Raw genomic sequence first — 144,179 nt, 5'->3', positions numbered from 1 at the left:
ACACCTCATACACACGCGACTCCGCTACGTGCACCTCGTACACACGCGGCCCTGCTCCATACATCTCGTACACACGCGGCTCTGCTCCGTACACCTCGCACATGCGCGGCTCTGCTCCGTACACCTCGTACACACACGGCTCCACTCCATACACCTCGTGCACATGCGGCTCTGCTCCGTACATCTCGTACGCACCCGGCTCTGCTCTGTTCATCTCGTACACACACGGCTCCGCTCCCTACACCTTGTACACAAATGGCTCCGCTCCGTCCAAAATTGTACACACAGCTCTGCTACATCCACCCTGTAAACCCCTCCTGACCCCACACAGAAACTTTCCCTCATCCAGCACCATGACAACCAGCACAGCAGAGTCCTGCAGACACGAAGGATCCTGATCATGTGACCCCTGACTCCTCCCCTTCTGTGACCTCATTACAGGTCCTGTGCGCACAGAAAAGCCTAAGTCGTCATTGCAGGCTGTAGAGGGCTGCAGAGGGTCTACGTGGGAGGGTGAGGATGGGGTGCATGGGGAGGCGTGGCGGCTCAGTGCAGGAAGAATAGACTCCCGGGCGGGATGCGGGGGGGTCAAAAACGGGACTGTCCCACGAGAATCGGGACGGTTGGGAAATATCATGGTCTGACCTTCCGGGACCCTGACTTCCCCCAGGCCCAGTCGTAGTGGCAACTGCTGTGACCGTGGTAGATACGCCCCTGCCCAGAGTCATGTGTTATGATTGGGTAACCGAGGAGGAAAACAAGACCAAGCTAAGCCACAGAAAACCAGAGAGGTTGGTAACTAAGCGGATTGCAGACCCCTGATCCTATCCACACAACTAGCAGTAGCCGTGGAGCATACCCACGATGATTCTAGACGCCTCGACACAGCCAGAGGACTAAATAAGCCTAAAGCAAGAAAAGGGGAAATCTAAACTGCCCCAGAGCAGACCCCATAGGAATAGATAGCCCCCAAACATATATTGTCAGTGAGACAAGATGAAAACACAAACACAGGTAGGAAAATAGACTGAGCAAACGATGGGGCCCACACTAACTAGAAAGGACAGGAAAGGAAAGATAATGTCTGCAATCACGCCAAAAAACCGTGCAAAAATGTCCAACAATTCTGATAGCAAAAAAAACCCTGAAGTCACTAGACTTCACCCACTATATCAACACTCTGGCATATTCTGAAAACAGAGCAAAAAGAGGCCAATCTAATAAAGGACAAAAAGCAAACTGGCACAAACAGTAACATAAGGATGGAAATTCAGCACAGCCCCAGCCGGGGCTGGCTGACCACACAAAACTGAATAGACAAAACCAAATCAAATGTGAACAATAGCAAAGAACACTTAGCTTGAGAATGCAGGGACTGAACTGGAAACTAAGACCTCAGGAGGCAGGAAAAATCACCAGCAGGGATAGAGGGAGTCGGCTGTCTTAAATCCAGTCAGAGACTCCAGATGTCCAATCGTCATCCTCATTATCAGGTGGCAGGTCTCTGTTAATTAGATTAGTTTCATTACCTCCTGCAACCACCAGAGGGAGCCCAGAAAGAGAACTCACGACTCCTCTGTCAATACAACCAGCTCCACCACCCTCACTAGCAACCAGAGGTAGACCAGAAAGCGAATTCACAACAGTACCCGCCCTTGAGGAGGGGTCACAGAATCCTCATCCACGCCATCAGGATGAGCCCGGTGAAAAGCACGAACCAATCTATTGGCATGAATGTCAGAAGCAGAGACTCAAGAATTATCCTCCTGGCCATAACCCTTCCATTTGACCAAGTACTGGAGTCTCTCTCTAGCCAAACGAGAATCCAATATTTTCTCTACCTCATATTCCACATTGCCTTTAACCAATACAGGGTCAGGAGGTGCCATCATAGGAACTACTGGCTCAACAAACCTCTTCAACAGAGATTTATGAAACACGTTATGGATCTTAAATGTAACTGGAAGAGCCAATCGAAAAGAAACAGGATTAAGAGTCTCCAAAATCTTATAAGGTCCAATAAATCTTGGCTTGAACTTTGGAGACGCAACCTTCATAGAAATATTCTTTGACGACAACCAAACCATATCACCCACTTTAAACCAGGGACAATGGTCCTATGCCGGTTGGATGGGGAGGCATGGCAGCTCAGTGCAGGAAGAATAGACTCCCGGGCGGGATGCGGGGGGGTCAAAAACGGGACTGTCCCATGAGAATCGGGACGGTTGGGAAATATCATGGTCTGACCTTCCGGGACCCTGACTTCCCCCAGGCCCATTCGTAGTGGCAACTGCTGTGACCGTGGTAGATACGCCCCTGCCCAGAGTCATGTGTTATGATTGGGTAACCGAGGAGGAAAACAAGACCAAGCTAAGCCACAGAAAACCAGAGAGGTTGGTAACTAAGCGGATTGCAGACCCCTGATCCTATCCACACAACTAGCAGTAGCCGTGGAGCATACCCACGATGATTCTAGATGCCTCGACACAGCCAGAGGACTAAATAAGCCTAAAGCAAGAAAAGGGGAAATCTAAACTGCCCCAGAGCAGACCCCATAGGAATAGATAGCCCCCCAAACATATATTGTCAGTGAGACAAGATGAAAACACAAACACAGGTAGGAAAATAGACTGAGCAAACGATGGGGCCCACACTAACTAGAAAGGACAGGAAAGGAAAGATAATGTCTGCAATCACGCCAAAAAACCCTGCAAAAATGTCCAACACTTCTGATAGCAAAAAAAACCCTGAAGTCACTAGACTTCACCCACTATATCAACACTCTGGCATATTCTGAAAACAGAGCAAAAAGAGGCCAATTTAATAAAGGACAAAAAGCAAACTGGCACAAACAGTAACATAAGGATGGAAATTCAGCACAGCCCCAGCCGGGGCTGGCTGACCACACAAAACTGAATAGACAAAACCAAATCAAATGTGAACAATAGCAAAGAACACTTAGCTTGAGAATGCAGGGACTGAACTGGAAACTAAGACCTCAGGAGGCAGGAAAAATCACCAGCAGGGATAGAGGGAGTCGGCTGTCTTAAATCCAGTCAGAGACTCCAGATGTCCAATCGTCATCCTCATTATCAGGTGGCAGGTCTCTGTTAATTAGATTAGTTTCATTACCTCCTGCAACCACCAGAGGGAGCCCAGAAAGAGAACTCTCGACTCCTCTGTCAATACAACCAGCTCCACCACCCTCACTAGCAACCAGAGGTAGACCAGAAAGTGAATTCACAACAGTACCCGCCCTTGAGGAGGGGTCACAGAATCCTCATCCACGCCATCAGGATGAGCCCGGTGAAAAGCACGAACCAATCTATTGGCATGAATGTCAGAAGCAGAGACCCAAGAATTATCCTCCTGGCCATAACCCTTCCATTTGACCAAGTACTGGAGTCTCTCTCTAGCCAAACGAGAATCCAATATTTTCTCTACCTCATATTCCACATTGCCTTTAACCAATACAGGGTCAGGAGGTGCCATCATAGGAACTACTGGCTCAACAAACCTCTTCAACAGAGATTTATGAAACACGTTATGGATCTTAAATGTAACTGGAAGAGCCAATCGAAAAGAAACTGGATTAAGAGTCTCCAAAATCTTATAAGGTCCAATAAATCTTGGCTTGAACTTTGGAGACGCAACCTTCATAGAAATATTCTTTGACGACAACCAAACCATATCACCCACTTTAAACCAGGGACAATGGTCCTATGCCGGTTGGAAAACCGCTGGGCCTTTTCCTGAGAGAGGGACAACTTATCCACCACTTGGTCCCAAATCTGCTGCACTCTCTCTACCACAGTGTCCACACCTGGGCAGGCTGATGATTCCACTTGCCCTGAAGAAAATCAAGGATGAAACCCAAACTTACAGAAAAAGGGCGACATCAAAGTGGCAGAACTAGCTCTATTGTTTAGCGTGAATTCGGCCAAGGGCAAAAATGAGACCCAGTCATCCTGATCAGCAGATATAAAACATCTCAAATAGGACTCCAAAGTCTGGTTTGTTCTCTCAGTCTGCCCATTAGTCTGAGGATGAAACGCAGAGGAGAAAGATAGCTGAATTCCCAGATTGGAACAAAAAGCTTTCCAGAATCTGGAAACAAACTGGACTCCTCTGTCCGACACAATGTTCTCAGGAATCCCATGCAACCGAACCACCTGTTGTAAAAACAAGGGCACCAACTCTGAAGAAGATAGCAACTTTGGGAGTGGTACAAGATGGACCATCTTAGAAAATCTATCACAAATCACCCAGATAACAGTCATTCTCTGAGAGACAGGAAGATCAGAAATAAAATCCATTGAGATATGGGTCCATGGCCTCTTGGGCACCGGCAAGGGCATCAACAACCCACTAGAACGAGAACAGGGTTTAGACCGAGAACAAGTCCCACAGGACTGCACAAAATTCCTGACATCACGAGATAAGGCAGGCCATCAAAAAGACCGACTCACCAAATCTCTGGTACCAAAAATACCTGGATGACCAGCCAATGCGGAGCAATGAACTTCAGACATCACACTCTTCCTCCACTGGTCAGGAACATACAATTTTCCCATAGGACAACACTCAGGTTTGTCCTCCTGAAATTCCTCCAGGGCGCGTCTCAAATCGGGCGAGATGGCAGAAAGAACTACCCCCTCACCTAGGATCATAGTAGGCTTGGTCACAATAAGAGAATCAGCAAAGAAACCCCTAGAAAGAGCGTCTGCATTAACATTCTTAGTGCCCGGAAGAAAAGAGACCACAAAATTAAAACGTGTGAAAAACAAGGCCCACCTAGCCTGTCTAGGATTCAAGCGTTTGGCCGATTCAAGATAAATCAAATTCTTATGGTCGGTGAGGACCACAACTTGATGGCTAGCTCCCTCCAACCAATGTCTCCACTCTTCAAATGCCCATTTCATGGCCAACAATTCCCGATTCCCCATGTCATAGTTACGTTCAGATGGGGAGAATTTTCGAGAAAAGAAGGCACAGGGATTCATTTTAGAAGTCACCGGATCTTTTTGGACAAAACAGCTCCTGCACCAATCTCAGAAGCATCTACCTCCACCTGAAATGGAAGTGAGACATCAGGTTGCCGTAAAACCGGAGCAGAAGTGAATCTCCGCTTAAGCTCCTGAAATGCCGAGACAGCCTCTGGAGACCAATTCAGCACATCAGCGCCCTTCTTGGTCAGATCAGTCAGTGGTTTGACAATATCAGAAAAATTACTTATAAATTTACGATAAAAATTAGCAAAACCCAAAAACTTCTGGAGAGCCTTCAAAGAAGTGGGCTGAACCCAATCATAAATGGCCTGTACCTTGGCCGGGTCCATTTCAATAGCTGACGGAGACAAAATAAATCCCAAAAATGAAATCCTCTGTACACCAAAAAGGCACTTCGATCCCTTAACATAAAGTGAATTTTCCCTCAAAATCCGGAACACATTCCGGACATGTTCCACATGAGAATCTCAATCACTGGAAAAGATCAAAATATCATCCAGAAAGATGATCAAAAACTTATCCACAAAGTCCCGGAAAATATCATTCATAAAGGATTGGAAGACAGAAGGGGCATTAGTGAGCCCAAAAGGCATCACCAGGTACTCACAATATCCCTCCGGAGTATTAAACGCCGTCTTCCATTCATCCCCGTGCTTGATACGAATTAAATTATACACCCCCCTGAGGTCAAGCTTGGTAAACCAGCAGGCACTTTTAACTCTCGAAAATAAATCAGAAATCAGGGGTAACGGGTACTGATATTTAACCGTAATTTTGTTAAGGGAACGATAGTCAATACAAGGCCTTAATGAACCATCTTTCTTGGTCACAAAAAAAAAAAACCAGCACCTAAGGGTGAAGAGGATGGTCTAATATGACCCTTCTTCGATGACTCCTTGATATAAGATCGCATAGCATCATGTTCGGGTACCGATAAGTTGAAAAGCCGACCCTTAGGAAATTTACACCCGGGCATCAACTCAATTGCACAGTCATAACTCCTATGAGGAGGCAAAGACGCAGACTTACTCTCACTAAATACATCAGAAAAATCAGCCAAATAATTCAGAATATCATGAGACTGAGGAGAGGTGGAGAAAACAGGAGTGTCACTAAGAACACACTGACAAACCCAGCTCACCACAGACACAGATTTCCAATCCAAAATTGGATTATGTGTTTGCAACCAGGGAAAACCCAGAACAATAGTATCAATTTTCTTGGTGGTCTGGGGTGACCCGCATTATAACCTGGGTCCAAAACAGGTTTATTCTCCGCCAAAGGAGTAGCATCAATACCCCTCAAAGGAATAGGCGTCCGCAGAGGTATCATGGGAAAACCACAACGTTTAGCAAAGTCCAAATCCATCAGATTCAAAGCTGCTCCTGAATCTACAAAAGCCTTAGCGGAAAATGTGCATAAGGAGCTGATCACAGTAATTGCCAAAAGGAACTTAGGTTGTACACTGCCCACAGCAAATGTGTTTGCAAAACGTTTCTCTCGTTTAGGGCAGACAGAAATAGTATGAGAGGTGCCTGTTGTGAGTTCATTTTCCCCTTCGTCACTGAGGTCTGGTGAACTCCCTATTCTGGTAAAGGAAGGTAATGAGCCTGATTATCAGGCACCTGAGTCTAATGAGGATGACTGGCTGAGTGGAGTCACGGACTGGATATAAGGCTGCCGACGCCCTTCTGCCCTGCGGGTGATTTCTCTGTGGACTTCTAGGACACCAGTCTGATTCCTGCTCCTCTAAAGCTAACTTTTTTTGCTTTGCCTGTTGCATTTGTGTTTTGTTCTTGTTTGCCTTGCTTTTCTGGATTCTGCCATTCCCTGCTGGGGTGAGCTGAATCTCCTTTTGCCTGTTGCTCTGTCTTCAGAATATTCCTGAGTACTGACATAGCTTTTTGAAGCCTAGCGTCTTCAGGGCCTTTTTCACTGTCAGTCTGTTGGCTCTTATTTTCATAGGGTTTTTCACGGATTGCAGACAGCAGCCTTCCTGTCCATTTCTATCTAGTTAGCTTGGGCCCCGTCTTTGCTCAGTCTATCTTTCTGTCTGTGTTAGTGTTTTCATCTTGCTTCACCATCATTATATGTTGGGGGCTGCCTATTGCTTTGGGGTCTGCTCTGGGGCAGTTTAGATTTCCCCTTTCTTTCTTTAGGCCTATTTAATTCTCCGGCTGTGGTCGAGGGGTCTAGGGCATCGTAGGAACCCCCCACGGCTACTGCTAGTTGTGTTGATAGGTTCAGGGGTCTGCAATCCGATAGCTGCCAACTTCTCTGGTTTTCTGGACTTAGCTAGCATTTCTGTTTTTGCCTCCTACGGTGACTCAATCATAACAGAATCACCCGCCATACCGCAGATCCTAGGGTACTCAATAGCAGGAAAGAATTGTGCTTAAAAAAAAAAAAAAAAAAAAAAAAAAAGAGTGTGTATATTCTTTCCTCTATATCTCTGAGGCCGTAGGGGGAATTTTTTTTTTCTCTCAATGGAGATAAAGCAATTGTCTGATCGAGTGGAGCAGCTCGCTGCGGAAGTGCAGGAAATTTCCGCCTACCTTGCTCATTCGCATGCTGTTGAACCAAAGATCCCTACACCTGATGTATTTTTTGGGGATCGATCTAAATTTTTGAGTTTCAAAAATAATTGTAAATTATTTTTTGCCTTGAAGCCTAACTCGTCAGGGAGCTCCGCGCAGCAGGTTAAAATTGTCATCTCTTTGCTGCGTGGCGATCCCCAGGATTGGGCGTTTTCTTTGAAACCAGATGATCCTATTCTGACTAATGTGAGCGCATTCTTTCAAGCTTTGGGGTTGTTGTATGACGAACCTAATGCTATTGATCAGGCTGAAAAGACCCTGTTGGCATTGAACCAGGGTCGAGATTCTGCAGAGTTGTACTGTCAAAAGTTCCGAAAGTGGGCGGTCCTTACTACCTGGAATGATAATGCCTTGGCTGCTCTCTTTCGGAAGGGTTTGTCAGAAGCCGTAAAAGATACTATGGTGGGATTTCCTGTTCCCTCTGGTCTGGACGATTCTATGTCATTAGCCATTCAGGTTGTTCCGCGTTTGCGTGAACGCAGGATTGCACGAGAGGTGTTGCCACCGGTTGAACAGACGTCTGAACCTATGCAATGTGATAGAGTTTTGTCTAAGGCGCAACGTCAGGAGTTCAGAAGGCGTAATAAGCTGTGTTTTTTCGGTGGAGATGCCTCGCATATTATTTCTGTTTGTCCTAAACGAGAGAAAACGCTTTGCACACACGTTTTCTGTTGGTGGTGTTCGGCCTAAGTTTCTTCTGGCAATTACTCTGATCTGCTCCCTGTCCACATTTTCCGCCAAGGCTTTTGTGGATTCGGGAGCAGCGCTAAACCTAATGGACTTGGATTTTGCTAAACGTTGTGGATTTCCGATGACACCTCTGCAGACTCCTATCCCTTTGAGGGGGATTGATGCTACTCCTTTGGCTAAAAATAAACCTCAGTTTTGGACCCAGGTGGTCATGCGGGTCGCCCCAGACCATCAAGAAAATTGCAGATTTTTGGTGTTGCATGGTCTGCATGATGCCGTTGTTCTGGGGTTTCCCTGGTTGCAAATTCATAATCCAGTTTTGGATTGGAAATCTGTGTCTGTGGTGAGTTGGGGTTGTCGGTGTGCCTTTAGTGAGGCTCCGGTTTTTTCCTCCTCTCCTCAGTCGCATGATGTTCCTGACTATTTGGCGGACTTTTATGATGTATTTAGTGAGAATGAGTCTGCGTCCTTGCCTCCTCATAGGAGTTATGACTGTGCAATTGAACTAAGCCCAGGGTGTAAATTTCCCAAGGGTCGGCTCTTCAATCTTATCTGTACCCGAGCACGAGGCTATGCGGTCCTATATTAAGGAGGCGTTGGAGAAGGGTCATATTAGACCATCCTCTTCACCCTTAGGTGCCAGGGTTTTTTTTGTGGCCAAAAAGGATGGTTCTTTAAGGCCTTATATTGATTATCGTGCCCTCAATAAAATTACTATTAAATATCAGTATCCGTTACCCCTGATTTCGGATCTATTCTCTAGAGTTAGAGGTGCTTGCTGGTTTACCAAGCTTGACCTCAGGGGGCGTATAATCTTATCCGCATTAAGCAGGGGGATGAATGGAAGACGGCGTTTAATACTCCGGAGGGACATTTTGAGTACCTGGTGATGCCTTTTGGGCTCACTAATGCCCCTTCTGTCTTCCAGTGCTTCATGAACGATATTTTCCGAGACTTTGTCGATAAATTTTTGATTATCTATCTGGATGATATTTTGATCTTCTCCAAGGATTGGGATTCTCATGTGGAACATATTCGGACTGTGTTCCGGATCTTGAGGGAGAATTCCCTGTATGTCAAAGGATCGAAATGCCTTTTTGGAGTACAGAGGATTTCATTTTTGGGATTTATTTTGTCTCCGTCAACTATTGAAATGGACCCGGCCAAGGTACAGGCCATTTATGATTGGGTTCAGCCCACTTCTTTGAAGGCCCTGCAGAAGTTTTTGGGTTTTGCTAATTTTTATCGGAAATTTATAGCAAAATTTTCTAGTATTGCCAAGCCATTGACTGATCTGACTAAGAAGGGTGCTGATGTGTTGAATTGGTCTCCGGAGGCTGTTGCTTCCTTTCAGGAGCTGAAGCGAAGATTTACCTCCGCCCCAGTTTTGCAGCAACCTGATGTCTCACTCCCGTTCCTGGTAGAGGTGGATGCTTCTGAGATTGGTGCAGGAGCTGTTTTGTCCCAAAAGGATCCTGTAACATCTAAAATGAATCCCTGTGCTTTCTTTTCCCGAAAGTTCTCTCCATCTGAACGTAACTATGAGGTGGGGAATCGGGAACTGTTGGCCATGAAATGGGCATTTGAGGAGTGGAGACATTGGTTGGAGGGAGCTAAACATCAAGTTGTGGTCCTCACTGACCACAAGAATTTGATTTACCTAGAGTCGGCTAAACGCTTGAACCCTAGACAGGCTAGGTGGGCCTTGTTTTTTAACACGTTTTGATTTTGTGGTCTCTTTTCTTCCTGGAACTAAGAATGTCAAGGCAGACGCCCTCTCTAGGAGTTTCTTTGCTGATTCTCCTGTGGTGACCAAGCCTGCTACCATCTTAGGCGAAGGGGTAGTTCTTTCTGCCATCTCGCCCGATTTGAGACTTGCGCTGCAAGAGTTCCAGGAGGACAAACCTGAGCGTTGTCCCAGTGGAAAGTTGTATGTTACTGACCAGTGGAAGAAGAGAGTGATGTCTGAAGTTCATTGCTCTGCATTGGCTGGTCATCCAGGTATTTTTGGTACTAGAGATCTGGTGAGTCGCTCTTTTTGGTGGCACACCTTGTCTCATGATGTCAGGAATTTTGTGCAGTCCTGTGGGACTTGCTCCCAGTCTAAATCTTGTTCTCGCTCTAGTGGGTTGTTGATGCCTTTGCCGGTCCCCAGGAGGCCATGGACCCATATTTCAATGGATTTCATCTCTGATATGCCGGTCTCTCAAAGAATGACTTTTATTTGGGTGATTTGTGATAGGTTCTCTAAGATGGTTCATCTTGTACCACTCCCTAAGTTGCCATCTTCCTCTGAGTTGGTGCCCCTGTTTTTGCAACAGGTGGTTCGGTTGCATGGGATTCCTGAGAACATTGTATCTGACAGAGGAGTTCAGTTTGTGTCTAGATTTTGGAGGACTTTCTGTTCCAAGCTGGGAATTCAGTTGTCCTTCTCCTCTGCTTTTCACCCCCAGACCAATGGGCAGACAGAGAGAACAAACCAGACCTTGGAGTCGTATTTGAGATGTTTTATTTCCGCTGATCAGGATGATTGGGCTTCATTTTTGCCCTTGGCTGAATTTGCTTTAAATAATAGAGCTAGTTCTGCCACTTTGATGTCACCTTTTTTTTGTAACTTTGGGTTTCATCCTCGATTTTCTTCAGGGCAGGTGGAGCCTTCTGCCTGCCCAGGTGTTGACACTGTGGTGGAGAGAATGCACCAGATCTGGGACCAAGTGGTGGATAAGTTATCTCTCTCCCAGGAAAAGGCCCAGCGGTTTTCCAATCGACATAGGACCATTGGTCCCCAGTTTAAGATTGGTGATATGGTGTGGTTATCATCAAAAAATATTGCTATGAAGGTGGCTTCTCCTAAGTTTAACCCTAGATTTATTGGACCTTACAAGATTTTGGAGATTATTAATCCGGTCTCTTTTCGTTTGGCTCTTCCTGTCACATTTAAAATCCATAATGTGTTCCATAAGTCCTTGTTGAAGAGGTTTGTTGAACCAGTTGTTCCTGGGGTGGCACCTCCAGACCCTGTATTGGTTGAAGGTAACATGGAATATGAGGTAGAGAAAATACCGGATTCCCGTTTGGCTAGACGGAGACTCCAGTATTTGGTTAAGTGGAAGGGTTATGGTCAGGAGGATAATTCCTGGGTCTCTGCCTCTGATATTCATGCCAAAAGATTGGTGCGTGCCTTTCATCGGGCTCACCCTGATCGCCCTGGTGGCATGGTTGAGGGTTCGGTGACCCCTCCTCAAGGGGGAGGTACTGTTGTGAGTTCATTTTCCCCTTCGTCACTGAGGTCTGGTGAACTCCCTATTCTGGTAAAGGAAGGTAATGAGCCTGATTATCAGGCACCTGAGTCTAATGAGGATGACTGGCTGCGTGGAGTCACGGACTGGATATAAGGCTGCCGACGCCCTTCTGCCCTGCGGGTGATTTCTCTGTGGACTTCTAGGACACCAGTCTGATTCCTGCTCCTCTAAAGCTAAGTTTTTTTGCTTTGCCTGTTGCATTTGTGTTTTGTTTTTGTTTTCCTTGCCTTTCTTGATTCTGCCATTCCCTGCTGGGGTGAGCTGAATCTCCATTTGCCTGTTGGTCTGTCTTCAGAATATTCCTGAGTACTGACATAGCTTTTTGAAGCCTAGCGTCTTCAGGGCCTTTTTCACTGTCAGTCTGTTGGCTCTTATTTTCATAGGGTTTTTCACGGATTGCAGACAGCATCCTTCCTGTCCTTTTCTATCTAGTTAGCTTGGGCCCCGTCTTTGCTCAGTCTATCTTTCTGTCTGTGTTAGTGTTTTCATCTTGCTTCACCATCATTATATGTTGGGGGCTGCCTATTGCTTTGGGGTCTGCTCTGCGGCAGTTTAGATTTCCCCTTTCTTTCTTTAGGCCTATTTAATTCTCCGGCTGTGATCGAGGGGTCTAGGGCATCGTAGGAACCCCCCACGGCTACTGCTAGTTGTGTTGATAGGTTCAGGGGTCTGCAATCCGATAGCTGCCAACTTCTCTGGTTTTCTGGACTTAGCTAGCATTTCTGTTTTTGCCTCCTACGGTGACTCAATCATAACAGGTGCCTCCACAGAAAAAAACACAGCTTATTACGCCTTCTAAACTCTTGACGTTGCGCCCTAGACAAAACCCTGTCACATTGCATGGGTTCAGACGTTTGTTCAAAATGTGGCAACGCCTCTCGTGTAATTTTACGTTCACGTAAACGCCGATCAACTTGAATGGCTAATGACATAGAATCATCAAGACCAGAGGAAACAGGAAATCCCACCATAACATCTTTTACGGTTTCTGATAAACCCTTCCGAAAGAGAGCTGCCAATGCACCATCATTCCATGTAGTAAGGACCGCCCACTTTTGGAATTTTTGACAGTATAACTCTGCAGAATCCTGACCCTGGTTCAATGCCAATAGGGTTTTCTCAGCTTGATCAATAGCATTAGGTTCATCATACAACAACCCCAAGGCTTGAAAAAATGCGTCCACATCAGTCAGAATAGGATTTTCAGGTGTTAGAGAAAAAGCCCAATCCTGGGGATCGCCGCGCAGCAAGGAGATGACAATTTTAGCCTGCTGCACAGAGCTCCCCGATGAGTTAGGCGTCAAGGCAAGAAATAATTTACAATTATTCTTAAAATTCAAAAATTTAGACTGATCCCCAGAAAACACATCAGGAGTAGGGATTTTTGGTTCAACAGCATGTGATTGAGCGAGGTAGGCAGAAATTCCCCGCACTTCAGCAGCGAGCTGCTCAACACGATCAGACAATTGCTTAATCTCCATTAAAGAAGAAATCCTCCCACGGCCCAAGAGGAAAAAATACATATAAAAAAAAATTGACACTTTTTTTTATACAATTCTTTCCTGCTTTTGAGTATCCTAGAATCTGCGGTTTAGGCTGGTGATTCCGTTATGATTGGGTAACCGAGGAGGAAAACAAGACCAAGCTAAGCCACAGAAAACCAGAGAGGTTGGTAACTAAGCGGATTGCAGACCCCTGATCCTATCCACACAACTAGCAGTAGCCGTGGAGCGTGCCTACGATGATTCCAGATGCCTCGACACAGCCGGAGGACTAAATATGCCTAAAGCAAGAAAAGGGGAAATCTAAACTGCCCCAGAGCAGACCCATAGGAATAGATAGCCCCCAAACATATATTGTCGGTGAGACAAGATGAAAACACAAACACAGGTAGGAAAATAGACTGAGCAAATGATGGGGCCCACACTAACTAGAAAGGACAGGAAAGGAAAGATACTGTCTGCAATCACGCCAAAAAACCCTGCAAAAATGTCCAACACTTCTGATAGCAAAAAAAAAACCCTAAAGGCACTAGACTTCACCCACTATATTAGCACTCTGGCATATTCTGAAAACAGAGCAAAAAGAGGCCATCTAATAAGGGACAAAAAGCAAACTGGCACAAACAGTAACATAAGGATGGAAATTCAGCACAGCCCCAGCTGGGGCTGGCTGACCACACAAAACTGAATAGACAAAACCAAATCAAATGTGAACAATAGCAAAGAACACTTAGCTTGAGAATGCAGGGACTGAACTGGAAACTAAGACCTCAGGAGGCAGGAAAAATCACCAGCAGGGATAGAGGGAGTCGGCTGTCTTAAATCCAGTCAGAGACTCCAGATGTCCAATTGTCATCCTCATTATCAGGTGGCAAGTCTCTGTTAATTAGATGGCCTATGGAGGCGCATGTATGCGTTTTTTTAGCGCTGCGTTTTTTTTTGGTGTCCACTATTTAGACAAGTTATAAAATTCCAAAGTCCAAAAAAAAAAAGTCTATATAAAGGAGGTGTCTGCCAACACTGTACCACAACTACAGTGACAGATTGGAGAGCAGACATTCAGCAACTAACCCATCTTCTATCAGTGTCAAGAATGGGAGTATTATTACATCGTATGCCTGTCCTTTTAAATTGTGTATGTACTAATGCTTTTTATTATTTTTACATGCAGTATGTCTTCGGAATCAGAATATTCCCCATCCCGGCAGGAATTGGCGCAAGCAGACCGTGAGGTGATTATTTTCGTGCATCTGGTAAGTATATCTGCTGCTACTCCAAATCTCTTACGTTTTTTTGTTTTTTTAAGACATCATCATCATCTTCTGTGGACGTGACTACTGAGGGCGAACAGCAGGAGCAGCAAAGCCAAGTCCCGGTGGTGATACGGAATGTATGTATCAAATGATTTGTAATGTTCTTTATTTTTTATCTTCTATATTTCATCTTTTCTGTATTTTTTTTTTGTAACTTTTTATTCAATTTAAATTTGATTATTCTAATGAATGTGTTTTGTCTAGGTTCCACAACAGGATGAAGACGTCTACCTGGATAATGAGCAGCTCATCAGCCTAGTCCAGGAGCGTGCCCCGTTGTGGGACAGCCATGACCTGCTGTACAAGGACAATGTGGTGACCCGGCGGCTATGGAATGAGGTGGCCGCAGCGTTGATGGATGGCTGGGACAGCGCCACTGCATCCTCCAAAAAGGCATTTAGTAAGTATTTCCCTGCTCTGTATTGTGCCGCAGTGACTATTGTCCTTGATGTCACTGTTGGGTTTCGTGCTAGATATATTCTAGCAGGAAACCCAACAGTGTCATCGGGCTCTACAGTGACTGCTTTGAGTATTGTATTTCTGTATTGTGCCGCAGTGACTGTTGTCCTTGATGTCACTGTTGGGTTTCGTGCTAGATATATTCTAGCAGGAAACCCAACAGTGTCATCGGGCTCTACAGTGACTGCTTTGAGTATTGTATTGCTGTATTGTGCCGCAGTGACTGTTGTCCTTGATGTCACTGTTGGGTTTCGTGCTAGATATATTCTAGCTGGAAACCCAACAGTGTCATCGGGCTCTACAGTGACTGCTTTGAGCATTGTATTGCTGTATTGAGCCGCAGTGACTGTTGTCCTTGATGTCACTGTTGGGTTTCGTGCTAGATATATTCTAGCAGGAAACCCAACAGTGACATCGGGCTCTACAGTGACTGCTTTGAGTATTGTATTGCTGTATTGTGCCGTAGTGAGTATTGTCCTTGATGGCACTGTTGGGTTTAGTGATAGCATATGTCGTGCATTAAAAACACAAGTGACATGTTGTTGTTTTTTTTTTCCAACAGTGGACAAAGTCCGAACACGTTGGCGCTCGATCAAGGACCGCTTCAACAGTGATGTTCGTGCTGAGGGCCAGGTTCGCAGTGGATCTGCATCAGGGACAAGAACCCGATACCGTTACTATCACGCGTTGCAGCTCCTAAGACCTGTCCTTGCCACCAGAGCGTAAGTATTATAATTTTTTTATTTTTTTATTTTTAATCTGTGATTTTCTAATCCACAGCTGATGCTTCTTGTAAAGGCATGATAGTAATGATTTTCCTTTCTTCAACAGCACCTGGAGCAGCACCCTGCAACCTGGCCCTGGAGCGGTCCTTCATCGGACGTCCTCTGACCCGTCCCAGCCATCCGACAGCCAGGAAGCACCTTGCAGGTCAGCCACACAGACAGCTGGTGACCAGGAAGCTGGGCCATCAGGTGTTCCCCTGTCCCAGGTCTCTGCCATTGGTTATGCGGGTACTACCCGCCAGCGGCAGAGGGCCTTGGACAGGAATTTCTTGCCCGAGTTTATGCACTTGAGCGAGGCCTTTAATGCCAGTCTCAAGTCGCTGTCCAACAGAGTGGAAAGCGGTTTTGCACTCATGGAACGTGGTTTTAACCACTTTGAACACCGCTTCAATTCTGTCGAACAGCGCCTTGACCGTCTGGAGGCCGACCTCAACAGACCAGCGCACCATTTTTTTAGTAAGAATGAAAAGGGCATGGCGGAACACCTTAGTCCTGAGCAACAGCTGAATGTGTTTCAGGCCTGCAACAATGCTTTCTTGCAGGCTATGCAGCATAATCGGTACGGGCAGCAGTCAGTAGTGGCATTTCCACCTGTGCCACCATTGACTCGCTTCACCTCACTACCGACTTGTGCTGCATACCACTGCACAGACACCTCTATTCAAAGCCAGGACACCCACCGTTACACCACCACAAGTCTGAGTACAGCTGGTCAGTTCACCAACACCACCATGGCAAGCGCTGCTCCTGTCTGGAGCACCACCGCCACCCCCATGCATGCTTGGAGCACAGCCACCACTCCACAAATGTGGAACAGCCCTGCCGCTACAACAACATGTAGTAGACCTGCCACCACCACTCCGCAAACTTGGACCATCACTGCCGCCACCAGTCCTCCTGCAAGGACGAGCACTGCCACCGCCACCACAGAGCATCAGCAGCAGCCACAGCAGCAGCAGCCACCAGAGCAACAGCCAGAGCAGCAGCCACAGCAGCAGCCACAGCTGCAGACGGGGAACCTACATTCTATATTTGCCCCAAGTACAAGGCGACATCAAGCAAGGTGGGCATTGGGCCCAAGTAGGTCCAGGCAGTCAAGTTTGTGGAGACAAGCACTTCATACCAATATCCCTGAACCTCTTTCATCTCCTCCAGCTGTTTCTACTGCAAGTCCCATAACTGGACTCCCTTCCCCCACAAGATTTTTGGCCCCTTCCCCTAGAACACCTTCTTCAACAGTTAGTTCTGCATCTTCCCTGCACACCCCCAACTTGCAACCATCTGCCCCCAAACGCAGAAAAAAATAAAGTTTTTTTAAATATTTCTGTTTCAAAATAAATTTACAATTTCTGGTTCACCATAACAAAGTTTGATTAATGTTTTTGGCGCCGCTCACACACACTGCGCCGTACACACAATGCGACTTAAACTTTGCAAGGTGTCATAAAAAGTGTTTGGAGGATTGGCTGTTTTTACCATCCTCATTTCACTTATTGTGATTCTAGGCAAGGTGATTCTAGGCAATGGGGATTATTGATATACCTTGTAATTAAAAACATACTCGTGTGTTTAGAATCCACTGATTGGTAAAATACACGTCATATGTTAATATGTTACATACCAAGGCCTAGTATAAGTGTAAAATAAACGTATGTTACATACCAAGGCCTAGTATAAGTGTAAAATAAACGTAACCTGTTAATATGTTACATACCAAGGCCTAGTATAATAACTTGCGTTTTACCAACTAGGATCTGGTTTCCAGAAACACAAACTGGTGAAACTCGGTCAAAAAAAAAGGCGAGTTTCTTTCATTCAAAATGAATGAATCTCCAACTTGTTTTCCACTGGTTGGACAAGTTTTATTTGAAACTAATTTAGTTTCATGAAACCAGATCCAAACAAAGTCGCTCATTGTCATAATCAGAACTATTTATCAATCATATGCCCAGGTTAATACACATATCATATTTAACCTGCAGTAGAGTTGAGCGAAACGGGTCGAAAAAATTCAAAAGTCGCCGACTTTTGGCAAAGTCGGGTTTCATGAAACAAAACCCGACCCTAGGATGAGGTCGGCCACGAGGTCGGCGACTTACGCGCCAAAGTCGAATTTCAAAAGTTTGTTTTGCGCTCTTTTTCAGCCAATCAGGATCCACGGACACTGTGGGCAACGTGATGACATAGGCACGGGTCACCACCATCTTTCAGAAGGGCATGCAAGTGATTGGCTTGCTTTGGTGGGCGTCACAGGGGGTATAAAAGGGCGTGCACGCCGACCGCCATCTTACATCTGCTGATCTTAGTGTAGGGAGAGGTTGCTGCTGATTCTGTAGGGAGAGCGTTAGGCAGGGAAGAAGACAAAAAAACTGCTTCTGCTGCTAGCGATTTGGCCTGCACAACACACCAGTCACTGTGTGTGCAGTGCAAGGGGAGGCTATATAGTGGTGTATCAGTAGTGTTGGTTGTTGGGCTGCCTTCTAAGGCTTCCTGACATTCCTGCATTGCTGTTTACCCACTGCTCCGCAAACTGCTTTTTTAAAAGCAATCCAATCTCCCTTATCCTCTAGTCACTTTTGTCACAGCTGTGCCATCGAGCCTGTCACATAGCGCTCAGATATCAGTGGGCCTCACACAATCCAAAAGTGTCCATCCAGTGTCCAAAAGTGTGTGCAGAGATTCAAAATCTCCCTTATCCTCTAGTCACTTTGGTCACAGCTGTGCCATCAAGCCTGTCACATAGCGCTCAGATATCAGTGGGCCTCACACAATCCAGAAGTGTCCAGTGTCCACAAGTGTCTGCAGAAATTCAAAATCTCCCCTGTCCTATAGACACCTTGTACCTTGTTTTACATTACTATATAGTTTGTTGGATTTTGTCTACATTTCTACCAAAAATGAGGAAGGCTGGTGGAAGAGGCCGTGGAACTGGGCGGGGGTTGGCAGCTGGTAATGATGGTGTTGGTGGTGGATCTGATGGTAGTGGCAAGAGCAAAATAGGACCGAATGCAGGAGGTGCTGACCCTGCGTCATCGTCTGGCTACATAAGGCCTCGAACGCTTAGTTTTCTAGGAGTTGGCAAACCGCTTTTAAAGCCAGAGCATCAGGAAAAAGTTTTGTCTTACATTGCTGACTCAGCCTCCAGCTCTATCGCCTCCTCTTCTTCAGTTGTAAAAAGTAAAAGCACTGAGTCGTCATTGGAGGCTCATGTTCATGAACCACACCTTTCCTTGTGTCCTTCACCCCAACCAAGATTGAAGGATGACGCAGGCCATACTACTGATTACTCCATGGAGCTGTTTTCACATACCATGCCTGGATTATCAAGTGAAATGGTGAATTACCCAGGCCAAGATGAATCTGACATGGAGTGCACTGATGCACAGCCGCTGATGGATGATTCTGCTGGTACATTCACTCAGAGCACTACATTGTCCTCGCAGTGTACAGAGCCAGATTCTGACCCTGATGAGACTCAGGTGCCCCTTCCCGCACACTATACCACCATACACAGTGACACAGAGGAAGGTGCACATGACATAGAAGAGGAGGTGATGGATGACCCAGTTGTTGACCCAGATTGGCATCCATTGGGGGAAGAGGGTGCTGCTTCCAATAGCTCAGATGAGGAGCATCCACAGCAGACATCGACATCGCAACAGCTGTTATCTGGCAGGCCCGGAGCACTCCAAAGACAGGTTCCAAACATCAAAAGAGTTGCTGGACAGCTTGTCCAGAGGGTCAAAAGATCACAGCGTGCTAGGCCGCAAAATGTCTGCCAAAGTAGGAAGAGTGCAGTGTGGCACTTTTTTGACCAAAATCCTCATGATCAGGCCAAGGTTATCTGTAAGAAGTGCGCAAAGACCTTTAGCCGAGGGAAAAATCTGAAAAATTTGAATACCAGTTGCACGCTTAGACATTTAACCAGCATGCACTTGCAAGCGTGGACACAACACCAAACCTCAAGTGCCACATGTGCAACTGATCACAACGAAGGTAGTCAGCAACGCTACATTGTTTCCCCCACTGTAAGCCCACCGGTTAGCACAGCAGCAAATGTTGAGGTGTCGTTGCAAGACCACAGCAGTCAGGGAATCCCACTGTTATATCAACGAAAGACTGATTCTAGGCCATCAGAAAGAACACCAACTCCATCACCATCATCAACCCTCTCTCAGTCCGCCCTGTCCACCGCTACTTCCACCATATGCAGCTCTCAAGTCCAGCTCACCCTCCCAGACACTATGAGTAGGTCAAGAAAGTACTCAGTCTCTCATCCGCGTACACTGGGTTTGAACGCCCACATTGCCAAACTAATCTCGTTTGAGATGATGCCCTTTCGGTTGGTGGAAAGCACAGCTTTCCGCGAACTCATAGCCTATGCAGTACCACGCTATGACCTACCCAGTCGCCACTTCTTCTCTCGCAAAGCCATCCCAGCCCTCCACCATCATGTGAAAGACCGCATTGTCCATGCACTCAAGCAGTCAGTGAGCGGAAAGGTGCACCTCACAACTGATGCATGGCCAGGGCCGTTACGTGTCCATCACTGCGCACTGGGTTAATGTGGTGGATGCAGGGTCCACAGGGGACAGCGGTGGTGGGACAGTGCTGCCTAGCCCACGGTATAGGAAACAGTTGGCTGTAGGCGTTCGACCCTCCTCCTCCAGAAGCGAAAGCTCGTCCACAGAGCGCAGTCGTACGAGCACTCCATCTGCAGCTGCCACTGTTGCACACGATGTGTCCCCCCATCGAGCAGCTAGTGGAAAGCGTCAGCAGGCTGTGTTGCAGATGATGTGTTTGGGCGACAGACACACCGCCGAGGTGCTGGCCGAGTACTTGAAGCGACAAACTGAGTCATGGCTGGGCAGTGTACATCTTGAGGCAGGCAAGGTAGTTAGTGATAACGGCCGTAATTTTGTGGCAGCCATAGCCCTTTCAAAACTCAGCCACATACCTTGCTTGGCTCACACCTTGAACCTGGTGGTGCAGTGCTTCCTCAAAAATTATCCGGAGTTAACAGCCCTGCTCCAGAAGGTGCGAAGACTGTGCGCGCACATCCGCCGGTCGCCTGTACACTCCGTTCGTATGCAGAAGCTGCAGCGTTTGCTCCACCTTCCCAACCACCGCCTCATTATCGACATTGCAACAAGGTGGAACTCCACCCTGCACATGGTGGAGCGGCTGTGCGAGCAGAGGCAAGCCATAATGCATTTGTGGGAGGATACACGGCCAGGTACTTTGAGAGCAGACATGGAGTTGATAGGTGTGCAGTGGTCGAAGCTGAAAGACCTTTGTAAAGTCCTTCAGTGTTTTGAGGAATGCACACGGCTGGTAAGCGCAGACGACGCCATCCTAAGCATGAGCATCCCACTTATGCGTCTGCTCATGCAAACTTTGACGCACCTTAAGGAGCAGGCGTCTGCAGCCAATGTTGATGAGGAGGAAGAGGAGGAGGGAATCCTTGATGACATTCAGCCATTGTCTGCTCAGGGACCTCTCCTGGACGAGGTGGAGGAAGAAGAGGAGGAGGAGGATGATGATGGGGATGATTACTTAGGGGAGGAGGAAGCATCTCGTGGGGCAAGTGAAAATGTTGGCGTGGCAACGTCTGGTACAGGGTTTTTGCGTGACTGGAGGGATGTGGATTTGCCAGAAAGTGCTCCTCCACCCAGCACTCGCAGTGCATCATTGACACCGGGAACATTGGCCCACATGTCAGATTATGCCTTGCGGATCCTAAAAAGGGACCCCCGCATTGCCAAAATGATGAACGATGACGACTACTGGTTGGCCAGCATCCTGGATCCACGCTATAAAGGCAAATTACAAAACATCATGCCACAGGAGAACCTTGACCTAATATTGGCTAATAAACAAGCAACTCTGGTAAATCGGTTGCTTGAGGCATTCCCAGCACACAGCAGCGGTGATGGTTCTCACACGAGCTGTACGGGCCGGGGGCAGCTTGGCAGAGGTGTTCGTGGTGCACACAGCAGAAGTGGCATTGGAGACAGGGGTTTCATGACAATGTTGTGGACTGATTTTTCAAATACCGCTCACACAACTGGTAATACTGCATCGATGGAAAGTGACAGGAGACAGCAGTTGTCAACTATGGTTACAAACTACTTTTCCTCCCATATTGATGTTCTCCCACACAGGTCATTCCCCTTTGACTATTGGGCCGCTAAACTGGACACCTGGCCTGAATTGGCCCAATATGCCTTACAGGAGCTCGCTTGCCCAGCTGCAAGTGTGCTATCGGAAAGAGTCTTCAGTGCAGCTGGATCAATCCTGACAGAAAAAAGGACCCGTCTGTCAACCCAAAATGTGGATGATCTAACCTTCATTAAAATGAACCACGCATGGGTTTCCAAGGATTTTGTCCCACCTTCCCCTGATGACACATAGGGTGACAGAAAAATGGCTTGCTTTGGTCCACCTCTTCCTGGTACTTCACCTATTTCGCCTTTTGCATCAGCTGAATGTCCAACATCAACATATGCCACTTTCTAAAACTCCCTAACTGTGCTGCCTCCCCCCCCCATGGCCGGGGTCACCACCTAGCGCACGAAACCCTGCGAGTGCCGTTGCCCTGGACAGGTGGGTAGGTCGACTCTTGGGCGCGGGCACTGGCACAGGGTCCCTCATAGTGCAATCAAGTATCTCTGACGGTGGTGGTGCACACCCGCCGTAAGACACACATCTGTACTATGAGGGGCCCAGTGCCAGTACCGACGCCCACGAGTGGGCCCCCCTTGCTTGGGCAGGGCCCCAGCATTTGCAATCTTTACCTCTCCCTGCTCCTCCGCTGTGTAATATGGGCCGTCAAATCCATACTGTGCCTGACACCGTCTGAGCCTGCCTCCTGATGTATAGACATATATTTTGAATGTGTACGCTATCCATACATGTTATCCGGGGAAACGGTACCCTTTCTAACCTTTGTGCAATCACGTGCAATCCATACTGGGCCTAACACCGTCTGAGCCTGCCTCCTGAGACATATATTTTGAATGTGTACGCTATCCATACATGTTATCCGGGGATACGGTACCCTTTCTAACCTTTGTGCAATCACGTGCAATCCATACTGGGCCTAACTCCGTCTGAGCCTGCTTCCTGAGACATATATTTTGAATGTGTACGCTATCCATACATGTTATCTGGGGATACGGTACCCTTTCTAATCTTTGTGCAATCACGTGCAATCCATACTGGGCCTAACACCGTCTGAACCTGCCTCCTGAGACATATATTTTGAATGTGTACGCTATCCATATATGTTATCCGGGGATACGGTACCCTTTCTAACCTTTGTGCAATCACGTGCAATCCATACTGGGCCTAACACCGTCTGAGCCTGCCTCCTGAGACATATATTTTGAATGTGTACGCTATCCATACATGTTATCTGGGGATACGGTACCCTTTCTAACCTTTGTGCAATCACGTGCAATCCATACTGGGCCTAACACCGTCTGAGCCTGCCTCCTGAGACATATATTTTGAATGTGTACGCTATCCATACATGTTATCTGGGGATACGGTACCCTTTCTAACCTTTGTGCAATCACGTGCAATCCATACTGTGCCTAACACGTCTGAGCCTGCCTCCTGAGACATATATTTTGAATGTGTACGCTATCCATACATGTTATGCGGGGATACGGTACCCTTTCTAACCTTTGTGCAATCACGTGCAATCCATACTGGGCCTAACACCGTCTGAGCCTGCCTCCTGAGACATATATTTTGAATGTGTACGCTATCCATACATGTTATCCGGGGATACGGTACCCTTTCTAACCTTTGTGCAATCACGTGCAATCCATACTGGGCCTAACACCGTCTGAGCCTGCCTCCTGAGACATATATTTTGAATGTGTACGCTATCCATACATGTTATCTGGGGATACGGTACCCTTTCTAACCTTTGTGCAATCACGTGCAATCCATACTGGGCCTAACACCGTCTGAGACATATATTTTGAATGTGTACGCTATCCATACATGTTATCTGGGGATACGGTACCCTTTCTAACCTTTGTGCAATCACGTGCAATCCATACTGGGCCTAACACCGTCTGAGCCTGCCTCCTGAGACATATATTTTGAATGTGTACGCTATCCATACATGTTATCTGGGGATACGGTACCCTTTCTAACCTTTGTGCAATCACGTGCAATCCATACTGGGCCTAACACCGTCTGAGCCTGCCTCCTGAGACATATATTTTGAATGTGTACGCTATCCTTACATGTTATCCGGGGATACGGTACCCTTTCTAACCTTTGTGCAATCACGTGCAATCCATACTGGGCCTAACACCGTCTGAGCCTGCCTCCTGAGACATATATTTTGAATGTGTACGCTATCCATACATGTTATCTGGGGATACGGTACCCTTTCTAACCTTTGTGCAATCACGTGCAATCCATACTGGGCCTAACACCGTTTGAGCCTGCCTCCTGAGACATATATTTTCAATGTGTACACTATCCATACATGTTATCTGGGGATACGGTACCCTTTCTAACCTTTGTGCAATCACGTGCAATCCATACTGGGCCTATCACCGTCTGAGCCTGCCTCCTGATGTATAGACATATATTTTGAATGTGTACGCTATCCATACATGTTATCTGGGGATACGGTACCCTTTCTCACCTTTGTGCAATCACGTGTAATCCATACTGGGCGTGAGAACGGCTGGCGAGCTGTTAAGCAAGCTACAGCACCTGTGGTTTGCACACGTAAGTTTTTCATTTTTTCAGGAATGACGGTTAGGCCTAATTCCGGAACTGCGGTTGACCTGCACTTTCTGGGAAATCATTGTTCGCGGGTAATAATTGTAACCAGTGATCCCCATCACTAACGTTGTTCAGCGGGTTATCTGCACCTGTAAGCGACAAATGCTGGCCTTTTCAGTGTAGCGCACATGCAGCCACGGACATGTAAGGGCATGACACACCAGTTATTGGCCAATCTCATGTGCCAGAGCCTCACGTGTCCCTCTAGTAAGCCGGACTCGGACCGCGGGGCATGACGGAGTCTCGTTCGTTAACGGAATTAAGCTTGCAATGTGTGCATCTGTTCTGTAGCTGGCATGGTTGAGGTTTCCCAGGTGGAGTCGAATTTAACCGTAGGCTCCACTCCTGGTGGTGCCCTTCTGGACATTCCTTTAAGGTTCAGCTTTGCAACCATACTGCCCACGTAAAACAAACACTTTGCCTTCATGAACGCTGTTTGGAGGGTCATGACTCGTGGGAATAACGCCGCCCAATCAGTTAACCTGCTAGAGAGATCCTTCGTTGCTCCCAAGCATGACATCACACTCCCTAGGAAGAAGGTAATGCTACTGTGGCGACCGTACTCCTGGGGGCGACACAAGTGCACTGATGCCCAGCCACTGCTCGATGAATCTGCTGGTACATTGACCCAGACCACTACATTCCCCTCGCACGCTACACGACCTGAATCTGACCCTGATGAAACTCAGGTTACCCTTCCCATATACAGTTCCATCTTACACGGTGACAAAGAGGAAGCTGCAGATGAAAGTGCAGGTTCGGCCCACCCGCCATCAGACACACCACCGTACTATCAGGGGCCCTGTGCCAGTGCCGTCGCCAACGAGTGGGCCCCCCCTGCTTGCCCAGGATCACAGCACTTGCAAAGTTGAAATACTGTGCAGTGAGATGGAAGATGGGGACGACGAGGAGTCCAGACAAGTACAGGGATTCCCTAGCGAGGAGACTTATTTGATTGTTTTCAATGTTGGGACAGCAATTTTTGGGGAGCACTATACTCTGGAGAATGATAGATGGGGCCCACCATACACTGGAACATTCCAAAGGTGGACATCAGACACTGGAGCAGCATTTACAGGGCCCATTATACACTAGAGCATTAGAAATGGGGCCCATTATGTTTGGAGCATTATTTGGGCCCATAAGACAGTGGAGCTTCATCCATGGGGACCAACATATACTGTAGCATTATGTGGAGCTCATCATATACTGTTTCAAACATTATATGGGACCAAAGATTCTGTATGGAGAAATAGATGGGCCTCGTCATGAGATGTAAAAAGTGAGGTATTTTTCATTGTACTATACCGCTATTTCTCCGCCGTATCGGAGCATGATGAGTTGTGGTATGTGTTAAAGGGGCGCTCTTTCGCCCAGGGCACATGAAAACCTGGAGCCAGCCCTCCCCCCCCCCACAGTCTGTAGCCAAATAACCCCCATTTTTCAGTGCGTAACTTGTATTATGAAGTTAATTAAGGTTGACAAGCTTAAGTAAGAAGAATTGATGCTTTTGGCATTCAAATGGGCACTGTAGGTGTGTTTCCTGTCCTCCTCTCACTGCCGACTTTTATTCCCCATTGACTTCCATTGGGTTTCGTGTTTCGGGACGACCCCGACTTTTCCCTATAATTGGACGATCTTGCTCGACCCGACTTTTGGAAAAGTCGGGTTTCACGAAACGAAACGCGACCCTAAAAAACCAAAAGTCGCTCAACTCTAACCTGCAGCTTTGCTTACCATATTTAACCTGAAGCTTTGCTTACCAATATATTTAACTCAGACTAGCGATGCTGCATTTTAAATTGTGTATTTACCTGCGCAGGTGAATAAACATCATGAATTCACAGGTATACATGGGAAGTTTTTTATTTTATTGGAGTGTAAAAAACATAGTGCACTCGGTACTGGTATCAAATAAGGTTTTTTATTAACAAACACAAACGAACATTATTACACCATTTCATCTTGCCAGTGCACCCGTCCTACATCAGAAATAAAGTAGGCCGCAAATTGGTCCCTCATTTGGCCAACTTCAACGGATGACCTGAGAGGGTGCTGAGTGAATTCAGGCAATGGGTTAGGAGCATCATCGTACAGTTCAAAGGTCGGGTGCTCTTTAGCCATCACAAAATTATGTAGAACCACACATGCCTTCACCACCTCGTCGACTGTTTGAAGTTTAAGATTTATGGCTGTGCCGAGAATTCGCCATCTTGAGACAAGAATCCCAAAAGCACACTTAACAGTTCTTCTGGCCCTGGTCAGCCTGTAATTAAATATTTTTTTGGTGTGGTCCAAGTCCCGGCTGGAGTAGGGTTTCATTAAGTTTGCGCACATTTGAAAAGCCTCATCCCCAACCATTACAAAGGGCAGTGGCGGAGCTTCGGAGTGAGGAAGAGGCCGTGGTATAGGGAAATTAAATTGGTTGCCATACAACCTCCGGCCCCTCTGAGTTTTTAAAAGCCTGTGAGTCATTACCACGGCCAAATGCTCCAATGTCCACTGCTACAAACATACATCCGGCATCCGCAATGGCCATGAGTACTATTGAAAAGTACTTTTTGTAATTATAGTACTCAGATCCTGTTCTTTTGGGTTTGATGATCCGTATGTGTTTACCATCAACAGCTCCCAAACAGTTGGGGAAATTGCATACTGTCCATAATTTGTCAGCAATTTCTATCCACTTTTCAGCGGTGGGCAGGGGCATAAATTATGGACAAAGAACATTCCAGAGAGCCCGGCAGGTGTCCGCAACAATTCCAGACAAGGTAGAGATTCCAATACGGTACTGGAAGTGTAGTGAAGATAGGGTTTCCTCAGTCGCCAGGAATCTGTGAACAGAGAAAGAAGTAAAATTAATATTTCTGTATATTATTTTGTAAAACTATAAAATAAAATATTAGTACATTCAAGAAAACTAATTACCCAAGGTTTTGAATACTACATGTAAAAAAAACCCATCAGACCGCACCCCTTGGTTTTTAAATATTACGTACCGTAATGTCACCAGTAGCCGTTCCTCAGGAGGAATCGCACGACGGAGCAAATCCCTGAAGCTTTCTTGGGACATCCGGATATAATCTTTAAATTTCTCCGGGTTTGCCTGTAGCTCACTGTAGAGGGTGTGGTATGCCCCACGGCTCTCCCGGAGTTCAACAATCGGATGTATCCACATATGCCGCCGCTGCCGTCTTCGCTGCCTCTCTCTCTTCCTTTGTTCATGGCAAGCAACTGCATACGCCTGAGCCATCGCGATGTCCAAATCCAAGTTGAAGTGAAAACTCTTCCAGCGCAGATCCATGTTGACACGAGAAGAATCAAGCAAATCTGAAGAATACTGTAGACAGGGTCTATATATTAACATACCACACCAACATTGACGTCCCATTGGTCTTGTGTGTTGTTGAATTTTTTTTTGTTTTTTTTTTGGGTGTGGACCAAAAAATATGTAAAAAAACGCAAACGCACTAAAAACGCATACAAACGCATAAAAACCCTGCATTTTTTCCTGCATGCGCATAAAAATGATTGAAAAAAACGCAGCGTTTGTATGCATTTGTATGCGGGTTTTTTGCGCAAAAAACGCGCTGCAAAAAAAAAAGCAAGTGTGAAATTACCGTATATACTCGAATATAAGCCGAGATTTTCAGCCCGTTTTTTGGGGCTGAAAGTCCCCCTCTCGGCTTATATTCGAGTCATATACACCGGGGGGTCAGAGGGGGAGGGGGGGCGGGGGTGTCAGGTCATACTTACCCGTCCTGACGCTGTCTCTTGAGCCCCCAGCTTCTCCCCGTGCTCTCTCTTCCTGCCTTCAGCGGTCACGTGGTGCCGCTCATTAAAACTCATGAATATGCGCATATTCATGAGTTTTAATGAGCGGCACCACGTGACCGCTGAAGGCAGGAAGAGAGAGCGCGGAGAAGCTGGGGGCTCAAGACACAGCGTCAGGACGGGTAAGTATAGCGATACTCACCTGTCCTGCGTCCATGGCTGCTTGCTGCTGTCTGTCATCGGTCAGTGACTTCAGACAGCAGAGGGCGCGGTGACGTGATTAGTGCGCGCCGCGCCCCCTGCAGTCTGAACGTCACTGACTGATGACGTGGCAGAAAGCAGTGAGCAGCCATGGATGCAGGACAGGTGAGTATCTGACACCCAGCGACGGAGAGGTGAGTATGTCATTTTTTTTAATTTTTACATGCTGCAGCAGCGGCAGCACATGGGGAAATAATCTTAAGGAGTTTCTAATGGGGGCAGCACATGGGGGAATAATCTATGGAGCTTCTAATGGGGGCAGTATATGGGGGAACAATATGGAGCTTCTAATGGGGGCAGCATATGGGGGAACAATCTATGGAGCTTCTTATGGGGGCAGCATATGGGGGAATAATCTATGGAGCTTCTTATGGGGGCAGCATATGGGGGAATAATCTATGGAGCATTTCCCACCCTAGGCTTATACTCGAGTCAATAAGTTTCCCAGTTTTTTGTGGCAAAATTAGGGGGGTCGGCTTATACTCGGGTCGGCTTATACTCAAGTATATACGGTAGCCTCAATTGCATAAAAGCGCCAAAACATAAAAAATGATATAAATGAGGTATCGCTGTCATCATACTGATCCAAAGAATAAAACTTCTTCATCAGTTTTACCACACGCAGAACGGTATAAACGCACCCCCCCAAAAGAAATTCGTGAATTGCTGGTTTTTGTTCATTCTGATTCCCAAAAATCAGACTAAAAAGCGATCAAAAAAAGTCATGTGCCTAAAAATGGTACCAATAAAAACAACTCATCCCGCAAAAAAAACAAGACCTCACATGACTCTGTGGGCCAAAATATGGAAAAATTATAGCCCTCAAAATGTGGTGATGCAAAAAATATTTTTTGCAATAAAAAGCGTCTTTTAGTGTGTGACAGCTGCCAAACCCACTATAAATAGTAAATCAAACCCCCCTTTGTCACCCCCTTAGTTGGGGAAAAATAATAAAATTAAAAAAAATGTATTTATTTCCATTTTCCCATTAGGGTTAAGGTTGGGGCTAGTTAGGGTTGGGATTAGTGTAAGGGTTGGGATTAAGGTTAGGGGTGTGTTATGGTTAGGTTTGCGGTTAGGGTTATGGCTACTGTTGGGATTATGGCTAAGGGTGTGTTGGGGTTATGGTTGGAGTTAGAATTGGGGGGTTTCCACTGTTTAGACACATCAAGGGCTCTCCAAACATGACATGCGTCTGATCTCAATTCCAGCCAATTCTGCGTTGAAAAAGTGAAACGGTGCTCCTTCCCTTCCGAGCTCTGCCATGCGCCCAAATCGTGGTTTACCCCCACATATGGGGTATCAGCATACTCAGGACAAATTGCACAACAACTTTTGGGTTCCAATTTCTCCTGTTAGCCTTGGGAAAATAAAAAATTGGGGGCAAAAATATCATTTTTGTGAAAAAAAATAAGATTTTTTATTTTTACGGCTCTACATTATAGACTTCTGTGAAGCACTTAGGAGTTCAAAGTGCTCACCACACATCTAGATAAGTTCCCTAGGAGGTATACTTTCCAAAATGGTATCACTTGTGGGGGTTTCCACTGTTTAGGCACATCAGGGGCTCTCCAAACGCGACATGACGTCCGATCTTAATTCCAGCCAATTTTGCATTGAAAAGTCAAACGGCGCTACTTCCCTTCCGAGCTCTGCCATGCGCCCAAACAGTGGTATACCCTACATATTGGGTATCAGCATACTCAGGATAAATTGTACAACAACTTTTGGGGTCCAATTTCTCCTGTTACCCTTGGTAAAATAAAACAAATTGGATCTGAAGTAAATTTTTTCTGAAAAAAAGTTAAATGCTCATTTTTTTAATCATTACTAAAATTCCTGTGAAGCACCTGAAGGGTTAATAAACTTTTTGAATGTGGTTTGGAGCACCTTCAGGGGTGCAGCTGTTAGAATGGTGTCACGTTTGGGTATTTTCTATCATATAGACCCCCTCAAAGTGACTTCAAGTGTGATGTGCTCCCTAAAAAATAAATGGTGTTGTAAAAATGAGAAATCGCTGGTGAACTTTTAACTCTTATAACTTCTTAAGAAAAAAAAAATTTGGTACCAAAATTGTGCTGATGTAAAGTAGACATGTGGGAAGGGTTATTTATTAATTATCTTATGTGATATATTTCTCTGTTTTAAGGGCATGAAAATTAAAAGTTGGAAAATTGCAAAATTTTTAAAATTTTTGCCAAATTTCCATTTTTTTCACAAATAAACGCAAGTCATATCAAAGAAAGTTTTACCACTATCATGAGGTACAACATGTCATGAGAAAACAATTTCAGAATCACTGGGATCCATGGAAGTGTTCCAGAGTTATTACCTCATAAAGGGACAGTGGTCAAAACTGTAAAATTGGCCTGGTCATTAACATGCAAACCACCCTTGGGAGGTAAAGGGGTTAACTGTAAGCTTTTTATAGATCATGTCATCTTCATCTTGCTTAACTTCTCACAATAACAGTAATTTTGACCAGGGCTTTACAAAGCTTTGCATGCCACTGTATCTTCTATTTATTGCATTTTATCATTTTAGTAGAGTAAGCGGCATGAAGGCAAATGTGTGGAGCTGCAATGAACAACAGTATATGTTTAGCATAACTAGCGAAATGGGCACTTGTGCCGTGAACTCACCCCTGCACCGTGAGACTTTTTCTCACTGTGCTAGCGGTGATCTCACCGAGTTCACCACAGTTCAGGGGCCCGACAGGGAATGTAGCCTCAGTGACCTCCGGTAACCTTGATGACATCACTGCTAGTCACTGAGGCTGAGCTCACAGCACCTCATTCCTTAGTGGTACTCAGCCTGGACGGTCGCATCTTGGCTCCGTCCAGATTGAAAATTGTTTATCCAAACATGGATTACAATGTTACAATACTGCTCTTGCTAGTATTAGCAACAGCATGTGTAGGCTGATGGAAGTAGTAGTCTTTTACCACCAGTCACAGCTGCAGGATCACGCTGTTATTTGACCGGCGGTAATGATATGATATAGCTTGACAAACATTGAATGTTCGTGCCCCTCCTTCAAGTAAATTGGGTTCGGGTACAGTTCTGGTATCTAAACTGAACTTTTTTAAACTGTTCGGCTGGACCCAAACATCCATTGGTTCACCCATCACTACTATTGACCTCAATAAAAATAAATACATAAAAGAAGTCATGAAACAGGTATAAAGAATATGGACAACTCTACGAGCCTTTTTTCTCAAACGTGTATTGTTGGCTAAATGGCATTTTATGCAATGCCATTTGGCTCCTACAGCATCCAAGTACATATTTGGCTGCAGAATGAGTTTTATGGAGCTGTCTAGGGAAAACATGGTTTCACATATTTGCTGTATAGGTTATAACTTGCTGATTGGTGGAAGTCTGATCAGATCCACACTGGCCCGCAGAACGGGAAATCATTATACCCCTTACAAAATGTAGTGGCAGATCAGACTTCCGACTGCCATTCTATTCATTCTCTGTGGGGCTGACGCATCGCAGCCTCATAGGGAATGAATGGAGTGCGAGTCAAGCATGTGCACTGCTGCTTCACTTTAACGTGGATATTAGATCATCGTTCTGCTGACTGGCACAGGTCCAGCCAGTTCGACACACAGGATTAAGGTATAGTGATAAAAGGGCTGTCTGGTGAAAATAAGTTAAGGCCGGAGTCACACTGGCGAGGAATACAGGTGCGTGAGAGGCGCTAAAAGCACGCATTAGACACGGACCAATGATTCTCTATGGGGTCACTCGCACCAGCCGTATATTTCTCCTCAGTATCCTACGCTCCGTGCCACTCGCAGCATGCTGCGATTGTCAGCGTACTACGGCCGTAGTACGCCAATGCAAGTCTATGGGTGCGCAAAAAATACGGATTACACACGGACCACACATGTGACTTGCGAGAAATACGCACCCGGTGTCGCGCCGGCAATTCAGTGCGCTATACAGTAAACTCACACTGACAGTTTTAATAAAGAAATGAAAGAATAGATATAGACACACACATATATATATATATATATATATATATATATATATTATATATATAGTGGGGCAAAAAAGTATTTAGTCAGTCAGCAATAGTGCAAGTTCCACCACTTAAAGAGATGAGAGGCGTCTGTAATTTACATCATAGGTAGACCTCAACTATGGGAGACAAACTGAGAAAAAAAAAAATCCAGAAAATCACATTGTCTGTTTTTTTTTCATTTTATTTGCATATTATGGTGGAAAATAAGTATTTGGTCAGAAACAAGCAATCAAGATTTCTGGCTCTCACAGACCTGTAACTTCTTCTTTAAGAGTCTCCTCTTTCCTCCACTCATTACCTGTAGTAATGGCACCTGTTTAAACTTGTTATCAGTATAAAAAGACACCTGTGCACACCCTCAAACAGTCTGACTCCAAACTCCACTATGGTGAAGACCAAAGAGCTGTCAAAGGACACCAGAAACAAAATTGTAGCCCTGCACCAGGGTGGGACGACTGAATCTGCAATAGCCAACCAGCTTGGCGTGAAGAAATCAACTGTGGGAGCAATAATTAGAAAATGGAAGACATACAAGACCACTGATAATCTCCCTCGATCTGGTGCTCCACGCAAAATCCCACCCCGTGGGGTCAGAATGATCACAAGAACGGTGAGCAAAAATCCCAGAACCACGCGGGGGGACCTAGTGAATGAACTGCAGAGAGCTGGGACCAATGTAACAAGGCCTACCATAAGTAACACACTACGCCACCATGGACTCAGATCCTGCAGTGCCAGACGTGTCCCACTGCTTAAGCCTGTACATGTCCGGGCCCGTCTGAAGTTTGCTAGAGAGCATTTGGATGATCCAGAGGAGTTTTGGGAGAATGTCCTATGGTCTGATGAAACCAAACTGGAACTGTTTGGTAGAAACACAACTTGTCGTGTTTGGAGGAAAAAGAATACTGAGTTGCATCCATCAAACACCATACCTACTGTAAAGCATGGTGGTGGAAACATCATGCTTTGGGGCTGTTTCTCTGCAAAGGGGCCAGGATGACTGATCCGGGTACATGAAAGAATGAATGGGGCCATGTATCGTGAGATTTTGAGTGCAAACCTCCTTCCATCAGCAAGGGCATTGAAGATGAAACGTGGCTGGGTCTTTCAACATGACAATGATCCAACGCACACCGCCAGGACAACGAAGGAGTGGCTTCGTAAGAAGCATTTCAAGGTCCTGGAGTGGCCTAGCCAGTCTCCAGATCTCAACCCTATAGAAAACCTTTGGAGGGAGTTGAAAGTCCGTGTTGCCAAGCGAAAAGCCAAAAACATCACTGCTCTAGAGGAGATCTGCATGGAGGAATGGGCCAACATACCAACAACAGTGTGTGGCAACCTTGTGAAGACTTACAGAAAACGTTTGACCTCTGTCATTGCCAACAAAGGATATATCACAAAGTATTGAGATGAAATTTTGTTTCTGACCAAATACTTATTTTCCACCATAATATGCAAATAAAATGAAAAAAAAACAGACAATGTGATTTTCTGGATTTTTTTTTCTCAGTTTGTCTCCCATAGTTGAGGTCTATCTATGATGTAAATTACAGACGCCTCTCATCTTTTTAAGTGGTGGAACTTGCACTATTGCTGACTGACTAAATACTTTTTTGCCCCACTGTATATATATATATGCATTCTGTGTGTCTATATCTATTCTTTCATTTCTTTATTAAAACTGTCATAGGGCTCCATTATATGTCCATTTTGCAAGCCTGCGAGAAAATCTCATCATACGGATGCCATACGGATTACATACGGATGCTGACATGCGCAAAATACGCGACCACACCCTGATTACGGATGACATACGGAGCACTATTTAGGGGTCTGTCATCCGTATTACGCATGTAAAATACTGACCGTATTTTGCGCAGGTTAGTGTGACACCAGCCTAACAGTAAAATCCATCAGTAAGCTTGTTCTTTAACTTCTACTGAGCCATCTTCTAAGCTGATTTATGACCAAAGCTTACCTCTGATTTGGTAATGAATCAGGTTAGTAGATCATTCAGGAGAAGAGAGATTACCAATCCTGTGATCAGGGCAAGCTCACTGATGGATTTGACTGTAAAATCATTCTGCCCAGTGGCAGACAGAGACAGAAATGGGCCCTTGTACAAGAACAGTATATGGCCCCTTTGCAGTCCATCAATGTCTCTGTGACACAATCTTGCAGATGGGACGCTGCACCAAGGTATGTCTGCCCCTGAATCTGCAGCCACCTAAGTACTGTGCCACACAGGCTTTTGAAGCCAAACTGTCAAAAATTTTTAATGACATGTTCTCCTTTAAACCCCTTCATGACATATGACGTATATTTACGTCATATGTCGTGTCCCTGCCTTTGATGCGGGCTTGCACTATAAGCCCGCAGCTTTCTCCGCACATGATGACTTACTTAATCAGTCATCAGTCATCATGTGCCTTTATCAGGTGGAGCTGTGCTTTGCCTGTGGCTGTTAATGAGGTAAATACTGTTGTCAATGACTGATAGGAGATTGTGATTTCTGATATATATATATATATATATATATATATATATATAGCAGTGCTGAAGCCCTGTTTTGTATAGCACTGGTCTTCAGGCAATCACAGCTTCAAGTCTCAAGGGGACTATTAAATAAAATAAAAACATTTTTAAAAAGTTTTTAAAATTATAAAAAAGATTAAAAAAAAAAGAAACACAAGTTTAAATCACTCCTTTTTTGTTAAAATGAAAATGTGTCACTGCTGTCTCAGGCTTCACTCCACATTACTGATGGCCACTTGGCTTATGCTATCTGGGGCTGTATGCTACACTTTTTATAGATGGTTATTATAGCATTTACTATGGGATCTTGCCTGCCTAAAGGGTTAAGGTACTAAAAAGGTGGATACTTTATAGTGGGATGGTAGGTGAAAACTTTTTCCCTTAGATCTCACCTTGCCTTATGTATAAGCTATTTGTATAGATAATTTTGTTGCAATAATTATTTCATTCTCACTGCCTATTCCTGCAGTTCCACTCAAGGTGGTCAGGGTGTGACATACAGGTGCAATTGAATATATGTTCATGCAAACTCCCACAGGAATTTGTTAATGGGAGTAAAGGTCCTGTCACACTAAGCGATATCGCTATAACGTCACTGGTTTTTGTGACGTTATAGCGATATTGCTAGCGATATCGCTATGTCTGATACTTACCTCCGACCGCTCCCCCGCTGGTTATCGCTGATCGCGCGAGAACGTCCTGGACCGTTTCTCGTCGTCAGCTTCCTGCTGTGGAGAAGAGCGACCCGTGGACGCGGGCGGGAGGACGCAGGATCGCCTCATCTGACAGGTAAGTAGCGACCCCCGTCCCCAGCGATGTCGCTGGTGAGATCTGCCTGTGTGGCAGCTCACTAGCGACCACTTAGCGATGTACCAGCGATCCTGACCGCGTCATATCACTGGTCGGGATCGCTGGTACATCGCTAAGTGTGACAGTACCTTTAGTCACTCTGGTTATATGCCAGTAATGCCCTTTTTTTTGTTTGCATACGAGTAATGCGTTATTTGTCTCTAGTAAAATTTAACCCTAGAGTTATTGTACACAGATTATATATATATATATATATATATATATATATATTTATATATATATATAATGTGCATTAGCTTGTATTATTAATTGAATTTGCAAGGTGTCCTTTTCATGATATGCCATTTATATTGTTAAAAGGTCCTTTCTATAGGCCCTAAATATTCGTGGTGGAGTGTTATAGCTTTGAGCTTTTGGTTCTATTTTGAGCCTAATGATCTATGTATGTCACATGTGTGACGAATTTTAATGTTTTTAACTGTTTATGTGCAAGTCTTGTGTGTCTTAAATAAAGATTGTTAAATGTCTGGTACGAAAATTTTGCCCTAGGTGATCCCCTTCTTTGACCCATTCCTTTTCTTCTTTCTTTAAAGTGTTATAAAATTTGTATGGGTCGGGTTCTGATCCCTTGTCAGTGGTGCCCCCGTGTGTTTTCTTGACACTTTTTGTTAAAATGAAAATAAAGCAATTAAAAAAATGCACATATTTGGTATCACTGCTTTCAGAAGTGTTCGATTTATCAAAATATAAAATAAATTAATCTGATTTTAGTAAATAGCGTAACACAAAATAAAATTCTAACTGCAGAATTACTTTTTTGGGCGCCGTAACATTGCAATATAATGCAATAACAGGTGATCAAAACATTATATCTACACCAAGATGGTATCAATAAAACTTCAGCTCAAGATGCAAAAAAATTAGCCACCCCCCCAGCCTCATATCCCAAAAAATTAAAACGTCAGTTTTTGGTAAAATGCAGACAAAAGCAAAAATAATGTTAATATATTTTTCTGAAATTTTTTCACTACTCAAACTAAAAAAAACCTCTTACTGTCCTGGAGAATCATATTGCCAGGTCAGGCTTACCTTATAGTGAACGTAGTAAATTAAAACCCCCAAAAACAAGTGTGGAATTCCTCTGTTTTTTGCAATTTCAAAGCACTTGGAATTTTTTATGGTTTTCCAGTAAACTATATGGTACAATCAATGGTGTCATTCAAAAGTACAAGTTGTACCGCATAAAAAACAAGCTCTCATGTGGCCATATTGATGGGAAAAAAAAAAAAAAAAGTTATGGCTCTTGAAAGAAGAGGAGGAAAAAACAAAAACAAAAAATGGCAAATGGGTAAAGGAATTAAGATACATCATAAAATCTGTGTAAATCGAATCTCATATTGTTGCAGAGTTTATGATACCTAATTCTCATCCTATTTTCTGTGAGATCTCACATCACTTACAGCGTTCCATGAGTTTTCTCCATCTCTTGCTTAATATTGTAAATTCGTTTATTGCAGTTACACAGGGCAGATGGCAATCAGTACAGACAGGTAATACACTGGTTTATGCTTCATGTATATACTGCTATATCCAGAGTATCCAGAATTTGCGGGTGAATTTTCTTTATAATTGAACTAAATATTTTTCACGATATGGGCAGTTATGATTTTAATTCCAGTCAGAGCTTCACTGCATGTTGGTTTTATTAAGCTTGGAGGTAGTAAAAATCCATAGGTGCCTTTATCACGCAGTTCAATAGTAAAAGAATACTTGATCCCCAGATCATATGCCCAGTCATCAGATCCACCTGGAGCCAGATCTGCAAAAATGGAACAGTGGATACAGTCGTCATTTCACTTCATTCAGAGCTGTGAATATGTAAAGGATGAACTAAACAATCACGAGCTGCAAATTATAGATACTTATGTGCTTCTTATTGCGGTGCCAAAAGTACGTCATTTTCTCTGCCTAAGGCTGGTTTCACATTTGCGTTTTTTTTCGCGGTAATTTAGCGCTAAATAGCGCATGCGTTTTTTTTCCCTATACTTTGCATGGGATGCGCTTATGTGCGCATTCACATGCGTTTGTACACGTTTTACCGCGCATGCGTTTTTTTGCGGTATGCGCTCGGGCGCACAAAATGCAAATTGTTGCATTTTTTGTGCGTCCGATTTGCCTCAAAAAAACGCATGCGCGCGCAATGCGTTTTTTTACAGCAAGACACCCATTATCTATGGTGAGCATATGTGCGCATTGGCATGCTTATGTATGCGTTTTTTTGCACATGCGTTTTTTTTTTACCATTAGTTTAGACAATGGAATTTAGGGGTTTGGGTAAAGTTAGGGTTAGTTAAGGGGGTTTAGGGTTAGGGTCAGGGTTAGGGTTAGGGTTAGTGTCAGGGTTAGGGTTAAGTATGGTTTGGTTAAGGGTTAGGGTCAGGGTTAGGGTTAGGGTCAGGGTTAGGGTTAGGGTTAAGGTTAAGTATGGTTTGGTTAAGGGTTAGGGTCAGGGTTAGGGTTAAGTATGGTTTGGTTAAGGGTTAGGGTTAGGGTCAGGGTTAGGGTTAAGTATGGTTTGGTTAAGGGTTAGGTTCAGGGTTAGGGTCAGGGTTAGGGTTAAGTATGGTTTGGTTAAGGGTTAGGGTTAGGGTCAGGGTTAGGGTCAGGGTTAGGGTTAAGTATGGTTTGGTTAATGGTTAGGTTCAGGGTTAGGGTCAGGGTTAGGGTTAAGTATGGTTTGGTTAAGGGTTAGGGTTAGGGTCAGGGTTAGGGTCAAGTATGGTTTGGTTAAGGGTTAGGGTTAGGGTTAGGGTCAGGGTTAGGGTCAGGGTTAGGGTTAAGTATGGTTTGGTTAAGGGTTAGGGTTAGGGTCAGGGTTAGGGTCAGGGTTAGGGTTAAGTATGGTTTGGTTAAGGGTTAGGGTTAGGGTCAGGGTTAGGGTCAGTGTTAGGGTTAAGTATGGTTTGGTTAAGGGTTAGGGTTAGGGTTAGGGTCAGGGTTAGGGTTAAGTATGGTTTGGTTAAGGGTTAGGGTTAGGGTCAGGGTTAGGGTTAAGTATGGTTTGGTTAAGGGTTAGGGTTAGGGTTAGGGTCAGGGTCAGGGTTAGGGTTAGGGTTAGTAAAGTCATGGTTTGGGTTAGTGTGAGTGGCCACCTAATGTTGGAAAAAAACGCAAACGCGGTAAAAACGCACTAAAAACGCATACAAACGCTTAAAAACGCTGCGTTTTTTTCATGCATGCTCATAAAAATGCTTGAAAAAAATGCAGCAGCTGTATGCTTTTGTATGCGTTTTTCAATGCATTTTTTTGCGGGAAAAACGCGCTGCAAAAAAAAGCAAGTGTGAAACAGGCCTAAGGCTGGTTTCACACTTGCGTTTTTTTTTCGCGGTATTTTAGCGCTAAATAGCGCATGCGTTTTTTTTCCCTATACTTTGCATGGGTTGCGCTTATGTGCGCATACACATGCGTTTGTACGCGTTTTTCCGCGCATGCGTTTTTTTGCGGTATGCGCTCGGGCGCACAAAATGCAACCTGTTGCATTTTTTGGGTGTCCGACTTGCCTCAAAAAAACGCATGCGCGCGCAATGCGTTTTTTTACAGCAAGACACCCATTATAAGTCTATGGTGAGCATATGTGCGCATTGGCATGCTTATGTATGCGTTTTTTTGCACATGCGTTTTTTTTTTTACCATTAGTTTAGACAATGGAATTTAAGGGTTTGGGTAAAGTTAGGGTTAGTTAAGGGGGTTTAGGGTTAGGGTCAGGGTCAGGGTTAGGATCAGGGTATGGTTTGGTTAAGGGTTAGGGTATGGTTTGGTTAAGGGTTAGGGTCAGGGTATGGTTTGGTTAAGGGTTAGGGTTAGGGTCAGGGTATGGTTTGGTTAAGGGTTAGGGTTAGGGTCAGGATCAGGGTATGGTTTGGTTAAGGGTTAGGGTCAGGGTATGGTTTGGTTAAGGGTTAGGGTTAGGGTCAGGGTCTGGTTTGGTTAAGGGTTAGGGTTAGGGTCAGGGTCAGGGTATGGTTTGGTTAAGGGTCAGGGTTAGGGTTAGGGTTAGGGTCAGGGTTAGTAGTCATGGTTTGGGTTAGTGTGAGGGGCCACCTAATGTTGGAAAAAAACGCAAACGTGGTAAAAACGCACTAAAAACGCATACAAACGCTGCGTTTTTTTTCATGCATGCTCATAAAAATGCTTGAAAAAAAACGCAGCATCTGTATGCGTTTGTATGCGTTTTTTCAATGCTTTTTTTGCGGGAAAAACGCGCTGCAAAAAAAAGCAAGTGTGAAACTAGCCTTAGGCCATGTTCACACGTTAAGTATTTGGTCAGTATTTTATATCACTATTTTCAATCCAAACCTTGGAATGGGTGATAAATACAGAAGTGGTGACGCGTTTCTATTATATTTTTCCTCTGATTGTGCCACTCCTGGTTTTGGCTTACAAATACTGAGGTAAAATACTGACCAAATACTGAACGAATGACCGTGGAATCACACACAACCTGGGAATACTGGAAGAACTGTAAGGCCAAACCAGGAGTGAGAAACTAGGCAAATTATAATGAGGGCAATCTGGGCTACCACTTGGGGTCAAAAGCTCCGGGGGACCCATCTCCAGATTTCCTTCAATATAATGTTGGCAGCGCACATATTCCGGCAGGGAGCTTTCCTGGTGCTGCGCTGCCGACGATGCAGAATGGCAGCACAGGTCCAAGGGAGCTCCCATCTCCTCTGCTGTTCCAGAGCGATGACGTCATCAGCTGGTGCCGGCACGTTGATGTCATCGCGCTAACATGTACACGCTGGCCATTAGAAGTGGAGCCTTGGGGACCAGAGCAGAGCGCCAGAAAAATGGAAACGAGATGAGTATGTCTATTTTTTTTTATTACTATGTATATGGGATGTGAGGATTCGTACTGTATATAGGAGCTATATGGGGCTCATTCTGTATAAAGGAGGCTGTGTACTCATACTGTATATAGAAGGCTATGTGCGGGCTCATACTGTATATAGGTGGCTATATGGGGGCTCATACTGTATACAGCAGTCTATGTGCGGGCTCATGCTTTATATAGGGGGTGCTATATGGGGATCATCAGGGGCTGGCTGGCAAATTTTAGCCTGGGGGGGCAAGCACAATGCAGTGGCCCACTGTGACGCAGTCCTTCTGTCCCCCCTTTTTTCGAATATGAGCTGCCGGCACCAACATCAATTAATCTGTAATGCTGTAGAAAAGCCCCCGATGTAACCTGAAAGATAAGAAAAAAGAATTATATTATACTCATCCAGGGGCGGTCCGGGTCCGATTGGTGTCGTGGTCCGTTCCGGCGCCTCCCATCTTCTAACGGTGACGGACTGCAAAACCCATCGGACCAAGACCATCCCCGCCCCCGGTGAGTATAATCTAACATGTTTTACTTAACTTTCAGGTTACATCCACCATAACCCAATCTCCAGACCTGAACCCCATTGAAAACCTCTGGAATGTAATCAGGAGGAAGATGGATAGTCACAAGCCATCAAACAAAGAAGAACTGCTTACATATGTGTACCAGTAGTGGCATAAGGTCACCCAAAAGTAGTGTGAAAGAATGGTGGAAAGCATGGCAAGAGGCATGAAAGCTGGGATTAACAATCATGGTTATTCCACAAAGTATTGATTTCTGAACGCTTCCTGAGATAAAACATTAGTATTGTTGTTTCTAAATGATTATGAACTTGTTTTCTTAGCACTACTTGAGGTCTGCAAGCACTGCATTTTTTTCTTATTTTGACCATTTCTCATTTTCAGAAAAAAAATACAAAATTTATTGCTTGGAAATTTGGAGACATGTTGTCAGTAGTTTATAGAATAAAAGAGCAATTTACATTTTACTCAAAAATATAAAGAGAAAAATCAGACAAACTGAAAATTTTAAAGTGGTCTCTTGATTTTTGCCCGAGCTGTATACAGTATACTGTGTAGGGATTCAACTCGCTCAGGAGCAACAGGAGAATTAGGAGGCACGTTCCTTTAAAAGTTCATAGGGTTTATTGCTCCATAACCCATAAACCAGCACATAACACAAGGAATAGCCTTTAGCTCAGGCGAAAGCAAGCATAAGTGTCCATGATTTCAGCCTCAGTCCTGGAGCCTCAGCAAACACAGGAGGCTTATCCCTCCTCACATATAGCCAATATACACAGGCCTCACCGGGTCAGGAGCCTCAGCACATGGTCTTCAGGAAGGTAGCACACCTTCCTCCACCTAGGCCTGCCGGGACCTTCCACATGGCCCAATCAGATCCATGCACTCTCTCTCATGTTACCGGACCTCAGGTACCTTATATGGTCCATAACCACACCCACAGGTGATCACATGGCTATGACCTCACTAAAGGTCCTATTACACACAGCCACACATATACTTTATTATGACACTCTTAAACACACGCCTGGGTGGTTTTGTAGGTAACCAGGGCTGCCCATCTCTCTAGTTACCTGGAGACTTCTCCATTATACATTGAAGCAACACCTCAGCAATATAATTGCTGAACAATACATAAGTCTCCATCCCAAAGCCACCCACTTTGGGATACATAACGGCCATTCCGTATTCTGCCATTCATCCTCTCTCCTGGGAGATCCGCACAGCGCCCCCTAGCGGACTCAGCGGTTACTACACCACAACTGTATATATATTCTTTACAATCAGCTATAGTGTGCTATGCGCTACAGTACTGAACCACCCTCAGGGATAGCACCCATTTGTCAAATAGGGATAATATTGGAAGTGGACACCACTTACCGCAGGGCGCAGGCACTGGGCAGCATAGACTGGAGTAGGAATGGGACTCAGACTGGCCTGTGTCACACTGTAACCTAGAGGGTCACATCCACATTACAGAGGGTCACATCCACATTATAGAGCAGACCTGGGCAAAGTGCGACCCGGGGACCACATCTGGAACGAGACAGCTGTGAGGCTGGAAATCAGAGGTCCACGGGCTGCATGATGCCCACCTGGCCTCTCGCTGTTTCCATGTGCGCTGCGGTGCTGCTGACTCCTTTGGTGGAGGAGGGGCCGGCCATTTCCTCCACCAGTGTGTGAAACAGCTGACCCGATGAAATGACGTCATCACGTCAGCTGTTTACTCCGGAGAGTCTGCGCACCGGAGGGAGGGAGAGAAGCACAGTGACGGGGAACGGGACGAGGTGAGTATGTGGTGTTTTTTTCCCTTATGTGTATGGGCAATTTAGGTGGGCATGGGGAGGCTATGGGGTGACGACATGGTGTTGCACTCCTGGGGTGAAGTGCTGCTGCACATGGTGTGTATATAGGGAGGCTGTGTGGGGCTCATGCAGTATATATATATGGGGAGGCTGTGTGGAGCTCATGCAGTGTATATAGGGAGGCTGTGTGGGGCTCATGCAGTATATATATATATATATATATATATATATATATATATATATATATATATATATATAGAGAGAGAGAGAGAGAGGCTGTGTGGGGCTCATGCAGTATATGAGGAGCCTCTGTGGTGCTCATGCTGTAAATAGGGAGGCTCTGTGGGGCTCATACTGCATATATGGGGAGGCTGTGTGGGGCTCATGCAGTATATGGGGAGGCTGTGTGGGGCTCATGCAGTATATGGGGAGGCTGTGTGGGGCTCATGCAGTATATGGGGAGGCTGTGTGGGGCTCATGCAGTATATGGGGAGGCTGTGTGGGGCTCATGCTGCATATAAGGGGCTGTTGAGGGCGCTCATAGAATATACTGAAGGGACTGTGCTCGGGTTCAAACTATATATAGGGGGTGTCGGCATTCTTAATTCTGCTCAATATACAATTCTGATACAATTAATAAAATTATCAATAATATAATAATTATAAAATATCAATATTAATATTGAGAAGAATTAATTTTGGCCTATTGGTTCGGCCCTCCACGACAGTCACAATCTCTCATGTGGCCACTGAGGAAAATTAATTGCCCACCCCTGTTACAGAGGACCACATCCACAATGAGAAAGACAGAGAGAGAAAGAGAGAGAGAGAGAGAAAGACAGAGAGAGAGAGAGAAAGACAGAGAGAGAGAGAAAGACAGAGAGAGAGAGAAAGACAGAGAGAGAGAGAAAGACAGAGAGAGAGAGAAAGACAGAGAGAGAAAGACTATAGCAGCCCGGCTCCCATTGTAATGCCCACCTGAGCCTCCCGGTGCAGGACTTATCATGGCCGACATTCCCGAGTCCAAGGGCATCCCGCTGTCCGCGCTGTCAGAGGAGAACACAGTGATCGATCTGAAGCATTCCCTGAAGTGCCTCCATGGTTCCGTCACAATCTCCTCCCGAAATTATCTAATTTCTGGTCAGCTTCTAGCACGTCATTTCCGGTGAAAAGTCATGTGCAAATTTTAAAGTGCTCCTCAGGGCTCCGTCGTGTACTCCTGTGTCTGTGGGAAAAGCTCCCAGCCAGGGCAGACTCTCTCTCAAAATCAGGACTGGCCCACTGGATCCAGGACGGTTTGGAGGTATAAATGCTCCCCACCATATACCTTGTACACGTATGGCTTCGCTCCATAAACCGCGTACACACGCGGCTCCACGCCGTACACCTCGTACACACGCGGCTCCACGCCGTACACCTCGTACACACGCGGCTCCACGCCGTACACCTCGTACACACGCGGCTCCACGCCGTACACCTCGTACACACGCGGCTCCACTCCCGTACACACGCGGCTCCACTCCCGTACACACGCGGCTCTGCTACAGTGCTACATCCACCCTGACCCAGGGAAGAAGCCTCTGGCCCCTGCTTATCCGACAAGAGAATCGTGACAACGTGCATGAACATAGTTTGGTGTGTAAAATCCTGCCGGCAGATTAACTTTAATGGCTTGCACCACATTTATTTTGTGTTTTAAACACATTTACTTACATGCTCCTAAATTAGTGTGGGGGTGCACCTATTGAGCACTGGCAGAGAGGTTCTGGTCTAAATTACAGTTCCATGTCTCAGAATTTGTGGCACAATTTGGAATAACATAGTTGACAAAAGTAAGCCTATTATTAGATAGTATAAACTTTGACTCGATAGTCTTAAGATGCTTGTAAACAGTATTAGCCACATATGCTAACTGTCTACTGTGCACTGTCAAAAATTTAGACAGCTTCAGTATATAAGCCCTATTATATCTTACATGAAACATTCTCCAATGCAATCATCATATAAAAATTCAAGTATGATGGTGGTAATGTGATGATCTGCACACAGTACACAACTTTCAGGCACAAATAATTTACCATAATTGATTGAATTCAAAATGACTGAATAATTTTTACATCAAAACGCTGAAGAAGGACATATAAGTGTGATTAGTCTGCAATCTGAAGATTAGGTGGGATAGGTAATGCTAGGCTAATTTTCTAATATCACTAATAGAGATGAGCGAATATTTTAATGTTTGGTTCGGATTATGGTCAAACACTAATCAGAAAAAATCATTTGAAAGGTAACTCCCCAAACCCTGACTGATGCACTGGCAGGATGCAGCAGAACCCCATTGATAAAGGTTTGGGCAGCACAGGTGCATTCCACTGATAAGGGCAGCCAGTAACCATTTGTGGTCCGGCTGCCCAGTGGAAATGCACACAGATGAGGCTTGCATAAGGCATAAGTCACACTGATAAATGTGATGCAAAAGTGTCTGAGCAGCCTATTGATCACGCCCATAGTATTAGCAGGCGGGCTGCTCTGCACTATAGATACATGCATCACACAAAGAACCAAGCCAAATATAAAGGGTTCTGGCTGCATCCTGCTGAAAAGTGCAAAAAAGATAAATAGATATGGGGTATGGTTACTGGCTGCCCTTATCAGTGGAATGCACCTGTGCTGCCTAAACCTTTATCAATGGGGTTCTGCTGCGTCCTGCCAGTGCATCAGTCAGGGTTTGGTGAGTTACCTTTCAAATGATTTTTTATGGATTTTTTCTGATTAGTGTTTGCTTATATTTAGTGTTAGGGACTCACAATATCTGGGGACCCTTGACGTTGGGTTGTGAGCTTATCTGCTTTGGCCAAAATAGTAACCAATGCCCCATATCTATTTATCTTTTTTGCACTTTTCAGCAGGATGCAGCCAGAACCCTTTAGGCTGGGTTCACACGTGGCGTTTTTTTCGCGTTTCCGCGGCTGTTTTAACCGCGCGATTTTGCCGCGAAAACGAGAAAAATAAGCATCCCATGCATTCCTATGGGATTCCGCAATGCTGTGCTAATGCTGCGGTTTTTACCGCGGCGGAATCGCTTCGCGGTAAAAACCGCAGCATGCTCATTAATTTGCGGAATCGCGGCGATCCCGCACCCATAGGAATGCATTGTTCCGCTTACTTCCCGCATGTGGCTGTGCACAACATGCGGAAAGTAAGCAGAACATTTGAGGATGGTACCCACGGTCCGGAGGAGAGGAGACTGTCCTCCGGGCTTTGGGTACCATATCCCTGTAAAAAAAAGAATTTAAAAATAAAAAATATTGCTATTCTCACCCTCCGGCGTCCCGCGCAGCCTTCCCGCTTCTCTTCACGCTCCCGTTCCCAGTAATCCTTTGCGAAAATGCCCGCGATGGCGTCCGATCTCGCGGGATCGCGAAGTCTCGCGGTCATTCGCGCGACGTCATCGCGAATTACCGCGAGACGTCGCGATCCCGCGAGAACTGACGTCATCGCGGGCATTTTCGCAAAGGACTACTGGGAACGGATGCGCGGGACGTCGGAGGGTAAGAATAACACCGTTTTTTATTTTTTTTTACATTTTATCTTTTACTACTGATGCTGCATAGGCGGCCTCAGTAGTAAAAAGTTGGTCACACTCGTCAAACACTATGTTTGACGAGTGTGACCAACCTGTCAATCAGTTCTCCAAGCGATGCTACAGATCGCTTTGAGAACGCTAGCATTTTGCAAGCTAATTACGCTTGCAAAATGCTAGTTTTTCCGCGGGAAAATCGCGGGAATTTAAAATGCGATTTTCCCGAAACTGGAATTCCGGAATTCTCGCGGTAATTTCCGCGAGAGTTCCGGTAAGTGTGCACTTAGCCTTATATTTGGCTTGGTTCTTTGTGTGATGCATGTATCTATAGTGCAGAGCAGCCCGCCTGCTATTACTATGGGCGTGATCAATAGGCTGCTCAGACACTTTTGCATCACATTTATCAGTGTGACTTATGCCTTATGCAAGCCTCATCTGTGTGCATTTCCACTCCCATACACATGCGGCTCCGCTCCGTACACCTCGTACACACGTGGCTCTCCTACATCCACCCTGACCCTGTAAACCTCTCCTGACCCCACACTTACACTTCCCCTCATCCAGCACTATGACAAGCAGCACAGCAGAGTCCTGCATACACCAAGGGCCCTGATCATGTGACTCCTGACTCCTCCCCTCCTGTGACCTCATCACAGGTCCTGTGCATACAGAAGAGATTAGAGCTACTCTACTGCTCCAATCCCAGCCACGGCAACGCGGTCTCAGCCTGCAGTCAGTGCAGTGACTGAGTCCCGCGCTCTGTCTGCTCTGTGTGTGACTGGCCGCTCTCCTCTCCACTACCGCAGGCCGCGCCATGTTTTTTCCATCATGTAATGTATACGCTGTGGCTGCGGGGCGGGCGGGGGAGCGGAGCGGCCCTGTCTGATGCTAATTAACCAGCCCGGGGGGAAAATGACTCTCTGCCACCCGGCCTAGCCCGCGCCTGGGGATCATACTATATATAGGAGGCTATGTGCAGATATATAGACTATGTGCAGATTGACTATGTATATAGGAGGTTATGTGGGGGCTCATTCTGTATATAGGGGACTATGGGCAGGCTCATACTGTATATAGCAGGCTATGTGCTGCCTCATACTGTATTCAGGAGGCTATGTGGGGGCTCACACTGTATACAGGAGGCTATGTTGAGGCTCATACTGTATACAGGAGGCTATGTGTGGGCTTGTATTGTGTACAGGTGGCTATGTGTTGGCTCACACTGTATATAGGACAGCTCAGTAACTGACCATTTGTCAATGCACATAGTTCTTTCCCCATACCCGGGGTTACCTCTCTGGAGCTTGTGCTCCACAGGCTGACTCCTTGTCAGTCCAAGGTCCTCAACAGGACAGAGTCTCTCAGTGTGGGGCCATCCCAGGCTCTGCACACACATGTGGCCTGTCCGGGTGCTATTCAGGGCTTTCATCCAACACGCAGGCCACCAGGTCCAAGGTCTCACCACGTGCTCCAGGAATCCGATCCTATTCCCAGGATCTTCCAGGACCTTGCACCCTGAACCATTCAGGTACACACACTCTGTCCATGTGACCAGGCCTCATTCACATTATATGGTTGTAACCACCCCCATGGATGGGCGGTACATGTGTGGTTAGTCAATTCCCGCCCAGCTCTCTGACTAATCCTATAAGCCCCCCTTATAAGTAATACACAACAAACACTTGTGGGACTAAAAGTCCCAGCATAACTATATTATTTTGGGCTTACAGCGCAGCGAACCTCTGCAACACATACCGGCTATTTACCATAATGCCAGTCCCTAATTCACCATCATAATTATGCTCCAAGCGCATCCTGAAGCGCATACACAGCGTCCCCTAGCTGTAACAGAGGTTACTGCATCACATAAGTTATACAATTATTAATAACTATTTTATTGTATTATATTAATATTGAGCAGAAGTAATTTCAGCCTATTGGTTTGGCCTCTAGAATAGTCACAGTCTATCATGTGGCCCTTCTGTAAAATGAATCTCCCACCCATGCTCTATTTTGTATAGTGCTATGTTATTTATGGTACCGTATACAAGCAAAAAAAAAAAAAGAACGTGCGCCACTATCTCTGTCATTTTCCATGAATAGGTGGGCCCCAGATGTGTGTTACTCAAATAACTTATCACATGATCTATCAGGGGGAACGTGTGTCATGATGCGGAGGGTACCTGGGGGGGGGGTCACACCTTCTAAACTGCCTGGGGCCCTGACTACTCTTAAACCACCCCAAGTAGGACAGTCAGAGGAAAAGTAGAATAGAAACACGTCACCACTTCTGTATTTATCACCCACTCCTGGTTTTGGCTCACAAATACTGATGTAAAATGTTGACCAAATAATGAATGTATGAACTTGGCCTTAGGAATATAGTTGAACAGTACCTTCTCACCTCTGTCACATCATCATGGTCACAAAAAGTAATATACGATACAATACGCTGACAAACTGTTCACACTTACAAATAGTGTCTGCTCCTGCACCCGATGAATATTTGCTTCTGTTTTTTGACTTTATTGCGTCCGAAACTTTATTTGCGACCCGCAACTACAAATGAAAAATAAGCATTAATCAAACTTAATGGAAATTCATGTAGTTATGTCTATTTACTGCCAAAACTAACCAGAAGCAAAATGAATAAGAGTATGCACGTTTAATATTTGTAGCAGAATTTTCTGCTGCAAAACTCAGAGTATTGTCAGGAAACATGTGGAGTGAAATACACACATTTTTGCATGTGTTTTTATGCTTTTCTACTTGCATTTTTTTCCACATTCCTTGAATGGATAAAAACAAAACAACTGAAAGAATTGACATTCTGCAGATTTGAAGAAAAAAAAAACACTTAGAAGGTTCAAATCTGCAAGGAAAAAAAATGTGCTTGAAGTTTCAGAAATCTCATTCACTTTTCTGAATGCTGTAAAACACCTTTTTTCTGCAGAAAAAAAACATGGCGGAACCCAAAGTGTGAACAAAGTCCTAAAATATGTGTAAATCGTTTATAATGCTGTTTATTCCTTTAAAATTATATATTTGAAATGTACTTGTAATGCACTGTAGATTAGGGTTTTATTTTCTTTCATTCTATACCTATCATACTAGGCTTATATCGTAAACCTGAGATCTGATGGTTCAGAATCTAGGGTGTAGACCAAGAAAACTAAGACCATTACTACATGTGACTTCAAGTGGCGTGTGTCTTACATTATCTATATGAACATGCGAAACGGGCATTAATTCTTACCAGTTCATCGTGATCTTTCGATTTCTCTGTGGTATATGAATAAGGAAACAGCACCATCTGGGAGTACGAATGCATTGTTATGTAGCCTTTTATTGTGTCTTTGTGCTGTCTGATAAAGTTGGCCACTGCAGCCACTTCAGGCTCAGATTCTGGGAACGGTCCACAGTATGTGTCATGGCAAGGATTTTTGGAGGCACCCTGCCCTGGAACATAATGTGATAATATGTTTTATTGGTGCACATTTGTTATTAGAAGAGAATACAAGAATATTTATCTGATGAGGTCTACCATTATATGGGTGAGAACCAAAATGGTTGAAATTCCTGAACCTGTAGGTGTCTACAATGCTCCAGGCTGCTTCTCCTGCCTGTGATCTACATACATAGATACAAGTGAGCAGAAATCCCTCATGTGTCCGCTTATAGGAGACTCCATAAAGGTACTGTCACACTTAGCGATGTACCAGCGATCCCAACCAGCGATATGACGCGGTCAGGATCTCTGGTACATCGCTAAGTGGTCGCTAGTGATCTGCCACACAGGCAGATCTCACCAGCGACATCGCAGGGGTCGGGGGTCGCTACTTACGTGTCAGATGAGGCGATGAAGACGTCCTCCCGCCCGCGTCCACGCGTCGCTCGTCGGCACAGCAGGAAGCCCAGCAGGAAGCTGACGACGAGAAACTGTCCAGGACGTTCTCGCGCGATCAGCGATAACCAGTGGGGGAGCGGTCGGAGGTAAGTATCAGACATAGCGATATCGCTAGCAATATCGCTATAACGTCACAAAAACCAGTGACGTTATAGCGATATTGCTAGCAATATCGCTTAGTGTGACAGGCCCTTAAGAGCTAATGGCCACCCACTAGCTCAGAGTAAACTAAAATTAGAGCTACAGCCTGCGTAGGAGAAAAAGTAGTGAAAATGCTATTTGTCATTGAATGGCTACTCCTCATGTATACATGACAGCTTATCTGAAGAATCGCCTGAAGTTACAGGTAGATTTAAACTCTAAGGCTATGCAGGAGATGGTTAGAAATAGGGATTAATTATCACAATATATTAGAACTAAAAAAAAGTTTATGTTAGACCTAAAATGGATTAATTAAGACATCATGTTAGAACTAAAAGCAACAAAAATAACTGCATTATAGGGGAAACATACCGCACCACCCAGCATCAAAGTTTCGGTTAAGGTCTGTCCCATAGCATTTGCCATTTAGATGCATAGATCGATTCTTCCTCCACATTCGATTCTAAACACATATTAGGAGATGTGTTATGCTCTTACTCTTTTTGTATAATCCTATTTGTTACACACCATTCAGTTACATAGTTAATAATGTTGCTACATATACAAGATGCTGATATCTTTTCTTGGGTTTCTTAGAACTTAAAAAAGTATGTTTAAGCAATATTGCATTTCTTACATGATTAACTATTCATGTTCACTTAATATTTTCTTAGGATACTGTGAAGGCAACAGTTGATATTTTGGAGATTCAAGTTATACTTTTGGTGAAAAAATCTGCTTTGTTGTTCTTCATTACTCACCATATGAAGTTTTCTGCTTATTAGATTTTGGTGCACAGGGACTGGACTGTGCACTGGGTCTTCTTGCTGTCTGTGATTCCCCGGCCCCACCGCCTACCTCCAGTCTGTGAATGACCGGCCTTCTCTGTTTGAAATTTCAGCAGTGACCTGTCATTTACAGACCGGAGGCAGATGGGGGGACAGAAAAGGAAAAGACTCGCAGGGAAAGAAAGGGAAAAGCATGCAGTTCAGCTCCTGTGCACCAAAATCTAATTAGCATAAGACTTCAAATGCTGATTGGTGAAAAAATGCACTTTATTATTCTTCTGCAAAGTGTGAGGCAGTGACTGGTGTTACATGTGACGGTCTCTGGATGTTCCCCCCAGGAGGTGTATTGAGGCCATGAGACGGCATTGCAATGCAGACTAAAGTGAGTATTGGTCTTTTACAACCTGGTTGTCCAAGGCAGGTTTAGGGAAATCTTGCTCTGGGCTTTTTTGTTTTGAATCAGACTACCTATGGTAGTGGTGCAGTCCATTTAATTCCTGGCCCGGGTTTTCCATGTGGCCCAAGGCCACAGGTTGCTTGTTAAAAACCCTGCAGTATAGGGTTTGGGAGTGTTAGTCTGGTGTTTGGAGGAGTACAGGGCAGAAGGCTCTGCAGAGCTCAACCTGTGTGAGGCAACACAGGACAGTGGAGTCAAACATCCAAGGCAGCTGAATAGCCTGGCACCTACAGCATACACAGTGGTGCAGTCACCCACGGCAACCGGTCAGAGGAGGACTGGCATGTTTAGTGACTGTAAACTGGAGGATATGGTTCCCAGCTGCGATCCAGAGAGTAGAACATTAACACGGCGGTGCAGTCACTCACCGCAACCGGTCAGAGGTGGACTGGAGTGTTTAGTGACTGCAATCCAGAGGATATGCGCCTGGCTGTGAACCGGAGGTGAACTGGCTTGTTCCTGGCTGCGATCCGGAGGTGGACTGCCCTGTTTCCCGGCTGCAATCCGGAGGATATCGTGTGCTGTGTTTTTTTTGAGTTGAACATTAAAGAGACATTTTGCTTTGAACTTTGCTGGGCCATTGCACAGGGTGCTAACGCTGCATCACATAAGGTATCAATTGAATCTGTGCTACAGCCATGTCCTTACATTACATTACAAAATCATGCTGACAGGTTCTCGTCCAATGTGTTTCTTTAGAATCATTCAGAGGTGTAGTTGCTGTTGTCCTTCTCATTATCATTCTAAATAGCTTAATTGTGCTTCAAACATACTATTTTATGATTTTCTGAAAGACGGTAGAAAATAACCTAGACAAGTATAATAATCTCCAGTCGTCACATTGTTGTTGATAAGTATGGTACAGTTATAGAACAAAAACCGCTGCTAACAGGGAAAGCACCCTGATGATCTCCCAAGCGTTTTTGTGGAATGATTAGTTAAAAGCAGAACTTGGATTCATTGAGTAAGATATGCAAATAAGGCTTAATACCTATTGTATATCTGAAGCCTTTGTCACTCAAGCTCTATTCCCCACCCAGTGCTGCTTCCTCCTACTTGACTGATGTCTTCTATGTTGACTTCAGTCAAAGGAGCCATCAGTCAAGCAGGATGATGCGGCACAGGGTGGTGAATAGAGCAGGAGTGACAGAGGATTCAGATCTACCATATCCATTTGCATATCAGTTCAAACACTGATTACTCAGTACTGGAGGAACAAACTGGCTATGTAAATAAATTGCTGGAACTGTCTTTAAAAGCTACATGTGTCTTGGGTTTACCACAACAGGGAGGTGGCAGAAGACCGCGGCGTCTGATTTCCCGCACTCCTGCAGTGATTAGAAGCACCTCACCATCATATTAAATGGTGCAGGTGTTTGCTAGCAGCGCAGGGGTTAGACTGTTCAGTGGAGAGTTTCTAGTGCTTTCTTGCATTGATGGTCTCAGCTGTTCAGTGTTGGCCACTCCCCTCTCCCGTATATACTGGCCTCTGGCTATCAGGGATACCAGTGTTAGTTTCTTACTGTTTGGAGTCTTTATCTAAAGACTGTTGCTTGGTTATTCGGTTGTGTGCAACTCCTCATCCTATCCTATTTGTTTTTTTTTCCTTCCTTCACTCTCTGGTGTTCCACTTTGTTGTTTGGGCGTGCATATGCCTTTTACTGGTATTTTCCTTTATCCCTGCACGTATCCCCTTGTTAATCTAGTTTGTGTTTTCAAATAGACTTCTACTCCCCACTTGCTTGGTTTGGGGAAGGGTATAGACTGAGGGCGAATTCAGGAGCTCAACAAGGTACGTGGCCCCGGCATCTTCACAATGAGAAGTAATCCAGGGACCTGGGATAGCTAGGGCACCCCTAGCGCTAGGGCCAGGGAAGAAGCCTCTGGCCCCTGCTTATCCAACAAGAGAATCGTGACAACGTGCATGAACATAGTTTGGTGTGTAAAATCCTGCCGGCAGATTAACTTTAATGGCTTGCACCACATTTATTTTGTGTTTTAAACACATTTATTTACATGCTCCTAAATTAGTGTGGGGGTGCACCTATTGAGCACTGGCAGAGAGGTTCTAGTCTAAATTACAGTTCCATGTCTCAGAATTTGTGGCACAATTTGGAATAACATAGTTGACAAAAGTAAGCCTATTATTAGATAGTATAAACTTTGACTCGATAGTCTTAAGATGCTTGTAAACAGTATTAGCCACATATGCTAACTGTCTACTGTGCACTGTCAAAAATTTAGACAGCTTCAGTATATAAGCCCTATTATATCTTACATGAAACATTCTCCAATGCAATCATCATATAAAAATTCAAGTATGATGGTGGTAATGTGATGATCTGCACACAGTACACAACTTTCAGGGACAAATAATTTACCATAATTGATTGAATTCAAAATGACTGAATAATTTTTACATCAAAACGCTGAAGAAGGACATATAAGTGTGATTAGTCTGCAATCTGAAGATTCGGTGGGATAGGTAATGCTAGGCTAATTTTCTAATATCACTAGTAGAGATGAGCGAATATTTTAATGTTTCGTTCGGATTATGGTTGCCGATTTTGCAATATTCGCTGATTTGATTGTTGAATATTCGCCGAAAATAGCCGAACAAAAAAAACGCATACACAACACCTTCAAAAGCTGCCAAAACACATCAAATTATGGCCAGACAACAGGAAAGTGTCTTCACTTCACCCACTGTACAAATTTCAGAATGTCATGGCAACAATCAGCCATGCATGAGGTATTAGGGTCTGGGCCAGCATTTACAGCTTTGAATTGAACTTCAAATTAAGACAAGGTGGGTGAGGGATCAGTGTAGGCCTGCTGTGCTGGGAGCCCAGATACCACATGCAACAGCTCATCCTGCTATTATGCTCAGGTGACACAAATATCAGTTTCATAGATTACTATTGTCAGAAAAATGTAAGGATAGTAACACGGGTAGTTGACTCAAAGACGGTGAAGGCATTCTGGTCTCGGAGGCCTACTGCTACAGGCAGCACACATGATGGAGATCCAACCAGGAGTCTTCAAATTTAAAATAATTAGGGCCTGACAACACTGAAGTGACATCAATTTCGCCAGAGTAGAAATAGTATAATAGAGAGCGACATTTCTTCCACTACAGCCAACCCAGCAGATGTAGACCCAACCAGGAGTGTTCACATTGTCAACAATTAGTGGCAGACACCATCAAAATTGCATCAGTTTCACCAGAGTAGAAATAGTCTAATAGGGACAACCAGGAGTCTTCACATTTCCAACAATTAGTGGCAGAAACCACCAAAGTGGCAATAATTTCACCAGAGAAGAAATGGTATAATAGGGACTGACACATCTTCCACTACAGTCAACCCAGCAGATGGAGACCCAATCAGGAGTCTTCAAATTTAAAATAATTATTGGCAGACATAACCAAAGTGGCATCAATTTCACCAGAATAGAAATAGTATAATGAGGAGCAACATCTCTTCCACTACAGCCAATCCATCAGACAGAGCCCCAATCAGGAGTCTTCAAATTTAAAAAATTAGGGCCTGACACCAGTGAAGTGGCATCAATTTCACGAGAGTAGAAATAGTATAATGGGGAGCAACATCTCTTCCACTACACCCATTCCAGCAGATGTAGACCCAACCAGGAGTGTTTACATTTCTAACAATTAGTGGAAGACACCAGCAAAGTGGAATCAATTTCACCAGAGTAAAAATAGTATTATAGGGACCAACACCTCTTCCACTACAATCAACCCAGCAGATGTAGACCCAACCAGGAGTATTCTCATTTCCAACAATTAGTGGCAGACACCAGCAAAGTGGCATCAATTTCATGAGAGTAGAACTAGCATAATAGAGACCGACATGTCTTCCACTACAGCCAACCGATCAGATGGAGACCCAATCAGGACTGTTCACATTTCCAAAAATTAGTGTTAACATCTGCAGCAGCAGGCACAGAAGCCCCACTAAGGATATCACAGACTGCAATGATGCAAGATCAATGCAGCACACTAAAAACTACAACATTGCCTAGTCTGTACAGTCTGCAATTGAGGTGCAAAAGTCCTTGAAGATCCATGACTTGCTCATCTTGATGAAAATTAGGAAGTCTACACTTTCAGTGGACAGACAGCTGCGCTTATCTGTCAGGACACCACCAGCAGCACTGAATACACGTTCTGAGAGAACGCTGGCTGGTGGGCAGGATAAAAGCTCCAAGGTGTGAGAGGCGAGCTCAGGCCACTCATTCATTTTTGAAGACCAAAATGTGAAAGGATCCAAACCCTCCCTGATGGTATTGATATTGAGCTCTAGATACTCCTGTACCATGCTCTCCATTCTTTCACCACGTGTCAGACTTGGACTCTGTTGTGCTGGTGCACGAGCTAGTCTAAAAAATGTGTCAAAGGACTCACAGAAATTTCTTCTGCCACATACACTACTGCTGTTGCTGCTAATGTTTTGTCATTGACAAATTGACATGCCTAAGGCTAGAAGTCTAGAGCTGCGATGCACACTGCAGTCTTGGGGAAAACCTCTCTTAAGGTTGTGTTTCGATACTCCAGCATTTGCGGGTCCCTTTCCAGGGCAGTATTTGGCAAAACTTACTCTTATAACTTGGATCTAACAGAGTGGCAACCCAGTAGTCAGCAGTATTTTGAATCATGACAATACGGGGATCATGTTGCAGATAGTGCAGCAAGAAGGCACTCATATGTCAGGCTCTTCTATGAGATCCAAGCCCATGTTGTGTTGGCGGCTGGGTGACACTGATGCTTGTTTCCTCCATCCCCTCCCGCCAACCATGAACAACAGAGAGGGGATGATTATCCTCTTCATCTCTTAACAGTTGCTCGCCCATCACCTCTTCCTCCTCCATTTGTTCCTCGGCTCTTGCACCTTCACTAACAGTTTGCCTAGTATCACCAGTTCACCTCGATCGCAGTAATCCACCCTCACTTGGCACCCACCTGTGTAATGACAGTCTGTAACTTTGAGATAATGTTATCCCTTCCGCATCCTCCTCTGCTTCCTCCTCTTCCTTTGGGACCACCACCTCCTCCGACAGGTTATTCAAAGTCTGCTTAAGCAAGTAGATGACCGGAATAGTGATTTTGATGATGGCATCGTCAGCACTAACCATCTTAGTAGCAATTGTGAAACTGTGCAGAAGGATGCAGAAGTCCTTAATCTGTGCCCACTACATAAATGTGATATGCGCCATGTCCATACTCCATTGGCCCAGGGTATAAGACATGACATACTGCATCAGGGCTCGTTGCTGCTATCACAGTCACTGCAACATGTGCAGAGTGGAATTCCACCATGTCGGCACATCGCATATCAACCTGTTAACTGGCATAGACAAAGACCTCTGTATCGATGCAAGTCGATGACCTTTAATGGGTGAGAACAGCGGAAGTGAGCACACAGCTTTTGTGCTTTCTGCAGCAGCTCACTCAGGCCAAGATAGTGGCAGAGAAATCACTGTACCACCAAGTTGAGGACGTGAGCCATGTGGGTGATCTTGCCTCAGCGTTTGGCCGCCACCAGGTTTTCACCATTATCGGACACTGTCTTCCCTGGATGCAGCTTCAACGGAGACTGTCATTGCTCAAACTTGACCTGGAATGATGTCCACAACTCTTCAGCTGTATGACTGTGATCTCCAAGGTATATCAAGTTTAACACTGCCTGGTTGCAGTGAGCCCTGGCTGCACAGTTCGCCCTGCACTGTTGGACTGCGTGTCTCATTAAGGTAGAGGTTGAGAGCGCAGGTGGAGGTCCTAGAGGAGGTGGAGGAGGCAGAAGAAGTGTAGAAAGTGAGAAATACAGAGGTTTGTCTTGCAAACCTTGGGGATTCCAAGACTTGTGGAGTAGCCCCTTGACCGCCTGCCCCCACACCCACCAGAGTCACCCAGTGCCCAGACAGTGAGATGTAACCCCCTTGGCCATGTGTCTGTGGTGAAATGCACCCTGGCAGACATAGATTTAGTCAAGGAACAGGGGATATTATCTGCGACATACTGGTGTAGCGCAGGCACAGGTTTCTTAGAGAAGTAATGGCGACTGGGCAATTGGTACTGGGGGACTGTGACTCCCAACAGCTTTTGGAAACCATCTGTATCTACCAGATTGAAAGGCAGCATTTCCATGGCCAATAGATTGGAGATAATTGCGTTCAACCTCTTAGCTTTGTCATGTGTAGGAGGAAACAATCTTTTACGTGACCACAACTGCAGGACCATAAGCTGGCTGCAGTGCTGAGAGAGCGCGGAGTACGGCGAACTGGACAAATTGCTGGACCGTGAGTGAGGGTGTCACGATCCATGCTGGATTGTGACAGATAAAAGCACATGTAACCTTTTTTTTCCTTTAAGCTGGTTGCTTAAAGTTAGTTTTGCCCCCGGTGGCCATTAGGGTCATTACACAGTGGTGTCTTTAGTTCTAGTTTTGCCCCCGGTGGTGGCTAGTATTATTACATGGGAATCACTAGCAGGTGTGATTGCTCTGGCTCTTGCCTATAAATGAGAGTCAGGTGGTCTCACTCACTGTTGGTGATATTGATCATTTCCAACCATCCTTGGTGGAGGAAGGAGCTAGAGAAGAGTTCCTTTCAGCTCAGTCAGAGTCCTGGTGTGGAAGGAGCTACAGTGAGGAGTTCCTTGCAGCTCTGACAAGCTTTGGTGAAGTAGCAGCTATTCAGGAGGAAAGCTGCACTCAGGTGCTGGACTCTGTTGCTGGGAGCAATAGCAACAGAGCAAAGCTAAGTGGCTTTTCCCTGTTCGTAACTTTCCTTATGTGTGTTTTAGTGCAGTGGTGGGAATAGTTTCTGCACCGTCCAATTCATTAGAAAGGGATAGGTGCAGGGCGAGCTAGGGTTTTTAGGTATCCTGCTCATCGCCAGGTGCGGAATCTGCCTAGGGACCGTCAGGAGAGTAGAGACACTGACTCAGGGGAGTGCAGGAGGTCTCCACGTCCCCGTTCCCTATTGCTGGGCCCTCCATTGTATTGGTTTCCCTGGTGTTTCCCTTAACTCTGTAAATTCACCCTGCTGGAGGCGGTGTATCCAGATACAAGTGTAATTATTGAAATTCGCCTGCTGGAGGCGGTGTATCCGGCTGCACGTTACATTGTTTAAATTCGCCCTGCTGGAGGCGGTGTATCCAGGGTCACGGGTGTCATAGAAATTTGCCCTGCTGGAGGCGGAGTATCCAGTCACCCGTGACATCACAGAGGGCTTCCGTTGGGCCACTCTGCCATAAAGGCCCGACTCGTGGAGGGCTGCAGTGATAGTTGACTTTGTGGAACTTTCTCTCATCTTCCTACTGCATCTCTGGAGCTCAGCCACAGTGATCTTGGGGTTCTTCTTTACCTCTCTCACTAAGGTTCTTCTCCGACGATTGCTCAGTTTGGCTGGATGGCCAGGTCTAGGAAGACTTCTGGTGGTCCCAAACTTCTTCCATTTAAGGATTATGGAGGCCACCTTGAGTACTGCAGAAATTCTTTTGTAACCTTGGCCAGATCTGTGCCTTGCCACAATTCTGTCTCCGCTCCTTGGCCAGTTCCTTTGACCTCATGATTCTCATTTGGTCTTACATGCACTGTGAACTGTGAGGTCTTATATAGACAGGTGTGTGCCTTTACAAAGCAAGTCCTGTCAGTTTAATTAAACACAGCTGGACTCCAATGAAGGAATAGAGCCATTTCAAGGAGGATCACAAGGAAATGGACAGCATGTGACTTAAAAATGAGTGTCTGAGCAAAGGGTCTGAATACTTATGACCATGTGATATTTCGATTTTTCTTTTTAATAAATTTGCAAAAATTTCTACATTTATTTTTTTTCAGTCAAAATGGGGTACAGAGTGTACATTAATGAGAAAAAAAATGAACTTTTTTGAATTTACCAAATGGCTGAAGTGAAACAAAGACTGAAAAATTTAAAGGGGTCTGAATACTTTCCGTACCCACTGTATGTGCGCCACGCTCATCATACACCACCGCTATCCTAGCCAAAGTGCTCAAAATACTAGTGGCAACACAAATATTTTCCCGCACTTTTAACGAATGTTTGTGATTTTTACCGATTTTATGAAAATTTGTTCATGTTTCCAATCACGAATCTGAATGTGTGATATTCGTGCCGAATTTATGTTTGACAATTGTTTTTTGAACATATCTCTAATCACTAGCCGTAATAATCGCTGTATAGAAGGATACTTACTTTGTTCCATGTAAAGTGATAACCATCCACGTTCATCACTGGTAAAATATAGAAGTTAATGTGTTTCAAAAGATTTGTCATGTACTCGTCTTTATCATAGAATCCCACAGCCTAGACAGAAAGTAACATAGTGCAATGTTATATGTTTATCAAGTAGGCAAATTCAGAAAATTTGTTGAAAAAAGATCGAATAATATATTTGGAAAATACAGGTGCTTCTCACAAAATTAGAATATCATCAAAAAGTTAATTTACTTCAGTTCTTCAATACAAAAAGTGAAACTCAAATATTATATGAAATATAATACTTGAAATAGATCACTCTGTAATCACTCTATATAATATGAGTTTCACTTTTCGTATTGAAGAACTGAATTAAATTAACTTTTTGATGATATTCCGATTTTGTGAGAAGCACCTGTATGCAGCATAAAGGAGACAATCAACAAATTGATGGTTGGCATTGATGCTCCCACAGAAAAAAATAACATCATATACACTGTATTTTTCAAATTATAAGACGCACCCCAAATTTTGCGGAGAAAAATAGGATTTTTTTAAAAATAAAATGGTGGTGCTTCTTATAATCCAATGGGTCTTATTGCTTACCAGGATTGGTGGCTGCAGTGAAGGCGGGTCACAGGGTCGCTGCTGGAGGAGGCAGAAATGGGGTGATGCTGCAGGCCAAAGGGTGGGATATTCCGATGTGCGGCGCACCGCTGCTGCAGGTGTCCAGCGCTGCTGCCCGATGGTGCGGGTGCCCGGCAGTGCTACAGGGGTGTCCGGCGGTGCTGTTTTGGGTACCTGACGGTGCTACGGGGGTGTCTGGCACTGCAGGGGTGTCGGGCGGTGCTACCCGCTGCTGCTGCCGTGGCTCTGCCGACATTTTATGAAAGGCCATAGCCCCAGCAGTTCCATGGTTTCCTGTGTGGTGGACTCCGGGAAAATGGCCGCCGGGGGCAGCGCATGCGCAGATGGAGATCTAGGCACCAAGATCTCGGGAGATGAGATTTCAGCACTGAGATCTCATCTCCTGAGATCTTGGTACCGAGATCTCCATCTGCGCATGCACCTCCCCCGGCGGCCATTTTCCCGGAGCCACCGCACAGGAAACCATGGAACTGCTGGGGCTCAGGCCTGCCCTGGCCTTTCACAAAATGTCGGCAGACCCCCAGCAGCACTGGAGAAACTGCAGCAGCACCGCCCAAAACCTCCGCAGCGCTGGACACCCCTGTAGCAGCGCCAGGCATCCGCAGCACCACTGGACACACCCTCATCCCAGCCTCCGCCCTGAAGCAACAGTATTGGTAATGTATATATGCATTATAAGACGCACCCCCATTTTCCACCCAAATTTGGGGGAAACAAGTGTGTCTTATAATCCAAAAAATAAGGTAATTAATAAAATGTAACCTATGTACACAATAAAAGCATGATGCTGATTCATTCCTTTTATAAAGAATGTCCACCTTTGAAAGAGATTGTCCAGATAAGGCATAAAAGTCAGCAGTCACTCTATGTGACTGCAGACTTGTGATTCCTCACTGTGCTTGCCATCAGGATTCTCCAGTGGTGGAGCTGAGACCGGGCTGTCAAGTGACCACAAGTATGCGATATGCATACTCCCGGCCACATTCCAGTAACACAAAATCCCTAGCCTAGTCCAGGTGCTACATAAACAAAATAGACTCTGTCTACTCATACACAGCTGAGCTAGTCACAGTTCAGTCAAACAAAACAGCTATGGTCCATAGCAACCAGTGATACTTGCATTTTGGGGCACACGGACTGTGCAGACTATTTTCAGAAAGACTCTGGTTTGTCTTTCACCAGCTCCAACACAACACAACCCACTCTGCTCAGTTTTCTCAGCTGACTGACTAGTGAACACAGGACCTGGTTCTAGCCCTAGCTAGTCAGGTGCACGTAATCAGTACCTCTAGTGCTACGGTTAAACCTTGTGCCATCTACACAAGTCATGCACTAAAATTGGCAATGCAAGTATATGAGTCCATGAAAAAAAATTGGACAGCACGCATGAATTGCTTGATAGGAGCTTAAGGAACAGTCATCATTTTATTTTTATTTTTACATGAGAAAAATTGATTAAACTCTGACCAAACTATGATGATATAAGCTGACATTCTGACTAAATTATGATCAAAATTGTATCAAAAACCCTGTAGGCACTCGTATCATTTGTTGCACTTTAAATATCACTGACCTCTGAATGTGGCCTTAAGATTACATGACTACAGTAACACACCTAGTGTTTTCATCATGATGCTTGTGTTTCAGGCAGCATGAGTGGCCTGTCATGTTCCCTTTAATGTCTATACATGCATATGCACACAGCAACATTTCCAGCGCATTTTTCATAGTGAATTGCAAAGCAAATCAGCAGTAAAATCCACATTTTTAACAAGAGTTTTGCTGCAGATCTACATTGAAGTGGGTGAAATCCACATTGCAATTTCACAGAAAGAATTATCAAGGAAAGTTGACTTTTAGCAATAAGCTGCTTATGAACATATTAGAAGACATGTTAGATGATTGTAACTGATACTCACATGGCCAACAAACCACAAGCAGAAGGCTGGAGAAATCCACTCCCTGGCGTGTATACCGCAGTCAATCCATATTGCATTTGTTGCTGTTTTTTCTTTCCCCGTCATCTAAGAAACAGTCAATGGTGAAAAGATGATCTGTATATTTATTTATCTATCCATCCTCCATCCATCCATCCATTTAAAGGAAACCTGTCATGTCCCCAAATAATATTTAACTACAGTTATAGGGCTAGTCTGCAGGATAATATCTTTACAATGCTGTTTGGCTGCCTTAATAAAAGAGCGGCTACCGGCAGAAAAGGAACTTTATTCCTCATGGGTGCCACTGTCTTTCAGTCATGGAAGAATGCACTTCAGTCATCTCTCCCTGTATTGATGATTGATCAGATGATCTTGACATCACACAGATCCTGTCAGGACACTGCAGGTGGAGATATGTGGACATTCTCCCACCCGCTCTATGAGTGTCCGCTAAAACCAGCCCATGATATAACTTTCAATAAACCGACCCAACACGTAGTGTGCTGGAGGAAACTATTCTGGTTTTACATGACTGACGCCATCATGCGCAGTGACACGTATCTCCCCTTCATCACTTCACCAGTGACTTAGTCAAAATGGGTATTTGTGCATCAAGCCAAATATTAATTTATAGTTTTTATTTACTAAATAAGACTACATTGGGTCTCAAACTGATTATTCCCTCAATTATGAGAAACTACACACTAAGTTACTAGGTTAGCCAAGACTTGACAAAGAAGGTTCCCTATCTGTCTCCAGTAGCTGCTAGATTACAGTCTGTGCAGTTTCCCAAATTGCCCAACTGTAGCGTTTTTTACGTGTTATAACTATACCTTCAAAACATAAAGTGAACGATTTTCAAAAGACTTTCCTATGTTAATTTTTTCCAGCATATCAGGATGTGACCAAACCATTTGTTCCATCCAGTGGTATATCTAGTAGAAATAGAGATTGAAAATTATCTTGTTGAACAAATATGGACATTCCATATTTCTAGTATATTAACCATTCTCTCAATTTCATATTCAAAAACTTCACAACTATAATAAATACCTATTAGACCAAAATACAGGGCTCTCCCATGAATCAAGAAAACCAATAAACATATAGGAGCACTAACCAAGAACAATTAAAGTTTTTTCCTTATTTAACAACTATCAGTCAAAGTTTAAAAAAAGTATATTCCATATACTGTATAAAAAGGAATGTTTCTTGGCTACCACTCAGATTTAATCTTGCCTCCTATGCATTTACTATTGGGCCTATTTTTCTGAACAGGGCTGTATCTCTATTGTTATTGCAGTAGTACTATTTTTGGTTTATTCCTGTTTAAACATTAGTGTACTTTTGTTTTCTCCTGTGCATTAGTGATATATTTACCATGTTTATAGGTATTCTTCACAGCTATAAATGTTGTCAACCATTGTTAAATAATCAAATATTAATTTCAGTTCTGTACTGGTACATTGCTTCACCCTCATGGAATGTTTAGCTGACATCACATGTGTTCTTTATGTACACTTAGCTCAGGGTAGACGGTAAAGCCATAAATAGCAAAAGGTGCTATGTGACACCTATGTAAACCACATGACACACTGTTAGCACCACTCCGGCTTCCCGGTGTGTCAGTTCACTCACCCGTGCTGCAGGTGGTCCCTCTCCCCCCTCATGCTCCGAATGCTTCCAGCAGCACTTCCAGCCGGGCCTCTGGCCATGTTCTAAGGGCGCGTGTGCTCGCGCTCCCGCCCTCTTAAAGGGCCAGTGTGTGCACTTGCTATTTCCTACCCAGCCAATGGTTTTGAGGCATTATGTATATATTGCTTCCTCTCCACTGGGGAGGTGCTTGAACAACCTTCCTGTTTCAGTCTAGGTTGTGTAAGGTCGCATACAAGTGCAAATCCTGCCTGCTGTACCATAAGTAAAATTCCTGCCTGCTGTACTCCAAATGCAAATCCTACCTGTTGTACGCCAAGTGCAAATCCTGCCTGCTGTACTCTAAGTACATATCCTGCCTGTGGTACTCTAAGTACAAATCTCACTTTATGCACTCTGAAGCAAATCGGGCTTGCTGCACTCTGAAGCAGATCCTGCTAGCTGCACTCTGAAGCAAATCCCGCTTGTTGCACTCTGAAGCAATTCCTGCTAGCTGCATTCTGAATCAAACTCCGTCTTTGACATCAACTCTGTCTGCTGCACTCTGATGCAAGCTCTGCCATCTGCTTCATCCAGTCTGTTCTTCAGGTCCAGCTGCCGCACGACCGTTGGTCTGCTGTAGTGACCAGCAGATTCTCAGGATGCAGTGACGAGACACGAGACAGGGTATAACTTGTATAATCAACTTTTATAAATTGGAGCCCCTAGGGCTATGCTGAACAGGCAAAAAGGGGTAAACACAAATCTGTCCTCGCAGGGACTCAATAAAATAAACAATACTTTGCCAAGGAAACTGGGAGTACCACGGCTAGTCTGGGTGTAGAAAGCCGAAACGTGGCCAAACTATAGTACTTATGGCTATAGTGCACTTATCCTTCCTTGCGTCACTCGGGATCACAGATGCGTCCGCTTAGAGATCGTTGATGCGACTGTCTTGACGCCTCGATATCCCGGGAAGATTTGGGCTCGACAGGCCCTGAAGAAACAATGGCGGTGGGGCGCAACAGGCCCTGAAGAAACTATGCCGGTAGGGCGCAACAGGCCCTGAAGAAACGATGACGGTGGGGCGCAACAGGCCCTGAAGGAACGATGCCAGTGGGGCGCAGCAGGCCCTGAAGAAACGATGTCGGTAGGGCGCAACAGGCCCTGAAGAAACGAAGATGGTGAGGCGCAACAAGCCCTGAAGAAACGATGCCGGTGGGGCGCAGCAGGCCCTGAAGAAACGATGTCGGTGGGGCGCGGTCATGACGCAGTTCCCCAAATGACCAGCAGCTGTCCTCTGATAAGGGTCCCTCCACAGCTGGGAAATGGGCCTCTAATGTTGCTTAGGACGAGGCGGTGTCCCCTGAGGCCGGTGATGACAGGTTCGCCGCGGTGGGAGAAGGCCGGGGGGCAGTGTCCAGGCCTCTGTGGCCGTTTTACGTCTAGTCACAGCCACGACCTGAGGTAAGGGATCTGTCTCACAAAGGCGGGGGGCGGCAGGCATGTCTCTCTGCGAACGGGGGCGGAAAGTGGCCTCCAGTAAAAGTCTCTCACGTCTCCCTTGTCGGTGAGTGCGCAGTATTATCCTCACAGGCTCCTGTCGGTGTCTGTCCAAGTCACCCGGCTTCCTGCCTCCTGTCACACTCTCTCCCAACTGCCACTTCAGCGCGCCCCCTGCTCCTTTTATCCTTGCCCCACCCCCTGTTTCCCTGACAACTTCAGTCAAGTCTCTCCCTTTACTGTCCTCCCAGTATCGTTCCCTCAGGAACCCTGATGGCGGTCCCCTGGGTACCTGCCCGGTCACTGCCTGGGAGTCCTCCTCCCCACACTGCCTTGGAGTGGTACCTGGCATTCATTGGGAGCCAAGTCTAACGTCACAATCAGAGGCTCTAGTGAATAGTCAGGCGAACGCTTAGTCACACCCCTCCAGGCTCTCTGCGGTCCATGGCACAGTGGTTCCACAAACCACGCACGTGACACACATAGGGGGCTGGACACTTTTCACTTGACACTGACTTTGTTCGAAGGGGCCATGCATATTGTGGTATCTATGAATAGATTTGGAAAATGTCAGTGTAGCTATATAAATATGTTCAGAAAATGTTGTGTTAAAATATGATAGAAGCAGATTTTTATTGACTTGAACTATATAGGAAAAAGTATTAAGACACACCTCCTAACACCTTTCCAGCCTTAGACTTATAAGTACCTCTAAAGTGGCTTCCCCCTGTGTGCTGTGGGCTCCGGCGATGAGCCCACAATTTTTCCGGCACATGTCAGCTGATTTCATTAGCTAAAATGTGCACCTAACAGCTGCGGGTGGACTTGCGATGCACCTGTGGATGTTAACATGTTAAATGCTGCTGTCAATCTCTGACAGCGGCATTTAACATAATCATGCCGGAAGCGCCTCACGAACCCCGCCCATCGGCGCCTGTGTCACATAACCGCGGGTCGCCGATGTGTTGGCATGACAACCCAAGGTCTGCAGGAGACCCCTCTGGTTGTCATTGTCGGATATCTATGAGCATTACCCAGTGTTTGGTGCTCATAGGAAGTGAGCATTTCTGCTACACAGCTGCAGCCTTGCACTGTTTAGCACCAGTGATCGTGTGATCGCAGCTTCTAGTCTCCCATGGAGATGATTAAAACAAGTGTAAAGTAAAAAAAAAAATGTTTTTAAAAATATATTAAAAAAATCTAAATGTTTAAATCACCTATATTCGCCCCATTTAAAATAAAGCAATAAAAAACACATATTTGATATTCCGTGGCTTGTGATACCGGAAACAAGGCAACAGAGCACATGTGAGGGGTGAGATTTGTGTTTATCCTTTATGCAGCATAGTTTCATGACCCAGTAATTTCGCCAGCCAATGGATGGACGGAGCCTATTGTGGCAGGATTAATTGATGGGGGTTATTCAAGTCCACCTTTTAATCGCCGGCATATGTCCTCATCATCCATCTTGGCATCTGACATCTCTATCTTTTCAACCTCCTGATGAACCGTGCTATTGATGGGGAAATGCATCGGGATGCATCTGAATCATGATAAGTTATGCTCCAAAACTTTTCAGCTATTGTATAGGAGTATGGCACTAGATCTAGTTTATTTTGTATACTGTGGGACATTAATTATGACTGCGGTTGCCATCATGGGGTACATGTTCCCTTGATTTGAAATGAAATATCAAGATTGTCTTATTAGGTTATCTGCTTGGGCCTGTATCAGTTAAAAGCCCTCTATAACATGTGATATGGTGGAGTACTAATCATGATTTTTGATGTTTAATTTCTGAGTATCTATGTGTGTTTTAAGATACCCTTTTAGGAAATTATCTCTTCATCTCTGCACTATAACATATTGTTTTCCCACCTGTTTTGGTAGGGCGTAATAGGGCAGTGAGGGATAGCCTACGTTGAGTGGGGGCACCAAAAAAATCGTTCTTTAGGGTGCCAACCTCCACAGTCAGGCAGGGGTAATTTTAGGCCTACTATAGGGTATTTGTTAGGCTAGTCTATTTTTAATATATTTTTTTCATATATACCTTTTTCACTGGGTTGGTGTTTTTTAGAAATTGAATTATTAAAGGTTGTTTTTTAAAGGGAATATATGTTCACATATGAAAACTATATATCCCCAAGACATGGATTACGGTGTGGGACACAATGACTGACAGGTACAGTATATTTCTGCTTTTTATTTTATTTTTATTACAGCAGATCAAGGGCTTTGCTTGGATTAGGCGTGGTTATAACTATGGTTTAATTGAGATTAATAAAGGAGTCTGTCATTTTTTTCAAATAAAGGACTTTATTCTGTCTGTGTCTTTATTTACAATACAACTATAGGATTAGTAATTGATGGGTGTCTTATAGACACCTCTCCATTACTAAGCCGTGGGCTTGATGTCACCTGAAAGGTGACATCAACCCCACAAATATTACTCCAATTGCCACTGCTACAGGGCATGTGGGAAGAGCCTGGCAAAGCACCAAAATTGGTGCATCTAATAGATGTGCCTTTTCTGGGCAGGTGAGGGCTGCTATTTTTAGGCTGGGGAGTCAATATTCATGGCCCATTACCAGCATGAGAATACCAGCTTCCAGCTGTCAGCTTTAACAAGGCTGGTTGTCAAAAATGGGGGGGACCCCATGACATTTTTTAAATTATTTAAATAATTTAAAAAACAGCGTGGGGACCCCTCTATTCTTGATAACCAGCCTTGCTGAAGCTGACAGCTAGGGCTTGCAATCCCCAGCTGTGAGTTTTGTCTGGCAGGTAATCAAAAATAGAGGGAGATCCATGCCTTTTTTTTTCAATTGCCGTATTTATTTACAGCGCAGGAGCGGCAGATGAATACTCCCATCCACCACTCCTGCTGTCACTGTTATTAGCAGCAGCAGCAGGGGTAGGCTGATGGGAGTAATAGGAGTTTTCTTTGTATTTTTGCATCTGTGCAAGCTGGGGTGTGGCCTCCCTCTCCTGAGCTGGAAATTGTATATAAGGCTTCCCCAGACTGGTGTCTACTGTTTGGGACCCAGTCCTTTTGTTTGCCCTTGTTCACACATTGAGGTCGACTTTGAAACAAAGCAGGGTTTTTAATATTAGACAGTGTGTGGGATGTCTTTCATGCTATTTTTGAATAAAAACAGTATTACTAAAACTCTGTATTATTTAGATGCACTTTTGCTTTTACTTATTTAGTTACAGCAGGGTTTTTGCTCATTTTGTCTTTTGTAGGTTTTATGATGGGAGTAATAGTTGTCTGCTGTCAATTTTATTACTTAAGTGTAACTCTCATCATTCTCCCCGCTCGCGCCGATCATCGGCAGAGCAAGGGAGAATGATGAGAGCCGTGTTCAGCACCCGGCACCAGGGAACAGCGCTTAATTACTTACGCTTCTTCCCTGGCGCCCGTCCTTGTGGTACTGATGCAGCACACACTTGCCACACGTGTGCCACAAGTATTACAGACACGGACACTGACATCTCCGGTACTGGAAATATCAGGACGTGTGAAAGAGGCCTTATAGCGGGTTTTTATGTTTGGCTGCTGTCACATGCTAAAAGACGCTTTTTATTGCCAAAAATAGTTTTTGCATCACCACATTTTGGGATCTATAATTCTTCCATATTTTGGTCCACAGAGTCATCTGAGGTGTTTTTGCAGGACAAACTGACGTTTTTATTGGTACCATTTTCAGACACATGACATTTTTTGATCATTTTCTATTCCGATTTTTGGGAGACAGAATGATCAAAAACCAGCAATTCATGAATTTCTTTTGGGGGGGGCATTTATACCGTTCTGTGTGTGGTAAAATTGATAAGACAGTTTTATTCTTTGGGCCAGTACGATTACCTCATTTATATTTTTTTATGTTTTGGCGCTTTTAAATAATAAAAACTATTTTATAGAAAAGATAATTATTTTTGCATCGCATTATTCTGAGAGCTATAACTTTTTTATTTTTCCGCTGATGGAGCTGTATGGTGGCTCGTTTTTGCGGGACAAGAGGACATATTCAGAGGTACCATGTTTATTTATATCCATCTTTTTCATTGCCTGTTATTCTACTTTTTGTTCTGCAGTATGATGATAAAGCATTGTTTTTTGCCTTGTTTTTTGTTTTTTTTTAATGGTGTTCACTAAAGGGGTTAACTAGTGGGAAACTTTTATAGGTTGGGTCGTTGCGGACGCAGTGATACCAAATATGTGTACTTTTATTATTTAGATTTGTTTTTCATTCAAATATTTATTTAGTGATAGAATATATATTGACTTTTTATTATTATTTTTGATTGTTTAATATTTTTACAATAATTTTAATTTTTTTACTTTTTCCTAACTTTTTCCTTTGTTCCACTATGGGACAATCATTTTTTTGCAGGCTGATCACTTCTATAGCATGCAGATGAAGCAGCATCTGCATGCCATAGAAACTGCCAGCGCTGCACTGACCGGAAGACTTGCTGATCATGCACTGCACATGATGAACAAGTTTCCTATCTCTGGTGACCCGGATGTCGTCATGACGACATCCACTCACCATGGCAACGATTGGGACCTTGCGTCACGCTGCGGGGTCTCCTATCCAAAGGCAAAGGGGCTGTCAGCCCTGTGCTGGCTCCTGGAATGCTACAATCTTGTTTGATCACAGTATTTTGGGGGTTAAAGTGCCGGGAGCAGTCTGTGACTGTTCCTGGCACTTAGTGCCAGGTGTCAGCTGTGAGAATCAGCTGACACCCAGCCACGATCGGTCGCGCACACCCCATGAGCTTGGTCGATCACGATGGCGTAAATAAGTCCCCGATGTAACCTGAAAGATAAGAATAACAAGTTAGATTATACTCACCCAGGGGTAGTCCGGGTCTGGTACAGCAGTACTATGCTCTGCCCTCAACAGGGCAGAGCAGTGCGCTTGCGCCAGAGCCACGATGGGAAGCAAAGAAGAGGACTTCATCTCTACAAGATGGGAGGTGCCGGACTGGACCGCGACACCCTCCGGACCCGATCCGGACCCGGACGGCCCCTGGGTGAGTATAATCTAACTCGTTTTTCTTCTCTTTCAGGTTACATTGGGGGCTTATCTACAGCATTCTGTAATGCTGTAAATAAGCCCCTGATGGTGGTGGCTACATCTTGTATACTAAAAATGGGGTGACAGTTTCCTTTTAAATGAAAGAAACCATCAGAAAACTTCTGACTCCAGGTTGTGTGGAGGATTATAACTTGGGTGTATACATTTTCTTCATGCGTACCTGTCAGTTTGTCTCACCTGCAAAAGTGGTTGTGAGTACCAAAACTGAGTCTATTCTTTTGGATAGTGGGGCTGGACCAATATGGTGGATGCGTTGTTTGCCCGGACTCATGGCTTGTCTTGTAGTGTTCTGGCAAAACCCATCCTTATATTTTGCATTGATTCTGTGCCTCTTGTTCAGGGGTGTTTCACTCAGGTATTGCATAACTTGGGTCTTCACATTGGGGTCTTTCATAAACAACACATTTCTTGCTATGTGCTTGAAAGTCTTCCTACTCCTATTGCACTGGGTCTCACGTGGTTGGTTATGCATAACTGTTTAATCAGACAGTTGGAGCAAAATGATTCTCCAATTTCAACCTGAGAGGGGCCTCTAATCTGATTAGAATGAGAGAAGGGAATTAGTGGAAAACGGCATTCAACACGCCTAAAGGGCATTTTGAAAATCTTGCCATGCCATTTGGTCAGACTAATGCCCTCGCTGTTTTCAACATTTTATTAATGATATCTTCTGTCATCTGGTGGGCAAATTTAAGGAGGTATTGCTCAACGACGTATTAATGTAGTCACCTGATTTTGGGACATATCAGGGACATGTTAGACAGGTACTACAGATATTGTGAAATAATAAACTCTATGCTAAGCCTCAGAAATGTGTGCCCACCGTTCATGTGGTGCAATGCCTCCATTATTTGGTGACTGCTTTGAGTTTCCGGATGTACAGTGGTTAAAAAAATATTTAGTCAGCCACCAATTTGCAAGTTCTCCCACTTAAAAAGGATATATAACAAAATATTTAGATGAAATTTTGTTAATGACCAAATACTTATTTTCCACCATAATTTGCAAAATAAATCTTGCCAAATCAGGCAAGGTGATTTTCTGGATTTTTTTTTCTCATTTTGACTCTCATAGGTCTACCTATGATGTCAATTACAGGCCTCTCTCATCTTTTTAAGTGGGAGAACTTGAGAGGTACAATAACCTGGCATCTCCATTAGGAGAAACCCCCATGTTACAGATAGATTAGGGACAGTACAGGGTCCCTCTTACTCGGCATTCCTACGGTCACAGCGTGAGACTAGGTTTGATGAATGCCCAGTGAACATCACCTATCTGACTTCATTGTGCCTACTGTTAAGTTTAGTGGAGGAGGGAAAATGCTATTGTGGCACCCCAGGAGTCCAATTGCCATAGTGGCATCGCCTCCCTCACAGGGGAGTGTGTTATGATTGGGTCACCGAGGAGGAGAGCAAGACCAAGCTAAGCCACAGAAAACCAGAGAGGGTGGTAACTAAGCAGATTGCAGACCCCTGATCCTATCCACACAGCTAGCAGTAGCCGTGCAGCGTACCTACGATGATCCTAGACTTCTCGACACAGCCGGAGAACTAAATAAGCCTAAAGCAAGAAAGGGGAAATCTAAACTGCCCCAGAGCAGACTCCAAAGGAATAGACAGCCCCCAAACATATATTGTCAGTGAGACAAGATGAAAACACAAACGCAAGTAGGAAAATAGACTGAGCAAACAATGGGGCCCACACTAACTGGACAGGAAAGAAAAGACACTCTGCAATCACGCAAAAAACCCTGCAAAAAAATGTCCAACACGTCTGATAGAAAAATACTGAAGTCACTCGACTTCGCCCACTATATCAGCACTCTGGCATATTCTGAAAGCAGAGCAAAAAGAGGCCAATCTAATAAGGGACAAAAACAAACTGGAACAAGCAGTAACATAAGGATGGAAATTCAGCACAGCCCCAGCCGGAGCTGGCTGACCACACAAAACCAGATCAAATGTAGACAATAGCAAAAGAACACTTAGCTGAGCATGCAGGGACTGAGCTGGAAACTAAGACCTCAGGAGGCAGGAAAAAATCACCAGCAGGGATAGAGGGAGTCGGCTGTCTTAAATCCAGTCAGAAACTCCAGATCTCCAATTGTCCTCCTCATTATCAGGTGGCAGGCCTCTGTTAATTAGATCAGCTCCTTTACCTCCAGTAACCACCAGAGGGAGCCCGGAAAGAGAACTCGCGACCCCTCTGTCAATATAACCAGCTCCACTACCTTCAATAGTAACCAGAGGTAGGCCAGAAAGCGAATTCACAACAGGAGAGGAAAGTTGAGGAAAGTGGAAAGATTAGGAAAGCCTGGGGATTGGAGCTGTGACCATGCTCAACCCAGGGAATGGCGCTTGACACCGGATGCCGGAGTCCGTGGCTGCACGGGTACAACAGTCCCAGCAGCCAAATTTGGAGGGCAGGAGACTGCAGGCTTTCTGGCGCCATCACACACCTGAAGGCACAGCAGCATACCAGAGTCAGAGACACCACGAAGGAGAGACACCTGTAAAAGGCTCAAGCTGCCTGCCATACAGGCAAGGATTAAAGAACAGTAAGGAACAGAGGACTGAGCATAGCAAGAACCTCAGAGAACAGCATAGTAAGGAGGCCCCCAACACCATCTGGCTTAGGGGATCCTAAATTGTTTCTAGGCTGCCCGAATCTCCATTACCATCTGTAATTAGTACCCTGGACTGCACCACAAACCGTGAGTAAAAGTGTGAAGACTGCACCCTGCTGTGTTCTCAGAGTTATTTACTGCACCATCCCCTCTGCACTACAACCATAACTCTGCACTACAACCATCACCACTATCTTTAACATCATAAGTGCCCTTGACTTAGGTCTACCTGTGGAGAGCTGTACCAACTCTGCTGCATCACCATCAGCCCCACTGGTCTCTTTTAGCAGCGTCGGCTATCCCTTGCTGAATACCACAGGTGGCATCACAAACTATATCTTATAAACTTGATTCCCCTTTTATCATCATTTTCATTGGACGCCCAGGGCCATGGACTGGGTCACTGCTGCCGTGACATATACCCTTAAGAACCAGCCCAGTACCGAGTATCCCCACAGCCCTGGCGGGTGCTCCACTATGAGGTAATATTCCTAGGTTAGCCGAAGCCCCTTGATTCCAGTGAATTTAAACCTTCAGCAAATGAGGGCAATTTGGCCAATGGTATGTCTCCAATTTAGTGAGAACAGTTTGTGAAAAGCCATTTCTCAAAAAAAAACCTAGAGAAAAAAACACTCCCCTTGAAAATATAACTTTTAATAGATAGATTTAAAAGTGTTAGTAAAAATATATAGACATCTTTTACAAAAACAATCAAAGAACATTTCAGGTGAGGGTGAAAAAATAATTTAAATAATAAATAGTATGCTCAGCTGACCCTAATAGGTCCCTATAAAGCCATTTCTGTTCTGGCATGACAGTACCACAGCAAGCAAATCAATGTCTATAAAAGGTATGGTTAGGTGAGTTTGGTGTGGAAGAATTCGACTGCTGTACAACACCCTGAACTAACCCCCATTGAAAACAATGCAATTCAAGCCCTCTCATCCAATATCAGTACTATAGCTGACCTCACAAATGTTCTTCTAGATGAATGGTCAAAATCTTTTAGAAAGTCTTTACAGAAGTGTGAGCTGTTTTATCTCCAAAGGAGAGGGGGGAAACAACTCTATATTAATGAATATGGATTTAAAATGGGATGTCATAAAAGCTTTTGTAAGTGTAGTTTTATCCAAATAGTGTACAGGGTAATATCAGATGAAGACTGTAAAAATTATATGTGAACAAAAAGATTCGGACTATCTTTATTGCAGCAGGGTCCTTCCTACCCACATAAATACAGGCTTCAGCCTAGGAGAGTATTCACATTAGGACAGGTTATTTGTTAATTATGTATAGAAATGGCTATTCTTTGTTTGCACATGTACATACCAGTTTTCTGTTTGGAAGTGACTGTCAGTCTTATGTTATTTATATATGGGCTCTCTGACCGATTATTCCACCCATCAGCCCGTGACAGTTTAATTGCAGCAGGGTCCTTCCTACCCATACAGGCTTCAGCCTAGGAGAGGATTCACATTAGGATAGGTCCCCAGCAACAGGAGAATGCCTTGCTGTGCCTGCATGATCTGGCTAAATTATGTGCTAAGTGCAAATCTTTTTGTTCATCGCTAATAAAATTTAACATTTGTATTATTTAGAATATTTGCATTAAATAATACTAAGAATAAGACTTACATCTTCTAGGGAATGATACTGTTCATAGTAAGAAGCTGAGCTTCGTAGGCCAGTAGTGTCATTGTATGTTTGCTGATCAATTAGGTTCTGGGTATTCTCTACCAAAACTCTAAGTAAAAGAGAAGGATATCCAGTTAGTAGAGACAGCAGAATAAATGTGAGCCTTAAAAGTCATGCTTTACTCACGTATATGTGATGGAAGATTCCTTTAGTGTATCCTTAATCTCATTTACTAAAGAAGCATTAACATAGAAGTGAACTTCCTTATTCTTCTGTATATGCTCAGGTGAGTCTGGCTTCCAGAGGACAATCTAAAATGTGTAAAAATTACAAATTTTAATCATATGCATTTAATGTTAAACAGATGATGACTACCTTACTTTTCTAGTGTTAAAATTCTGTCTATGAAGCCTAAAATAGTTTAAAATAAAATGATTGTCAACCTATAACACTAAGGGTTTTAGGCTAGTTTCACACTAGCATTTTTCGGCGCTGCATTTGTTGCGCACATCAAACGCGTGACAAAATCGCATACTAACGCTTGCAAACGCTGCATATTATTTTAGCATAATCGTGCGCATAAATTGAAAAAACGCAGCTTGTGTATGCGTTGTTACGCGTTTTCCAAGCATTTGCGTTTATTTTGCGCATGAAAGCACAAGTCACCAGAGGGAAATCCATGAACAATTATTGCATCATACTACATCAATTGGACAGCAGTGGGTGTGTGTATGGGAATCCTTTAAATAGACCCTGTTTTCAGCTGCAGTTTTCACATAATAGCTTGCTTTTATCTTGACAACATGGATCTACGATGGAAGACTTTTCACTTCATCTTGGATCTGGACATCAGGATTGCTCAGGCTTATGCAGTAGCTTGCCACAAACAAAGGGAGAGAGACAGAGAAGACGTCAGCATCGGCGTTTGTGGATACATCCAATTGTTGAACTCCGTGAGAGCCGTGGAGCATACCACACCCTCTACAGTGAGCTCCAGGCAAACCCGGAGAAATTTATGGACTATACACGGATGTCCCAACAAACCTTCATGTATTTGCTTGGTCGTGTCCAAGATGCCATCCGGAGACAGGACACACATCTCCGTAATGCGATTTCTCCTGAGGAACGGCTACTGGTGACTTTACGGTATGTAATGATATTTACAAAACAATGCCTGCCTAATTTTTATGGTTCTGCCATGTAATATTCCATAGCATGCATATTTCTGGGTCAGCAATGTAAAAATAACTGTTTTCTTTTATGTATATCAATTTACACCTTTGTTTTTTGTCTGCTTATCAGATTCCTGGCAACTGGAGAGACCCTATCTTCACTACACTTTTAGTTCCGGATCGGAATCTCCACCTTGTCGGGTATTGTTGCGGACACCTGCCGGGCTTTGTGGAACATTCTTTATTCTGAATATATGCCCCTGCCCACCGTAGAAAAGTGGATGGAAATTGCTGACAAATTTTGGACAATCTGCAATTTCCCCAACTGTTTGGGAGCTGTTGATGGCAAACACATCCGGATAATCAAACCCAAAAGAACTGGCTCGGAGTACTATAATTACAAAAAGTACTTTTCTACAGTACTCATGGCCATTTCTGATGCAGACTGTAGGTTTTTAGCAGTGGACATTGGTGCATTTGCCCGTGGGAATAACTCACAGGCCTTTAAGAACTCGGACATGGGCTGCAGGTTGTATGGCAACCGATTTAATTTCTCCATGCCACGTCCTCTTCCCCACACCGAAGCTCCACCACAGCCCTTTGTAATGGTTGGCGATGAAGCATTCCAGATGTGCCAAAACCTGCTGAAACACTACTCCAGCCGTGACTTGGACCACCAAAGAAAAGTATTTAATTACAGGCTGACCAGGGCAAGAAGAACTGTAGAGTGTGCTTTTGGTATTCTGGTCTCCAGATGGCTCATTCTTGCCACAGCAATTAATCTTAAACTGGAAACTGTTGATGAGGTAGGGCAGCACGGTGGCTCAGTGGTTAGCGCTGCAGCCTTGCAGCGCTGGAGTCCTGGGTTCGATTCCCACCAAGGACAACATCTGCAAGGAGTTTGTATGTTCTCCCCGTGTTTGCGTGGGTTTCCTCCGGGCACTCCGGTTTCCTCCCACACTCCAAAGACATACTAATAGGGAATTTAGATTGTGAGCCCCATCAGGGACAGTGATGAAAATGTGTGCAAACTGTAAAGCGCTGCGGAATATGTTAGCGCTATATAAAAAATAAAGATTATTATTATTATTATGAGGTTGTGAAAGCTTGTGTGGTTCTCCATAATTTTGTGATGTGTAAAGAGAACCCTAACTTTGAACTTGATGAACCAGCTTCAAACCGATTGCCTGATTTCAATCAGCACCCTCTCAGGTCATCCGTCGAAGTTGGGCAAATGAGGGACCACTTTGCCGCTTACTTCATCTCAGATGTTGGTCGAGTGGAATGGCAGTATCAAATGGTGTAATTAAAAACATTTCCTGTGTTTGCTGTTAATAAACATGTCTTTATACCTATACCCAGTGCAATATTTTGTTTTACACTGCAATACAATATCCATCTCTTCCCATGTATTCTTGTGAATTCATGATGCTGTGTCTTGTGCATCAACAATTTACTATCACTCCAGAGTAGGTGAATAAACACACACTTTTTGTAAGATCTTCATCAATTCCAAAGTGTATTCATTTATAGCGACCACAAATAATATTTTGATCACATGAACTGCAGGTAAAAATTGAGATTTGTTTATTCAATAGCATACAAAATGTTTGATGCGACGGATTACCATGTCATCATAAATATTATTTGTGGTATAATAAATGCTGCTTGAGTACAAACTGATACCACTTCTACAGTACCCAGGAATAGTGTGGTGAAGTGACGATTCCCAAAATCAAGCATCAATTCTGCATGAAATATATTCACACTGAAGCGATGCTGCAGCCAAATAATATTTTTTCAGGAACATTTTTTTTCTATATTGATTATATTAGGACTGTGTAGTGTAAATATGACGTGTATTTTACCCATCAGTTTATTCAACACTGAATAGAGGGTGTGGTTAATTACAAGGAATATCTACAAATTCCTGTGATGGTATCACAAAACGGAGGACTGTAATAACATACCATCCTCAAGTCACTTTTTATCATACCGGCAAAGGTAACAATAGATATGCCTTGCACTCAACAACATCCTCCATTAAGTTTTTGCACGTTATACAAACTGCAGAGAATGGTGGTGAACATACAAGTCATATTTGTTTGGTTGACAACACATATCTCCTTGAACCACACAAGAATAGTGTAGTAAAGATATGAGTGGCCAAGGAAACAAAGTGTATGGCGCTGTGTGTGTAGGCGCAGTGTGTGTAGTCGGCAATAAAGACATTAATGAATCATTATTATGGGAAAACATATTTTTAGTTTTATTTTAAAAAAAAAAACATTATTTTCTCTCTCGTTTGGGGGAACTTGGTATTATCTTTGGCGTGTGCAGTATGGAAGACAAACTTTCAGTGGACGCAGGTGTGGTGGGTGAAGGGGCTACAAAAGTGGTGGGGGAAGGGAGATCAGTCATGGAAAGGGAGGTGGACAAACTATGAGGAGAGGGGGGATGACCAGTGACACTTTTATGACCTTTCTTTGGTCGCTTTGACTGCCTTCTGGTGCCCAATGCCCGTCTTGAGTCCTGTGAAGGCAACACAGTTGGGGAAAATAGTGAATCTGGGTCCCCAGTTTGCTGCAGTTGTGGTTGATGTTGCTGCTGATGTTTTTGCTGCTGTTGACGTGCCTGTGGTTTCTGCTGCTGCTGCTGTGGCTGCTGCTGCTGAGGCGGCTGCTGCTCGGTGGTCACGCTGGCAGTGCTCGTCATTGCAGGAGGACCAGTGACTGCAGTGCTGGTCCATGTTTTTGGAGTGGTGGAGGCCGGGCTCCAACCTGTCTGAGTGTTGGCGGCAGGGCAGTTCCACGTACTACTTGTGTCCACAGTCTCTGTATTCCACACAGGCGTGTGGCCGGTGGAGGTGCTCCAAACAGGAGCAGCGGTTGCGATGGTGGTGGCAGTGAGGTGACCAGCCGCACTTGTGGTGCTGTACTGTTGGCTATCAAGCCTTGGCATAGAGGTGGCCGTGCAGTGGTATGCAGCAGAAGTCGGTACTGTGGTGAAGGGAGTCAGCGGGGGCACAGGTGGGAATGACACTACTGACTGTTGCACGTACCGATTCTGCTGCATAGCCTGCAAGTAAGCAGTGTTGCAGGCCTGCAACACACTCAGCTGTTTCTCAGGACAAAGGTGTTCCGCCATGCCCCGTTCGATTTTACTAAAAAAATGGTGCGCTGGTCTGTTGTGGTCGGCCTCCAGACGGTCAAGGCGCTGTTCGACAGAGTTGAAACGGAGTTCCATTTGGTTAAAACCTTTTTCCACGAGGGAAAAAACGCTTTCAACTCTGTCTGACAGCGCCTTGAGGCTGTCACGAAAGCACTCGCTCAAGTGCATGAACTCGGGCAAGACAGGCCTGTCCAAGGCCCTCTGCCGCTGGTGGGTAGTACCCGCATAACCAGTGGCAGAGACCTTGGACAGGGGAACACCTGATTGACCAGCTTCCTGGCCACCAGCTGTGTGTGTGGCTGACCTGCAAGGTGCTTCCTGGCTGTCGGACGGCTGGGACGGGTCCGAGGTCGATCGATGAAGGACCGCTCCGGGGGCAGGTTGCAGGGTGCTGCTCCAGGTGCTGTTGAAAGAAAAAAAACAAAAAAAAATTACTGTCATGCATTGATAAGAAGCATCAGCTGTGGAATACAAAAACATTGATTTATAAAAGCACCATCCAAAAAAAATTAATTCAAAATACTTACGCTCTAGTGGCAAGGACCGGTCTCAGGAACTCCAAATTGCGATGGTATCTGTATTTGGTTGTCGTCCTTGCCGATGAACCACTGCGAACCTGTCCCTCTGCACGAACATCAGTGTTGAAGCGGTCCTTCATCGAGCGCCATCGGGTTCGGACTTTGTCCACTGTTACAAAGCAAAAAAAAAAAGAAATTATTAGTATCATGCAATATATCTGCATCGATACAATACCCAAATATTTTTCCATGTTGATCCTGATATTACTGTTCTGTTTACACATAGAATATATCACAACGGTAACATCAGTCAAAACAGTCAAGGCAGCACAATGCATCACAACATTACCAAAAAGCGTTCACTGTAGATCATGATATACTGTTCTGTTAACACATAGAATATATCTATGAGTAAACACAACGGTACCATCAGTCAAAACAGTCAAGGCAGCACAATGCATCACGACATTATCAAAAAGCGTTCACTGTAGATCGTGATATACTGTTCTGTTTACACATAGAATATATCTATGAGTAAACACAACGGTACCATCAGTCAAGACAGTCAAGGCAGCACAATGCATCAAAACACTAACAAAAAGCGTTCACTGTAGATCGTGATTTACAGTTCTGTTTACACATAGAATATATCTATGAGTAAACACAACGGTACCATCAGTCAAAACAGTCAAGGCAGCACAATGCATCACAACATTACCAAAAAGCGTTCACTGTAGATCGTGATATATTGTTCTGTTTACACATAGAATATATCTATGAGTAAACACAACGGTACCATTAGTCAAAACAGTCAAGGCAGCACAATGCATCACAACATTAGCAAAAAGCGTTCACTATTGACCCTGGTATGTTGTATTAACAGATAGAATTTATCTATCAAGAAACACAACAGAATCAGGGTCAATAGTTATGGCACCATCACAGAGCAAATTACTTACGAAACGCCTTTTTGGAGGTTGCAGGGGCGCTGTCCCAGTCATCCATCAATGCTGCGGCCACCTCATTCCATAGCCTCCATGTCACCACATTGTCCTTGTGCAGCTGATCACGGCTGTCCCACAAAGGTACACGCTCCTGGACTAGTTGTATCAGTTGTTCATTGTCCAGGTACACGTCTTCATCCCTCTGTCGAACCTATAAAAATAGAAAAACATTAGAGTCTTTCAATTGTGTGTTAAAAAAAGGCTTTAAAAAAAAAAGGCAAGAAGGAAACAAATAAAACAAAACAAAACAAAAAATTAGATATACATTAATGATTTCACTTACATTACGGGTCACCGCCGGGACTTGGGTTTCCTGCTCCCGCTCTTCAACCACACTCGACTGTTCTGATGATGAGGACTGAAAAAAAGAATAAAAAATATTACCTTTGTATTGGAAGAAGCTATACTTACCCAAAGGCACAAATATAATCACCTCACGCTCTGCTTGGGCAACTTTGTCCCGTGATGGGGAATAATGCGATCAAGAGGATGACATTCTTGAATTAAAAAAAAAAAAAATTAGAACAAAATAAACTTGAAAAGACAGGCCTACATTTAGATGAAGAATACTCACATGGCTGATGAAGCACCAAAATTCACTCTTGTTCTCTGTCTTCTCTCCAGACTGTCTGTAGAGTTGTGGTACAGTGCAGGCACACCCCTTCCTTTATCTAAACTCATCCCAAACAATGTTTCTCTTCTGGGGAGTGGATTTTGCAAGTGTCTAGACATTGTTTACTCCAAAAAGGCATCTTGTGATAAGCGCAGATAAGCGCTGACGTGCGTTGAGCAATGCCATTGTCAGCGCTCCCATAGGTTTTAATATTAGGTTTTTGTGCATTCCGCGCGCACACGTGCGCATACGCAATTTTTGGGGCGTCGGACGGAACAAAAAATCCAACATGTAGCGTCTGGCGAGACCGGGCGCATACCTTGAAAAAACGCTGTGCACGAGAATCGCTGATGAACGCTGACATGCACTAAACAATGCGCGAACATGTTAAAGATAGGGGAGACATGCGCAAGCGCATAACAGCGCACAAGGCGCAGCGCTTAAAAACGCTAGTGTGAAACCAGCCTTAGATATGAATCTTAACTCATAAAATCGAGTACTACACATTAATCTCCTCTGAATCTCCTCTGCTCTCAATCAACTCCTGTGTTTCTCCACTCCATTCAATGTCAGCAAGCAGTTAATCCTGAATGCTATATATGTGTTTTCAACTATGCAAGCTTATATCTGGTATATAGTTATTTCAACTTACTCTGCTTGTCCCCTTATGTTGTGAGGTCAAGAAACTTTTCAAAGTGCTTTATGATCCATGTAGTGCTGGACATTTGTTTATCTGACCACAACATTTTATTGGGTCCTGCTGTCTCAATTTAGTTTGATTAACGAGAAGAGAGAGCACAAAAAAAAAATCAAATCCTTAGCCTCCTATATATTCAGACATAGCTTGGGGAAGGCATTTATGCAAGGGGCATTTATGCACATGTAATCGAAGTACATGTATCAAAGTACTGGCAGTTATAACATGGCAGTTAGGCAGGGCAGGAGACAGGTAAGACATTTATATACATCTACTCCCTGTACATTTGGAATACAACAAATATATACCATATGCATTTGTGTAATTTATATCCTGGCCGCTGCATTCACACACATCCACCGCCCTGGCATTAACTCTCTACACTCCATCCATATCGGCCCCTTGCTCCTTTCCTCTCCTATGTATAGCACTCCTGCTCTTATCACATTGTTAAATTGCACAGATCCAGTCAGTCGCACCATTCAACATAAGAGACGCTCTCACAAATCACTTAACCATCTGCTCACTCTTTCTATTCTCCTTCTCCTAGTCGCAGGAGACATTGCTTCCAACCCTGGTCCCCCATGTTATAGAAAGTCAAACCCCCCAACTGCTACACTCAGAAACTCCTCTAATCTTATTAATATTCCCTGCATGCCATCTGTCTCTCTTAATTGTGCACTTTGGAATTCTCGTACAGTGTGAAACAAACTCTCCTTCATTCATGACTTTTTCCTTTCTAATTCTCTTAACCTCTTGGCTCTTACTGAAACCTGGATCCAGCAGTCAGACACTACCGGTGCTGCTGCTCATTCATACGGGGGACTACACTTCTCTCATACCCCAAGATCAGACAATAGAGCAGGTGGAGGCGTTGGTCTGCTCATATCACCAAAATGTACCTTTCAGATTATCCCTCAACTACCCTCACTAGTCTTCCCTTCTTTTTGAGGTCCATGCCATCAGACTCTACACCCCCTTCTCCATGCGAGTGGCGGTGGTGTATCGTTCTCCCGGCCCCTCCCATCAGTTCTTGGATTATTTTGCCACTTGGCTTCCACATTTTCTCACCTATGACATCCCTACCCTCATCATGGGAGATTTCAACATCCCCATTGCTCTTCCCCTCTCCCCATCTGCTACTCACCTATTATCTCTAACCTCCTCGTTTTTCCTTTTGCAGCTTACTAATTCTCCAACGCATGAAGACGGAAACTCCCTCGACTTGGTCTTCTCTCGGCTTTGTGCAGTGGATGATTTTGCAAACTCCCCTCTCCCGCTCTCTGACAACAATCTTCTTTCATTCTCTATCAAGAACTGCCAGGCTGCTCAGGTCACCCCCACTGTCCATACTTATAGAAACACACAGGCCATTAACACCCAGAAACTTATGAAGAACTTGCAGTCTTCATTGGCCCCTATCTCCTCCCTCTCATGTCCTGACTCTGCACTGAAGCATTACAATGAAACACTTCAAAGTGCCCCAGATGAATTTGCACCCCCTATAAATAGAACACCACAACACAGACGGCGACAACCCTGGCACACCCTGCAAACACGTTTCCTGCAGCGGTGCTCCAGGTGCGCCAAACGTCTGTGGAGAAAATCCAATCTACACGAAGATTTCATCTATTATAAGTTTATGCTTAGAACATACAACACTGCCCTTCACCTCTCCAAACAAACCTATTTCAACACCCTCATCACCTCACTGTCCAATAACCCAAAACGTCTCTTTGACACTTTTCATTCTCTACTCAACCCAAGAGTACAGGCCCCAACCACGGAGCTCCGAGCTGACGATCTGGCCAATTACTTCAAAGGAAAAATTGACCAGATTCGACAGGAAATTATCTCCTAATCACCTCATACCATGCACTGTCCTCCCTCCCCCACTGCATCTAGCTCACTCTCTGATTTTGAACCAGTCACAGAAGAAGAAGTAAGCAGGCTCCTTGCATCTTCTCGCCCAACCACTTGCATCAGTGACCCATTTCCATCACATCTCCTCCAGTCCCTATCCCCTGCTGTCACCCCTCACCTAACTAAAATATTTAACCTCTCTCTCTTCTGGTATCTTTCCCTCCTCATTTAAGCATGCCATCATACATCCACTACTTAAAAAACCGTCCCTCGACCAAAACTGTGCCGCTAACTATAGACCTGTCTCTAATCTTCCCTTCATCTCTAAACTCCTGGAACGCCTGGTCCACTCCCGTCTTATCCACTATCTCTCTAATAAGTCTCTTCTCTACCCTCTCCAATCCGGTTTCCGCTCCTTACACTCTACTGAAACTGCCCTCACTAAAGTCTCTAATGATCTACTAACAGCTAAATCAAATGGTCATTACTCCATGCTAATTCTCTTGGATCTCTCTGCAGCATTCAACACTGTAGATCATCAGCTCCTCCTCACTATGCTCCGTTCCATTGGCCTCAAGGACACCGTTCTCTCCTGGTTCTCCTCCTATCTCTCTGACCGCTCCTTTACTGTATCTTTTGCCAGTTCCTCCTCCTCTCACCTTCCCCTTACTGTTGGGGTTCCTCAAGGATCGTTTCTAGGCCCCCTCCTCTTCTCCTTGTACACTGCCCCTATTGGTCAAACAATCAGTAGATTTGGTTTCCAGTACCATCTCTATGCTGATGACACCCAATTATACGCTTCTTCTCCTGACATCACGCCAGCCTTTCTAGAAAACACCGGCGATTGTCTAAACGCTGTGTCTAAAATCATGTCCTCACTATATCTGAAACTGAACCTGTCAAAGACTGAACTCCTTGTGTTTCCTCCCTCTACTAATGTACCTATACCCGACATTGCCATTTCTGTGTGTGGCTCCACTATTACTCCCCAGCAACATACCCGCTGTCTTGGCGTCATACTTGATTCCGAGCTTTCCTTTGCCCCCCACATTCAATCACTGGCTCGCTCTTGTCATCTGCACCTCAAAAACATTTCTAGAATTCGACCTTTTCTTACTTTTGACTCTGCAAAAACTCTTACTGTTTCTCTTATTCATTCTCGTCTCGACTATTGTAACTCTCTTCTAATCGGTCACCCTCTTACCAAACTTTCCCCTCTCCACTCTGTCTTGAATGCTGCAGCCAGGATCATATTCCTCACCAATCGTTACACCGATGCCTCTACCTTGTGCCAGTCATTACACTGGCTACCCATCCACTCCAGAATTCAGTATAAACTTATTACCCTCACCCATAAAGCCCTCCATGGCTCAGCACCACCCTACATCTCCTCCCTTGTTTCAGTATACCACCCTACCCGAGCCCTCTGTTCTGCTGTTGACCTGAGGTTAGCATCCTGAATAATCCGAACCTCCCACTTCCGTCTCCAAGACTTTACACGTGCTGCGCCAATTCTTTGTAATGCACTTCCCAGGTCAATACGATTAGTTCCCAATCCCCACAATTTTAAGCGTGCCCTGAAAACACATTTATTCAGACTGGCCTATCGCCTCAACACATTAACCTAATCTATCCCTGTGTGGCACAGCCAAAAGTTTTACCATAATCAGGTTCCCCGCATCATGTTCCCACATGCTTTATGCATCCATTAGCCCTGTGTGTCTGTACTGTTACACACTTAACATTATGGCTGGTCCATACAATCAGGGCAACTGTTACCACCCACCTTTCATGTCTACCTCTTTCCTCATTGACTGTAAGCTTGCGAGCAGGGCCCTCATTCCTCTTGGTATTTGTTTTAATCTATGTGATTATTGTTATGCTGTAATGTCTATTGTCTGTAAAAATCCCCTCCGAAATGTAAAGTGCTGCGGAATATGTCGGCGCTATAGAAATAAAATTTATTATTATTATTATAATCTCCAACACAATCATACTGCTCTGTTCATCCTCTGCTTATTAAATATGGGGACAGGCAGACAAGAAACACAATGGTGGCCTAAGGCTACATTCACATTTTTGTCCATTTTTACATCTTTGTAAAATGGACCATTTTTTCTCTCGTGTTGCTTTGCTTCTGTTTTGTGTTTCTTTTGTCCAATTTGAAAAACTGAAGGGGATTAATTGTCAGAACATTTTTTTCATCCATTGACTATTAGCAATGAAAACGGATGAAACCTGGATGGAACACTAAAGTAATAAGGATTATTTGCCTTTTTCATCCGTGTTTAACATAGACTAAAAATGTGCGCGTCTGATCCAGTCAGTGACAGTACTGTGCTAAAAGTCACTGTGTGTACTGTGCACTCCCCCCCACCCATGGTCCTTTAAGCCCCTGTGTCTACTCTATACCCCCTGCCTAAGGGAGTACTGTTCTTTAAGCCTCTGTGTGTACTCTGCACCCCTCCGCCTGTGGGAGTACTGTCTTTTAACCCACTGTGTGTACTCTGTAAACTCATCTATGAGAGTACTGTGCTAAAAGTTGCTGTGTGTATTCGTCACCCCCCACCTGAGGGAGTATTGTCATTTAAGCCATTGTATGTACTCGCTGTATGTACTCTGCAAACCTGTCTGTGAGAATACTGTCCTTTAAGCTGCTGTGTGTACTCTGAACCCCCCTGCCTGTGGAAGTACTGTCCTTTAAGCCACTCTGTGTATTCTGCACCCTCGCCTGTGGGAGTACTGTTCCTTTTAAGCTACTAGGTGTTTTCCAGTAGTCTGAAAAATAAATATTTGGCATTTGATGTATCAATGTCATTAGTAGACCAAATAAATAATTTTTCAGAACCAGTGTGTGTTTTCTAGTAGTATGGGGAAAAAAAATTGTTATCAACCATCTTGTTGCCATTTATAGGCCAAAGAAATAATTTTTCTGAACCAGTGCATGTTTTCTAGCAGTGTTGCAAATAAATATCTTCCATCATCGATCTTGTAGCCATTTAAAGGCCAAAGATATAATTTTTCACGACCAATGTGTGTTTTCTTGTAGTTTGGGAAATAAACATCAGCCGATTCCTTGCCATTTATAGACCAAGCAAATTATTTTACTGGGTGTATATGAGTAGTGTATGTAAAAAAAATTGTGCATGGTGCTGTTACTTTAAGGTAATAAAAGTTAGGACCCACTGAGAGATTCGCCTTGACATGGTAGTGGGTTTCATACAGTCTGGTCAGAATGTTAAACTAAGGGCCACGTCACACATAGCGACTCACCAGCGATCCCGACAATGATATCAACTTGTCAGGGTCGCTGGTGAGTCGCTACATGATTGCTGGTGAGCTGTCAAACAGACAGCTTAACCAGCAATCAGCACCAGCGACGCTGAGCGCCCGGCGTCACTGTCCACGTTAGTTACCAGCGCCTGATGCAGGGAGCTGGTAACTAAGGTACACATCGGGTTTCTAAGCAACGTGCATCACTTAGAAACCCGATGTGTACCTTGGTTACCAGCTCCCTGCATCAGCGCGCTGGTAACTAAGGTACACATCGGGTTTCTAAGTTACGCGTGCTGCTGAGAAACCCAATGTTTACTTAGTTACCTGCGCGCTGATTGCTGATCGCTGGTCTCCCGCCTGTCACACGCAGCGATGCGTGCTGGCCAGCGGGAGACCAGCGATCAAAGAAATGTCCAGGGCATTCCAACAACGATCAGCGATACTGGCAGGGGGGCCAGTCGCTGGTCAGTGTCACACACAGCGAACTCGCTGGTGAGATCGCTGTTGCGTCACAAAAATTGTGACTCAGGGGGCTTAAGATCCTCATGATATTTTTGCCTGGCGGCATTAGATCAATGTATTATTTTTTTAGAGGTGCGATCCATGCTATCTTTAAAAAAATAATTGTACTCTACAGCTGATTTTTGTGAGTCTAAAAAATCAGTGTACTCTGAAGCAGTTTTTGTGAGCAGTGTGTCTAAGAAAAAAATTCTACTCTGCAGCCGTCTCTTTCCCATTTGTGAGAAAAGAAAATTATTTTATTCTACCACTGTGACTATATGAATAGTGTTTCTAAAAAAGTTACTCTACTCTGTTGCCGTCTTTTTGTGAGTAGCGTGTCTAAAAAAAAATTCGACTCTACCGTATCTGTAGGAGCTGTAGCTATGCTTAAAAAAAAAACCCAGTGCATTTAAACCTCTGCCAACTTGCCTCTGTGTGTACTGTGCCAAAAAGCCTTTGTGCGTGCTGTGCCAAAAAGCCTCTCTGTGCCCTCTGCAGCTGTGTCTGTGCAAGTAGTGTGTCTACAAAATAATTATAATCTACCGCTGTGTCTGTACGAGTTGTAGGCCTAAGAGATAGTTATTCTCTGCACCTATGTCTGCACCCAGACGGCTTACAGTTTCAGCAGCAGCAATGACATATCTGTGTAATTTTTAAGGAAGCTCTACAGCACCAAATTTAGCACATGAGCCAGTCAAGAGATGTGCGTTAAACCGGCAAGGCCCAGAGCTGCTATGAGATTTTGCACGTTATCGCTCACAACCAAGCCAGGTTTGAGGTTTAACCACACAACTGCCTGTTGTTTCATTACCAGCCACAGCTCCTGTGCAGTGTGATATTTTTCCCCACAAACAGATGAGTTTCAGACCCGCCTGCTGTAGTTTACCCCTGTCTGTCCTGAAGTTGGTAGTGCAGGTGTTATGCTGACCGAAGGAGAAGATGTTGGAGGAAGAGGAGTAGGAGGAAAGAGACAGAGAAACATCCCAAAAACATCCAGCAATCTTCTGCAGTGGTAGGACATGCACCAAAATGCTTTCTGCCTCAGGCCCAGCCTCTGCAACATTTAGCCAGTTGCCAGTTAGAGAGATATAATGTCCCTGCCCATGCTTACTGGTCCATGATTCGGTGGTTACGTGGATTTTTACACTGATGGCCTTGCGCACTGCACACCTGATTTTATATGCAACATGTTCGTGCAAGGCAGAGATGGCCCACCAGCAAAGTAGTGGTGGCTGGGAACCATGAACTGTGGTTTCCATGATCCCAACGTATTGTTAGCCCTTTAGAAATCACTTTTGAGATGACATGTAGAATATGGGATTCAGTGCTTGGGGGATGCACAGCTGAACACTGATGCTGTCATATCCACTCTTTGAGTGGAGCCAGGTGGCTCTGTTGCTCGGAAAGGAGAGGAAGAGGTGGAGATTTCAGCAGAAGAGGGAGCAGGAGGTGGCTCAGATCTTTCCTGGTTTTTCAGGTGTGTATGTGTGAAGAAACAGGATTATATCTTAATTACCCAGATGACGATTTTTTGCAAACCAAGAAAAATAGTCTGTTATCTATACTTTTAGTTTGTATAAGCCTGACTTGTAAGCTGATATTTCATATAACATAGTGTGCTCTTATCTTTGATGACTAGTGAGGTTTGCTGATATGCTAATTATGCATTGTGTTATGGAGTCAGTTTGTTGACTCCGAAAGCAGAGAGGGAAAAACTATGCAAATAGATTAAATATTCAAGTAGTGCTACTTGATCTCACCACTATTCTTCCCCTTATCTGTGATGATGGACTGAAGGACACTTGTTAAATCTAAAAATAGATTACATGCCTCTGCATAAAGAGACTCAGAAAAAGAGAGACAGAGTGAGACAGCCAGAGATTCTGCCAAGACATCCTACCACCCAAAGAACCTGAGTTAGTACTGCAGCCAATTCATCATTGCACCATCACGAGGGACATGGATTTATCATTCTACAGGAAACAACTTAGGGTTTTTTTGGCTCTGGTTGGAAGAATACAGATCTGCTCTATTGACCATTACTGAACCATGGATACATTTGGAGAAAGCCAGGATTGGGACCCGCTGGTTGCCTGTTTCCATGGAGATGTTTGGAGAAGCCAGGTTGTGTCTCTCGTGTTAACTGGCCTTGTACCTTGTATGGACGCAGTGGACTGTCATTTTCCTACGCTTGTTGTTACCTCCTCTCTGTGTGCATGTCACAGGTGGGGTAGTGATCCTGGAAGATCTAAAGAACAGCTGCTATTATCCCGGCAAGTCAGCGGAAGGGTGAGACTCTATAATGTGCACCATCTTGGGGTATTTTTCTGGGACTGTTCTATGTGTTATTTACCTGTTTTTTGGTTCAATAAAGCATTGCCGCACTGTTTTACCCTCACCCTGTGTTGTTTGAGTAGCATTATGCCCACGTTAACGGGAGAGCGGGATGATCCCTGATCCATGCGGTTCAGGCTAGCGGACCCGAGGCACCCACTGTCTTCCCTCCCCCCATGTCTCCACAGTACGTAATGCCACAAAGTTGTTGTGCATATACCTTTAAGATGTAACCGAGATAGTAGCTACCTCACTATGCTTGTACAGTGTTCACATTTCCTTTGCAGATAATGTACCTTAGAATCCAGTACATAGAAGTGGTAAAATATGCATAAGGTGATGTACTTCTTATATTCTGCTACCAAGACATTACTAAAGAGTTAACAAGTCAACATTATACACCCAACGTGTTTCACTATTTCCATAGTGTCATCAAGGGATTGGGACCTGTTTTGTGCCCATAGAATACAGAATCAGCACTGAAAATCGCTGATCAGCGGGGGTGCCTGGTGTTGCTCCCACTCCAATCAGACATTGATGACCTATTCTACTGCTAAAGTAGTGGACAACCTTTGTAATACAGTTTTTTGAGCCAAAGCCAGAAATGGATAAAAAAAAGAAGAGACTGCAACTTTTCAACTATGTTGTATCTACTCTTGTGTTTGGCTTTCGTTTGTTCGGTGAAATGGTCTATTGGTTTTTGTCCAGAAGATTATTGCTCTCGGCAGTCCTATGTAAACAAGAATTGCACCGCCAAGAACAATGGCAGCTTATGTACACTGAATGATGTATTCTTAGGGTACCGTTACACATAGCGACGTACCAACGATCCCGACAACGATACGATCTGGCTAAGATCGTTGGTGCATCGCTAATAAGCAGTCATACAGGCCGATGTCCATAACGACGCATCAGCGATCAGCGATGTTACTAACGACCACGGCGATCGTTGGGACCTTGTCACACAGTCTATTGTAACGATTCCGACTTTGAATAGGCGTCCTTCAGCGCTACCTTTTCCACGCCCCTCCGCACCGATTGGTGGCCACAGCTGCGCTCTCATTATCTTATTGGGCAATGTATTTTACAATGCCCCTCTGCTCCGATTGGCGGCCACTACTGCGACCACATCATAAAAAATCGAACATATTTGCGCTCCCATCAATTGCTCCGGAGAACAGAGCGCTATTGCGTTCTCCTTGGTTTCACTTTGTTTTTGCTTGCCTCAGTGACACGATCAGAGACGCTACTGCAGGTATACCGGCTCTCCACAGCGCTCAGGAACAATGGAATGGAAGCGATGCTACGGAGTCTTTTATGACGAAGTCGCTGTTGCAGCCACCAATCGGAGCTTAGGGGGTGTTGAAAAGAAAAAGTTTAATCACGCCTACGTTGCAGAGTTCGGAGTCGCCAACGAGGTCGCTGCTTGTTGATAAAGGGCGTCAAACACAGAGATGCATGCTGGTCAGCGGGATGCCAGCTATCAAAAAATGATCCTGGACGTTCGAGCACGATCAGCAACATCGCAGCAGGACGCCGGTCGTTGCCGCGTGTCACACTAGGCGAGATCGCTGCCAATGTAGCTGTTGCGTCACAAAATCGTTGTCGCTTTAGCGATCTCGCTAGCGATCTTGCTGTGTGTAACGGGGGCTTTACAGATAATTCAGAGCACATTTGAAGCACTGTCTGCCTGTGGAAATAAATAGGTTATTAGTTGCCTGCTGACCAGCAAATATGTTATCTGTCGTTGGTCATTTAACTCTGTACCCTGCATAATATACCGGTAAATGCATCCTCACACCTTACAACTTTATGATGTGACTAGATGGTGGCCCGATTCTAGCGCATTGGGTATTCTAGAATCTCTCTCTCTATCTCTCCGCCGCAGATCTCCTGGCGGGGGGGCGTATGTCGTTCGTAGTCACTGATTGGTTGCGCCTGGCCGGCCGCGACCAATCAGCAACGCGGGATTTCCGTTACAGACAAATAGACAGAATTAGATGATTATGTAGTAGATGTGTCTATGTTTGTTCCATAAAATAATGCACAGAACACATACATGAAAATGGTATGTGAGAATTGGCCCTTAGTCTGCATAGGAATAAAACTGACAACCAATGGCGTGGAGTGAGCAGCATAAATGGACTCACAGGTTCTCTTTCATAAGTAGCTTATGCCAGTCTGAGGCTTAGACTCAGATGTCTTGTAAGTCCTCAAGGCTGAATGGCTATTGATATATTATTAATCATTTTGGGCAAGAAAAATATCTTATTACCATCTCATCGAATGAGGAGGTGATATTTTGAAGAACCAAAGCCTGGCGGTCACTACGTGGTAGAACATATATCACCTGGTCCTGGCTGAAATAAAAAAAATACACACATATATATAAACATAAATGCACCAGTATTAATGCATGTAGTAATAGAAACAATTCCTTTATAATAAGTCTCTAGCTTTGCAATTGCTTCTTCTATTGTGCTAAAACAATGCTTAATCTTTACTTGAAATTTTGCCAAAAACAGGTAGTTGCACAAAAAGTTGCAACATTTTGAGCATTTTTATGCCATATTTCTATAAAAAGCTGATCAATTGGTCCATTTGCGTGTTGCTTCTTTAAGTACCAGAATTCTCCTTTCAAGGTCACATTCACACGTTCAGTATTTGGTCAGTATTTTATCTCAGTATGTGTAAGCTAAATCCAGGAGTGGGTGATAAATACAGAAGTGGTGACGTGTTTCTATTATACTTTTCCTCTGATTGTCCCACTCCTGGTTTTGGCTTACAAATACTGAGGTAAAGTACTGACCAAATGCTGAACGTGGGAACATGGCCTTAAGGGTTGATATAATCTCAGACTTTTATGGCATATCCATGCAAGCGTGACTTCTTAACCTCACTGTAAGAGATCATGAGATGACACGTAATTTAATTCCAAAAGTGCAAAAACTATAGAAACAACATATTTACAGAGCAGATATGGATCGTAAACTAATCAACAGCTTTAAAGTCTATGTACACCTTTGCACTTAATTTTTTTTATTATTTCCTAATTGCAATGTTAAGAAACTTTCTAAGTAGTCTTCATTAAAAACTGTCTACCATTTTGCTGCTGCAGACTGTATGTAAATCCTCTATGTTGACAAGTGATTGTCAAAAATTTTTTTTTGGTCAGAGCTCTTTGTATTTCTGAACTCCCTGTCTGCTTTCCCCCTCCTGCTATCTCTAACACTGAGAAAAGAGAGGGAGAGAGCAGATTGAGCTGTCAGAATCAGGAACAAAACCACTAAAAGATTAGTATCTTTTTCTGCTGTGCATGAGGGGGAACATCTAATGATTTACGTAAAGCAGAGAAAACAGGCTATAGACAAGGAGGAAAACACCGAGAGAGGAAATAAGTAAAGTATTAAAGCTTTGCGGATAAATGAAAGCAAATGAGGTTAGTGGCAGCCTGGATACAATCAGAGCTCACATTCAGCATGTATTACAGAGAAAGACACTCCCATGAGAAAAATGTGAAGCTTGGATTAGGTAGAAAACTGAATGTCTGTGAGTCTGAAAATTAATGGAAAATGTTATATTTCAGACTAAATTATAGTGCAATTTTAATAACTAAAGAAAACCACTAACATGAGTAAAAATCATTATTTTCCATTTCAAAGAAGTCCATAGCCTTAAACGTTAGTGCAGGCAAGGTCTGGTGACTGAAATCTATGTACCCTATGAAGAAAAAGCTAGAAACATAAAATCACATTTGTGGTTGTCAAAACAGTCGCAATTATTTTCTCATAGGAACTCATCTGAGTTGCATTTTGAATGTGATTCATGCAGCTCTGAGGCATCCGGTAGCCCTAGGCTAACAACCACTATTTAAAAATGTATTTATTCCCCATTAAACAATAATAACACAATATTTACGATTTCACGGGTGACGGTGTTGTTGGACTTTCTGGAAATCTGAAATTATAAATTTATGTTACAGTTATTCCATGCAGATAAAAATAAAAATCATAACTTTTCAATGAAAGAAAGTGCTTTATTAAAAAAAAATAGAATACATTTTAACATTAAATTTGTTCCAATTTTAAGAACAGAGAAATGAGATTAATGTCAAAAATGGATCCTTTATGTTCCTTGTTTTTAAAATGTAAGTGAAAGTAAAATCAGAGCTTTTTATTCCTTTGTAAGAATTGACAAATACCAGAATGCAGACAGACCCCATAGTAATCAAATCTAAAAACCGAACAGATTATCGGAATGTCAGACTGCTGATGTGAACATAGTCTTACAATGTATTACACATGCAGTGCCTGGACAAAGTATTCATAACCCCTGTAAACATTTTTTTCATGTTACAACTTAAAACTTAAATGTATTTTATTGGGATTTTATGTGATATAACAGCACAATGTAGCAACTATTTGTGAATTGCAAATATAATAATATGTGGTCCTCAATATTTTAAAAGTATAAATCTAAAAATTGTGCATTTGTATTCAGGGCCCCCATGTCAAAACTTTGTAGGACCTTTCATTGCAATTATTGCTGCAAGCCTTTTGCCGTATGTCTCTGCCAGCTGTTCACATCTAGAAGCTGAAATTGCCTTTTCTCCTTTGTAAACTTGCTCTACTCTACTCTAGATCAGTGAGATTGGATGGAGAGCATCTCTGAACAGTAATTGTCAAGTCTTGGCACAAATTCACAATGGGATTTAGGTCTGGATTTTTACTGAGACATTAAAACATATAAATATGCTTTAATCTAAACCATTCCATTAAGAAAGAAAGGGGCATTCCAGCTCACCTACCTCAATAAGTGCATGGAATCCTATCCACCATTAACAAAAAAAAGTCCAACATAGCGATGCAGCACATCTAAAACACATCCAACTTTATTACAAAATATTATGGACTAAAAGAGACTCTTCATTTTGTGGAAGGGTTTACTTGGCACACCATTCTTTTATTGCCTTATATTTTTTAAACATTTTGTAATAAAGATGGATACGTTATAGATGTCCTGGATCTCTATGTTGAATGTTTCTCATAAACCATTGTAGCTTTTGCAGTGTGTTTAGGGTAGTTGTCCCTCTGGAAGGTGAACCAGCCTCAAGTCTTTTGTAGCCTCTAACAAGTTTTCCTCCACAATTACCCTGCATTTAGCTCCATCCATGTTTGCATCAACTCTGACCAGCTTCCCTGACCCTGCTGAAGAAAAGCATCCCCACAGAGTGAAACTGACACCACTTTGTATGATGGTGGGGATGGTGTTTTCAGAGTGATATGCAGTGTTTGTTTTAGCCACATATAAAATTTTCCATTTAGTCTAAAAAGTTCCACCTTGGTCTCATCTGACTAGAGCACCTTCTTCCACATGATAGCTGTGTCCCCTACATGGCTTTTTGCAAACTGCATACAGGACTTCTTATGATTTGCTTTCAAAAATGGCTTTCATTTTGTCACTCATCCATAAAAACCATATTTAGGAGAAAAAGACTAAAAGTTATCCTTTGGAAAAGTTCTCCTACCTTAGCTGTGGATCTCTGCAGTTCCTCCAGAGTGACCATGAGCCTCTTGGTTGGTTCTCTAATTAGTGCTCTCCTTACTTGGGATGTCCATTTAGGTGGACGGCCATGCCTTATTAGGATTGCTGATGTGCCATACTCTTTCCATTTTTGGATGATGCCTTGAACAGTGCTCCGTGAGATGTTCAGAACTTGGATTTTTGTTTTGCAACCTAACCCTACTTTATTCTTCTTCACAACTTTATCCCTGACCTGTCTGGTGTGTTCCTTGGCTTTCATGATTCTGTTTGATCCCTAATGTTCTCAAACCTCTGATGCCTTCACAGAACAGCTGTAGTTATACTGAGAATATATTACACATACGTGGACTCAATTTACTAATTATGTGACTTCTGGAGGCAATTGATCACTCAGAATTTTATTTAGGGGTATCAGACTACAAGGATCTGAACACAAATGCACGTCACAATTTTCAGATCCATTTCGTTTGCACTTCACAAATACTTGCTGCTTTGTGTTGGAATGTCACATAAAATCCCAATAAAATACATTTAAGTTTTTAAACATAACGTGAAAAACTGTTTAAAAGTTCACAGAATATGAATACTTCTTCAAGGCACTGTATAAAAAGAGAACATTTTCTTTACGTAAAGTGCGGCATAGGAAAGTCTACTGTTTGTACTTCTTGATAAGTACTGCCACCTTCTGGCTAAATAACATAAAGCAAAAAAAAAATCAAACCCCACCTATTCACCAGTTTTCTTTTCTTCTATTTAGCTTTATTAACCCCTTCACCCTGAAGCCTATTTTCACCTTCCTGACCACTATCACTTTATGAGATCATGACTGTGGAACGCTTCAATGGATCCCACTGATTCTTAGTATGTTTTTTTCATGACATATTGTACTTCATGATAGTGGTAAAATTTATTTGATATGACTTTTGTTTATTTGTCAATAAATCAGAAATTTGGCAAAAATTTTGCAATTTACAGACTTTTAATTTATGCCCTTAAAGGTCACAGGTTAGTGTTAGGCATCAGGTTCCTGCAGCTGCACAGCGGGAATCCAGTGCCTTGCATTCAGCGGTCTCCCATTCTCCGTCAACCGCAGAGGAGCCTGCTCAGCAGCCCTGTAGTTCCCGACGCTCTGCTCAGACCAGCTCTGTGGGTCTGGCTGTTGCTGCCACCTCTGGGCTAGCAATAGCAACGCAGGCTACTCAGCAGCAAGCCACTCTAGAGGCTTAGTCCTTCCGTTGCTCCACTGAGCATGCTCACGAGACGATCTTCCATTGGAGATTGGGGGTCACATGCACAGGTCCTTCTCCAGATATGATTGGTCCATCTCAGGGATCTGGAAGCTTCCGGAAGGTCCCGGCTATAAAAGGTTCGCATGGCTGCTCGGCCAAGCTCTAGTATAGACTCTAGTTACTACCTGTGTGAATGATGATGGATGCATGGACTTGCAAATGACTCATTAAGATTCCCCTTCCTCTGATATTACGTGTGTGGATAGGGAACTAGTGATAGAGTCAGTGCCAGTCAGTGGCAAGCTACAGGCCACAGTGCATATCATCCACGGTGCTAGTGTCCGACAGTGTGCCTGCTACCAGGCATTGTCGTATAGCGGCAGTGTCTGTTGCCGTGCTGCAGTCAGCAGTACTTATTGGCGTCCGCGGTTGCGACGCCGCATACACGGTAGGTCTAGAGGGACGCTGACCCTGTGTCTTGGGCAGTGGCGGATTATAATGAGGTCAATCTGGGCGGTATCCCAGGGCCCAGTGGTGTGGGGGGACCCACCAGCTCAGGGTAAATTGCCCCATTATAATCCGCCACTGATCTTTGGAGCTCAGGTCCCGGACAGTGGAGCCAGGTGTCTGTCCAGGAGAGCCTCCATCTTGTAGCTGTCTTAGTCAGGAGATCTCTTTAGGCTAGTGGCCTCAGCCTGAGGTGCAGCTCTCTCCCATCTGATTATTTCTGTCCCTCCTCGTTTGCAGTGTTGCTGCTCGTGGTGGACTGTGCCATCTGCTCACTGCAATGTAGGGGGGAGCTTTTTCTTGAGGCTATTTGCCTGCACTCCTCGCTGGGGAATGGTCTCCTCACAGCAGAAGAAACATCCCTGAATAATACAGGGCTTATTGTAATAAATGTGAAGCAGGTATATCACACTGAGAAGACACGAGTGGCAGAAGTACAGCACGCCCCCTCCGTACCGGGTGTGGAAGAGTCCTGTGGGGGAGCTGCACACAACAGCCAGTGTCTGCACCTAATGACAACGCTTTAATGTAGGTGCTGAAGGGACAGAAGCCGGAGAGTCCGAGCTGCAGCATCCCGCACAGAGCAGCTGTTGAGGAGAAGCCTGTGCGCCCTCCTGCCTGGCTGCTGCCAGTCACTGTGCCCCTTTGTCCTAGGTGCCGCAGACCTGTGCCGTCTCCCGGGGAGGCGTTCGGGCCGGGGTCACACTGCCATGCACTGATTGCCCTCCTCCCAGGACATAAAGTTCTCTGCTATATATCGGCTTACGAACACCGGGGAAGCCCCAGAGCCACCACCGTGATTAGGTCACCGGGACAGCAGGGTGACCGGGGGGGCTACACCGAATATCTCCATATAGCCTGCACCACCATGGGACGGCGCGGCGACCAATCAGAGTGGGCGACACTTGTGCACGAAGAGAAGAACGTCAGGCGGCGCCCCCAGAGGCGGAGAGGAGAACTGTAGGCGAAGCCCAGTCCTTAGGAGAAGGGCCATATAGGAGGGCTGGGGGCCACACAGGAGGCGCTCCTGAGGAGGGGGGACATGGGAGAGAGCAGGGCCACATAGCAAGAAGACAGCCCTGGAGAGAGGGGCCATAGAGGAGATGATGGAGAGGGGGGATAGGGCCTGAGGAGGAGGCAGTGGGGCCAGTACCAGGGTCATCCTGTTGAGTCACTTACATGGGACTGCTGACATTACACTGACACTCTGACCAGTCATTACACCCATTACAGGAGACCTCAGTCAGGCAGGGTGACATCCTGATCAGCTGCCCCTGCACAGCCATGACTAGATCCAGGCTGTGTGATTCCTGGTCACAGCCGAGGGAGAGATAGACGAGAATCTCAGAAGAGACTGCAGCGGCCTAGTGCAGAGAGTGGCAAGTGTCACCGATTGTGTGTCCCAGCCGGGGCTAGCCGAGCCGCGTGTGAGCACCAAGGACTGAGCCTGTGGTGGCCATCTGGGAGAGACCCTGTTATTTTGCCTTCATTGTAAAAGGACTGATTTTTGTTATTCCGGTTTTGCCTGAAAAGACTGTTTTTCATTTACCGAACTGTACAAGTTTATGGAGTTCAATATACCCTACACTGTTGTGACACACGAATCCAGTGCCTGTGTGAGCTCTAGTGCCTGAGAGCATGAATCCCTACACCGTTCATCATGTATCCAGGAGGCGGTGCAGGGATGGGACTAAAACGACAACAACCTCGGCTCCAGCCCACAGCACAGAGCGGGACGAGGAGGAAACCAACAACCTGTGCCCTGGCCAGGCGTCCACCGGTGCCGGCCTACCACGGGCAGTGTGAGGCCCACGCCTCGCCGCTCCACCCACTCATTTCCTCATATAAATCAAAATTTTCTTCCTAACTGAAGGGTAAATTGATTAGATCAATGGATATTTGACAGATTATAGTTTCACTCAGCAACTATTTTTCTGGAATAATCTGTTTCAGATATATGATGACCCCGTCGCATGACCACGTCACATGACCGGGGGGGTCCACAGAGTCTGAATAGCCTGGTGCCCTGGCTACCCTTAATCCACCCCTGGTCTTGGGCCTGAGTCCTGTGACCATATACTGTGCGTGCATTCCGCTGAGTTCTGTGATGTCAAGAGGCTCGGTCTTTGTATTTAACGCCTCGGCGTCTCTGTGAAGTAACAGAGACCGCCCAGCGCACACCGGGTGACGTTCAACCCGCGTGCGCTATACCACCATATTGTGCGTCTGCCATTACGTAGCAGCAGCGTAACACCTCTGCACGGTGGACCCCGGGCGGCGAACGCACTTACTATTATTTATTATTTAGTGCGTTCCGCCGTCCCTAACAGGTGAGGATGTTACCTTTAGTAGCCATTTAAACCCATTTGGGTCAACTTCTGTGCATGTTATCAGGCCAAAATCACCAGGGTATGTGAACTTTTGATCATGGTCATTTGGATGTTTTGGGTTGCCATTATGATTTAAAAAGAGAAAACAGTAGTTTGACAAAAAATGGCTTCACCCAACCACTAACCATGAACGGAGAAAAAGTTTTGGTGTTATCATTCATATTCTCTGAAAAAAGGCCAAGAAAGCAAAAATTCTGCTGGGTATGTAAACTTTTGAGCACAACTGTATATAGCAAACTAGGTTTTGTTCCCATATGTATGTAATAAGCTAGATTCTGTTCTCGCCATATACGTACTGCAGTAATTGAAAGTTCTTTGTTGAAGATGATTCTATGTAGAGTCTGAATTTGATGCTTTTGGTATTCAATTTGGTGTAGTAGATCACTAGTTTTGTATTTGGAATTCTGATATTCCAGTGCTGATATTCCATATCTGAGACAGGCTAACATAGAACAAAATTTCAAAAAACATCACAGAAAAAAGATACAGCTTTACCCACACTAAGACAGATTACCAATGTACTAGCAGGATGCAGTAGACCTGTTTGTTCTATGTTAGCCATTTTCAATTTTAGTGTTAGGACTCACAAGAGTAGAGACCCTTGACCTGGGTTGCGAGCGTACCTCTTTTGGCCAAAATATCGACTAATACCCCGTGTAATGTATTTATCTTATACATTATTCATCTTTATTGTTGAAATGTTTTCATTTTTATTCAGGATGCAGCCAGGCTCTTTATTGTTGAGTGTACTGAGGTGTCTGCTCTTGTGGGTGCACATATATAGTGCTGGACATGCCCACCTGGTCTAATAGTATGGGTGTCATCCCTGTGCATCACACATATCTGTGTGTGACATCGGCGGCCTTGCCTGCCGATGCCCCTTCAGTGGCGGTGCCCGCCGCAGCGTTTCCTCACCTGCGCGCTCCTGTCCTCGCGCACTCCCGCTCTGCCCTCCGCCCTGCTGCGGGTACCCGCGCCGGCCTTAGGTCGCGGGCGCGCATTCCCCCGCTCTCTTCCGCTAGTGGGGGGCGTCACTGAGGGGCGGGGCTGCAGGACGTACTTCCTGGCTCAGGATATATCAGGCGTCCTCCCTATATGGAGGGCGCCTGGTGATTGTATGGCTACCCTGCACACTCCGGCCGCATATCTTCTCTATAGTAACCCAGCCTGCCCTTTTGTCTAGTGCTACTTTCCTCTGCCTGCCTTCTGTCCTGCCCTGTTTCCCTCGGCCAGCCTTGTGTCCTGCTCCGCTCCCTTCTGCCTGTCTCTGCCTTGTCCCTTCCACTCCGATTCTCCCTCCTGTGGTCTTCTGCCTAGTGCCCTCCGTTATTCCCTCCTGGTACTCTGGTTCCCGTCCTGCCTTGTCCTTCGAGCCGTCCCTCTTGGTACCGGTTGTCGCGGTTCTGCCCCCTGCGGTCCTGCCCCTAACGATCCCTGTATAGGGGTCGGTCTCCACCTGATGTGCTCGGCCCAGGGGCTCCAGATCCACGGCCCAGAGGGTCCACTCTTGGACGTATTTAGCCTGAAACGTCACAGTATCACCAGGCCATGGATCCCGCCGGTGCCGCGGCCGCTACACAGAAGGAACTGCTTTTCCTACGAGAAAATCAGACCCGGATAATGTCCTTCATGAAGTCAATGGACACCCGGCTATCCGCCCTGCAGACCTCAGACCCCGGTCACGCTCCCCTCCTGGCCAGCCTCCAGCAGGAGCTCGCGCAGCAGCGCGACGCTCAATCCCACATCTTAGGTTACATGGCATCCGTGGATGATCGATTGCTTCCCCTGCAATCCTCTGCGGCCGCTCCAACTCCTTTCCGGGACGTAGTTTCAGCCCCATCTCCCCGTCTGGGTAAACCCCCCAGGTACAGCGGAGACCCTAAGTTATGTCGGGGTTTTCTAAATCAGTGCAGACTGCACTTTGAGCTGGCACCCCTGCAGTATCCTACTGACCGCGCCAAGGTGGCGTTCATTGTGTCCCATCTCGAGGGTGAGGCCCTGTCCTGGGTGAATCCGTTGTGGGAGAGGGATGACCCCGTAGTGTCCAGCATCCAGAATTTCTTGGAAACCTTTCGCAAGGTATTCGATGAACCGGGTCGTTTAGCGTCCACTACGGAGGCTCTTTTTAACCTCCGCCAGGGTTCCCTTACCGTGGGGCAGTACGCCATCTGCTTTCGGACCCTGTCTTCTGAGCTGGGATGGAACAATGAGGCTCTTGTGGGTGCCTTTTGGAGAGGCCTCTCCAGTAAGATCAAGGATGAACTTGCCGGGCGAGACACTCCCACCACCCTGGAGGATCTCATTTCTCTGGCCACTCGTATTGATCTGCGGTTTCAAGAACGCGCTCGAGAGGCGGCCAGGGAGAGAAGGCCCTTTAGGCTGTACCAGGCTCCTGTCCCTCATTTCCCTGCATCTCCTGTTAGCACCGCTCCTGAGCCCATGCAGATTGATCGTGTCAGACTGTCCGAGCAGCGGCGCAGGGAGAGGATGACCAATGGACTCTGCCTGTACTGCGGAGGGGCCAACCATTTTGTGCGCACTTGTCCAGAGAGGCCAGAGAGACCGGGAAATGCCTCCACCTAGGTCAGGTAAGAGAGGACCCCCTAGGTGATCATGATTCCTCTCTCCCCCTTACCCTTTCAGCTTTGATAATTGCAGGTCAGGAGCGTGGATCTGTGGAGGCGTATGTGGACTCGGGTGCAGCTGGTAATTTCATCCGCCAGGAGGAGGTTGATAAACTCCGGATCCCGGTAAATGTACTGAGGAACCCTCGTGCAATTTCCTCCGTCGATGGTAAACCTCTACCCGGACTCATCACCACGGTTACCGTCGAAGTAGTTCTTCAAATCGGAGCACTCCACCTCGAGAGAATAGCCTTTTATGTCCTGCCGCAATTAGCTCACGCTGTTCTTCTTGGGTTACCCTGGCTCAGACTGCATGAGCCGGTGATCGACTGGCGCTCTGGGGAAGTTCTCCGTTGGGGGCACTCCTGCCAGGAGCACTGTCTGCGGGCTCTCATTCGTCCCCGTCCATGGTCGAAGCCAGCCGATCTTCCGGGCCTTCCCGCACCGTATCACGCGTACGCCGATGTATTCAGCAAAAGGGAGGCGGACTCTTTGCCACCACATCGCTCCTATGACTGCCCTATCGACCTGATCCCCGGAGCCACCCCTTCCAGAGGGAGAACGTATCCTCTATCCCCAGCAGATACCACGGCTATGACGGAATACATACAGGAGAATCTGGCCAAGGGGTTCATCCGGAAATCCTCGTCCCCTGCGGGCGCGGGTTTCTTCTTCGTTCGGAAGAAAGATGGATCCCTGCGACCCTGTATTGACTACCGGGGCCTGAACAACATCACTGTTAAAAACCGGTACCCGCTTCCGCTGATTCCAGAGCTCTTCGATCGGCTGAGGGGGGCCAGGATCTTCACGAAGTTGGATCTGCGGGGAGCTTACAACTTAATCCGAATCCGCGCAGGGGACGAGTGGAAGACGGCCTTCAATACCCGGGATGGCCATTATGAATACTTAGTCATGCCGTTCGGTCTCTGCAATGCTCCGGCGGTGTTTCAGGAATTCGTAAACGAGGTATTCCGGGACCTACTCTATTCCTGCGTGGTGGTATACTTAGATGATATTCTCATTTTCTCGGCCGATCTGTCCTCCCATCGGAGAAGTGTACGCATGGTCCTGCAGCACCTTCGAGAGAATCATCTTTACGCCAAGATTGAGAAATGCCTCTTCGAGCAAACAGCGTTACCTTTCTTGGGATATATCATCACAGATTCCGTCCTAAAGATGGATCCGGAGAAGCTTTCCGCGGTACTCCAGTGGCCCCGTCCAGTTGGCATAAAGGCCATCCAGCGTTTCCTCGGTTTCGCTAACTATTACCGACAGTTCGTACCCCACTTTTCTACAGTTACCAAGCCCATCACGCTCCTGACCCGTAAAGGGACGAAGTCTAACAGCTGGTCTTCCGAAGCCGAGGACGCCTTTCTTGCCCTGAAACGCTCTTTTGCCTCTGCTCCGATCCTACACCGTCCAGTGGCCAGTAGGCCCTTCATCCTATAAGTAGATGCCTCCTCCACTGGAGCTGGGGCAGTCCTCTCCCAACAGGCTCCATCCGGACGTCTAGTTCCCTGTGGGTTCTTCTCCAAATCTTTTTCCCCTGCGGAGTGCAACTACTCCATTGGGGACCGGGAGTTGTTAGCCATTAAGATGGCGCTGGAAGAATGGCGATACCTGCTCGAAGGGGCAGTGCATCCCTTTACTATCTTCACGGACCATAAAAATTTGGCCTACCTGCAATCCGCCCAGAGACTCAACTCCAGACAAGCCAGGTGGGCCCTGTATTTTTCCCGTTTTGAGTTTAAGCTCCACTTTCGGCCCGGCAGTAAGAACATCAAGGCTGATGCACTTTCCAGGTCCTTGCAGTCTCCTGAGAAGGAGGAGGATCCATCATATATTATCGAGCCGGCTAAAGTTATCTCCATGGCTCCTGTAAGATTCTCTACTCCTCCACCAGGCAAGACCTTCATCCCTCAGAACAAGCGTCTGGAGGTGCTGCGCTGGGGGCATTCCTCCAAGGTTGCTGGGCACGTTGGAATTAAGAAGACCCTTTTGCTTCTCTCACGGTATTATTGGTGGCCCTCCCTCCACCAAGACGTAAGGGACTTTGTAGCCTCCTGCACGACCTGTGCTCAGAACAAGGTTCCGAGGACTCTGCCCTCCGGTCTCCTTCACCCGTTGCCTGTGCCAGAGGCTCCTTGGCAGCAAATCGCAATGGATTTCGTGACTGATCTGCCTCAATCTGCTGGATGTACTACCATCTTAGTCGTAGCAGACCGCTTCTCCAAGATGGCCCACTTCATTCCCTTGTCCGGACTGCCATCAGCTCCGAAGTTGGCCGAGATCTTTATCCACCAGATCTTCAGACTGCATGGTCTTCCTCAACGAGTTGTGTCTGATCGGGGGGGTCCAGTTTACCTCCCGATTCTGGAGGGCTCTCTGTCGGCTTCTGGGCACGTCTCTCGACTTCTCCTCGGCGTACCATCCGCAAACCAATGGCCAAGTGGAACGAATTAATCAAATCTTGACTACCTACTTACGCCACTTTTCCAACGCCCATCAGGATAATTGGGTCTCTCTCCTACCTTGGGCAGAATTCGCTCATAATAATCATCCCAGCGAATCAACCGCCAAGTCGCCGTTCTTTGTAGTAACTGGGCAAAATCCTGGTGTTCCGCTGCCCTTTTCCGCATCGTCTGGAGTTCCTGCAGCAGATACTCTCGCCAAGGAATTTTCGCAGATCTGGAGGGAGACCAGGGAGGCGCTCAAGGAGGCCAGCATCCGAATTAAGAGACACGCAGACAAGAGACGAAGGGATCTACCCCCGTACCATCCCGGGGACAAAGTCTGGCTTTCGACCAAACATATCCGCCTAAAAGTCCCTGCTTACAAGTTAAGTCCTCGATACATCGGGCCTTTTGAAGTACTTGGGCGCATTAATGAGGTAGCCTACAAATTGAGGTTGCCGGCATCACTCCGAGTCCCTAACGCCTTCCATGTCTCGCTCCTTAAACCTGTGGTTCTGAATCGGTTCCAACCAACTTCCATTTCCCCTCCTTCTCCAATTGGTTCGGACGATGTCTTCAAAGTAAAGGACATTTTGGCCAAAAAAAGGGTCAAGGGAAAGACTCTTTTTCTTATCGACTGGAAGGGTTTTGGTCCCGAAGAGAGGTCCTGGGAGCCTCGAGAGAATGTAGATGCCCCCCTTATCATGAAAAGATTTCTGGCCAACCTCAGAAGGGGAGGACATAAGGGGGGGGTACTGTGACATCGGCGGCCGTGCCCGCCGATGCCCCTTCAGCGGCGGTGCCCGCCGCAGCGTTTCCTCACCTGCGCGCTCCTGTCCTCGCGCACGCCCGCTCTGCCCTCCGCCCTGCTGCGGGTACCCGCGCCGGCCTTAGGTCGCGGGCGCGCGTTCCCCCGCTCTCTTCCGCTAGTGGGGGGCGTCGCTGAGGGGCGGGGCTGCAGGACGTACTTCCTGGCTCAGGATATATCAGGCGTCCTCCCTATATGGAGGGCGCCTGGTGATTGTGTGGCTACCCTGCACACTCCGGCCGCATATCTTCTCTATAGTAACCCAGCCTGCCCTTTTGTCTAGTGCTACTTTCCTCTGCCTGCCTTCTGTCCTGCCCTGTTTCCCTCGGCCAGCCTTGTGTCCTGCACCGCTCCCTTCTGCCTGTCTCTGCCTTGTCCCTTCCGCTCCGATTCTCCCTCCTGTGGTCTTCTGCCTAGTGCCCTCCGTTATTCCCTCCTGGTACTCTGGTTCCCGTCCTGCCTTGTCCTTCGAGCCGTCCCTCTTGGTACCGGCTGTCGCGGTTCTGCCCCCTGCGGTCCTGCCCCTAACGATCCCTGTATAGGGGTCGGTCTCCACCTGGTGTGCTCGGCCCATGGGCTCCAGATCCACGGCCCAGAGGGTCCACTCTTGGACGTATTTAGCCTGAAACGTCACACTGTGTGACTGGTGTCCTATGCAAGCTCTATCTGGGTGCATGTTTAGTACTACACAGCCACTCCATGAATTTATAGATTTGTGTGTGGCTTTCTGCATCAGTGTTTTGCCCCTGTGCTGTTCTATGTTAGCCATTTTTCAATTTTATTGTTAGGACTTGCAAGTGTTGGGACCTTTGACGGGGGTTGTGAGCTTACTTATTTTTGCCAAAATATCGACCAATACCCCACGCAATGTATTTATCTTATACGTTACTCATATTTATTATTGCAATTTTTCCATTTTTATGTAGGATGCAGCCATGCCCTTTATTGTTGGTTGGGTGTACTGGGGTGTCTGTTCTTATGGGGTGCACTTATAGTGCTGGACAGCCCACCAGATCTAATAGTATGGGCATCATGAATAGGCTGTAAGCCAGACACTGTGCATCATACGTATCTGTGTGACTGGCGTCCTATACAAGTTCCATCTGGATGCATGTTTAATAGTACACAACAACCCCCTCCATGAATTGGTAGGTTTGTGAGTGGCTGTCTGCATCAGTATTTTGCATCTTTATCATGGGGGTCTGCTGCATCCTGCTAGTTTATTGGTAATCTGACCTGGTGGAGATATGTGTCACTGAGGATGTTAGCTTCAGTAATATGAAAGTGGAAAAATGCTTAAGCCAACTTTTCATGAGAGGGATTAATCGGCCATATTAAGGGCTGGGTTTTTGTGAACATCTGAAGAGTGGGTGGGAGGTTGTTCAGCATAGCTCCACCCCCAGGATGTTGTCCAGAAGGTAAATATAGAGAATTTGGACGCATTCAGTGTTCGGTGTGTCTCGAGAGGAGATCTCAAGAGTTGAGCTCATGTTAAAGAGAATTGAATTGTGTGTTTTTTTTTCCCTGAGCAGGCGAATCACCATAGCCACACAGACTGGCGTAGCGTGGGGGGGGGGCGGGGGGGGCGGTCCGCCCCAGGCGGCATGTGTGTGGGGGCGGCGCGGCAGCAGCAATTCCACCCTGCAGTGCAGTGCAGCGGCGGGCAGGGAGCGATGCGATCACGGCAGCTCCGCTGCCTGCAAGAGTGAATAGCAGGAGCGGAGCGGCAATGGTCCGTCCTGCTTCCTGCCCGGAGGCCGCGCTTCCTGTTTCACACAGAGGAGCGCCGCTGAGTGACGTCATCATTCAGCGGCCGCTGCTGTATGAGGGAGGAAGCGCGGGCGATGCTGCGGACAGGTGAGAGGAGAGAGGTGGTGTCTTGTGTGTATGTATGTATGTATGTCTGTGTGTGTGTGTGTGTGTGTCTGTGTGTATGATGGAGCAGGCAATGATGGGAGTGATGGTCTAGAAGGCAATGATGGGGTGATGGAGCAGACAATGATGGGGTGATGGAGCAGGCAATGATGGGGTGATGGAGCAGGCAATGATGGGGTGATGGAGCAGGCAATGATGGGGTGATGGAGCAGGCAATGATGGGGTGATGGAGCTGGCAATGATGGGGTGATGGAGCAGGCAGTGATGGAGCAGGCAATGATGGGGGTGATGGAGCAGGCAATGATGGGGTGATGGAGCAGGCAATGATGGGGTGATGGAGCAGGCAATGATGGGGTGATGGAGCAGGCAATGAGGGGAGTGATGGAGCAGACAATGATGGGGTGATGGAGCAGGCAATTATGGGGTGATGGAGCAGACAATGATGGGGGTGATGGAGCAGGCAGTGATGGGGTGATGGAGCAGGCAATGAGGGGAGTGATGGGGGTGATGGAGCAGGCAGTGATGGGGTGATGGAGCAGGCAATGATGGGGTGATGAAGCAGGCAATGAGGGGAGTGATGGGGGTGATGGAGCAGGCAATGATGGGGGTGATGGAGCAGGCAATGATGGGGTGATGGAGCAGGCAATTATGGGGTGATGGAGCAGACAATGATGGGGGTGATGGAGCAGGCAGTGATGGGGTGATGGAGCAGGCAATGAGGGGAGTGATGGGGGTGATGGAGCAGGCAGTGATGGGGTGATGGAGCAGGCAATGATGGGGTGATGAAGCAGGCAATGAGGGGAGTGATGGGGGTGATGGAGCAGGCAATGATGGGGGTGATGGAGCAGGCAATGATGGGGTGATGGAGCAGGCAATGAGGGGAGTGATGGGGGTGATGGAGCAGGCAGTGATGGGGTGATGGAGAAGGCAGTGATAGGGTGATGGAGCAGGCAATGATGGGGGTGATGGAGCAGGCAATGATGGGGTGATGGAGCAGGCAATGAGGGGAGTGATGGGGGTGATGGAGCAGGCAATGATGGGGGTGATGGAGCAGACAATTATGGGAGTGATGGAGCAGGCAGTGATGGGGTGATGGAGCAGACAATGATGGGAGTGATGGGGTGATGAAGCAGGCAGTGATGGGGTGATGGAGAAGGCAGTGATGGGGTGATGGAGCAGGCAATGATGGGGGTGATGAAGCAGGCAATGATGGGGTGATGGAGCAGACAATGATGGGAGTGATGGGGTGATGGAGTAGGCAATGATGGGAGTGATGGGGAGAAGGCACAGTGATGGGGTGATGGAGAAGGCAGTGATGGGGAGAAGACAATGATGGGGTGATGGTCGAGAGGGCAATGATGGGGTGGTGGGTGAGAATGCAATGATGGTGGTGGTGGAAAGGGCAATAAATGGGGGTGGTGGAGGAGGAGGAAATGATGGAGGTGGTGGAATGGGCAATGATGGGAGTGGTGGGGGAGAAAGCAAAGATAGTGGTGGAGAAGAAAATGATGGAGGTGGGGGAGAGGACAATAATGGGATGCGAGGGGAGGAGGACAATGAGGGGTGTGGGGGATTGGGATGGGAGGAAGGGGGACTTATAATGGCCTTAGGAACAGGGGGAGGTGGAGGAAGACATTATCGTTTATTATGTCTAACACAGTCCCTTAGTATATAGTGTACTCACTAATTCTGTATAACACCATCCTTAGTTACATAGTTTCCTCTTTTATTATGTATAACACCGCCCCTTATTACCTACCATCCTCTCTAGTTATATATGGTGCCGTCCCTTATTATATAGCTTCCTCTGCTGTTATGTATAGTGCTGTCTCTTACATAGTGTATTTTTGTTATTTTTGTTATTCACAGCGCCCTCTTTTATTACATGGTCCCCTCTCTTGTTAGATATAAAATGACTGCTGATCGAGGAGCCGGTGACCAGACGACCAGTCCATCAGCTCCTCCATTAGAAAGGAAGCTTTCCCATGCTCCATCAGCCATCATTGCATTATACAGCTAACAAGACAGGACGGTATGTAATAAAAAACAGGGCTCTATATAATCCAATATGTAAGGGACAGAACTGTACATAACAAGAGAAGGCACTGTGTATGGGACAGCAATATACATAATAAAGGAGACTATGTAATATATACCTGTATGTGTGTGTGTGGCTATATAATATCAATAATCTATCTATCTATATATATATATACACACACACACGTAGCTTTGACGCCATAAAAGGAGGGGGGCCCGGACACATTTCTTGCACAGGGACCCCAAGCTGTCAGTGTCCGCCCCCTGTCCGCCAAAATAATTTGTACTTTCTGGTTTTTTTTCTGTCACATTATTAAAAATTATTATTAAAAAAAGCCATTAGGTCTTCATCCAGCATCATCAAGCTAATACATACATATATATAGAGAACTGCAAGAAGTTGAAAGTCTAGAAATTTAGAAATAATAGCAGAGTTAGTAGCAGACTAAAAATTAGATCTTTGAGTGTAGTGTGGGCTCTTCGGATGCTTCCGAATTATCAACGACCAAAGGGGCGGCAAATTTTTCGACCGCCCCGGGCGCCACAAACAGTTGCTACGCCACTGACTGTACTGTATGCTATTTTATTTTTCCCATTATGTCAGAAGGGCCACTTTTTTTTCTTAACCTTGCACTGGTTTATACAGTACGATATTGTCAGGATCCTGTCAGCGCTGGCGTGCAGCTTCCGCTGAGCAGGGACTCACCCGCACTGTAGGGGGGCCCGGGGTCAGGTACAGCCGGAAAGTACAGATACACAGGACCTGTGGACGCTGAGTTTAGCAAGCAGTCACAGAACCTACGGTCTTGTGACTGCAAGGGGGCGGGGGACTGCAAGGGGGCGGGGCTTAGCATCCTGCTTTCAGAGATGGCAGGACACTATACAGAAATACTCAGAGTCAGGCAAAACGGAGGTCATACACAGAGATATCAGTAAAGTACCAGGGATGAGACAGAATGGATAGTCAGGGCAAAGCAGAAGTCAAAACCAAACAGACATAGAAGGTACCAAGCATAATCCAAAGCAATATCCAGAGAACAGACCGAGTCGTACACAGAGAATCAAGCAACCAGAACACAGCACAAACACACTCAGGGGTTACCACACAATGCCAAGGGCGAAAGTATAACTGACGGCGGATGGGAGCTTCCTGAGGCTATAAGAAGCGTTCCCAGAACCAATGAGAGGCCACCATAATAGGTCCCAGGTGTGCAGGTAAGAGTCTGCACTGAGATCAAAACATTAACCCCAGAAGTGCCTTTCACCCAGCACTGGTATCATGACAGATATAATAACCCAGTTGAAAATGTAAACGTAAAGCGTTCCTTTGATTACCTCTTTAAGAAGCCGAGTGAGTCAATCTAGCACACCCCCCAGACTAAAATTAGCTCCTGAAGTTGCATAATCTTCATCTAATGTTTAGATAAGTTTAATTTCTATTCTCATGCTACTGTGATAGCACGTTTGGGTTCTTTTAGTTTATTCCACTGGTATGTGTATGCTTTTACACAGCAATGCGAATTTGCTATCATAACAAAATGCTTTGTAGGGAGCAAGTTGTGCCATGCTCCGACATATCATATCACCAGATATATATCATTCATGCGACACTCCAGCCAAGCCTGTCACTAACCACCTCAGCTGTGACTTTTGCATTTATGGCACTCAGCATTCATCTCTTGCGGTGGTGCCCATCAGCTGAAAAAAATGCACCAAATTCATTAAGAGACACACAACTAATTATGAATTTAGCATATTGTACTCCAGCCCACTGCTCATCAAGTTTGTCATATATAACACCAGTCTTGGTTAATCGGCATCTTAGTCTATCGTCAGCAATGCCTTTTTTCATTGTGGTTCATTCCACACATACAATGTGTTACATATCACTATATTTGGGGATCTCTAGCACTAGATGTATTTATATGCCTTGGATATTTGTCACATGAAAACTAGTGTAAGTGCAGAATGAACGATAATGGCCATTGGCCAGGGCAACCATTTCAAATGTTTCTGTACATAAAAAATTTATGCCCAGATTCATCATAATCGGCATGAACATCGCAATTGCTTGCCTGAGTCATATGCTTCTGATTCATTATGAGGCAAACCCCACTTAATGAATCAGGAGAGTCTCCCAAGTGGCATGCACTTCTATGTTCCTCACCCAAAATCTCACTCCAGTCACAGACTGGAGTAAGACTTCTAGCATTATGTACACCACAACTCATCATGAATTCGATGAGCCGCGGCATCATGCCCTGCCCCATTTTGGTGGATTTAGGCAAAATTTGTGTAAAAATGCCAAAATGTACAACATTTAGCAATTTTTCAAGTCAATTTTCCAAAGAATTCTGGCATAATCACTTTGATGAATCCAGGCCTTAATCTATGAAAAACTGAACAACTTTGCAAATACATATATAATGTTTTATTAGAAAAAACTGTCCCATATATTGCACTGATTCTGAATTATAGCATGGTTGGTAATCCAGAGCAGCCTTGAAGGCCTTGACCATTTTAAAACCTAATTTTTCCATAGAGTTACAGACCTATAAAGTATCAAATAGAGCTGTTATTGACTTTTACCAGATCCAGCTCTGTCTCTCCGTTGCTGGGCTGATCTTATTTGACCGGCTGCAACAGTGATGTCACAGCTACAGCCCAGTGAGCAATGCAGTCAATTACTAGGCTCATCTATCTTACTGTACCATCTACTTCAGCTCAGCAATGATGTGCACTCTGGACATGATGTCACCACTGCAGCCTGTCAACAGAGACCATAGACGAGACGGAGAGGCAGTGCTGGACTTAGGAAAGGTGGTTAGCAGCTGCGATTGTTATTTATAGGTCAATAACTTTTATAGGTCAATAACATTTTAAAATGGGCAGCCCCTTTAAGTCAATTAGCTTGTTTACCCTTGTAGTCTCAAAAAATGCCACCCTGGCACATTGTCTGGATAGAGATTGTTCTTGTACTTTGTATGCTAGAAAGTGTAGCATTCACACCAGGCACCATATTCTGCGATATTATTCATACCAATACGCTATGTCAGATGTGTACTTTTACGTGTGTGGTTGTTGCTACCTGACAAATTCTAATTTTATTTCTTTATCCTCAGAGGTCAAAATGTAGGCAATGTGAACTTAAATATATTTAGATTCCCTCAACAGTGACTTCCATTATAAAGAAACTTATACTATATAGTTTTAGTTTTTTTTGTAGTTCTCCAAATAATTGAGAAAACTGTGGGTTAAAAAACTGCAAATTATTGGATTGTCTGGCATTGTGTAGCAATGTGTAAAGAATTTTATTATATATTACCTGAAAGTGGCCACATGGTTCTTCTCAAGGAAAAAGCCCAACAGAAATAATAATAAATAGGTCTTCATTTCCAGCAAGCTGTGAATACGTTTATGGTCGGAAACCCTATTGCTGGAAGATCTCACTCACCCTCCAGTTCAGGACTGTTGGATGTTTACACTTCAGTTAAACTTTAAAGCTTAGTGTCCACATTGCTACACTAGTCATTTCTTTTAGAAAACCTTCCTTTTCAAATTATTGCTTCACCGATTTTCAGAATTAATAACTCTTTACCCCTTGGGGCCAATTTTCTACTTTTTGTGGTTTCGTTTTTTTCCTCATCTTCTTCCAAGAGCCATAGATTTTTTTTATATATTTTTGTGGGGCGATTTGTAGTTTAGATTGACACAATTGATTTTATTGTATCATGTACTGAAAAAAGGGGAAACAATTCTAAGTAGAGTGAAATAGTGAAAAAAACTGCAGTCTTGTCATTGTTTTTCGTGCCTCCTTTGTGTCCTCCAGATGGTAAAATTCTCTGTTAGAAAATATTAATGCCCTGCGCAAGTGCCGTAGAAAACTGTCCATATTTTGCTCCTAGAAAGTAATAATACCCTATGTGTACCTTTGATGGTCACAAGACTCAGTGCCATTATAATAATGATGCTTCTTAGGTGCCCAGTTATAATTTAATAATGTCCCCTGTGTTCCCCATGTACAGCTTCTCTATACATAGTATGAAAGGCCCACAGCTCCCTTGTATACAATATGATGTCCCTACATCTTTCCTATACACAGTATTATGGGCCCACAGCTCCCCTATACACAGTATGATTCCCCACAGCTTCCCTATACACAGTATAATGGGTCCAAAACTCCCCTTTACACAGTATAATGGCCTCAGAGCTCCCCTATCCACAGTGTGGTGGGCCTACAGCTCCCCTGTATTGAATATGGTGGCCCACAGCTCCCCTATACACAGTTTGTGGGGCCCACAGCTCCATTATACACAGTATGGTAGGCCCAATAGCTCCCCTATACACAGTATGATGGTCCAACAGCTCCCTTTTACACAGTAGGATGTGATGGTCCCACAGCTCCCTTATACACAATATGATGGGCCCATAGCTCCACTATACACAGTATGATTGGCCCTCAGCTGCCTTATACACAGTGCAATGGTCCCATAGCTCCAATACAAAGTATAGTGGGCCCACAGTTCTCTTATTCACAGTATTGTGAGCTCACAGCTCCCCTTTACACAATATGGTGAACACACAGCTCCCCTATATACAGTATCACGTCCCCACAGTCCCCAATACACAGTATAATGGGCCCCCAGCTCACCTATACACAGTATGATACCCCACTGCTCCCCCAAAACACAGTATAGTGATGACCTACACATTGTATAAAGACCCCCAGAGTAGTCTGCACACTTTGTGAGGGTCCCCCACACTGTATGAGGGTGCCTCACAGAAATCCTCATACAGCACGATGACCCCCATGGTAAGCCCCAAACTATATAATGGCTCCCAAATTTGCTTGCACTTTGTATAAAGGCCTCCACAGTAGTCCCCACACTGTATGATTGCCCCCCACAGTAAGACCCAAAGTGCATAATATCTCACACATTAGCTTCCATGCTGTATAATGGCCCCCACTCTTTATGAGGGCACCCCAGAGTAGTCCCTACAGTATATGAAGGTCCCACATAATGTATGACACCCCTACACAAAATAAAAAAAACCATTATATACTCACATAATTCAAGATCTTGACAAGTCCACGGGTAAAGCACAGGCGAATCAACGCCTTGATGACAGCACACACAGGATGGAGAGCGGTAGTGCAGGGAGATCACCACGCTGATACAGTTAAGAGTGGTGATGGCTCTTGGTTGGACCCCCTGACCGAGTGACTTAGAGTGACGGCACCCTTTGTTCCCCCTGTTAGCCACGCTACTGGCTCACACATGATTATACTGTTCAGTACAATTACAGTGATACCCAACTCGTATATTTTTCTATATTTCAGTGGTTAAAAAAATTCAGAAATTTGTAAATTTATCAGAGACATGTAGCTATTTAAGTATCAATCAGTGAAGCTGTGTGTATTTTTTAGTGCCATGCTGACATTTTTATTGAGATAATTTTAGGATACATATGACATATTGATCACTCTTTATTTTTTTTGGGGGGACTGCGTTTACTGAAAAATTGTAAATCTGGCATTTTCACATTTTTCTCCTCAGCATGAAACATATATTTTAAAGAATATACAGTCATGGCCAAAAGTTTAGAGAATAACACAAATATTAATTTTTACAAAGTCTACTGCTTCATTTTTTCTAATGGCAATTTGCATATACTCCAGAATGTTATAAAGAGTGATCAGCTTAACAGCAATTACTTGCAAAGTCAATATTTGCCTAGAAAATTAACTTTATCCCCCAAAACACATTTCAACATCATTGCAGCCCTGCCTTAAAAGGACCAGCTAACATCGTTTCAGTGATTGCTCCATTAACACAGGTGTAGGTGTTGATGAGGACAGGGCTGGAGATCAATCTGTCATGATTAAGTAAGCATGACACCACTGGACACTTTAAAAGGAGGCTGGTGCTTGGCATCATTGTTTCTCTTCTGTTAGCCATGATTATCTCTAAAGAAACACGTGCAGTCATCATTGCACTGCACAAAAATGGCCTAACAGGGAAGAGTATCGCAGCTAGAAAGATTGCACCTCAGTCAACAATCTATCGCATCATCAAGAACTTCAAGGAGAGAGGTACCCTTGTTGCCAAAAAGGCTCCAGGGCGCCCAAGAAAGACCAGCAAGCGCCAGGACCGTCTCTTAAAAGTGTTTCAGCTGCGGGATCGGGCTACCAGCAGTGCAGAGCTTGCTCAGGAATGGCAACAGACAGGTGTGAGTGCATCTGCACGCACTGTGAGGCAGAGACTCTTAGAGCAAGGCCTGGTCTCAAGGAGGGCAGCAAAGAAGCCACTTCTCTCCAGAAAAAACATCATGGACAGACTGATATTCTGCGAGAGGTACAGGGAGTGGACTGCTGAGGACTGGGGTAAAGTCATTTCTCTGATGAATCCCCTTTTCGATTGTTTGGGACATCTGGAAAACGGCTTATTCAGAGAAGACCAGGTGAGCGGTACCACCAGTCTTGTCTCATGCCAACTGTCAAGCATCCTGAAACCATTCATGTGTGGGGTTGCTTCTCAGCCAAGGGAATGGGCTCTCTCTCAGTCTTGCCTAAAAACACAGCCATGAATAAAGAATGGTACCAGAATGTCCTCCAAGAGCAACTTCTCCCAACCGTCCAAGAGCAGTTTGGCGATCAACAATTCTCTTTTTTAACATGATGGAGCACCTTGCCATAAAGCAAAGGTGATAACTAAATGGCTCAGGGAACAAAACATAGAGATTTTGGGACCATGGCCTGGAAACTCCCCAGATCTTAATCCCATTGAGAACTTGTGGTCAATCATCAAGAGACGGGTGGACAAACAAAAACCTTCAAATTCAGACAAAATAAAAGCATTGATTTTGCAAGAATGGACTGCTATCAGTCAGGATTTGATCCAGAAGTTGATTGAGAGCATGCCAGGGAGAATTGCTGAGGTCCTGAAGAAGAAGGGTCAACACTGCAAATATTGACTTGCTGCATTAACTCATTCTAACTGTCAATATAACCTTTTGTTACTCATAATATGATTGCAATTATATTTCTGTATGTGATAAAAACATCTGACAAACACACATAAAAACCAGAGGGCAGCAGATCATGTGAAAATATAATATTTGTGTCATTCTCTAAACTTTTGGCCATGACTGTATATTTTGATAGTGGAGATAACAGGGGTGCTGAGTTAAGACAAAGTTGCTCACACTGCTGTGTACCATGTTTTTAAGATCTAATACTGGAGATACTTGATGTGCTAAGGTAAGAAGCCACTCACGCTGCTGTCTACTCTGTCTTTGTGATCTAATACTGGAGCTATCAGAGTTACTGAGGTAAGAAAAGGCTGCTCACACTGCTGTGTACCATGTTTTTTTTATCTTATACTAGACATACCTGAGGTGCTGAGGTAAGAAGTCACTCACACTGCTGTACACCATGTCTTTGTGATCTAATACTGGAGACATCAAGGGTGCTGAGGTAAGAAAAGGCTTCTCACACTACTTTGCACCATTTTTTTTTTTTATCTAATACTAGACATACCTGAGGTGAGGTGCTGAGGTAAGAAGTCACTCACACTGCTGTCCAACCTGCCTTTGTGATCTAATACTGGAGATATCAGGGATGCTGAGGTAAGAAGAGGCTGCTCGCACTCATCAGGATCTTCTTACCTCAACAACACAGGTATCTCCAGAATAAGATCAGAAAGATAGGTTGGACAACAGTCTTTTTGCATCTCATTAAGGAGTACTGTGCCCCATAATACGTAATTAATTGACTGGATAAATAGCCATGGATTGATACACTGTTCAATATGTCATTTTAATTGCTTAAAGAAGGAGAAACATGGTAACATGGCATTTTGAGATTTTTCCCAACCTCGGCTTTGCATTTATACTGGTACAAAGTACCTTTATAGTCACCGTTCCAATGACTGCAGCATCCTGCATAGAGTGATGAAAAGAACTAGAAGTCGTTTGTGTCATTATTACACACCCCTGGAAGATGAACATCTTAATTTTGGCACCAGAAAGAGGGGTTTCGGTTTTAATGCCACCGATAGAGCATTTTGCCTCTTTCATTTTTTTTCCGCATAGGATTCTACTTTGACAAATTTGATGTATTTTAAGACTGTCTAGTCTAACTTTGACCTATCTACAGAGTAAACTGAACATCAGGGGATTATTTAGTGTCATTCTTTTTACCATTTCGTTCCCTTTCTACTAATTTATTTTGAGACAAATTATCATTACGTGATAAAAGTAGAGCAATTCCTTTTGCTGTCCTTTTTGAGAAAGTGACTAGAAAAAGCAAACCACAGAAATCTCGTGCTACATTTGTCAAAAATCTAATTTACCATGGAAGCCCCAGCTAAAAGTGGATTTACATGTTCAGTAAAAATTTGAGCGTTTTCAGTACCTGGTTTGTGGCATAAACTGAATGGAGAATTCCCTTACATACATGTATGATACCCATGTTCATAAGGAGTATGTCAGCCTTACAGCTGGGGCGCATTGTGATGCAATGTTGAAACCAAGAGAATTTCCAATGAATTTGTTGTCCTTCTGACACGATAAAGAGGAAATTAAAATTAGTTCATGTTTTCATGTTTGAGTCAGTTTGAATCACAGTTTTTGGCAAGGCAGCACTTAGAAAGGTCACCTTAAGCAAATGTTTGCCAAAAAACTGATCTTTGCACTCTTAAACTTTTAAGTTGCTATGTGGGTATATTTCAACATACAGAAAACTTTTGCTTTGTTTTTATAGTAAGCAGTAGAGATGAATGAATCTTTTTCCATTTGAATTCTACAGCTTCACTGATCTTTTTCTAAATTACAGTGCTGTGCAAATTAATTGGGACGAAGCATTTTTTTAAGTAAAATCGTAAGTTGGTTACCAGTCAGTGATTCAAACCAATTTTAACTGCTTTAGTGCCTGTTCAAAGCAGTTAAAACTGGTTTGAATCACTGACTGGTAACCAACTCACGATTTTACTTAAAAAAAATGCTTTGTCCCAATTATTTTGCACAGCACTGTATTTGATTTCTGCAATTTTTTTGCTAAGAAAATATGTGTATAACAGACTAAGGTCTCCCAGTACCTCTTTCAATCTTTTTACCACAAGTGCAGCCTTAGTGACCTCAATATAGATGGCTGCAAATTTGCATACACAGTGACTTCAATAAAATGGCGCCGTAGTGCAGTATGTGCAGACGCTGACTCCAGCGCCACACTGCACCCATCCCGGCTTCGGACAGAAGGACGCATCCACTGTTATATATAAGATTCCACAGCTAAGAATTTCCAACAACAGACACATTTAATTTCAAATGATATATATACCACTTGATGGTTGGAATAAATAGTTTAGTTCACATTTAAGCTTACTTAACACTATAGGTCCAATTCAATGAGACTGTTCTTTTTTCTACACCTGCTTTGATGCTATTTGCATATTTCCAGCCACATTCTAACTAGACTGTGTTCTGCCTTGCTAACACTGGAAAATTCTCACAGCACACAGTGAAGGTGATTCTCTCTCTCTGTGCCCCATCGCCATACTGAGAGAGAGAAAGTCCTGTACACTGACTGTGTGAATACAACCTACTGATCTTGCTGAGCAACAGTTGAAAGAAGCTTGCAAAGGAGCTTAGGCACTGATGCTGTACTGCAAAAAGGAAGCAAAAATAAGGCAATGAACTATATTTTATGAAAATTCATAACTTTGCAAAGACCTACTCTGATTTAGAGTAAAAGTGTTAGAATCTGTTAAGTTTGTAACTATCTTCCATTTTCTTGTAGTGTTTTGGCTGCTGGTCCTTTTCTCCTGGTGCTGGGTTTGCCTTTGGTCAGGTGATTGTATCACCCTTTATTAACCTGCAGCTGTCTCCCATTCCTTGATGGACAACAGTGTTAATCCGCTTGAAGTCTGGCTTGAAGCTTTGCTTTGCCTTCTGTGTGTTTAATTAGTGCAGTGCTGGGACCTCTGGCTCTGCTAGTCTTAGTTTCTGTTTGAAGTTTGTTTCTGCAGCCTTCTCTACGTTTCTATTAGGAGGTGACCTGTTTTTGTACCCAGTCCTTAGATCTTTCAGGGCCCCCCTTCCCCCTATCTACAGGTCTTCGCTGAGATTAACCTAGGATCGTCGGTGTGTCTATTCACAAGGAATGGGTCGCCCACTCCATTATAGGGTATCAGCCTAGTCGCAGTGTAGGGTCAGTTTTCCCCCTCTTACCCTAGTCCTGTGCTGCAGAACTATAACAAAAAGTGGACAGAAGGCTTCATCACTGAAACCAGTTTTTTTTGTTTTCTGACTTCCTAAACAGGAAACAAGGTTTTACAACAACAACAAAAACCCTGGATATCAGGAAAATGCATTTATAAATTGTAAGATAAACTACTCTCATACAATTTTACAAAAGCCATCGATATCTGAAGGTGTTATCATGGCAAACGTACTGTGCACGCGCTGTTCACTCTTGCCACAATACTTTTCAGCTGATTTCTAGAGTAGTTTGCATGTTGCACTATTCTATCTAGTGACTGTAGAATCATGCATAAAAGGACTACCAGAAAGTCATTTTTGAGTTCCAAAATTAGTAATACTTGAATACATATAATTAAAGACAGATATAGAAAAACCAGTGTCTTTATTCAGAATTCTATAAGTACAAACAACAATTCACAAGTGGTAAAATTGTATACAGTACACTCATAATTATATGTATTCAAGAATTACTGATTTTTGGACTCCAAAATGACTCTCTGGTAGTCCTTTTATGCATGATTCAGCATTTTTGAGAGTATCCTTGTAGTAAGGAATATGCGTTTTATAACCCAATTTTTCCTAAATGTATTTCTATCTAGTGACTGTACCCTGATGGACACATCATTAGGTTGTGTCCATACGTTACATTGCATTATTTTTTAATGCAATCATGATAAACCTCAATTTTTTGGGAAACTTAAGCCTAAATTATGCGTTTTTTCAGTGATTGCAGCAAAAAAACCCAATGCAGCTTGAACATGTGAAGGCAGACTAGATCTGTGGGAGAAAAAGGCAAACCACAAGCCATAAGAGCTCAAAGGGATTTGCAATGGATGTTGTAAAAAAAAGTTATTCTTGGGGCAGGTGCAGATGACATTTTTTCTCTCCATCCGAGAAAAATAGTCTGATTATACTAATCAAAGTTTCTTCACCTTCTCCATTCAGTCAGTCCGTGAAAATCAGACAGCACTCGGATGTTATCCGAGTGCGGTTTGTTGTTTACCATGGACCCATAGACACTTGAATTAAAATTGGACGGTGACAGGACAATTGTGTACAAGATAATTGTGTACGGACTATTGTGTACAGACAATTGTGTACAGGCCAATTGTGTACAATGACAATTGTGTACAAGGCAATTGTGTACAAGGCAATTGCCCTGTACACAATTGTCCTTGTACACAATTGTCCGTGGACACAATTGGCCTGTACACAATTTTCTGTACACAATTGTCCGTACACAATTATCTTGTACACAATTGTCATGGAACCAAATTGGACATGTCACTGATTTTTTTCTGAACATTTGCACTGCCTCATAGTATAACATGGGTAAGAGTGCTTTCCTAACCAAGGATACTTGTATTACTCATTTGATATAAGCGGTCCTGTGCCCCTGCCCTTAGAGAGTATGATCAACGTCAGTTTTTAACAATGTTCTGACATTATTCTAATGTCTGAGTAACGGAAATAGCGTAGATCTTTGTGCTTCACCGGTTCTGTAACTCCCATTTATTTGTATGGGAATAACAAAAACAAAGTAGCTCAACCTAGTCATGAAAGGCTGAGTTGGAAATTCTCCTTAAAATAAGCAAACCTATGTATAATTGGGGGACAAACGGCCATATGCGTGCTCACAGGAAGAAAACATGTAAATCACTGAGATTTTAAATTGTTTACCAACAGGCTATATTTTGTGAAATATTGTAAAGTAACTAGCATTGATTTCCAGTAGATGGAGAACATGCACTTACAGGAAACCCAATCTTATACATTACGCTATTTACGTTACAGAGCAATGAATAAATATAGGAAAATAATTACATTTTACAATATCATTTCCTACTTTGAATAAATAAATAACATGGCAGTAATGCTAAGTCAATATAAGTCCATCTTCACCCATAATTTCTCTTCAAATATGAGTAGTGAGGATGGAGCATAATTTGATTTCCTCTTGGGATAACATGACATAGTCACTGATAGATCCAGAACTAGTAATATGTCTTTTACATCACTCTAATTTACACTGATCGTTGGTCAATAATGAAAAAGTACTGGATCAATGCTCAAAAAAAGATATATAAAGTAGGACAACCAGAATAATTGTAAGGTTAAAATACCTTTATTAATAAATGGTTAGGAAATTACACCGCATGCACAAGTGACTGCACCAGAAAAAAATAATACTATACCAATGTCCAAATATATTAAAATTGACCCAAAGATAACAAGGATTTAAAGTATCGTACATATTTGGCAGGGTACTACCGAATCATTAAAAAGATTTATTTCTACCCTTAATAATAACCAACTGAATATACATCTGACATATCATTGTGATCATGATCCTATTGAGTTTTTAGACATCAGAATCAAAAGGGATGAAACAAACTGCTTACAAACGGATCTATTTCGGAAACCCACAGCAGTTAATGCACTTTTACATGCGTCTTCATCACACCCTCCAGCAATAATTAGATCAATACCTATAGATCAGTTTTTAAGAATTAGTCCAGAGTCACACTAGCAAGAAATACGGACAAGTGCTATGTGCAAAAAAATCGCATTGCACTCGTCCCAATGTTTATCTATGGGGCAGCTCCCATCAGCCAATTTTTTCTCGGCTGTATTATACGTGCTGAGAAAATCACAGCATTCTGCGATTGTCACTGTATTACGCTCGTAATACGCCAATGTAAGTCTATAGGGGCGAGAAAAATACAGATTACACATGGACCAGACGTGTGACTTGCGAGAAATACGCACCGGTGTCCTTTACAAAAGCTGGCAACTCAGTGCGCGATACAGTAAAATCTCACTGACATGTTTAATAAAGAATAGAAAGAATAGATATAGACACATAGAATACATATATCAGCGGTAGTCAGTGAGGCTGCATGGAGTCCCTGGCTGACCGGAGGAGAACCGACAGCGTGGGAAAATGTTCAGAAACTTTCCCACGCTAATCAGTACATCCCAAGTCAGCTGGGGCGCCTGCGCAGACATGATTTCATTCATGATGAAAACAAACCAAAAAAAGCAAAAACCAATAAGAAAGGAAGCCACCCACAGGTACAATAATAGTGGGAAATCAATAAAGCTCCCTAAAGGACACTCCCAAATATGATTAGAAACCAAGAGAAACCCACAGGAGTACAAGGTCCATAACTGAAAAATTTAATGAAATGTATTATAATACTTTAAAATGACAACAATAATGAGTACACCAAATACAATATAGTACAAAGATCAGGCAATCATGGCTGAGGTCAGATAATAATAGAATTAGAGCAAGTTTGCATAAAGTGCAGACAGCATATGGGGAATAATAGGCTCACACCTCCTCACAATAGAGGTCATTATATAAGTATATAGACAATATTCAGAGGTATAAAAAAGTGCTCAAGCAAAGTGCTTACCCATAGTATAGCTGCACAGGACCACAGACCGCCGCAACCGACGCGCGTTTCGCTCACTCTTTATCAAGGTACGGTGCCTTTACAAAAGCCGGCAACTCAGTGCGCGATACAGTAAAATCACACTGACATGTTTAATAAAGAATAGAAAGAATAGATATAGACACATAGAATACATATATCAGCGGTAGTCAGTGAGGCTGCACGGAGTCCCTGGCTGACCGGAGGAGAACCGACAGCGTGGGAAAATGTTCAGAAACTTTCCCACGCTAATTAGTTCATTCAAAGTCAGCTGGGGTGCTTGCGCAGACATGATTTCATTCATTCTGCAGTGGTTTACAGCTGGGCCGGTAGCATTAGCACTGCTCCTGGTTGTAAACTAGTTAACCCCTTGTGATGGATTGCATCAGGGGACCTGACTGAACTGTGGAGAGGTATGGATATTGTTGGTTTATTTTTTTTTGTTACAGGAGAACAAGGGATTCTGTTGGATTGGCAGCATAATAAATTTGGTCAAAAACTTTGTGAAATTATTTCATTAAAATAATTTTTAATTAATGTGTGTGTCTTTTTTAACCCTTTACTACAATAGGATTAATAATGGATAGGTGTCTTGTTGACACCTTTCCATTATTAACCAGGCTAAATGTCATCTTTCAATAGCAAGGTGACATTAACCCCTTAATAACCCATGAGCCACCGCTAAAGGCAATGGGAATAGAGAGGCTAAGTGCCAGAAAAGGCAGATCTTATAGATGCGCCTTTTCTGGGGTGGCTGGGGGCAGATGTTTGTAGCCAGAGGGGCCAATAACTATGGTCCCTCTCTAGGCTATTAATATCTGCCCTCAGTCACTGGCTTTCCCTCTCTGGTGGAGAAAATACTGCAGGAGCCCACGCAATTTTTTTCAACGAATTTACCCATTTTAACACCTACATGTCCCAAATTTTACACACATACACTAAACTAATTATTAGTCAAAGACATATAAAAAACTAAATGAAATTAAATGGTTTACTGTTAGTGTTGAGCGATACCACCCGATACTGAAAAATATCGGATCGGAACGGATCAGCCGATCTAAAAAAAGTATCGGGTATCGCCGATTCCGATCCCGGAAGTCCCATTCAAGTCAATGGAACTGAAATATTGGAAATAAAAAAGCCCCTTTCTTTCCCTGTTGGTTAATTCTACATGAAGAAACACAACTAATAATAATGTAGAATGTATTGTGGGAGGTGTAGGAGACATTAAAGCCATAGAGTTTTAGCCCAATCAAATGGAATAGCAGGAATTACATTTTTTTTTTTAAAGACGTTTGGAGTTACAAAGATATTTACTATGTTAACCTCTTTTTTCTTTTGTCAGATATGCATGTTTCACTACTTCCATGCTCTTCACCTTCTTTTTTACTTCTCCCACACTTTCTCTTTCATCATCCTCAGCAGCATCTTTTTCATCAACTTCTTCTTCACCTTATTCATCTTCTTCTTCTTCTTCTTCTTCACCTTCTTCCTATTTAATTTTTATTTAACATTCTTCATATTCTTCTTATTCAACTATTATTCTTCTTCATATTCAACTTCTTCAGCTTCTTCCTATTTTTCTTCATCATATTCTTATTTGTGTCAGGCATTCCTGTAGTTGTTATCTATAAAAGTTTGAAGATTACACCTTCCTTTCAGCCTGTGACAACAGATTTACAACAGTATTTGTCCGTGTTCAGTTTGGCCTGCAGCAGCAGGCCTTTTCCAGGGGCACCACGAGGAGGAACGGACACACCCCCATACACTGCTTAGTCTTCTTCTGCTTATAAATTAGATAATATCATTTGCTCTGATTTTTAGTCTTATGCTTAATGTTCTTCTGCTTTTGGTTTTTATGCTTCTTTGTCTTCTGTCTCTTGTTGTTCTGCATCTTGGTGGTTGTCTTCCTGTTCTTTGTCCTCTTGGTCATCTTCTTCAGGGTCATCTTTTAGGTATTCTTCTGTGTGGTCTTCAGGGTCGTCGTCTTCAGGGTCATTGTCAGGGAGATCGAGAGTGAGAATCAAAAACCATTTCCACAAGCTTGAACTTGGAAAAGTAGCAGAAGGTACAAGAAGGCTGAGGAACTGCCGAGAACCAGCTGACGGTACTGGAACCTGGAGGGGCAGCAGAATGAACAAGAGCCAATGGCACAACCGTGGACCAGCTGATGTTGCTGGAACACTGTTACTAAGCAGGAGGTACCTGTGCTCCAAAGCACTACCAAGGACCAGCAGACGTTGCTGGAACTCGGATACCAAGAAGGAGGCACCTAGGCCAAAGGCACTGCCGAGAACCAGCTGACGGTGCTGGAACCCGGATGGGTAGCAGAAGCTGCAAGAGCAAATGACACTAGCGAGGACCAGCTGACGGTGCTGGAACCCGGAGGGGCAGCAGAAGGAACAAGAGCCAATGGGACAACCGTTGACCAGCTGACGGTGCTGGAACACGGTTTCTAAGCAGGAGCTACCTGTGCTAAAAAGCACTACCAAGGACCAGCAGACGTTGCTGGAACTCGGATACCGAGAAGGAGGCACCTAGGCCAAAGGCTCTGCCGAGAACCAGCTGACGGTGCTGGAACCTGGATGGGTAGCAGAAGGTACCCATGATCAACAAAGTTGCAAGGCCGCGAGCAGGACGCAGTTTCCGAAACCCACAGTCCTACAGGGGGTGCTTGTCCTATTAGCACTATGGAACCAGCCTTTATTACCAGAACCCGCAGCCCACATAGGAAGCACCAAAACTGCAGGCACCATAGACTCGGCTAACCCGACCGCAACACAACAGGACAACGTATTGGTGGCAAAGTGACGTTGGCACTACCCGGAAACAGCTGGCGTGCTGGAACCAGGCTGAGCAGGAGGGAGTGCCCGTGCCAAAGACACTTCCGAGAACCAGCTGAAGGTGCTGGAACCCGGATGGGTAGCATTAGCTACAAGAGTCAATGGAACTACCGAGAACCAGCTGACGGTGCTGGAACCCAGAGTGGCAGCAGAAGGAACAACAGCCAATTGCACAACCGTGGACCAGCTGACGGTGCTGGAACATGGTTACTAAGCAGGAGGTACCTGTGCTACAAAGCACTACCAAGGACCAGCAGACGTTGCTGGAACTCAGATACCAAGAAGGAGGCACCTAGGCCAAAGGCTCTGCCGAGAACCAGCTGACGGTGCTGGAACCCGGATGGGTAGCAGAAGGTACGCAGGAAAAAAACAAAGTTGCAAGGCCGTGAGCCGGCCGCAGTTACCGAAACCCACAGTCCTACAGGGGGTGCTTGTCCTATTGGCACTACGGAACCAGCCTTTATTACCAGAACCCGCAGCCCACATAGGAAGCACTAAAACTGCAGGCACCATAGACTCGGCTAACCCGACCGCAACACGACAGGACACCGTATCGGTGGCAAAGTGACGTTGACACTACCCGGAAACAGCAGGCGTGCTGGAACCAGGCTGGGCAGGAGGGAGTGCCCGTGCCAAAGACACTTCTGAGCTGCAACTGGTGGTGTTGGAGCCCAGGGGTCAATCATGCAGCAGGCTGAGGCCTACTTGGAACGAGTTTTATATTGGTTGTACACAACTACTGATTTTAACCGGGCTCCACTTAGGCCTCTGGCTCTACTGTCTCTTGTATTTCCCCTGGCCTCCAACCCTGCCAGTCACTGCTCTGAAGTGGCGTGTGCACAATCCACACTTGTTCCTGTGTAACTGTGGCTCAGTCACGTCAGTTGATCCCCTGATGTGTGTCTGGCAAGGTCTCCTGCTAAGTCCTCATTCACACTACTAGTAATGGGAATGTGGACAGAGCAGGAGACCTTGCCGGACACACATCAGGGAATCAACTGACGTAACTGAGCCACAGTAACTCAGGAACAAGTATGGATTGTGCAGACGCCACTTCAGAGCAGCGACTGGCGGGGTTGGAGGCCAGGGGAAAAACTAGAGACAGTAGAGCCAGAGGCCTAAGTGGAGCACGGTTAAAAATCAGTAGTAGTGTGAGTTTGGAGGCAGCAGGAGACTTTGCCATCCACACAGCAGGGGAACAGCTGGCGTTACTGAACCCCACAGACACCGGAGCGAGTGTTTCAATCTGTGCGGACGGCACTTCCAGGCTACAACTGGCTGTGTTGTAGCCCAGGATGAAGCATGCAGCAGGCGGAGGCCAACTTGCAGCTGGTTTTATAGAGGTTGTAGACTACTACTGATTGTAACCGTGCTCCACTATGGCCTCCGGCTCCACTGTCTCTAGTATTTCCCCTGGCCTCCAACCCCGCCAGTTCCTGCTCTGAAGTGGCGTCTGCACAATCCACACTTGTTCCTGTGTAACTGTGGCTCAGTCACGTCAGTTGATCCCCTGATGTGTGTCTGGCAAGGTCTCCTGCTCAGTCCTCATTCACACTACTAGTAATGGGAATGTGGACAGAGCAGGAGACCTTGCCGGACACACATCAGGGAATCAACTGACGTGATTGAGCCACAGTAACTCAGGAACAAGTGTGGATTGTGCAGATGCCACTTCAGAGCAGCGACTGGCGGGGTTGGAGGCCAGGGGAAAAACTAGAGACAGTGGAGCCAGAGGCCTAAGTGGAGCACGGTTAAAAATCAGTAGTAGTGTGAGTTTGGAGGCAGCAGGAGACTTTGCCATCCACACAGCAGGGGAACAGCTGGCGTTATTGAACCCCACAGACACCGGAGCGAGTGTTTCAATCTGTGCGGACGGCACTTCCAGGCTACAACTGGCTGTTTTGTAGCCCAGGATCAATGCTCCGAGCAGGCTGAGGCCTACTTGGAGCGAGGAGAAAATACGATGTAGTGTGAGTTTGGAGGCAGCAGGAGACTTTGCCATCCACACAGCAGGGGAACAGCTGGCGTTACTGAACCCCACAGACACCGGAGCGAGTGTTTCAATCTGTGTGGATGGCACTTCCAGGCTACAACTGCAGGGGGCATTTATGCACATGTAATCGAAGTACATGTATCAAAGTACTACTGGCAGTTATAACATGGATGAATGTGACACGCATCTCTATTCTCTTCATACAGGTAACCAGCTTTTCCAATCTCTGCTCTGAATCCACTCCTGTGTCTCCATTCAATGTCAGCAAGTAGTTAATCCTGAATGCTATCTATGTGTTTTCAACTATGCAAGCTTATATCTGGTAACCAGCTTTTCCAATCTCTGCTCTGAATCCACTCCTGTGTCTCCATTCAATGTCAGCAAGCAGTTAATCCTGAATGCTATCTATGTGTTTTCAACTATGCAAGCTTATATCTGGTATATAGTTTTTTCAACTTACTCTGCTTGTCCCCTTATGTTGTGAGGTCAAGAAACTTTTCAAAGTGCTTTATGATCCATGTAGTGCTGGACATGTGTTTACTTGACCACAACATTTTATTGGGTCCTGGTGTCTCAATTTAGTGTGATTGATTAACGAGAAGAGAGAGAGCAAAAAAAAAAAAAAATCTTAGCCTTAACCTCCTATATATTCAGACATAGCTAGGGGGAGCATTTATGAAGGGGGCATTTATGCACATGTAATCGAAGTACATGTATCAAAGTACTACTGGCAGTTATAACATGGCAGTTAGACAGGGCAGGAGACAAGTAAGACATTTATATACATCTACTCCCTGTACATTTGGAGCACATCAAATATTTACCATATGCATTTGTGTAATTTATATCCTGGCCGCTGCATTCACACACATCCACCACCCTGGCATTAACTATATACACTGCATCCATATCGGCCCCTCGCTCCTTTCCTCTCCTATGTATAGCACCCACGCTCTTTTCACATTGGTAAATTGCAGAGACCCAGTCAGTCCCACCATTCAACATCAGAGACGCTCTCACAAATCACTTAACCATCTGCTCACTCTTTCTATCCTCCTTCTCCTAGTCGCAGGAGACATTGCTCCCAACCCTGGTCCCCCATGTTATAGAAAGTCAAACCCCCCGACTGCTACACTCAGAAACCCCTCTAATCTTATTAATATTCCCTGCATGCCATCTGTCTCTCTCAATTGTGCACTTTGGAATTCTCGATCAGTGTGTTACAAACTCTCCTTCATCCATGACTTCTTCCTTTCTAATTCTCTTAACCTCCTGGCTCTTACTGAAACCTGGATCCAGCAGTCAAACACTACCGCTGCTGCTGCTCTTTCATACGGGGGACTACACTTCTCTCATACCCCAAGATCAGACAATAGAGCAGGTGGAGGCATTGGTCTGCTCCTATCACCAAAATGTACATTTCAGGTTATCCCTCAACTACCCTCACTAGTCTTCCCTTCTTTTGAGGTCCATGCCGTCAGACTCTACACCCCCTTCTCCATGCGAGTGGCGGTGGTATATCGTCCTCCCGGCCCCTCCCATCAGTTCCTGGATCATTTTGCCACTTGGCTTCCACATTTTCTCTCCTGTGACATCCCTACCCTCATCATGGGAGATTTCAACATCCCCATTGCTCTTCCCCTCTCACCATCTGCTACTCACCTTTTATCTCTAACCTCCTCATTTGGCCTTTCACAGCTTACTAATTCTCCAACGCATGAAGACGGAAACTCCCTCGACTTGGTCTTCTCTCGGCTTTGTGCAGTGGATGATTTTGCAAACTCCCCTCTCCCGCTCTCTGACCACAATCTTCTTTCATTCTCTATCAAGAACTGCCAGGCTGCTCAGGTCACCCCCACTGTCCAGACTTATAGAAACATACAGGCCATTAACACCCAGAAACATGTGAAGAACTTGCAGTCTTCATTGGCCCCTATCTCCTCCCTCTCCTGTCCTGATTCTGCATTGAAGCATTACAATGAAACACTTCAAAGTGCCCTGTATGAATTTGCACCCCCTATAAATAGAACACCACAACGCAGACGGCGACAACCCTGGCACACGGTGCAAACACGTTTCCTGCAGCGGTGCTCCAGGTGCGCCGAACGTCTGTGGAGAAAATCCAATCTACACGAAGATTTCATCCATTTTAAGTTTATGCTTAGAACATACAACACTGCCCTTCACCTCTCCAAACAAGCCTATGTCAACACCCTCATCACCTCACTGTCCAATAACCCGAAACGTCTCTTTGACACTTTTCATTCTCTTCTCAATCCAAGAGTACAGGCCCCAACCACGGAGCTCCGTGCTGACAATCTGGCCAATTACTTCAAAGAAAAAATTGACCAGAATCGACAGGAAATTGTCTCCCAATCACCTCATACCATGCACTGTCCTCCCTCCCCCACTGCATCTAGCTCACTCTCTGATTTTGAACCAGTCACAGAAGAAGAAGTAAGCAGGCTTCTTGCATCTTCTCGCCCAACCACTTGCACCAGTGACCCATTTCCGTCACATCTCCTCCAGTCCCTTTCCCCTGCTGTGACCCCTCACCTAACTAAAATATTTAACCTCTCTCTCTCTTCTGGTATTTTTCCCTCCTCATTTAAGCATGCCATCATACATCCACTACTTAAACAACCATCCCTCGACCAAAACTGTGCCGCAAACTATAGACCTGTCTCTAATCTTCCCTTCATCTCTAAACTCCTGGAACGCCTGGTCCGCTCCCGTCTTATCCGCTATCTCTCAGAAAACTCTGTTCTCGACCCTCTCCAATCCGGTTTCCGCTCTTTACACTCCACTGAAACTGCCCTCACTAAAGTCTCTAATGATCTGCTAACAGCTAAATCAAATGGTCATTACTCCATGCTGATTCTCTTGGATCTCTCTGCAGCATTCGACACTGTGGATCATCAGCTCCTCCTCACTATGCTCCGTTCCATTGGCCTCAAGGACACCGTTCTCTCATGGTTCTCCTCCTATCTCTCCGACCGCTCCTTTACTGTATCTTTTGCCGGTTCCTCCTCCTCTCACCTTCCCCTTACTGTTGGAGTCCCTCAAGGATCGGTTCTAGGCCCCCTCCTCTTCTCCTTGTACACTGCCCCTATTGGTCAAACAATCAGTAGATTTGGTTGCCAGTACCATCTCTATGCTGATGACACCCAATTATACGCTGCTTCTACTGACATCACGCCAGCCTATCTAAAAAACACCAGCGATTGTTTAAACGCTGTGTCTAATATCATGTCCTCACTATATCTGAAACTGAACCTGTCAAAGACTGAACTCCTGGTGTTTTCTCCCTCTACTAATGTACCTATACCCGACATTGCCATTTCTGTGTGTGGTTCCACTATTACTTCCCAGCAACAGGCCCGCTGTCTTGGGGTCATACTTGACTCCGAGTTTTCCTTTGCCCCCCATATTCGATCACTGGCTCGCTCTTGTCATCTGCACCTCAAAAACATTTCTAGAATTCGACCTTTTCTTACTTTTGACTCTGCAAAAACACTTACTGTTTCTCTTATTCATTCTCGTCTCGACTATTGTAACTCTCTTCTAATCGGTCTCCCTCTTACCAAACTCTCCTCTCTCCAATCTGTCTTGAATGCTGCAGCCAGGATCATATTCCTCACCAATCGTTACACCGATGCCTCTACCTTGTGCCAGTCATTACACTGGCTACCCATCCACTCCAGAATTCAGTATAAACTTATTACCCTCACCCACAAAGCCCTCCATAGCTCAGCACCACGTTACATCTCCTCCCTTGTTTCAGTATACCACCCTACCCGCGCCCTCCATTCTGCTGATGACCTGAGTTTAGCATCCTCAATAGTCAGAACCTCCCACTCCCGTCTCCAAGACTTTACACGTGCCGCGCCAATTCTTTGGAATGCACTTCTCAGGTCAATACGATTAGTCCCCAATCCCCATAATTTTAAGCGTGCCCTGAAAACGCATTTATTCAGACTGGCCCATCGCCTCAACACATTAACCTAATCTATCCCTGTGTGGCACAGCCAAAAGTTTTACCATACCCAGATTTCCCGCATCATGTTCCCACATGCTTTATGCATCCATTAGCCCTCTGTGTTTGTACTGTTACACACTTAACATTATGGCTGGTCCATACAATCAGGGCAACTGTTACCACCCACCTTTCGTGTCTACCTCTTTCCTCATAGACTGTAAGCTTGCGAGCAGGGTCCTCTTTCCTCTTGGTATTTGTTATAATCTACTGTATGTGATTATTGTTATGCTGTAATGTCTATTGTCTGTACAAATCCCCTCTGAAATGTAAAGTGCTGCGGAATATGTCGGCGCTATAAAAATAAAATTTATTATTATATTATTATTATTACAACTGGCTGTGTTGTAGCCCAGGATCAATGCTCCGAGCAGGCTAAGGTCTACTTGGAGCGAGGAGAAAATACGATGTAGTGTGAGTTTGGAGGCAGCAGGAGACTTTGCCATCCACACAGCAGGGGAACAGCTGGCGTTACTGAACCCCACAGACACTGGAGCGAGTGTTTCAATCTTTGCGGACGGCACTTCCAGGCTACAACTGGCTGTGTTGTAGCCCAGGATCAATGCTCCGAGCAGGCTGAGGCCTACTTGGAGCGAGGAGAAAATACGATGTAGTGAGTATGGAGGCAGCAGGAGACTTTGCCATCCACACAGCAGGGGAACAGCTGGCGTTACTGAACCCCACAGACACAGGAGCGAGTGTTTCAATCTGTGTGGACGGCACTTCCAGGCTACAACTGGCTGTGTTGTAGCCCAGGATGAAGCATGCAGCAGGCGGAGGACAACCTGCAGCTGGTTTTATAGAGGTTGTAGACTACTACTGATTGTAACCGTGCTCCACTATGGCCTCCGGCTCCACTGTCTCTAGTATTTCCCCTGGCCTCCAACCCCGTCAGTTCCTGCTCTGAAGTGGCGTCAGCACAATCCACACTTGTTCCTGTGTAACTGTGGCTCAGTCACGTCAGTTGATCCCCTGATGTGTGTCTGGGAAGGTCTCCTGCTCAGTCCTCATTCACACTACTAGTAATGGGAATGTGGACAGAGCAGGAGACCTTGCCGGACACACATCAGGGAATCAACTGATGTGACTGAGCCACAGTAACTCAGGAACAAGTGTGAATTGTGCAGATGCCACTTCAGAGCAGGAACTGGCGGGGTTGGAGGCCAGGGGAAAAACTAGAGACAGTGGAGCCAGAGGCCTAAGTGGAGCACAGTTACAAATCTGTAGTAGTTAGCATGTGGAGGGAGCAGGAGACTTTGCCGTCTACACAGCTTGTGGAACAGCTGGCATTACTGAACCCCACTAACACAGGAGCTAGTGTGTTTTGCTCTGTGAAGACGGCACTTCTGAACACCAACTGGCATTGTTGGAGCCCAGGATGAAGCATGGAGCAGGCTGAGGCCTGTTGGTGTTGGCATGTGGAGGCAGCAGGAGACATTGCCGTCCACACAGCAGGGGAACAGCTGACGTTACTGAACCCCACAGACACAGGAGCTAGTGTGTTTTGCTCTGTGAAGACGGCACTTCTGAACACCAACTAGCGTTGTTGGAGCCCAGGTTGAGGCATGGAGCAGGCTGAGGCCTGATGGTGTTGGCATGTGGATGGAGCAGGAGACTTTGCCGTCTACACAGCAGGGGAACAGCTGGCATTACTGAACCCCACTAACACAGGAGCTAGTGTGTTTTGCTCTGTGAAGACGGCACTTCTGAACACCAACTGGCATTGTTGGAGCCCAGGATGAAGCATGGAGCAGGCTGAGGCCTGTTGGTGTTGGCATGTGGAGGCAGCAGGAGACATTGCCGTCTACACAGCAGCGGAACAGCTGGCATTACTGAACCCCACTAACACAGGAGCTAGTGTGTTTTGCTCTGTGAATACGGCACTTCTGAACACCAACTAGCGTTTTTGGAGCCCAGGATGAAACATGGAGCAGGCTGAGGCCTGATGGTGTTGGCATGTGAAGGCAGCAGGAGACATTGCCGTCCACACAGCAGAACAGCTGACGTTACTGAACCTCACAGACACAGGAGCTAGTGTGTTTTGCTCTGTGAAGATGGCACTTCTGAACACCAACTAGCGTTGTTGGAGCCCAGGTTGAGGCATGGAGCAGGCTGAGGCCTGATGGTGTTGGCATGTGGATGGAGCAGGAGACTTTGCCGTCTACACAGCAGGGGAACAGCTGGCATTACTGAACCCCACTAACACAGGAGCTAGTGTGTCTTGCTCTGTGAAGACGGCACTCCTGAACACCAACTGGCGTTGTTGAGCCAAGGATGAAGCATGGAGCAGGCTGAGCCCTGATGGTGTTGGCATGTGGAGGCAGCAGGAGACATTGCCGTCCACACAGCAGGGGAACAGCTGACGTTACTGAACCCCAGAGACACAGGAGCTAGTGTGTTTTGCTCTGTGAAGATGGCACTTCTGAACACCAACTAGTGTTGTTGGAGCCCAGGTTGAGGCATGGAGCAGGCTGAGGCCTGATGGTGTTGGCATGTGGATGGAGCAGGAGACTTTGCCGTCTACACAGCAGGGGAACAGCTGGCATTACTGAACCCCACTAACACAGGAGCTAGTGTGTTTTGCTCTGTGAAGACGGCACTCCTGAACACCAACTGGCGTTGTTGGAGCCCAGGATGAAGCATGGAGCAGGCTGAGGCCTGATGGTGTTGGCATGTGGATGGAGCAGGAGACTTTGCCGTCTACACAGCAGGGGAACAGCTGGCATTACTGAACCCCACTAACACAGGAGCTAGTGTGTTTTGCTCTGTGAAGACGGCACTTCTGAACACCAACTGGCATTGTTGGAGCCCAGGATGAAGCATGGAGCAGGCTGAGGCCTGTTGGTGTTGGCATGTGGAGGCAGCAGGAGACATTGCCGTCTACACAGCAGCGGAACAGCTGGCATTACTGAACCCCACTAACACAGGAGCTAGTGTGTTTTGCTCTGTGAATACGGCACTTCTGAACACCAACTAGCGTTTTTGGAGCCCAGGATGAAACATGGAGCAGGCTGAGGCCTGATGGTGTTGGCATGTGAAGGCAGCAGGAGACATTGCCGTCCACACAGCAGAACAGCTGACGTTACTGAACCTCACAGACACAGGAGCTAGTGTGTTTTGCTCTGTGAAGATGGCACTTCTGAACACCAACTAGCGTTGTTGGAGCCCAGGTTGAGGCATGGAGCAGGCTGAGGCCTGATGGTGTTGGCATGTGGATGGAGCAGGAGACTTTGCCGTCTACACAGCAGGGGAACATCTGGCATTACTGAACCCCACTAACACAGGAGCTAGTGTGTCTTGCTCTGTGAAGACGGCACTCCTGAACACCAACTGGCATTGTTGGAGCCCAGGATGAAGCATGGAGCAGGCTGAGGCCTGTTGGTGTTGGCATGTGGAGGCAGCAGGAGACATTGCCGTCTACACAGCAGCGGAACAGCTGGCATTACTGAACCCCACTAACACAGGAGCTAGTGTGTTTTGCTCTGTGAATACGGCACTTCTGAACACCAACTAGCGTTTTTGGAGCCCAGGATGAAACATGGAGCAGGCTGAGGCCTGATGGTGTTGGCATGTGAAGGCAGCAGGAGACATTGCCGTCCACACAGCAGAACAGCTGACGTTACTGAACCTCACAGACACAGGAGCTAGTGTGTTTTGCTCTGTGAAGATGGCACTTCTGAACACCAACTAGCGTTGTTGGAGCCCAGGTTGAGGCATGGAGCAGGCTGAGGCCTGATGGTGTTGGCATGTGGATGGAGCAGGAGACTTTGCCGTCTACACAGCAGGGGAACAGCTGGCATTACTGAACCCCACTAACACAGGAGCTAGTGTGTCTTGCTCTGTGAAGACGGCACTCCTGAACACCAACTGGCGTTGTTGAGCCAAGGATGAAGCATGGAGCAGGCTGAGCCCTGATGGTGTTGGCATGTGGAGGCAGCAGGAGACATTGCCGTCCACACAGCAGGGGAACAGCTGACGTTACTGAACCCCAGAGACACAGGAGCTAGTGTGTTTTGCTCTGTGAAGATGGCACTTCTGAACACCAACTAGTGTTGTTGGAGCCCAGGTTGAGGCATGGAGCAGGCTGAGGCCTGATGGTGTTGGCATGTGGATGGAGCAGGAGACTTTGCCGTCTACACAGCAGGGGAACAGCTGGCATTACTGAACCCCACTAACACAGGAGCTAGTGTGTTTTGCTCTGTGAAGACGGCACTCCTGAACACCAACTGGCGTTGTTGGAGCCCAGGATGAAGCATGGAGCAGGCTGAGGCCTGATGGTGTTGGCATGTGGATGGAGCAGGAGACTTTGCCGTCTACACAGCAGGGGAACAGCTGGCATTACTGAACCCCACTAACACAGGAGCTAGTGTGTTTTGCTCTGTGAAGACGGCACTTCTGAACACCAACTGGCATTGTTGGAGCCCAGGATGAAGCATGGAGCAGGCTGAGGCCTGTTGGTGTTGGCATGTGGAGGCAGCAGGAGACATTGCCGTCTACACAGCAGCGGAACAGCTGGCATTACTGAACCCCACTAACACAGGAGCTAGTGTGTTTTGCTCTGTGAATACGGCACTTCTGAACACCAACTAGCGTTTTTGGAGCCCAGGATGAAACATGGAGCAGGCTGAGGCCTGATGGTGTTGGCATGTGAAGGCAGCAGGAGACATTGCCGTCCACACAGCAGAACAGCTGACGTTACTGAACCTCACAGACACAGGAGCTAGTGTGTTTTGCTCTGTGAAGATGGCACTTCTGAACACCAACTAGCGTTGTTGGAGCCCAGGTTGAGGCATGGAGCAGGCTGAGGCCTGATGGTGTTGGCATGTGGATGGAGCAGGAGACTTTGCCGTCTACACAGCAGGGGAACATCTGGCATTACTGAACCCCACTAACACAGGAGCTAGTGTGTCTTGCTCTGTGAAGACGGCACTCCTGAACACCAACTGGCATTGTTGGAGCCCAGGATGAAGCATGGAGCAGGCTGAGGCCTGTTGGTGTTGGCATGTGGAGGCAGCAGGAGACATTGCCGTCTACACAGCAGCGGAACAGCTGGCATTACTGAACCCCACTAACACAGGAGCTAGTGTGTTTTGCTCTGTGAATACGGCACTTCTGAACACCAACTAGCGTTTTTGGAGCCCAGGATGAAACATGGAGCAGGCTGAGGCCTGATGGTGTTGGCATGTGAAGGCAGCAGGAGACATTGCCGTCCACACAGCAGAACAGCTGACGTTACTGAACCTCACAGACACAGGAGCTAGTGTGTTTTGCTCTGTGAAGATGGCACTTCTGAACACCAACTAGCGTTGTTGGAGCCCAGGTTGAGGCATGGAGCAGGCTGAGGCCTGATGGTGTTGGCATGTGGATGGAGCAGGAGACTTTGCCGTCTACACAGCAGGGGAACAGCTGGCATTACTGAACCCCACTAACACAGGAGCTAGTGTGTCTTGCTCTGTGAAGACGGCACTCCTGAACACCAACTGGCGTTGTTGAGCCAAGGATGAAGCATGGAGCAGGCTGAGCCCTGATGGTGTTGGCATGTGGAGGCAGCAGGAGACATTGCCGTCCACACAGCAGGGGAACAGCTGACGTTACTGAACCCCAGAGACACAGGAGCTAGTGTGTTTTGCTCTGTGAAGATGGCACTTCTGAACACCAACTAGCGTTGTTGGAGCCCAGGTTGAGGCATGGAGCAGGCTGAGGCCTGATGGTGTTGGCATGTGGATGGAGCAGGAGACTTTGCCGTCTACACAGCAGGGGAACAGCTGGCATTACTGAACCCCACTAACACAGGAGCTAGTGTGTTTTGCTCTGTGAAGACGGCACTCCTGAACACCAACTGGCGTTGTTGGAGCCCAGGATGAAGCATGGAGCAGGCTGAGCCCTGATGGTGTTGGCATGTGGATGGAGCAGGAGACCTTGCCGTCTACACAGCAGGAGAACAGCTGGCATTACTGAACCCCACTAACACAGGAGCTAGTGTGTTTTTCTCTGTGAAGACGGCACTTCTGAACACCAACTGGCGTTGTTGGAGCCCAGGATGAAGCATGGAGCAGGCTGAGGCCTGATTGTTTTGGCATGTTGAGGCAGCAGGAGACATTGCCGTCCACACAGCAGGGGAGCAGCTGACGATACTGAACCCCACTGACACAGGAGCTAGTGTCATTTGCTCTGTGAAGACGGCACTTCTGAACACCAACTAGCGTTGTTGGAGCCCAGATTGAGGCATGGAGCAGGCTGAGGCCTGATGGTGTTGGCATGTGGATGGAGCAGGAGACTTTGCCGTCTACACAGCAGGGGAACAGCTGGCATTACTGAACCCCACAGACACAGTAGCCAGTGTGTTTTTCTCTGCGAAGACGGCACTTCTGAACACCAACTGGCATTGTTGGAGCCCAGGATAAGGCATGGAGCAGGCTGAGGCCAACTTGCAGTGAGTTTTATAGAGTTTGTAGACTACTACTGGTTGTAACCGTGCTCCACTATGGCCTCAGGCTCCACTGTCTCTAGTATTTCCCCTGGCCTCCAACCCCGCCAGTGACAGCTCTGAAGTGGTGTCAGCACAATCCACACTTGTTCCTGTGTTACTTGGGCTCAGTCCCGTCAGTTGATCCCCTGATGTGTGTCCGGCAAGGTCTCCTGCTCTGTCCTCATTCACACTACTAGTAATGGGAATGTGGACAGACCAGGAGACCTTGCCGGACACACATCAGGGGATCAACTGACGTGACTGAGCCCCAGTAACTCAGGAACAAGTGTGGATTGTGCAGATGCCACTTCAGAGCAGCAACTGGCGGGGTTGGAGGCCAGGGGAAATACTAGAGACAGTGGAGCCAGAGGCCTAAGTGGAGCAGGGTTAAAAATCAGTAGTAGTTTGAATGTGGATGGAGCAGGAGACTTTGCCGTCCACACAGCAGGGGAGCAGCTGGCATCACTGAACCCCAATAACACAGGAGCTAGTGTTTTTCTCTGTGCAGATGACACATCTGAGCGACAACTGGCTGTGTTGAAGCTCAGGGATTATAGTTCAGGTGGTAGAAACATGAACACAACAGGAGACCTGGATACAGTTGCCAACCAATTATTTAGTCGGGAAGAGGACTGGCAAATTCTGGGGAGATCCAGGCCTTGTTCATTTTCAGAAAAGTAAGCCGGTCGACGTTATCGGAAGAAAGTCGCATGCGACGGTCTGTTAGTACACCACCTGCGGCACTAAAGACGCGTTCCAATAAGACACTGGCAGCAGGGCAAGCCAGCACCTCCAATGCATACTGGCTAAGCTCTGGCCATGTATCCAGCTTAGAGACCCAAAACTTGAAGGGGGAAGAGCCATCTGGGAGTACACTCACAGGGCAAGACGTGTAGTCTCTCACCATCTGACGGAAACATTGCCTCCTGCTGACTGGAGCCGTCAGTGATGGTGTAGACAATTGTGGCGGACACACAAAACTTTGCCACATTTGGGCCATAGTGGTCTTGCCTTGTGCTGACGTGCTGCCTCTGCTCCCTCTTTGTGCCGAGTTTCCTCCACTGGTTCGACGCACAGAGGTGCTTTGTAAAGCACTAGCACCACTGCTGTCGGGTGGAATGGAAAACATGATGGACTGCACCAGTGTGTCTTGGTACTCCCGCAGTTTACGCTCCCGGTTCAACGGTGGTATGAGTTGTCCCGGTAGCAAGGATCTAGGAGGGTGTACACCCAATAATCAGCCGTGTAGAGAATGTGGGCGATGCAGCGGTCGTTTCTCAGGCACTGCAGCATGAAGTCAACCATGTGCTGCAGACTCCCAACTGCCAAAGAACCGCTGTCCCCTGCTTGAGGCGTGATCTCTGCCTGCTCTGCATCACCCCACCCTCGCTGTACATACTGACTAGAGCTTTGTGTACCTCCCTCCTCTGAAGAGATGTCTTCCTCCTCCATCGACTCCTCCTCATCCTCCTCAAAAAGTGTCCCCTGCCTAGGCCTTTGTGAGGAAGCACGTAGCGCAGACTGTCCAGAAGCAGATGGCATTTGGGACTCCTCATCCTCCACATCTTCCAAAACCTCATCCCTTAGTGCTTGCAGTGTTTTTTGAAGCAGGCAGATAAGGGGGACAGTCATGCTGACTAGTGCATCATCTGCACTCGCCATCCGTGTGGAATCATCGAAGGCACGCAAAACGAGGCAGATGTCCTTCATAGAGGCCCACTCAGTGGTGCTGAAGTGTGACCGGCACACATTACGACTTGTTTGCGCCTGATGCAGCTGGTACTCCATGACTGCTGCCTGCTTGCTCACACAACCGCTCCAACATATGTAACGTAGAATTCCACCTGGTGGGTAGGTCACATATGATGCGATGTTCCGGAAGGTGTAATCGGCGCTGCAGAGCAGCAAGGTGTGACCTTGCCATGCTGGAACGCCGCAAGTGAGCGCACTCTATGCGGACCTTGTGCAGCAGTGCATCAAGATCCAGATAGTCCCTCAGAAAGCTCTGCACGACCAAGTTGAGCACATGTGCCAGACATGGGATGTTAGTGAGGTTGTCAAGGTCAAGATCTGCCACCAGATTTCGGCCATTGTCACACACTACCAAGCCCGGCTGGAGATTCACTGGCATAAACCACACGTTGCTCTCCTGCTTGATGGCATTCCAGAACTCCTGCGCTGTGTTGCTTCAATTCCCCAAAGAAATTAATTTCAGTATGGCCTGTTGACGTTTGGCCACGGCTGTGCTCATATCGGTCGTAACAGGCTCCTGCTGCGCTGTTTCAGATGAACTTGAGTAGGAGGAGGAGTCAATGTGTACAGACTGGATTCCTGCAATCCGTGGAGTTGGCAGAACACGTAGAGCACCACTCTCCAGATCTGTACCCGGCTCCACAACATTGACCCAATGGGCAGTGAGGGAAAGATATCGTCCCTGTCCATGGTTACTGGTCCACGCATCGGTGGTCAGGTGTACCTTGCTACTGACGGCGTTTAGTAGCGCATGTTTTATGTTTGCCTCCACATGTTTCTGCAGGGCAGGGACGGCTCGCCTGCTGAAATAAAAGCGGCTGGGCACGGTGTATTGTGGGACTGCCAATGCCATGAAATCCCGGAAGGTGTCAGTCTCCACCAGCCTGAATGACAGCATTTCAAGTGCCAGTAGTTTGGCAATGCCAGTATTCAGAGCCTGTGCTCGGGGATGGTTTGCCGAGTAATTACAGTATCTGTAATTTGTATGTAACCCCTTCTCATCTACAGCACCATGGAATGAATGGTGCTATATAAATAAATAAATATTAATAATAATAATAATAATATGGCCGCCTTTTCTCCCATGCCTGTGCTACCGATGGCTGTTGAGTGGCCTGGGAGTGTGAGGATGACTTGGAACGTGGTGCTGTGGGTGGAATGTCACAGGGTCTCCGGACAACAGTGCCAGAAGTTCTTCCTTGGCGATCCTGTGAGGAAGCTGAACCAGCTGTGTGTGAGCTGGAGGAAGAGGCCCCAACAGGAGCTGAAGAGGTGGTAGGTGGTGCTGTACGTTGGCCTACGTCTTCAGTGTGTCTGTGTAACTCCACCTCGTGCTTGGTCCGCACATGTTTCCACATATTAGTGGTATTGAGGTTGCTGACATTTTTCCCTCTTTTGACTCTCTGATGACACAGCTTGCATTTGACAAAGCAAATGTCATCTGCAACTGTGTCAAAAAAGGACCACGCACTGCAAGTCTTGGGAGCAAGTCTTGGGAAAAAAAACTAAAAGGATGTGACCAAAGATTTGAAAGTGAGAGTATCACCAACTTTCTGGAGCTATTACAATGCAGGCAGGTAACCTACAATGCAAAAGATGAGGCTCCAAAAAAATTGGGTAATAATAATCTGGCTGCAGCTGAAGGGCACAAGCCAGAAAAAAGGCTCCTCTATCTACTCCTATATAGTGTTTGCAACCAACCAATGTAGATGGATACGGATGGATGCACACTAATAGGAGAAAAAATGAGCTGCAATAAAAGAAAAATGTGTGAGGCAGTGACACGCTGAGCGGTCTACAACCAGACGTAGCTGCAGGACACACTACTCAGCGTGAGCTGCACTCATACAGTCAGAGACCTCTCAGACAGCCGTGAACAGTGCAGCTAAGTGGGCACTAGCACTGAAAGGCGGCAGAAAGGCTCCGCTGTCTACTACTAGTGTTTGCAACCAACGTATATGGATACGGATGGAAGCACACTGGATAGAATTTTTTAAAAATAAGCAGCTCAAAAAGAAAAATATGTATGAGGCAGCAGTGAGGCACGCTGGGTGGCCTACAACCAGGCGTGGCTGCAGGACCCACTCCACAGCGTGAGCTGCACTCACACAGCCCTTGCAGACAGCTGTGAACACTGCTGCTAGGGAAAAGAAAGCTACAGTGGTGGTTCATGTAGCCTGGGTAAAGCATAATATTGTTTTGAGAATCGCTATTTCTAACTGTCCCTCACAGTCTTCAACAGCAGCCTGTCCCTAACTGAATTCACAGCAGAGTGACCAGAAATGGCGGCGGTGGTGGCTTTTATAGTGCATCATGACATCATTTCAGCAGCCAATCACAGCCATGCCAATAGTTAACATGCCTACATGCCTAACAGGATGTGCCCACACTTCGGAGGATTCCCATTGGCTGAATCAAAGCGAGTGGGCTCATAGCATTATGGGAACTTCCGATTCCGGTATCCGATATGAAAAAAGTATCGGAAGTCAGTATCGGAATTCCGATACAGCTAATATCGGCCGATACCCGATACTTGCGGTATCGGAAAGCTCAACACTATTTACTGTATGTAAACCATGTGTCATTTCATGTCGGGTTCTGTAATGATTTTACAGAAACCGGCAATTGATTTAGCTGTTAGTATACTATCTAGAACTCTATGAACTATATATATATATATATATATACTGTATGTGTGTCTCAATGACATGTATGTATGTGTATATATACAGTGGGGCAAAAAAGTATTTAGTCAGTCAGCAATAGTGCAAGTTCCACCACTTAAAAAGATGAGGTGTCTGTAATTTACATCATAGGTAGACCTCAACTATGGGAGACAAACTGAGAAAAAAAAATCCAGAAAATCACATTGTCTGTTTTTTTTTCATTTTATTTGCATATTATGGTGGAAAATAAGTATTTGGTCAGAAACAAGCAATCAAGATTTCTGGCTCTCACAGACCTGTAACTTCTTCTTTAAGAGTCTCCTCTTTCCTCCACTCATTACCTGTAGTAATGGCACCTGTTTAAACTTGTTATCAGTATAAAAAGACACCTGTGCACACCCTCAAACAGTCTGACACCAAACTCCACTATGGTGAAGACCAAAGAGCTGTCAAAGGACACCAGAAACAAAATTGTAGCCCTGCACCAGGCTGGGAAGACTGAATCTGCAATAGCCAACCAGCTTGGAGTGAAGAAATCAACTGTGGGAGCAATAATTAGAAAATGGAAGACATACAAGACCACTGATAATCTCCCTAGTTCTGGTGCTCCACGCAAAATCCCACCCCGTGGGGTCAGAATGATCACAAGAACGGTGAGCAAAAATCCCAGAACCACGTGGGGGGACCTAGTGAATGAACTGCAGAGAGCTGGGACCAATGTAACAAGGCCTACCATAAGTAACACACTACGCCACCATGGACTCAGATCCTGCAGTGCCAGACGTGTC

The 144,179-nt window shown here is 45.4% G+C and overlaps 1 protein-coding gene and 1 long non-coding RNA gene across 2 annotated transcripts; both read right to left on the bottom strand.

Annotated features, from left to right (window-relative positions):
- Positions 1-26,376: 26,376 nt before the first annotated feature.
- LOC141094601 (uncharacterized) lies at positions 26,377-28,230 on the bottom strand. Its single transcript, XR_012233115.1, has 2 exons — positions 27,474-28,230; positions 26,377-27,308 (listed from the first exon to the last, which is right to left on the bottom strand). It is a non-coding gene; the product is annotated as an uncharacterized lncRNA (long non-coding RNA).
- Positions 28,231-37,380: 9,150 nt separating this feature from the next.
- CPB2 (carboxypeptidase B2) lies at positions 37,381-113,412 on the bottom strand. The gene is made up of 12 exons (XM_073580264.1): positions 113,255-113,412; positions 94,378-94,416; positions 92,735-92,819; positions 75,497-75,621; positions 75,311-75,419; positions 63,640-63,741; positions 62,786-62,890; positions 60,216-60,326; positions 51,105-51,195; positions 49,941-50,143; positions 49,159-49,243; positions 37,381-37,709 (listed from the first exon to the last, which is right to left on the bottom strand). Exons 1-12 carry the CDS (start codon positions 113,320-113,322, stop codon positions 37,525-37,527), a joined length of 1,308 nt encoding a protein of 435 aa, XP_073436365.1. The 5' UTR covers positions 113,323-113,412; the 3' UTR covers positions 37,381-37,524.
- Positions 113,413-144,179: the final 30,767 nt, after the last annotated feature.

This window comes from Dendrobates tinctorius, unplaced genomic scaffold (assembly GCF_039654945.1).
Source record: "Dendrobates tinctorius isolate UK_male_01 unplaced genomic scaffold, ASM3965494v1 ptg000064l, whole genome shotgun sequence".
Classification (NCBI taxonomy): Eukaryota; Metazoa; Chordata; class Amphibia; order Anura; family Dendrobatidae; genus Dendrobates; species Dendrobates tinctorius.
This window is presented reverse-complemented; position numbering and strand designations above follow the sequence as displayed.

What these genes read in the sequence shown, in the direction of transcription:
- CPB2 (XM_073580264.1), bottom strand. Translation starts at nt 113,322, where the DNA reads ATGAAGACCTATTTATTATTATTTCTGTTGGGCTTTTTCCTTGAGAAG. An exon ending in ATCACTTTACATGGAACAAA is followed by an intron (nt 51,196 to 60,215) that starts GTAAGTATCCTT and finishes ATATGTGTTTAG; the next exon opens with AATCGAATGTGGAGGAAGAA. An exon ending in CTTTGATGCTGGGTGGTGCG is followed by an intron (nt 50,144 to 51,104) that starts GTATGTTTCCCC and finishes ATTATGTTCCAG; the next exon opens with GGCAGGGTGCCTCCAAAAAT.